At 35.3% G+C, this 144,179-nt stretch overlaps 1 protein-coding gene and 1 long non-coding RNA gene across 4 annotated transcripts; one reads left to right on the forward strand and one right to left on the reverse strand.

The window, feature by feature from the left end:
• Window positions 1-22,178: 22,178 nt before the first annotated feature.
• On the reverse strand, window positions 22,179-26,684 carry LOC131425035 (uncharacterized). The gene is made up of 3 exons (XR_009228839.1): window positions 26,483-26,684; window positions 23,699-23,845; window positions 22,179-23,611 (listed from the first exon to the last, which is right to left on the reverse strand). It is a non-coding gene; the product is annotated as an uncharacterized LOC131425035 (long non-coding RNA).
• On the forward strand, window positions 26,003-101,988 carry Clvs2 (clavesin 2). 3 transcript variants are annotated; one of them, XM_046467015.2, is made up of 6 exons: window positions 26,003-26,598; window positions 27,065-27,992; window positions 41,413-41,587; window positions 73,148-73,258; window positions 81,953-82,173; window positions 88,878-101,988. In XM_046467015.2, the coding sequence occupies exons 2-6, from the start codon at window positions 27,604-27,606 to the stop codon at window positions 88,963-88,965; spliced, it is 984 nt and encodes a 327-aa protein (XP_046322971.1). In that variant the 5' UTR covers window positions 26,003-26,598; window positions 27,065-27,603; the 3' UTR covers window positions 88,966-101,988. The 3 variants fall into 3 exon arrangements, with proteins under 3 accessions (XP_046322971.1, XP_058442248.1, XP_058442247.1); XM_058586265.1 differs by having other exon boundaries at window positions 27,145-27,992; XM_058586264.1 differs by having other exon boundaries at window positions 27,491-27,992.
• Window positions 101,989-144,179: the final 42,191 nt, after the last annotated feature.

Consider the following 144,179-nt stretch of genomic DNA (forward strand, 5'->3'; position numbering starts at 1 on the left):
TATTTCTCATGTGTTTTAAATTAATTATACAATAGTATTTCATTTAATATATTTACTGGAGCTTTTGCATTCTTTAAGAAACCTGGTGTATTCTCTGACAAGTAAACCAAATGATGTTACTCATCAGTTCACTACTTATCACATTCTTACAGACAAAGTCTTAACTTTACAGAACTACCAGAGCATGACCAGCAATAAGATGAGAATTGTGGTGCAGTGTTTTGATCACAGTAGCTTGGATCAAACTCGGATAGGGGCAGATAAGACATGTAATGAGTTGACTTCAAGTTGATATCTGAATTCTTAGTAGTTGTTACCACAGTGAAGGAGCACAGAAGTGTGTTTCAGTATTAGGGAGCAAAGTATGGGACAGAGTATGCAAAGGCTGAGAAGCAAAAGGAGGTGGTAGTACTTTTGTTTTCAAGGATGTGGTATGAGATTTATCTCACTGAACCTGAGTTTATAAAAGCTGGCTGAATAACGAGATGTGAATAAAGAAGTTATCAGGCATCAATTAATATTTAGGCTTAAAACTAAGATAAATGGTGATGTATGAAAGGCTCTTACATAGGAGGTATAATTTTTACTCTGATTGGATGGCAAAAACAGGCACCAGTATATCTGGGGTGATCATCTTACTGTGGAACTTTCTTACTTCACATTATGTATTAAGGCAGATTCTAGTCTCGTTACAAAGATTACAAGAATCTGCCTCTTTTGTCCATCCTAACAGCAAGTAAGAACTACCCTAGAACAGAATGTTTCATGCTAACAGGATTGTTCTTTAAAAACAGTGTTTTCCCTGGGACACTTCTCCACTTCCTTTGTCCAGCCAGTACCTCCTCATACTTTAGTCTTCAGCCTATTTGTCACTTCTGCCAGAAGACTGTCCCTGAGATCACCCTGTCCTACTGTGAGCTGGTTATTGTCTACCATATATCTTTTTTTGAGGGGGTGGGTGCATACCAGGGATTGAACCCAGGTCACCTCGCCACTGAGCCACACTCCCAGCCCTATTTTGTATTTTATTTAGAGACAGAGTTGCTTAGCACCTTGCTGTTGCTGAGGTTGGCTTTGAACTTTCAATCCTCCTGTCTCAGCCTCCTGAGCTGCTAGGATTGCAGGTGTGTGCCACCCCACCCGGCATCTACTACATATCTTAAAGAACACTGATTTTGCCACCATCATAGCATGTGCATCCTATAGCATGATTGCATTAAAATGTTTGTATTTAAAAAATATATTCAAGAATAATAGAAGCGTACACAACATTTTTTAAAATAAGACTAACAAAACAAACACTGATGAAAAGAGAAGTTGTGATAACAAGCTTACTTATTTTTCTTCCTACTGGCTATGAACTCTGCTCAGCAAATGCTTATTGAATAAACCATGAATTGGAATGGTATAAACTGGGGCAGTGAGACCAATAAGAGGTGGTTACAGAGGTGATAAAAGGCCTCTCACCAAGGTAATGACAGTGCAATTAGATAAAGATAGAAGGATTCAGGAGCTATGAAGAAGATAAAGGAGAAGAATTACCTGGGACATGATATGAATGGAAGATATTGGTTGGTCTGCCAGTTTCTGGCTTGTACAACGGATTGATGACAGTTTCAAGCACTAAAGTAGGAGCCCAGAGATTATGTGGGATCAAGATAAATACTGATATTTGATACAGGATTTTTGGGGGGAATGTTGACTCTAGAGGTAGAAACAATCTCAAGACTATAGGAACTTTGCAAGGTAATTGCACTAGAAATATGTGAGTCTTTGGCAAGGTTGTGGCAGGGGAAGTATAGAGAGTTCCAGAAAAGAGCAATGTGGAAGAACACAAATAATTTAGGATTGGGAGAATAATAATGAATCTACAAATGTGCAGTGAGGTAATAATAATGGTTAACATTTATTGTGGCCTTACTATATCCTATAGACCTTTAAGACCACAATAATTCCAAGCCAAGTCATTTAATGTCATTTAATCAATTTGACAATATAGTGAAGTCTATTATATCACTATGTCTCATATTCTCTTTCATATTTTATAGCATTCAAATTACTATATGCTTATACAAAATTCATAAAAATAAAAATACATAATTTAGAAGGGAATTATACTATGTAATCTGGTCTCCAAAACAATTTTTGGTAAACTCTAGTGCATATTCCTCTGACTTTTTCTATTATATATATAATATATAATATATATAAAACAATAAAATTACCAATAGTATGTATATGTGTTTGTGTGTGTATATGTGTGTGTATTCATAATTCTTTTTTAAAAAAAAAACTAGTGAATTTTGTGCATTTAACTTTTTTCCAGATGATTTAAATCTGATTTATTCTAAAATAACTAACTGATAGTCCATTGTATGTATCCAGTAAGTAATGTGGCATTGACTAAACTCTATAGTAAAGAAAATTAAACTTACAGGTAAAATCAGGCTTGGAGTAAAATTATTGAGGGGAAGTAGCAACTATTAAGAGGTAGAAATTGGACTTGAAAGAGAAAAGGAAAATAAATGTCATGTCATAGAAGCCTAAAGATGAGAGAATGATGTAAAAAAGCTAGAGAGATTAATAGTGCAAATGCTATGGTAATTAAAGAAGAATTGGCAAGAACTTGCTAACAACAAACATCTATGTGTGAGTGTAATTTTTATCACATGGCTGAGAATGAATTAGGAGATGGTCACTTAAAACAGCATTTTCAAAATGATTGGAGTGGAGGAGAGGAAAGCAGCAGAGTGATAGTTAGGTTTATGGGGCTGAAGAAGCCTACAATCAATATCACTTTTTAAAGACAATAGATTTTAAGATCTAAAGCCATTCTGATAACCCGTCAAAATATTTTCATTTGATTTGCAATTGCATGAGTTAGAAGCATCAGAGAGGATGAGTGATTTTGTTATCAAAGACAAAATACATACCAAAAATGTACCACATACTCCAACCTGTTTATAGGTTACCATAGTATGTGTACGACCAAAGCAACTCTGATTTCTTCTTTTTTCTTTTCTTCCTCTTTTTTTTGAGAGAGAGAGAGAGAGTTTTTTAAATATTTACTTTTTAGATTTTTCGGTGGACACAACAACTTTATTTATTTATTTATTTTTTATTTGTATGTGGTGCTGAGGATAGAACCCAGCACCTTACACATGCCAGGTAGCCACATCCCCAGCCCCTCTTCTTTTTTCTTAAAGGCTTTTTACAAAACACTTAAGTCTCAGAAATAGATATTAAGAAGGTTATAAGAAAAATTGTTGTTATAATTCTGAAAAATAAAATGTGACACCTTGGGATTGGATATAGCTTGTCACCAAAAGGTCCAGATATTAGAAAGCGAGTTGGTTCCCAGTGTAGCGATGTTGTGGTAGCAGAACCATTATGAGGTAGGGACTAATGGAAGGTGTTTGCTTTCTTCTGCATCTGGCCATATCTCTTTCTGTTTCTCTGCTTTGTTGTGAAGTAGCCAAGGGGGCCCTAAACAAATGTCAACACCATGTTGTTTGGACTCTCTAGCCACCAAAACCATAAGCCAAGTCAGTCTGTTTTCTATGTAAATTAGCCAGTGTCATGTATATTGTTACAGCAACACAAAACCAACCAAGATAGTACCAAATCAATTCATGTCCCATTTCAATTCTGTACCTTCATTTCACCTCTATACCTTCCACTGAATAGTTACAGGTATGATTTGCAGAATCCTGTCTGTGCAAGATTTAAAATTATTTTTAAAAGTTTTGCCATTTTCATGTAAATAAGATGCCATCTTAAAGTAGTATAATACTGGTCAATTATTTGGCAGTATAAAAAATGTTAATTTGGAAAAAGTTTTAAAAATATGCTTTTATATAAGTTGAAAAATGAACTTCACAAGGTGACTTAAACCTCACCCGCTATGCGAACTTTCATGTAAACCAGAGTCTGGGCATTACAGTAAAAGATAAAGCACATAGCTAAAACTTTTGCTCCAACTGTTACTCATGGTATCTAATACAATATTTTGTGATTTGATAATTTAGTATTTCCTGGTAGATCCTCTTAAGCAGAAGCACCAGTATTCCTTGTAAATTTTTCAGTTCATTTGTTTAGAGATTTCATGCTGAGTTTCTTTTTTTTTTTTTTTTTTTTTTTAATTTTTTTTATTGGTTGTTCAAAACATTATAAAGCTCTTGACATATCATATTTCATACATTAGATTCCAGTTGGTTATGAACTCCCAATTTTACCCCAAATACAGATTGCAGAATCACATCGGTTACACATCCACATTTTTACATAATGCCATATTAGTAACTGTTGTATTCTGCTACCTTTCCTATCCTCTACCATCCCCCCTCCCTCCCCTCCCATCTTCTCTCTCTACCCCATCCACTGTAATTCATATCTCTCCTTGTTTATTTTCCCATTCCCCTCACAACCTCTTATATGTAATTTTGTATAACAATGAGGGTCTCCCTCCATTACCATGCAATTTCCCTTTTCTCTCCCTTTCCATCCCACCTCATGTATCTGTTTAATGTTAATCTTTTCTTCCTGCTCTTCCTCCCTGCTCTGTTCTTAGTTGCTCTCATTATATCAAAGAAGACATTTGGTATTTGTTTTTTAGGGATTGGCTAGCTTCACTAAGCATAATCTGCTCTAGTGCCATCCATTTCCCTGCAAATTCTATGATTTTGTCATTTTTTAGTGCTGCGTAATACTCCATGGTGTATAAATGCCACATTTTTTTTATCCATTCATCTATTGAAGGGCATCTGGGTTGGTTCCACAGTCTAGCAATTGTGAATTGTGCTGCTATGAACATCGATGTAGCAGTATCCCTGTAGTACGCTCTTTTAAGGTCTTCTGGGAAAAGTCCAAGAAGGGCAATAGCTGGGTCAAATGGTGGTTCCATTCCCAGCTTTCCCAGGAGTCTCCATACTGTTTTCCAGATTGGCCGCACCAGTTTGCAGTCCCACCAGCAATGTACAAGAGTACCCTTTTCCCCACATCCTCTCCAGCACTTGTTGTTGTTTGACTTCATAATGGCTGCCAATCTTACTGGAGTGAGATGGTATCTTAGGGTGGTTTTGATTTGCATTTCTCTGACTGCTAGAGATGGTGAGCATTTTTTCATGTACTTGTTGATTGATTGTATGTCCTCCTCTGAGAAGTGTCTGTTCAGGTCTTTGGCCCATTTGTTGATTGGGTTATTTGTTTTCTTATTGTTTAATTTTTTGAGTTCTTTGTATACTCTGGATATTAGGGCTCTATCTGAAGTGTGAGGAGTAAAAATTTGTTCCCATGATGTAGGCTCCCTATTTACCTCTTTTATTGTTTCTCTTGCTGAGAGAAAACTTTTCAGTTTAAGTAAGTCCCATTTGTTGATTTTTGTTATCAACTTTTGTGCTATGGGTGTCCTATTAAGGAATTTGGAGCCCGACCCTACAATATGTAGATCGGAGCCAACTTTTTCTTCTATCAGACGCAGAGTCTCTGATTTGATATCTAGCTCCTTGATCCACTTTGAGTTAACTTTTGTGCATGGCGAGAGGAGGGGATTCAGTTTCATTTTGTTGCATATGGATTTCCAGTTTTCCCAGCACCATTTGTTGAAGATGCTATCCTCCCTCCATTGCATGCTTTTAGCTCCTTTATCAAATATAAGATAGTTGTAGCTTTGTGGATTAGTCTCTGTGTCCTCTATTCTGTACCATTGGTCCACCCTCCTGTTTTGTTACCAGTACCATGCTGTTTTTGTTACTATTGCTCTGTAGTATAGTTTGAAGTCTGGTATCGCTATACCGCCTGATTCGCACTTCCTGCTTAGAATTGCTTTTGCTATTCTGGGTCTTTTATTTTTCCATATGAATTTCATGATTGCTTTATCCATTTCTACAAGAAATGCCGTTGGGATTTTGATTGGCATTGCATTAAACCTATAGAGAACTTTTGGTAATATCGCCATTTTGATGATGTTAGTTCTGCCTATCCATGAACAGGGTATATTTTTCCATCTTCTAAGATCTTCTTCTACTTCTCTTTTTAGGGTTTTGTAGTTTTCATTATATAAATCTTTCACCTCTTTTGTTAGGTTGATTCCCAAGTATTTTATTTTTTTTGAGGATATTGTGAATGGAGTGTTTTTCCTCATTTCCGTTTCAGAACTTTTGTCGCTGATATACAGAAATGCCTTTGATTTATGCGTGTTGATTTTATATCCTGCCACTTTGCTGAATTCATTTATTAGTTCTAGTAGTTTTTTTGTAGACCCTTTTGGGTCTTCTAGGTATAGAATCATGTCATCTGCAAATAGTGATAATTTAAGTTCTTCCTTTCCTATTTTTATGCCTTTAATTTCTTTCGTCTGTCTAATTGCTCTGGCCAGTGTTTCGAGAACTATATTGAATAGAAGTGGTGATAGAGGGCATCCCTGTCTTGTTCCAGATTTTAGGGGGAATGCCTTCAATTTTTCTCCATTGAGAATGATGCTAGCCTGAGGCTTAGCATAGATAGCTTTTACAATGTCGAGGTAAGTTCCTGTTATCCCTAGTTTTTCTAATGTTTTGAACATAAAGGGATGCTGTACTTTGTCGAATGCTTTTTCTGCGTCTATTGAGATGATCATATGGTTCTTATTTTTAAGTCTATTGATGTGGTGAATAACATTTATTGATTTCCGTATATTGAACCATCCTTGCATCCCAGGGATGAATCCTACTTGATCATGGTGCACAATTTTTTTGATGTGCCTTTGTATCCGATTCGCCAGAATTTTATTGAGGATTTTTGCATCTAGGTTCATCAGAGATATTGGTCTGTAGTTTTCTTTCTTTGAGGTGTCTTTGTCTGGTTTCGGAATCAGGGTGATGTTGGCCTCATAGAATGAATTTGGCAGAGCTCCTTCTTTTTCTATTTCCTGAAATAACTTGAAAAGTATTGGTATTAATTCTTCCTTAAAGGTTTTGTAAAACTCCGCTGTATACCCATCAGGTCCTGGGCTTTTCTTGGTTGGAAGTCTTTTGATTGCTTCTTCTATTTCATCTATTGTTATTGGTCTGTTTAAGTTGTGAGTATCCTCCTGACTCAGTCTGGGCAAATCATATGACTTAAGGAATTTATCAATGTCTTCACTATCTTCTATTTTATTGGAATATAGGTTTTCAAAATAATTTCTAATTGTCTTCTGTATTTCTGTAGTGTCTGTTGTGATATTGCCTTTTTCATCCCGTATGTTAGTGATTTGAGTTCTCTCTCTTCTTCTCTTCGTTAGCATGGCTAAGGGTCTGTCGATCTTATTTATTTTTTCAAAGAACCAACTTTTAGTTTTGTTAATTTTTTCAATAGTTTCTTTTGTTTCAATTTCATTGATTTCCGCTCTGATTTTAATTATTTCTTGCCTTCTGCTACATTTGCTGTTGTTTTGCTCTTCCTTTTCTAGGGCTTTGAGATGAAGTGTGAGCTCATTTATTTGTTGGTTTTTCCTTTTTTTGAGGAATGACCTCCAAGCGATGAATTTCCCTCTTAAAACTGCTTTCATTGTGTCCCATAGATTCCGATATGTTGTGTCTGTATTTTCATTTATCTCTAAGAATTTTTTGATTTCTTCCTTTATGTCTTCTGTAACCCATTGATCATTCAGTAACATATTGTTCATTTTCCATGTGATGTAGGATTTTTCCTTCCGTCTTTTATCATTGATTTCCAGTTTCATTCCATTATGATCAGATAAAATGCATGGTATTATCTCCACCCCTGTATATTTACTGAGGGTTGCCCTATGGCATAATATATGGTCTATTTTTGAGGAGGATCCATGTGCTGCTGAGAAAAAAGTATATCCACTTGATGATGGTTGATATATTCTATATATGTCAGTTAAGTCTAGGTTGTTGATTGTGATATTGAGTTCTATAGTTTCTTTATTCAGCTTTTGTTTGGAGGATCTGTCCAATTGTGAGAGAGGTGTGTTGAAGTCACCTATAATTATTGTGTTGTGGTCTATTTGATTCTTGAACTTGAGGAGAATTTGTTTTATGAACGTCGCCACACCATTATTTGGTGCATAAATATTGATAATTGTTATGTCTTGTTGGTGAATGGTTCCTTTTAACAGTATATAATGTCCTTCCTTATCCCTTTTGATTAATTTAGTCTTGAAGTCAATTTTATTCGATATGAGGATGGCCACCCCTGCTTGCTTACGAGGACCGTGTGCATGGTATATTTTTTCCCAACCTTTCACCTTCAGCCTGTGTATGTCTTTTCCAATCAGATGTGTCTCCTGGAGGCAGCATATTGTTGGATTTGTTTTTTTAATCCATGTTACCAGCCTATGTCGCTTTATTGGAGAGTTTAAGCCATTAATGTTTAGAGTTACTATTGATATATGGTTTGTACTTCCAGCCATGTTTGATTATTTATCTTCTTTTTTTTTTTTTTAATTTAGTTTGTTTCTCCATGGTTAGCTTTCCCCCCGCCCTCTGTCTTTATAGAGGCACTTCCCACTGATGGTTTTGGTTATTGTTTTTCATTTCTTCCTCGTGTAGTGTTTTGCTCAAGATGCTTTGCAATGCTGGTTTTCTGGCTGCAAATTCTTTTAGCTTTTGTTTATCATGAAAGATTTTTATTTTGTTATCGTACCTGAAGCTTAATTTTGCTGGATACAGAATTCTTGGTTGGCATCCATTGTCTTTCAGTGTTTGAAATACATTGTTCCAGGATCTTCTCGCTTTCAGAGTCTGTGATGAAAAATCCGTTGTTAACCTTATTGGTTTACCCCTGAATGTAATCTGCCTCCTTTCTCTTGTAGCTTTTAGTATTTTCTCTTTGTTCTGTATATTGGATATCTTCATAACAATGTGTCTTGGCGTTGGTCTACTGTGATTTTGTGTGCTCGGTGTCCTGTATGCATCTACAATTTGTATATCCGTTTCCTTTTTTATTTCTGGAAAGTTTTCTGTAATTATTTCTTTCAGCAGGTTACTCATTCCCTTGGTTTGAATCTCTGTACCTTCTTCTATCCCGATGACTCGTAGGTTTGGTTTCTTTATGTTATCCCATATCTCTTGGATGTTTTTCTCATGGTTTTTAACCAGCCTTTCTGAGTTGGCTAGGCTCTTTTCAAGATGATATATTTTGTCTTCATTATCTGATGTTCTGGCTTCTACTTGCTCCACTCTGTTAGTGATACTCTCAATTGAGTTTTTAATTTGGTTTATCGTTTCCTTCATTTCTAGAATTATTGTTGGTTTTTTTTTATAATCTCAATCTCCTGATAAAGATGCTTAACTTCTTCTTTTATCTGTCTATGTAATTCATTTTCAAAGTGTTCTTTCACTGTTTGGATTTGCTGTCTCGTATCTTCTTTAAGGTTCCATTCCATCTGTCTAAGGTATTCCTTGAGTTGTTTATATGACCATTTTTCTGCTGACTCTAGGTCCTCCTGAATATTTAGGCTGTCCTTCATTGTTTGTACTCCTTTTCTTCCTTGCTTTTTTATGCTGCTCATGTTACTTCTTGTTCTGTTTGCTGAGTTACTGTTTACTCTTATAGATTTATTTGATGCTTGAGAGGAAAGATATTAGAAGGGAAGGGAAGAAGTCACTAAAGAGAATGAGAGTAGGCAGGTAGAATTCAAGGAAGGGGGAATAAGAAGATTGAAAAGAAATGAAAAGACAAAAGAAACAAGAATAACAAAGATTAGATAATAAAGAAAGAAAGAAAAGACGAAAAAAAATTTTAACAAAAATAATAGTGATAATAAAAAATGAAAATTAAAATTAAAATAATAATAATAATAATAAAATAAAAAAAATTAAAAAAATAGAAACATTGAAAAAAAATTAAAGAACAACAACAAATAAAAATTGAAAATGAAAGAAAAAGAAAAAAAAAAAGAAAAAGAAAAGAAAAGAAAAAAATGATAATAATAATAATAATAAATGCAGTCCTAGCGTTCTATTAACTTCTCTTCCAGTAGGTGGAGCTGTGCCCACTGGGCCAAGCTTCTCCTCTCAATAGGTGGGAACCATTCACTGTGCAGCAGCTCTTTCTCCTAGACTGGGCGGGTCTCCAATCCTGAGTGTCTAGGGCCTTGTCTTGTGTTTCCTCAAGCCAGGCCGTGCTCACCTGTGGTGCTCACCACAATACTGGCTACACGCCAGGTCTGCTGCTCCTGGGAGCCCTGTTTTCATGAACACCTGGGCTCACTCTCCCTGTTTGCCTCCCTCAGACCCTAAGTTTGTAGAGCTTGGGGCTGAGATCCCCCAGCGAATTTGCTTGCCCTCCTGTAGCCACGCCCCCGGTAGCTGGTGCAAGAGCCCTCAGTTGTCAGCACTGGTGGGAGCGGTAGCCGGGAGTTCCGCGCCGCGAGTCCCGCGCCACTCCTGATTCCCTCGGTCTGGTTATTGCGTTCACAGGAGAGCTGGGAGTGGCCCTTAAGGTTTCCCCGCTGTGTGGAGAGAGATGGCTAGGGGATTACACATCTGTCGCGCTGGTTTCAATGCAGTTATCTCCTCCGCCCGTGACGCCATTTCTCTGCCATGGTGATATCCCATGCAAATGGTGACCGTTCGTTCCCTTTGCCGGATGACCAATGCAACGGGTGGGTCCTGACTGTCTCTCCCAATCCCCGTTTCAGTCCTGTGGCCACTGCCTATGAAGGCTCGGTTGGCTTTTACCTCTGTAAGTTCCTAAGGGCCGGCCAATTATTTCAGCGGGATCGTTAGTGCTGAGTCACACGAAGCAGGCGAACCGGAGCTTAATTGCCTCCGATTCGGGCTCTGTGTGTTTGTTCTGAGGGGCCCAGCCTGTACACCCCAGATCCACGTCAGCTCAGCATTGCCTAGTGATCCTGAGCAAACAGCATTTAGACAGTTTACGGCTCCCTATGCCCGCGCAGTTGAAGATGTCAGAGACTTGATCTCTCTGCGCCTGCCACCATGTTACATCTCCTCAGTAATATTCATGTTGCCCTTACAGCTTCCTGGTATAAGCAAGTTCTTGGGATTATACAAACTGCTGCTTCTGTTTCCAGACCAGATTTCTAGAAATGAAACTCTGGGCCGCACTGACGAGCGTCCGCGCTTGTCTGCGACCTTAGCAGAGCCGCCCTGGCCTCCGCAGCTCTTCAGCCCGGTGCCAGGCCCCAGGGGCCCAAGCGGCTGCCGCCGCGGCTCTCCGTCCCCCTCCTCCGGAGCACGGGTCCCCTGGCAGGGGGGTGCAGAACGACCCCAGAGCAGGCTCTGCCCGAAGGTGCAGCAGCGAACAGGCCACAGAGACGCTCGAGGCTGCAGTCCAGCCTTCGGAGGACAGGGCTCGGCACGCAGCCCAGCTCCAACCTCTAGGTCCGGCTGCCGGACAGTGTATACAGAGCCATCAAGACAGCAAGCAGAAAGCAAATGGCGGCTCCCGCGGAGTGGATTTTCGGCACAGAAACCACAGCCCCGCCAGCAATCCCAATCCACAAACTCTCCCTGTATAAAAAATATTCCAAAAAAAAAGAGAAAAAAAAAAAAGAAAAAAAAAAAAAAAGGCGGGGCGCACTGAGCTTTCTTTGCCTCGGGTACTTACAATCCACTGCTGATTACACATTCAGCTTCTCCGCCCGGATCGAAGCGAAAGAGCTGAGTTTCTTAACAATATAAGTTGGGACACTGGGCCGGTGAGGTGGAAGGAGGATGAGACGGGACATTATTCTGGAGGCACATCATCAGATATTAATCTCACTCCTACTCCAGGAGCTAAGCCTCAACCACCCAATATTTTAAATCCTGGTCACATTGAGATCATTCTGCCAACAGAACATGGCTAACCATTTCCTATAAGGGTGGAGTGTGTGGATTTTGCACAGAGAGCACTTCAGTAGTTCTCACTGTTCAGAGAAATAGTTTAATGAATATATGCAATTATTTTTAGCTGATTGCTTTTAATTCCATTTTTAAACATTGCAGTGTTAATGATTGTATCTAGGGTCTCATGTACAAAAGTGCTCTACCTCTAAACTCCATCTCTAACCCTTCCTTTAAAAAATACTCTCAATTACACTTTGATTTACTGATCACTTTGTAAACATACCTACCTTATGATTGTCTGAAAGATTCATTAATTTTTTTTGGAGAAATACTAGTTCACATCTGATAATCATATCATACCAAATCAAATATAGACATCCATAGCAATTCCTTTGAGACAGACCTGCATCAAGTACTGGGGAGTTAGTGATGGACTGGATACAGTCCTTTTCTTTAAAAAGCCCAAGAATCTCCTCTGGATGCAGAACAGGCCCAGTCATGCTTGCTATTTTCAGTTCATATTTAAGCCACAGGACATTTTGGCTTGAATTATACTCAGAGACACAGATAACTGAAACATTCATCCAGTTTCTCTGAACTTTCAACTCCTTATAGTCTTGAGACAGGAGAATGTTCCAAAGTCTCTAACCTATCCTCAAAATTCAGGGCAATTACACCGGATAGGTCAGATAAGTCAAATGACTGCTTCCCATGTTGAGGACACACTGACTGAGTTCCTATGCAAAGTCCCTCTCAAGTTCACTCCTTATCTTCCCCACAGTGACCATCCTGTAGTTCGGCAGACACTTCGCTGCAGACAGTTGATCACCTGACATGACAGGCTCAGAGACCACCACCAAGCAACTGCTGCCAGCCAGCTCCTTTCCCTATTTCATCCTTGCTTTGATTTCTAGTATTGATCAAATAGGCTGTGTTCTTCACAATTAAAGGTTACTGTTCTTTCCTTAAGTAACCAATAGACTCTTCAGCTATCTTGTCAGATAAACATACCATGTCCAGTTAGAATTTGAATATAACTTTAAAAAATTAATATAAAATATATCTATAATGTTGCTTGGGACATATTTATCTAATTAAAAAATGTTTTTATTTATCTGAAATTCAAATGTATCTGAGCATCTTTTCTTTCCTAAATCCTGCAATGTTAATTTTAAATGGCATTAGGGAGCCCAGCCTCTAAGTAACCACTGAGTTTTGACCACTGGATATTAATCAAGCTTTATCAAGTTTGTAGCTTCCACTTCTGAGAAGCCAGACCACATCTTTGACTAACTGCATTCTAAGTTTGGGGGCAAAGACTAATGGGTTACATATATGGTAATTCTAGGGGACAGTAAATAGACTTAGTTGCATGAAACAGGGGATATGGTGAAGATTTGATTGGAAAGATTTCCTCAGTTGTTTTTATATTTGAGGAATTTCCACAGTCATTATTCTTTGATAAAAGAAATAAGTCATTATTCTTTGATAAATTTTGAAATTGTGACACCAATATTTTATTTTTTAATTCTGCAATTAATATAAATCAAATTCTTTTGCTATCCCTTTTTAACTTGGATTTTGGCACACTTGTAGTTATCTTTAGTGTCCCTTTTTGTACCTTCTTGAGGATTATAGGATCAGAAGATAGAAATAGGAATGATTTTCAGCAATTGGTGTTCTAGCGATAAACAATTTAAAAACTGACTACAGAAAATTGCCATTATACTACTGGTTCAATGATGTTATATTCTTATTATGTTTTGCTTCATTGGGAGAGCTGTACCAATTTTTCCCATAGTAGTTGGATAGGCATATAGTGCATCATTGCTGAGTTGTGAGGATGTATCTGTACTAACAATGCTTTTTAACCTTTTAACTAAACAGTGAGAAAGTGGGTAGCTAGTCATTCAACCAAGTTGATGGTGCCTTTAGAAGGCAGAGTAAACTGGCTTGTGTACAATGCATGGTTTTCCAGCTGGTGGTCAACACTAGCCTTTCCATAGTTTCTTGAAATATGAATACACACACGCACAACTATTCAAAGTATATTCTATCTAAAATTATAATTTTAGTAGACTCAGGAACCATGTTGAATAAAGTAACAAAATATTTGGCTTCTGGACTTCATTTTCTTATATGTAGGAGGGTGCAAGTTTGAGGTATAGTAACAGGGGAGACACATGCTCTTGAGTAAGAACCTGGTACCCATAGTTTCTGAACCCCAAGTTGCATGTCCAAGTAGGCAGGGTGCATCCTCTAGTTTTCAAACTAGTGAGAAAACATTCAGATGTCAGAGGGCTTATGGTCACTTTCTCGATAAATAGTCTTCTGCATATCACTGCTGCCTAGTTTCAAATAAGAAGAAATGCTCTAGCCATAGAGAGAGCAACCAGAATGAGCAGAACAAAAGAACAGACTGATAGTTAGTCTCTAAGGGTCTGGGGCAGGCTTTCTAGCTCAGTTCTGTGGATTGGAACCTGAAGGTCAGATAAGGGATTTCTAAGGTGCTGATTTTAACAAGTATGCAAATGCTAGGGCTAAGGCCATCTTCTGTCACATAATGTTCCAGGGAGTTTGGCAGCTAAAGTAACTGAAACTATAGGGTCTTCAGTAGAGCAGTAACACATGAGCATATAGATTTGGTCCACAATTGGTCCATCCATACTGGTCCACATAATCTCAGATTTGAAACTAGAGAGAGTAATAGCATGGGCAGGAAATTTTAGTTAATGTTAAGGGTCACAAACTGCTAGTCCAGCTGATGTTCTGATGTCTTATGCAGTGTGAAAAGAAATCAGGATGTCTGGAGGGTGAGTCTGCCACAGTTACCAGCATGCTCTTTGGCCTTATGTGGCCTGCTTCACATTTTAAGAGTCCCTGCTGAGTTCCTAATAACATTTGATTTTCAGATCTTTGGTTTATACCTTACTTTTGCTTTGATTGATTAAGGAAGCAGAGAAAGGCAGTCCTTCCATTGCAGCCAACATTGGATTCTGCTAGGAAGAGCTGGGTCAATCAGAGGCAGGGAAAATAAGGTAGCTGCTGACACTGCTAAAGAGAAAACTGTCATCAAAAGTACTGTTATCAAAGGAGTGATTATTCAGACATAAAAACTAGCAAAGCTTCACATCAATTGATGAAGCCAAGACTTGTAGCTCTTAATTACAAGGAGTCAACAGACACTTTGTGAGTGATCAATTGTAATACAACACATGTAATTTGTCTGACCAGAATTTACAGTTCTGAAGTTTAGAAATCATTTACCTTCTCACATATAACTGACAGTAGGAGTCCAGATTACATTCTTATAAGTCACTCTTTTATTTTATAATTTACTTTTTTTTTGAGTGGAACAATACTGGATAAAAAAAGCTTTCCAACGATTGCATGAAATATATAGGCCTATCTTCTATCTTCTCCGCATGCTCATATATGTTATTGGTATCCTCATATATGTTATTACCTAAAATGGTTGAGAAAACACATTTCAGATGATTGAAGAACACTAAATTACTCCTAAAGAGATTCTATAAGGATACCTTTTGGTTACAACATCAACTTGAAAAGCCACAGTATCACTGGTGGCAGCCATTATATAAACGAGTTGGTTTGAATTTATGTATCTGTACCCATCTTAAACCAGAAAACATGACCATTATAATATAATCCCTCCAAATGAGGATTTTGGAAAATATGATTCTGATAGTTCAGGTAATTTACCTGTAGTATTCCATGATGGCAAGTTAAACATGACGCAGAGAGGCAGGACTTACATCATAACTGATTCTCAATAAATATTTGATGAAAGACCAGATGAGTTGGTAAAGATGAAACTTCACACAAGATTTTATTCAATATTTATGAAATGACGTGAAGTTTCAGTCCATGAATTACTAGATTTTTAATGTGCTGTTTGTATCACCTAAGAATGCTATCCTAATAGTTTTTATATATCCAGTTGGACAGACTCAAGGTTTCTCCTATTAGGTAATCCTCTCTAGTAAGTCAGAAGATAAACTATTTGGGAAAGGCACATAAATATCTGCACAACAGCCAGGAAGAAAGTGAACCAATAGAAATCTAGCAGAAGAATTTTCAAAGGATGATTTTACTGAAGAATAAAAAAATCTTTTGGACATAGAACACATTAAATCAAATGTCAAAAACAACTCTTATCAAAAATCTAAAATGCTTCATTTGAACAATATATGGGCAATTTCCATTAAAAAATTATCTGTAGCTAGAACACACCAGAATATAATTTTTTAACTTAATAATTTTTTAATTTTTCTTCCATTTCCCCCACCCCCTTGGTTGCCTGTATGAATAGTTTAGTGTAGGCTAGGCATGAGAGCTATGAGACACAGCAAATGGACATATGGTTCCTATGTGCTTGTGTAGGAAATTTACTTCTAATGCTTATCAAGTTTAGCTAATTATGTTCAACTAAAACAAACCTAGGTTTCATTAGATGATTATTAACAGATATAATGTACAAATAAGATTGCCAATATTTTTGAGATCAAAATCACTCCTAAGAAAATGAAAATATTTAAGTTTGAACAGTGGGCATGGAAATAAGTTAACCGAAATGACATGCCTCAAAACAAAAGCAATGAGGCAGAACTGAATTCGTTCTTATCTGCTGACGAGATATCACTAACAGGGCGACATTTAGTCACAGTTATGTTTACTGCCGTTGACAAGGCTGGCTATAACTGCATTCATCTGAGAATTGACAGCTCTGGAAAATTCAGCAATATAGCACTTTTCCACGTGTTTATTTGCTCAAATATCTTCACTCTGGACAGACTCACTTTAGGGGGTTTAGTGTTACTTATACCAATCTGCTGCCCAAGGAGTGAGTGCTTGGTTGCTGATTGTGGTAAAACTTTGAGGGAATGTTTTTCCTTGCTGGGGTGCTTGTTGTTTTACCTGTATAACTAGGTGTATTCGAACTATCGACACATGCAATGAAGTGACCTAGGCAAATTATAACCTCTTAGGAAAGTCGTTATTAACAGTAGAGTGTCATGCTGCAAAATAAAATAATAAAAAATTGGCTTAATATAGATTTATGGAATGAAATATTATTAAAATATTTGTATGTAATATATATCAAAATCTTTAAATAAAACTTGCCAGCTTAATAAGGTTTAATATGGTCACCTTTTTGATAACATTTACTTCTTAGAAAGAAAGGCGAGCAATACAATTTCCACTGCAGCTAACAGCCTATTTGTGAAGCATTCATATCACAAGGGGAATAACTGGATCAATTTGTTATTTCTGGGTACTTTGAAGGTGTGATGTTATTGCTAACAATACTAAGATGAAGCAAGAGTTTGCTAACTACATCTGCAACACATATTATATGCAATGCTTTAAAAGGCATTATAAAATGAGGGCAATACCCTTGTTTTGATTTTTATCTTTAGTAGGAGGTAGATATGAAAAAAAAATGAGTAAATATCAAGAGAAAAAGAATTTTTTATATTAACTACAACAGTCACAATAGACATTGTGAATTATTATGAAACTGAAGATTGCCAAGTTTTAATTTTAATGTTCTTAATATTCCTTCGTGTTTGGGAGGCTGCTTGCTAGTGAGAAACCTAATTGCAGAAAGATGACTCTACAGTTTTTGGTGCATTTATATAGATTAGGAGCACTGGTCTTTTGAGGTCTGAGGTTAAATAGCGCTTAGAAGAAGGATGTGGCATTGCTATAAAAGGTAACATGAAGGATCCTTGCATTGATTTTAATGCTCTGACTACTGACTGTATCGAGTCAACATCTTGATTGTGACGCTATTATAGATCTGTAAGATGCTGCCACTGAGGGAACATTGGCTAATTATACATGGAAAGTTTCTCCATTATTTTATAAAATTAAAAATATGGATCTACAATTATCTCAAAATAAAAAGCTAAAGAAAAGTCCCAATTTTAAATTTTAACCAAATTAAATGTTAAAACTAAAAGCTTTTTCTTATACTTTTAGGATCGACTATAACTTGTCTGTAAGTGATAACTTGCAGGTAATGAAATAAATGAACATTTGAGAAATAATGAAGGAAATATCTAGAAATATATTTTAAATGCTTAAATCAAAATTTTGTGGGCTTTCTGTTGTTTTGTTGTTGTTATGAACATGTGAGCTACTAGTAGTGAGTATAATGCAGACATTATTTCTTCTGGCAAAACAGTTTGTGTATATCTTTTAATTACATATAAGGATGTAGATGTAGACATAAAATTATGATCTCTGACATTAAAAATGTCTATCAGCAATAAAATATGGAAACGTGTTTAAATTATTCCACAGTGTATTAAGAAAGAAATTCAGTTTAAATATTTTGGAGATCAACCTTTCTGCTGAAGATATTTAGAAGTGACAATAAATAAAAGAAAACCCAACCTGAAGCTATCGGAAAGCCAAGAAGACAGAATCAGAGAAAGGTTGGAGGAGGTAAATCCAGAATTGGGGACTACTTTTTCCTAGAGGTATTTTATGATTGGAAAAGAGCAGCTTACAGTTTGAGAAGCTGACCATGATTTTTAACATCTTTGAAGATCTATGGGATAGGTGTAGAAATAAAGTGGTCCATTAAGGGACAGTATTTGAAATAAAGTGTATTAGAAGTATCTTCATTCATTCTGGTTGCTAAAACAAACAAAACATAAACTGGTTGACTCATAAACAACAAAATTTTATTTCTCACAGTTCTGTAGCCTGGATTGTCTAAGGTCAAGGCTCTAGGAAATTCAGTGGCTGGTGAGGACCTGTTCCTGGTTCACAGATGGCCATCTTCTTGCTGTAATTACATATGACTGAAGGCATACACATGCTCTCAGAGGTATTTTTTACAAGGGAATTAATCCCATTCATGAAGGCTTTGCCTTCATGTCCTAAATATCTGCCTGCCAAAAGCCCTAACCCAAATACTATCACATTAAGAACAAAGTTTCAATGTATGAGCTTTAGGGAGACATAAACAGTCCTCTGCAAGAAATATATTTACCCTCAATGAGATTGCAGTTCAATTCTAAATAATTTCATTATTGAAAGTGGGTTAAATTCATCAGGAAATCTAGTGCCCAATTGTCCATGAATGGTAGTGTTCCCAGATGACTGATAAAATCCAATATAAAAACTCTTTGGAGGTAGATAAAATTATCCAAGGTTTCAATATATGCCTATAAATAGTTTTGCAAAAGCAAGGACAAATGTAATAATAGTCACATACCACATGATATTTCAGTCAGTAATGGGCTTCATATATGACTGCAGTTCCATAAGCTTATAATTGACCTGAAAAATTTCTATCACTGGGGATGATGTTGTATCCATTGTAATATCACAGTCCTATATAATTTGGGGTGATGATGATATAAACAAATCTACTCTACTGTCATTCATACAAAGGCAAAGCATATACAATTACATACTGTGCACTCAATAATGATAATAAAAAGCCATGTGACTATTTCCTATATTTAATACACTATACTTAAAACTTTATTTTGGTGTGTTGTCATCTTTTTATATATCTGTATCTATCTATCTACACACACACACACACACACACACACGAGTTAACTGTAAAACAACCTCGACATGTCTTTCAGGAGGGTTTCCAGAAAAGGACATTGTTATCCTAAGAGATGATAGCTCCATACATGTTATGTCCCTCAAAGGCTTTCCAGCAGAATGAGATGTAAATGTGAAAGACAACGATATTGATGGTGTTGATTCTGTGTAGGCCCTGGTTAATGTGTTTACTTGTGTCTTATTTTTTTTACAAAAAATTTTAAATGTAAAACCAAAAATTAAGCAGAAAGGGGCTCAAAGAATATGAATACAAACAAAAGATTCTATATAACGGTAAAATTTGTGTTTTAAGCTAAGTGTTATTACAAAAAAGTAAAAAAAAAAATTGAAAATTAAAAGGTTTTCAAAAGAGCCACCCATCGCATCTTTCAGTTCTGCAAACTTCATTCATGGTTAGTGCTTTATGCAGATAGAAGGCTTTTTATCTTATATAACCATATATACTGTTTTTTATGTAACTTTTTACTGTTTGATACAAAAATATATACCATTATGTTATAATTGGCTGTGCTGCGCAGTAACAGGATGTACAGGTGAGTAGCCTAGGAGTAATAGGCTATTCTGGATAACTTATGTGTGTAGTAGTCTGTACCATCTAGGTTTGTTTATAATGTTTGCACAATGATGAATAAGCTAACAAGACATTTCTCAGAAAGTATCCGTGCCAGTAAGTGACACATCATTGCAATAAAAAATATCTAGACACTCAAGGAGATAATATAATGCTCATGAAAAGCAGAAGCAATAGACAAAACAATAAAAAATATGGTAGATACATTGGGAACCCAAATGTTGGTATAAATAAGGACTTGAAAATCACCAAATTTTTTATGAAGATAATAAAAAAAACTAAGATTAACAATTACAACATAATTGACATGTCTCTACATATCCAGTTGAAATACTAAAAAAATAAAAATATAATTAATATTAAGAATGTAATGAAATGATAGCAAAGAGGTAGAACACAGATTAGAAAAGGCTGAAGAGAGGTTCAATAAACTGAAAGCACATTAGATATAAAATATTGAAAATAAAAGAAAGAAAAATGATGGAAATGCTCTGTAAGATGTGCAGAGAACACAGTAAGGAGATATAAATTCTATATGACTGGAATTCCAGAAGCAGAGGAGAAAGAAAATGGAACAGAATGAATATTTGATGATATTACGACTTAGATGATTCCAAAACAAATAAAAGTCATTAGAATAGGGGCTAGGATTCATAGTATACGACCCAACCAGAATTTTAAAAATGTATAAATTAATAGAAGAATAAAGTAATAGTAAGAGGAAAGTAAGAAAAAAATTAGTGAAGACTTCTGGAAAATAGAGAAGATAAAGTCATCTAGAGAAAGACAGAGATTAGTTTCAAAGGAACAATGAAAAGACTGACAGTTTGAAGCAGAAATAAGAAAAACCAGAAAAAAATGGAACAAAATTTTTAAAGTGTTAAAAGAAAATAGCTGCTAATCTATAAAATCTCTGTTTATACTTGGCAGACATGTTCTTTGAGAATGAAAGTAAAACAAAGTGAATCTCAGTAAACAAAACAAAAAAATTATAACTCTAAGATCTGGACTGAAGTACAAATTAAAAAGTGTTCTTCAAATAAATGAATAACAATTCTATATGAAAACTCAGAGATATAAGAAGGAATAAGGATCCATGTACAATATAAATATGTGGGTAAATCTAGAGCAATTATCTCAAGCTTAAGGGCAAAATAGAATTACTCAAAGGTCTGGTCTGGACAGAAAATGTTTTTAGTTCCTACATCTTTGTAAGGATTTCTGATTCAATAAGTCAACCAAGAGAATTTGCATTTCTAACAAGTTAACAAGTGTTATTGGTACTGTTGGCTTGTGGCCCATGCTTAGAGAATCACTGAAGATTATAGGATATATAAAATGATGTAGAGTTTAAAATTTATATTGAATTAAAATCCATGTATCTATGGTGATTTATTTTATGAAATGATTGTCCATCTTTCCAGTTGAAAAACAAAAGGTGGGTCTTTTTAATAAGTTGCCTCCATAAATATGCTAAGTGAATTCTATATTCATAGAGAAAAATAAACTTGATGCATTTCTCACGTTGTGCAGAAAAGACAGTTCTAGATTTTCTGCAATTCTATATGTAAAAAGAAAAACCATAAGTCTTCTCAACGGTGTACTGAAGGATATCAGAGTAACTAGAGATTTTTAAACAGGAACCCCCCAAAGCACCATTCATAGAGGAAAATTTGAACTTAATTAAAATTTACAATTCTGTTTAAAAAAGACACAGTAAAGAGAGTGAAAAGGCAAGAGAAAAGACTGGGAAAGTCATTTGCAACATATGCCACTGACAAAGATAGATGCAGAATCTATAAAAAACGTACACACAACAACAAATACTTCCTACAAGACAATAACAAAACAATAACCCCCTTTAAATATGAGCAAAGGCTTTGAAATGACACTTCCCACAAAAGGTATACAAGTGCCTCTCCAAAACACAACAACTTGTTTAACCTCATACTAATCATGGAAACAGATAGATACTAAAACCATAATGCAATATCCTTAATTGAAATCAGATGGATAAATTTAAAAAAATATTTCTAGTTGTAAATGGACGCAATAACTTTATTTTATTTATTTATTTTTATGTGGTGCTGAGGATCGAACCCAATGCCTTACACATGCTAGGCATGCACTTTACCACTGAGCCACAACCCCAGCCCTAAATTTTTAAATTATAGATAGTAATGCAAAATAATGACAATGTGGTACAGTGAAAACTCAAAATCTGCTGTGGGGGTGGGAGAGTGAAATAGTACAGCCATTTGGAAAATAGCTTAGCATTGTTTACTAAATTTAAAGATGCTTATGCCATATGATCCAGCAATTTTCATTCCTAAGTAAGTCTTTGTGCACTGAGATGCATATAAGACTGTTCATACATCATGAATAATAACAGCCCAAATTTTATAAATATCAAATCTTCATCTGAGGAAAAATATATTCTAGTATGTGCATAGATTGCATAACATGCATCATCACTAAATTAGAATTAACTAACTACAAGTAGCAACATGGATTAATCTCACGTATTATTGAAGGAAAAAGGCCAATCAAAAAATTACATAGAGATATTGATTTATGTACAAAAATTGGAAAAACTACACTGGTTACTTAGCTTATAAAATTTAAATAAAAACAAGAATTAATTTCAAAAGGAAGATAATGTGACTTCACTTATTGGAAAGACGTGGCCAATAGTCAGGAAGAGATAGCAATGGGGGCTTTCTCTTTCTTGCCAAGGTTCTATTCTCTATCTTGGATAAATATTTAAACAAGTGTTTACTTTAGAGTATGTAATCGAACTGTGCGTCTTTTCATTGTGCCTCTTTCTATACAATAAATCCAATAAAATATTTTAAAACACCAACTACTTACTCTATCCATTTTAAATTCAGCAGACTTTTCTTTCCAGTTGCTTGAAAACACCTGAAGTTCTTGATTTAATTATTTTCCAATAATGCTTTAATTAATCCTTTTGTTTAGTTAATTTATTCTCATATTCTAGTTCTTACACTACTTTGCATTCATTTAACAAGGTAAATTAATATTTAATGGAATCAAATGCACTGATGTCCTCTGGATAAATACCTTGTTTAATTCATAGATGACTTTGTGTTTATTTTGGTTCCAAAACTAATTTCAAAAGTACTAGTAAAGATAATAGTATAATATTGGAAAAAGAGACTAATAGTTTGCAAATGTCATAAAAAGGTTTTTTTTTTATATATCTACCTATCTGCTCTATTCTAAAAATCCCATTGCAGGACAGAGACTATTATATCATATATTGATATATTAAAATAAGCTTATTTGAAGCAATTCTATTGTTAGCAAGATATAATAAACATATTGTTACTAAATGCAGTTACATCATATCATGGACCAACAAATTTAATTTATCTTGTAAATTCCTCTAAAAAATATAGTCTAATTGTTCCATATCAGAAAACAAATTTAAGCAATAGTTTTTAAATACAGTGAAGGATCTGAGTTTTAATCTTACATACAAGCTGTAGTTTCATGGATGCTTGTAGAATATGTCAAACTCCTGGGTCAGAGATAAAGGACTTTCTCACTCAGGTGCTGCAGGAAATAACAGCATCAACGTTTTGTGCACTGGCCTCTCAGCTCCAATTCCACAAGGCTAAGAGAAGAGAATCATGTGATTCACTTGTACACATAATGTTGGTGTTACAGTGGAGTAATTCTAAGTTCAGGGATTCAAATATACCTGCTTGCCTTTTGTTCAGTAGGAAAACATCCCTCTTCAAATGCTATAAATAAACTCTCTCTTCATTCTGGATGGAGGTACTATTATCTCTATCTTTCAAGGCTCTTCCAAGGCTATTCATTATGCAGATATCCTTGAAAAGATAATCTGGAAAAAAGAAAACTTAGTAGACCTGCAGAAACAAAATGGAGAATTGTCTCTCATTATTGGTGATAGCCTCTTCATAGAGTTGATATAAGATAGAAATTTTCTTTTTAACATATTGGCCAAAATGATTCTTCAAACTTTTTTGAAATGAGAACCAGATTATTTTATGGTTCATGTTGCATTCAGAATGCTTATGAGGGTCATAACCATATAAAGTCCTAGCAGGAGAAAAAAAACAAAACAAAACAAAACAAAACAAAAAAATATATATATATATATAATCTTCGATACCACTTCCAATCCATATTCTCTCTCTTTATATATACATATATAAAACTATTTATATATATCCTACTATTTGCAAAGCCAGAATTATATATTTAATTAGCACCACTACATGTGGGGCATTATTTTATTTATTTATATATATATATATATATATATATATATATATATATATATATACTTTGAATCCATGCATTCTGTATTTTTGGATTCAACAAACTAAGGACTAAGGAACAAAAATATTTGGAGAAAAATTCCACTTGAACTGGACATGTACAGAAATTTTTCTTTGTCATGATTCCCTGAAAACATTGTCTAAAATCTATTTACATATCTTTACATTGTGTAAGGTGTTCTAAGAGTCCTAGAGATGATTTAAAGTATATGGGAGATTGAACTTAGATTATGTGCAGATACTAGCCCATTTTATATAAGGGACTTGAGCATTTGTAGATTTTGTTAGCCCAGGGGGTCCTGGAACCAATCTGGGATAGATTCTCAGAGACACCTATATAGTGTGTGTGTGTATACACACACACAACACATGCATTTATATATAATGTACACACATATCTATATGGTTTATTTTTCACCACTACTTAAAACATAAATTCTGCTGGGCATGGTGGCACACGCCTGTAATCCCAGTGACTGTGAAGGATGAGGCAGGAGGATCACAAGTTGGAGAACAGCCTCAGCAATTTACCAAGGTTTCAAGCAACCTAGTGTCTAAAAATTAAAATAAATAAATAAATAAAATAAAAAGGACTGGGGATGTGATTCAGTGGTAAAATGTCCCTGGATTCAGTCCCTGGTTCAAAAACAAAATAAAACTAAACTCAACCAACTACAAATTCCTTATGAGTAATGAGCATGTTAGTATACGTGTGTAATTTATTCTCTTATTCTGATCCCTACATCACTTTGCATGAGTTTAATTAATGAAATGTTATGTCTGCCATACAAGTTTTTTTTTTCTTTTTGTCTATAGCATCTTCAGGAAAATAGCAATAAAACAAGTATGTCTAAGTTGAAGGTTCTAATAGTTGACAAATAATGCAATTTTAAAAAAATCTTCAATACCACTTCCAATCCATATACTCTAGAATAATGCCCCATATGTAGAGGTGCTAATTAAATATTTTTGCATGGAGCTAACTTAAACTCATGATCCCATCCTACTATTTGCAAAGCCAGAGTTAGGCTTAGTGACAGTATATATACTGTACTTTGAAAAAAAATTTCTTTTTCTCAAACTCATTTACAGCCACCTTACACACAAAGACTCTTCATTTAGGGTGATTCTGATATACAGATGCATAAAACTGAAGGGAAGATTATGGCTCTAGAAATATTTGCCTTTATGAGATCAGAAATGAGTTAAATGCCTATGTTTTCCTTCGTTGACAATTGTGTTATTATTTTTTTTTTCTGGTCCCGGTTCTCATTTTCATCTTTTTCAATAGGAATTTAACAGAGAAGAGTTTATGGTTGAAAAACTTTATGTAAGTTCTCCAGAGGTTTAATCATCAACACAATGAGTTGAAATCTTCTTTACTAAATTAAACGTCTCTGTTTACAACGAAGGCAGAAAGTACAAAATGTTTCTGTACTCCTTCCTCATCAAAATTACCTCCTAGAGGAACTAGAAAATGTGTGTCAATGTGGATTACCATCTACAGGAGCTACTCGCCCTGACACTCTGGGGTCTTGCACACAAAGGATGAAAGAGGGGCGTGGGGAGGCTGGAAGGCGTCCCTACCTCGCCTCGCCAGGCAAAACCCGCCCCAGCAGTCTGCTGGGGAGTGGGGACCTGAAGCAAGATAAACTTGGGGCTTGGGATATTTGAATGCCACAAAAATTGCCATCCTTCCCAAAGAGGCAGGGAGAGAAGAGCTGAGTGCGTGCGCGAGCTGAGTGCTTACGTCGCAGCGAGATCTGTGCTGGGATAATTAGAGAGGAGTTGAGCTGAGCTGAGTCCTCTTTTAGCAGCAGCAGCCGGAGCCGCAGCAGCAACCCGGAGGGGTGCACCGGACTCTGGTCACTCGGAGCGCGCAGGGAGAGGCGGGTGCCGCGCCCACCGCCCCGGCGGCTCTGGGTGCACAAAGGCAGCGGCCGCCGGCGTGGCCTTTTCCATCCAGGCGTTCGGGTCCCCTCCCTCCCTTCTCTCCCGAAGGCGAAAATGGCAGGGCCGGGCGGGGACCTGGGACAGCGGTGGCCCTAGCTCTACCGTCCCCACCCCTCCTGCTGAGAGGCAGCGGGTTGCCCTCAGAGGATGCAGCCCCAGCTACTCCCGAGTGAGTCTTCGGCCCGGGTCCCCGCTTCCGCCCCTCTTCTCTGTTCCTTCCATACCGCCGAGAGGAGTTGATGCTGCTGTCGCCCCCGCTGCCGCCACCGCCGCCGAAGCCTGGGCTGATGGATGCCAGGGAGTGCCGCATTGCTTAGCGTCCCCGCCTCCGGGTTTGCTGGTAGGAGCCAGCTGCTCTTTCTTCTTTCTTGCTTTGGGGTTTACAGAAAAGATAGAGACATTTTTATTTCATTTTCCACAACTCCCTTCACCACCCCCCTGTTTTTGACACGCACCTTCCCAGAGAGATACCTTCCCTCCCCACCCCATCCCCGCGACAAGTCCTTTAAAATAAAGGGAGTGAGGAGGGCAGAAGTTGGGGGTGGGGTGGGGTGGGGGGAGCCCACGCTGGTGCCAACGCCACCAAAATCTCTCCTGGTGCCTCATGAGATCGCGGTGTATACCTAAGAGGGGCAGAGGGAAGGTGCACTATCTGCAGTGTTCCCTAATTGGATCATCATGATAATAATAATAAAAAAATTAAAATCCCACAAAGATGTCTTTTAAAAATAGCATCTTTGAATAAGCAGGGGGGGAAATAAGCTCCTTTCCCCCACCCTCTTTCTCTCTTTTTCTTTCTGGCAAAGACACTCTCTCCCCGCCCTGGATCTCAGCGCTGAAGAACCACCTTATTATTAATCAGAATTCCCTTCGTTATCCCTGGCAGGCGCATCCTTCAGTAGGAACTGCAGAAACATCACAGTGCTGGGGCTGAGATGTGCGTGGGGGTTGTTTTTATTACATCTTGGAAGAGAAGAGAAGAGGACCGCACCATGATCAGAACCCCTCGTGCTAGGTGGGATTAGGGGTGTTTCATTCAGAGAGAGAGAAAGGACCAGAAGGAGCAGCGAGCAGGGCCCTCCAGAGGTCCACGTTTCTTTAAAGAGGGAACTAAACGGGGCCTTGTTTTTAGGGGTTTAGGGGGAAAGTTTATATCCTCCACAGTAAAGCTGTTAGAAAGCAAGTGCAACAGGGTACTTGATTAATCACGAAGATCAATTCTTTCCTGAAAGGAGAAGCAGGCAGCAGCGAGGTCTGGGGCCAGAGTGTGGAAGTGGCAAAGGCCAGGTTTGTTGTGGGACAGTCAACAAGAGCTTCAGAGCAAAGGCTCTGGAAAGACAGAACAATGACTCATTTACAAGCTGGCCTCTCCCCTGAGACCCTGGAGAAAGCTCGCCTGGAACTGAATGAGAACCCAGACACGCTGCACCAGGACATCCAGGAGGTGAGGGATATGGTCATCACCAGACCGGACATTGGCTTCCTGCGCACTGATGATGCTTTCATCTTACGCTTCTTGCGGGCGAGGAAGTTTCATCACTTTGAGGCCTTCCGCCTCTTGGCCCAATACTTTGAGTACCGTCAGCAGAACCTGGACATGTTCAAAAGCTTCAAGGCCACTGACCCTGGCATCAAGCAGGCGCTGAAAGATGGCTTCCCTGGGGGCTTAGCCAATCTGGACCACTATGGCAGGAAGATTCTAGTCCTTTTTGCTGCCAACTGGGATCAGAGCAGGTAAATCTTAAATCCAAACTTGCGCATGATCCTGTTTCCCTCCCAATTTCCAGAATTTATCCTGAAGAGTGGTGTCATATTTTTGCAGGTTTGATGTTTTTTGTTTATTGGGCTAGGAGAAAAGAGAAACTGGGACTAAGAAATGAGTTTTTGGTGTGCACCCTGGGAAGAGAGAAGGCCTTTTATTTTTACTTTTAAAACTCTTAGTTCACTAACACCCATTTTCCTATTGCAGCTTTAAGTGTTTCCTGAACCATCTTATTACACAGAAATCTAAATCACTAAACTTCTAAATAAAGCAAACAAAATTTTCACCTCCTGAATAAATTTACTGGTCTGGGAAAATGAGTAATTATAGGAGACAACTTTTCCTCCTTCCTTATAAAGGAATTCTTAAACTTAAGACAATCAACATCATAATTGTCATCAATACCCTCTCTCTTTAGTATTCTTTATTTCTTATTTTCTAAGAATAGCCCGGTGCTCAAGCAAGAGCAGGTAGTTTTATTGCTTTGGAACTTTTCTGCTTGGTGATGTGTAGATAAAGGTGTAATATGATGTGTGTCACTTCAGTGAAAAGGAAGAGTTGCACCCTCTGTCGCTGAGCATGCCTAGCGACACTGAAAATAAAGGCTGACTGGTGTGCTTGTTCTACACCTGTCACTAATCTGAAGAATACGTTTCCTGTCTGATATAATTTTTCATCTTTTAGAAAGAAGTGGAAAATGTTGGGATGTATCAGTTGGTAGGCTTTTTGAGCTCATTGGCTGTTTAGTAGAGGAGAAATAATATTTGCATTTCATCTACGCTATTATGGGGAAAAAGCAACGGGCACTTTTACTTCTTCAATCAGGTTTCATTTCCAGGCTGTAAGATACAAGAAATTATAAAAGCCTCTTGGATAAGGTAGTTTCAATTAACTTCAAAGTTAAATAAGTGTATTTCATGGAACCTGGAAATGCTCCCAAGCTAAATATCATAAGAAGATGGCTGTTAAAACGTTGGTGTATTTTAGTTTTGTGAATAATGACTTTGGGTACATCTGGTTAATTTAAACTACATCTGGAGCAACAGTAATGAGTTTTACAATTAGTGAGAGATTTTATAGAACTTATGGATTTCTGGATAGGCTTCTGAATTTCTTGGGATATTAGAACATAATAAATAAAACTGATTTTTAACAGTTTTCTCATTTGATTGGTTACTTTCCCCTATAATTCCAAGTTGAGAGGTACTCTTATTTTTTAAAGTGAATATGGAGACAAAATACTATCTGAAGAATCATAAATTTAAGAAACTCATAGATAAAATTAGCCATTGGAAGGACATGGAGCTTCCTTTACTTTGGCTAGACCTTACTACACCTTTTATCATGTGGAAAACATCAAAGGACTATGAAACTCTATCCAACACTATAAGTTTTCTTTAGGAAGTGTTTTTTTTCTTCATCTGAATACATTATGAAGTCATGCAAATGACAATTGCATAGCAAAACTGAAAACTTTGAGAAAGAACCTAATATTCCATATTAAAGTTTATTTAGAAATTTATTAAGCTTTAGTGATATGATGGCTATGGAAATTTTATATTTAAATACATCTTAAAGTCTGTTACAAATATCCCTAGAGAGGCAGATTTTATTCAAAGACACATATACATACATCAGAACTATTTCATTTATTTTATAAGTGAACTAACATTCATAATGATTTATTCAGATAATTAAGATGAAAGTCACTTATAGTTCTCTTCTATATGGGAAGATTATTCTGGGTATACTTAAGGAACTGTTTCAGTTGTCTATCTCTTGCATTTCTATAAAGGACACATTCTAATGAAACAAACTTTTTCTCTTTGGAAATCTACAACAGGAGGGATATTGATAGACATGTAGGACATTTTTATTAAATTTCCACAAAATTATCAATATGAAAATACTATAAATTTAAAATTAAAATGTGAGAAGTTATGTCCTATAGAAACACCCTGTCAGGACCTATAGACTAATAGTTGTGAATTCTATTTCTGTGATTGGAAAGGAACAGGTATAAACAAGAAGTTGTAGTATACCAAGAAACTAGTACATCTAAATCACATGCAAGTGATTTACAGCTTGCCTAAATTTCAGTTGTTTCTACCTTCTGTTTTGTTTGTTTGTTTGTAACAAATCCCTCCCTCTTCCTACTTGTTCCCCATACCAAGCCCACTTATACCAAATGACAGGGACTCCTGGATGGGCAGTTCTGCCATTTTGGCAGCCTCTGTAAATCTTAATCTTTAAAGTATGTGCACAAGAACTGTTTTGGTCCCTGCCCTGAAATTAGAGAAACAACTGCGTCTCTGGTAGTGCCAGAGTCCTATGATCCCTTCTCAGTATGAATCCTCTTTTTCCACCCTAAGTCTCAAGGCTTCTCTGACTTGCCTCCTACAGAAGCCGTGGCCACCTTTTCTACATGCTTACTTAACCATGGCTGTTAGGTTAGGTAACAAATTTCCTTGCATCTTACTCTCCCCTGCTGTGTAAGTTAAGTGCTGTGTTCCTTGTCCTCATCCTGCCAGTTCAAAACCACCTGCATCTCTCAAGAAAACTGTACAGCTGAACATAATTTTGAGCACATGCCTTGAGTTGAATACTTAAAAAAATAGTATTATAAAGGGAAATTTCAGAAATGAAATAGAAGAAAAATTATTATTTGGAAAAAAGGTAATTTCCAAATTCCTAAGTACAAAGAAAAAATAAGATTCATAAATTTTGAAGAAAATATTTGCAAACCCACCCACAAGTATTAATTTGTGTAACAAAAGACATTTCTTATATTTATAATGGCACTTGAGCTACAGTAGATGCTAAATAAATATTTGAGGTAAGTTAAGAGTTATGCAGTTTTTTAAAACAAATTCTAAGTAAAAATTTCTCTATTACCTGCTTTCTGCTATATTAAATTTGTAGGGCAATTTTTTTATGTGCCTGAAGACACTGAAAACAATAAATATAAAATAGTGTGTCTCTTTCTACTATAACATAGTGCAAGATAGTTTTAGATTCTATGAATAATTGGGCCCTTTCCAAAATCTTTATGAGATATAAAGTCATAAGGAAAACTAAGGTAAAATAAAAATATTTACAGTATACTCACCTTCTGACAAATCTAAAAAAAAAAAGAAGAAATACTGAAATGTCAAAATGTGTTGTGGTCTGTGGTCTTCTAAAAAGAAATAAAACAGGCTCAGATGATTTGAAACATTCATTGAGCATGCTGTACCTTGGAAGAAATTCATACGATTTTATTTCCTTTCAGGTTGTCTAACATAATATCTGAAAACAAAAGCAAACACAACAAAATTATAATTTGAGGGTTAAATTGCATCATTAGAATTCAGGGATTCTCAGTGCATCACATGCTATATTTCCTTCCCAAATGACAGTGCCCTACTTAGGGCTCAGCAGATACCTCCAAGTTGTCCACTTGATTTCATCAACAGAGTGTGAAGATAATGGACCATGAAGCTAGAAGATATAGCACCACTTGAGAAAAGGAAGTTTGGAGTGAAAGGAGATGGCAGTCTAGGCCCCAAGGCATAAGAGCAGATAACTGAGAAGTAGAAATCCACTGACACATAATTACTGGGAATATTCATGAGTGAAATTTTATTACCTGAAACCTACAGATGACATGCAGCCTGAGAGTTGGCCTGTAAATGATAGGTTAGATGCCAGTAGTATTTTACTTCTATAGACCTCATTACACTTATAAAGTAGTTCTCTATACTTTAGTAGAAGAAACAACCATTTATCTGGGATTTGGTTAATAGTTATTAGAAAATAATTAAATGTAGCTAGAATTAAAGTGATTATTAATATAGTGGCAATTCAGAAAGCACAGACCACCTTGCACTATCTTTGGTTTTCATAATGGACATTGATTATCACAGTATTGAAACTCAGGAAGGGGCTTAAAACTCGCTGGTCAGACATTGCTGTGATCCTCTAACTCATCCTGGAATTTGCCTAGAAAACATTTCCTTGTCTGTTTTTGCCTAGTAATCAGTATTTCATAAAAAAGAAAATATGTAAATGATAGGTATTTGAGGTTTCAGTTTGAATTATGATCATGCTCTCATATCTTTCAATAGTGTGGTCAATGTTCAAAATGATGATTTTGATAATAATGTCTTACCACTTAAAAATAACCATAGACAATGCAGATTTGCTTTAATGTCAACTACAAAGATTTTATTTTCTCTGGAAGTATGGTAAAATGAATAAAATTAAATGAGATTAAAATGAAAATGAATGGATTAAAACAGTCAAGGGTAATAAACAAGATAGGTAGAATTACTCACAGTTAGTAGTCTTTAAAACAAATTTAAAAAGAAGAGACTTTATTGTTTGGCTTGATTTTTCAAGATTTCTTGTCTCAGTTTGTTAAACTATTAAACCATTTCTCAACTATAAAGTCATTGTCACACTTAGTGGCAGGATCAGGAATCCTTGTGTTCAAAATCCTTGAGGAATTGTTGCATTGTGTGATAGGTAGATTTCCATTAGGCTAAAGTAGAAGTTTCAGGTGTACATTCCACGGGATCCCAACAGAATCTGTGGTAGGGAGGCTCCCTGAACAAATTCTCTAGTAATTGCCACTTATTCCAAACTCTTCTCTTAATACAGACCATGGGAAAATGGGAGAGGTTAAAAAAAAATACAGTTGTCCTGAGAAATGTTAGAGGAATATTGTGAAAAATCTCTGAAAATAAAAGAATAGCCTCTAAAAACTGGGGCAATTAGGGCTGAGGCTGTAGCTCAGTGGCAGAACACTTGCTGGCATGTATGAGGCACTGGGTTTGATCCTTAGCACCATACACAAATAAAATAAAGGCATTCTGTCTATCTACAACTACAGAAAATTTTTTAAAAATTGGGGCAACTATGCAGTAATTAGTGAAATAATCCCGAAATAACTGCAAACACTGGAGGGCCAAACTTCAGTACAGCATTGATTAGGTCTATTTTAAATCAGACTATTTCCATGTTTCAAATGTGCAACTTTAAACAAGGTTGAAGAAGAGCAAGGTATTTTGGGCTACCTAAATGCCCAAAAGGAGGCCTCTAAAGAAATATTTAAAGATATTTTAAAAACTGGGCCAACAATTTGTTTATTAACAAGTTATTCTTACTAAGTTAATATATTTCCCCCATTTTGAGAAAAGACAGAGCTCTTCTAACTTAACCAGGGGTGCGTATATTTTAATAGTGATTAAAATAAGCAATGTTATGAAACAAAAGATACTCCTGCAGTTTGGATCATCATGACATCAAATAACAGGAATCAATTAATATTTATTTCATTTGAATTGATTAAAAATAAACTTTAGTTGAATATTTGCCCTATACTTAGAAATTTAGCAGGTATTATAGAGATACAACACAAACTTTGTACTATTAAGAGACATATAATCTCCTTAAAAAGAAAAAGTATGAAAATCTATTTTTTTTACCAGGGAGACTACATACACTTTAAGAGGATACTGTTGATCAGCATTGGAAGTTCTCAGCATAGGTGAAGCTTATGCAGGGACTCATCACCTGTGGTTAACTGAATCTAATTTTTTATTGTTCCTTTTCATTCATTCACTTATTCATTCACATATTCAAAAAAACTTTGAAGCTTGTATTATAGCAGTTGAATACTTGCCTTATGATCATACAGCTAGTAAGTGAATCTGTCACTTTCTTTTGTGTAAAGACAGTTATCAACATAAATCAAGGGAAAGACAGTTAAATGTGATTATATAAAAATTGAGCTCTGATAACTACAAAAAAGAAAACCAATCTATGGTTTCAATTTTTTTTTTATATACGAGGGATTGAACACAGGGTGCTTAACCACTGAGCCACATCCCTATCCCTTTTCTTATTTAGAGACAGGGTCTTGCTAAGTTGCTTAGGGGCCTTGCCAAGTTGCTGAGGATGCCTTTGAACTTGTGATTCTCCTGCTACAGCCTCCTGAGTCGCTGGTATTACAGGTGTATGCCACTGTACCTGGCTGCTTTAAAAAATCTTGATTAAACAAAAGAATATAGATAACTAAGAACTAAAGTTAAGGTGTAAGAATATATTTTCTGAAGGCAAAGACTTTACTAACAGACACTTGCATAGAGTATCTGTCCCTGAAAAGAAAGGTTGATGAACTTATTTATTCCAGTAAACTTCAGTCCAATGTTAAGTGTTTTTTTGTAGCAATAGTTGTACAATTATTTTTTTTTCAGAGTGACATTTTATCTGCAGATGTCTCATTTCCAGTGCTTCTCTTGTTCTTATTCACATATGTTCCCACAGCAGTAAAGTTAAAGCAAGGCTCAGACAGGTAATCTTTTGTGCTCAGTAAAAGAAGCCAGACAGATGAAAATCTCAGAGTTTCTATTTCATCTGAGGTTTGTAGACTTAGCTGCTTTGCTTCCCATTCTGACTCCTGTGAATGTCTTTGTGCTTCCCTTCACCAGAGTCCCAACAGGGTGCTGGCTGGAGAGTGCCCAGCACAGTGCCATGTGCCACTGTGCCACCTTGATATCGATTTCCTGATCACCTATCTTCTGACACACATATTATGCCACTGAGAAATGAAAAAGCAGAGCAGCTATTCATCAAACTGTTCTAGATATGAGGCACAATGGGGAGTGGACAGAAACATGGTTTACATGGAGTCAGAAAGACATGGCTTGTAATCTAGGCTCCCTCTTTCTTCCTTAGTGATTTTGGGCAAACTGTATAAATTCTCTGAGACTCTATGTACTCATATGTTTAATAATAGGAAGAAAGCCAGCCCAGGGACTTTGGTGATTATTTTGATATTAAGACAATACATTAAAATTGCTTTGGAAATCTTAAGCTATTACCCCATAGAGGTACTATCATTACAATACAGTAGTATAAAACACCTAGATAGGTTCCTCAGCTTTGGCACTAACCACACCCTGAGGTATTAATAAAGGTTAATTCTTCTTTGTCTCTCTCCCAAGCACCTTTCCAACAAGACATGCTTTAGACTTTATAAAATGTTGTTTAATGAAGAGTGAGGGGCTGGGCAGGCTTAATGAAGAATTTAATAATGGCTGATTGATTTAGTGACAAAAGGAAGTTGTTGGCTGTTGTGCTGTTGTATATGATGCTGGGATGGCAGTTTTCCCTGTCATGCTGAAAAGACTGGAGAGTAGAAGGACACGACCTGCTTGTGATTTCAGTTGATCTTTGCTCGACTATAAGATGTGTTGAGAGAGTAGGTGCTGTGAACGGCAGGAGGGAAACATAGGCCAAGAAGCCACCAAAAATTGCATGGTCAGAAACAGGAGAAGAAGCTGCTCTAATGTGCTTGAGTAAGTTTTCAAAGTACTTTCTGAATTCACTTTAAGCAATAACTTCTTTTATTAGCCAGGGCTCTTGGCTTCAGGTTGTGTTCTTCTACTCAGTACTGCTGCATGGCAAGGTCTTGTCTGCCCTCAGTCCAAGAAGGTGTTTTGCTTTGCCCTTTGGGTGGAGAGAAAAGCCATACATGAATGATGTAACTAAAAAAAAATGATGCCAAATAGGGCACTTTGATATCCTTTGTGGGAGGAAGTAAAGCAATGTGGCCTTTACCCTTGGAAAATTGATCATAGCATATATTCTTGTGTACCTATAGTATTCTGGGTACACTATTGGGCAATGAGGACAGAGAGTAGTATTAAACAGTAAAACTCAGTTTTTAAGTTAAGCTTACATGTCTGCAGCCATAGACTGAGAAAGAAAGGGTCCCTATCAGATGGAAAGAATCTCACAGAAGAGACCATGCCAGAGGTAAGCCCAGAGAAAGGTAGAACTTAGGGAAAATGAAAAGGAAAGGTGTCCTTAACAGATTGAAGTGAAGGAACAGTAGAGAAGTGTACCAGTTTGCTGGGGGATAGATGTAACAAGACCTTGAAGGCTAGAGGGAATCTGCATGGATGTGCAAGGTAAGAAGTATAATTATTAAGGGAATAGTGGGGTTTTAGAAGAGCCATGGGGGAGCAGTGTTATGTGCAGGATGATTAATATCACAGTAGGGTGTTGGCAAGATAAAGGGGAGAAAAACAAAAGAGAAATGCCATTATATTAGGCAATGAACCTGAGACTACTGGCAAAGAAGAGTTGGAGGCCAAAGACATATGAAATAAAAAGAAAAGTAGTTGGAACTTGGTGAAAATACACAGAAGGAGAAGGGAATGGGGATATCCAAGAATGATTCTTCATTAATTGATCATTGCAAATAATCTCAGAGGGGAAGTGAGTAATGGAAGTACTGAGATAAGTATCATTAATATGAAATATTTCAGGTAACATTTACTAAGGTGCTGATGTTTAAGTGGCAACTGGAAGGATGAGTGTGTTGCTTAAGAGTGACACTGTCTCTGGGCATACAGGTGAGACATTTACTTGTGTATTGGCCAGTGGGAAAAGTGCATGATTCAGGAACTCTATAAGGTACTACCTGGTGACAGGAGGAAACCAAGGTCTATTTCTGCATTTGGATGATTGAAGAAAGAGTGGAACCAATGATGGAAGACATAGAGTATCCAGAAAGTGGGAGGAAAAAAATTGTAGTGTCATGGAACAAAATAGAGGAGTCTCAACAGCAATGATTATAGCACATATACTCATTGGCTATATTATATGCCAAGTGATGATAAAAACTTTACATATATTATTTTATTTAATTTTTATTCTCACAAGTCTGCAAAGTTAAGAATACATGGTTCAAAAGTGCAAAAGCAACTGTAGAATATGAGGTGATAAAATTATATAATTATAGAAATCATAAAAGTTAACATTTAAAGTATTTTCTATGTGATAGGCAGTGGACTGTATTTCACATTTTGTTCTAGGAGGTAACAACTACCATTTCCATTTTGAAAAGAGGAAGTTGAGGCTTAGCAAGGTTCAGTAACTTCTTCAAGGTGCACAGACAACCTGAGATTAGAAAAATAGGCAAGTGTTTCATTTTCACTTTGTATTTAGGATAGTGGTAAGTTGTATATTAAAAAGACTTGATTAAGTTAAACAAACACATTTTACTTTGTATTTTGCATATATCTTTTCAGACTGGTTTTATAGCTATAAAATTTCAAGAGGGATTAGATGTTTTCCTTCTGAGTATACAGTGAGTAAATAGGAGCTCTGGTGTCAAAGTGCTCTCCATATGTTTTTAACATATTATGGCAACTTTGATTTCATTCAGGGACAGTGGTCTACATAGTCAGATGTCAGTTGTAAAATTCCTTGCTTGTGTTATGATTTCTTCTTACTATGAGCTATGCATCCTTTTCTCTACAAATTCAAGTTTTAGCTAATGCTATTTTGGGGAGCACAATCAGGAGTCAAGAGCTGCAACAATGTGCTACCTTTGTTTTGTGTGTGTGTGTGTGTGTGTGTGTGTTTAAGAGGATTTCTTCCAACACACAAGGGAAGAATAGCAATGATGAAACTCATATAATTTGGGTATAAATACCAAACATGAATATGTAACATATTTTCATTATAGTAACTTCTAATTTCCAAATTATAACAGTTAAAATAATTTAAAGAGGAGAGCAATTGTAGGATTCCTGAAGAAATAAATTCATAGATGCTACATTTCTTTGGAAGGTATTTTATAGACTTTGGCAAGAGCCTGTGAAATCATGTTCTTCTAAGGAGTAGCCTGCTGAGCTGCTAATGGTAATAATATGACATGTTTGACAACAGAGGACAGGAGTAAGTCAAGAGTGGTGTTGGCCTGCCCTTTGAATATGTTAGCTAAGATGTTTTTACTTTCTCAAGCTTATAAATTCAAATGATTTTTATAAAGATCACTTAGATTTCTTGGAACAAGTTATTAAATTTAAAAAAATGGTTAGAATTTCTCTTGAAAACTTTGCAAACTTGATTTTCTTCCCTGTGATCTTGAAGTTTTCCTTATTTTACTTCTTCTAGGATAATTATATATCTCTATATATAGCATATATATATAATTTATAATATTATATATAACTCATAATAATTTATAACCCATTTTATATGTATAATTTATAATATACAATTTTTATAATTTATATATTTTATCTATATACATAAATATGTTTTTACTTAAAATATATTTTACTTAGAATATACTTATTTATATAAGTATATAAATAAATTTATATATAAAATATATTTTTAAATAAAAATATATATATATAAATAAATTTATATATAAAATATATTTTTAAATAAAAATATATTTATTTATATAGATAAATTATATATTTTAATCCTTGATTTTGATATAGTTTGAAAGAACTATACTTCAAGTGTATTCCTTAAACAAACTGCCTCTTGTTTTTAGCATTACTGGTACCATGATTTACCTTTACTAGATACAAATGCATCATCCTTCCAAAACTGATTTAAGATTCATATTTTATTTTATGGCATTTTGATATTAATGCAATTTTATATTCTTATGGATAATAGAATAAATCAATCTCATAATGAGGAAACATCCTGAGTTAGACTTTTCTGATTTTAATTTTCTTTAGCATGATATTATTATTTTATTACCTTTATTTTATTTGTTTATTTATTTATTTATCTTTATGTGGTGCTGGGGATTGAACCCAGTGCCTCACGCATGCTAGGCAAGTGCTCTACAACTGAGCCACAACCCTGGCCCAGAATGATATTAGTTTGAATTTCAGAAAGTAAAATGATTTTGGGGTAATGTCTAATTTTTACCTAATTTCTAATTTTAGATTTTAAAATCTAATTTTAACTTAAAACTTTCTGTTTCAACTTATCCACCTTTGTAGGTTTATAGGCTTTAGGTTATAACACATGCAGGCCATTATGTCCACAATGATGGTAGGCCAGCCATCAAGTGACATTTAAGGCATTATGTCATATACTTTTCACTAATAACAAATAAATAATAGAGCTCTACAAAAAGTTTTATTACCTTATGTATTCAAGAAATAGTTTTGGATTGCATATCCCTAGGCCTGTAATACCTGGACTCATTCTAGATGGTTAAAAATAATCTCTTAATTATTGTCTTTTAAAATAGTAATTAATAGTCTATTCTAAAAATCATAGTTAACTTTTTAAGGAAAATATTTTTCAATTCTCATTATACCCTGCTTAGTGCACTATATCTAGGGCTACCATTACAACCCAAAGTAAGTTAGGTATGTATGCCAACTTTCACTGAATACCTCCTGTATACCTAGCATTGTGCAGATTATTTCATCAGAATTATCTGTATGATTCTTTGCCTTCCAACTCCCACCTCCCACCCTGTGAGATAGGCATAGCTACCACTATACTTTCAAATAAGGGAACTGGTCCTTAGAATTTTAAATTAATGGTACTTCAAGGGCCATGCAACTAATGACAGGCAGGGCAGAGATGCCATCTAGAAGTCTTCTGACATCATGCCCTATTCTTGGTTCATGCTAGAATCCTAAAAATTCTGTTCCTCACAGATAGTTTTACAGACTGGGAAATGAATGGATGAGAAATTATCTAAAGCTCCAATGTTCTTTTTTTATTCCTTTCCAAACTATCATACTTTCTCATTCACCTCCAGATATTTTTAGAAGGAAAAATAGAATTACTCCCTCTTCAATACCTCCATCTCATACTGTCTCCTTGGTGAGTATATCACTTCCACTAAATACAGGTGATTTCTATTCCTGATCCCCTTCCACCCCATCCCACTTATTCCCCAAGGTGCAGATCTCTCTCTGTATGCTTTTCCTGGACATCTTCACCTGAATGTCTCAGGAGAAAAATTCTTAAAATACAGATTATATAAAAAAATCAAAATTATTACCATTGTCCATAAATTTTCTGACTCCTTTTAAAATTTGGGGATTTCTTAATGATTGTATTATTTGAATAATTATCTAATATCTCTCTTAGCTTTGACTGCAGTAACCACTTTATTTCCTTGATCTTTCAGCTTGTACTTTTGATTCTAGAACTTTTTGCTTTGAGCTCTCTTCTGAGCTTAGTATCTATTTTTCCAGATGCTTACTTAATGTATCTTTCTGGATATATTACATGTTTATCAAATGCAACAGTTTCTGTTCAAAACTCTGTATTTCCAGACATCCCAACAATACTCTCTATTTGTGTTATTGATTTTGATTAATGATTTGATATTTACTCAGTCTCTGAAGCTAGAATCTGTGTGTCATTCTTTAATCTTTCCTCAATTTTACTCTCCACATCTATTTAAATATCAAATTATTATTTTTACCACTAAAAACCTATCAAATTTGGCTTCTTATTTTTGTTCTTACTTCTGCTGTCTTCATTTAATCAGTTTCTTAGTCTACCACTAGTCTCCTTGTTCCCCAGTCTAGTCCTATTTTGCAGGAATAAGTGCACTTATTGGGCTTCTAGAATGTGTCTGATACTGTCTTAAGGAGCAAGGCAGGAAAAAATAAAGATCCAACTCTAAATTTGGATGACTTGCATTATATTAAAGAGGCAAATTTCCATGATTTTTTGAATCTCTGCCTTTGTGTGCCTTCTCTATCTGTCCCTCCCATCTTCTCTTCTTTCTTTTATCTTTATGATGCAAACTCAACACAAGTAATTAAATCTGCTGATACTTTTATCCATAGTGATCTCATACACTTTTGTTGTTGATGAAATTCCTTCAGATCTCATTCTTGAATTTTTCAAATATAGTTGTCTCTTGGTATCCTTGAGATATTGGTTCCAGGATCCCCTGCAGACACTAAATTCTGCAGATGCTCAAGTCTCTTATGTAAAATGGCATGGTATTTGCCTACAATCTGTGCACCTCTTCCTGTATACTTTCATTCCTCTCTATTTATAATATCTCTTGATAACTTACAATGTAAATAGTTGCTATACTGTATTTCTTAAGAAAGTATGAGTTCAGTACAGACATAGTGTCTTTTTTTTTTTTTTTTTTCAAATTCTATCCTCAACACACAGAATCTAGAGTTGCAGATCCCTAGAATATGGAGGGCTGACTATATAAGAAGTGTAAGAATTACCCACAGCATTCTTAAGCTTTTCCAAACTATGATGCCTACTTTTGGGGATAGCAGAAATGAGATATTAGAAACTCATAGGAAGGCCTAGCTGCAAATTAAATTACTACAAAGTATGAAAAAAAAAACTGTAGTATTTTCAAAACCATTGCTACTTGTTTAAATAGAATATATGCTAAATACTAATATGTCCCCAGAGCCTATATAAAGTAAACTTCTTAAAAGAAGCTTTTTAGGCAAAATAATTTCCTTGAGATTTTTTGAGGTATTTTAAAGGAACTCTTTAGTGTGGTAAAAAAAGCTTTCCACAGATTCTACAAGAGTTGTCAGATCTAATTGAGTACTTTTCTGTTACTGATAGGTACACACTGGTGGATATTCTGCGTGCCATCTTACTTTCTTTAGAAGCCATGATTGAAGATCCTGAGCTTCAAGTCAATGGGTTTGTTTTGATCATAGACTGGAGTAACTTCACCTTCAAGCAAGCCTCTAAACTTACGCCAAGCATGCTGCGATTAGCTATTGAAGGTCTTCAGGTAGGAGATGCCAGTTACTGTGCCTTGCTCTCCCATGTTTGACTTCTCTTATCCAATGACTTCAAATGCAAAATAGCTTACAGAATAATAAAAACAAAAAGCATAGGTTTTTTTTTTTTTTTTTAGTACAAACATTAAAATACTAACTGAATAAAAGGATTTTAAAAGAAAGGATGCTAGCCTTTTAGAAGACTTCATTATGTCTAAACATATAGGTGAGGGACTGAGATTTTTATCTCTATGATCAAGACATGTAACTTTTTAAAATTTGAATTATTAGATAGTGGGACGTGGTTTTTATTTCTTTTTCCTTTTCTCTGTTTATTGGTTAATTAACTAAATGCATCTTTTATTACTCCATATAATCTAATGAATCGGGGAAGGATCTGCAAAGTTGGTCAAAAGTTGGCCTAAAGTTGGTCAACATTATTTTTGTTTATTTTATTTCAAAAGCACACAAATTATCATTTTGAATTATGTCTTTAGACCTATTTTTTTTCCTTTTTTAGGTGGGAGGAGTTGTTACATGGAATGTATTATTATGGTGCATCTTCTAGGGAAGGATTATTGACTTGGAGATAATAAAAAAGGAAGTGGATTATAATTTACTGTCATAATCTTGCTGTTGTCAAGTTTTTTACTTTTAGGATGTCATTTGGCTCAATCTCTAATATATGCTACTCTGTGTACAATATTTATGGAATTGATTTTAAGCTTCTAGAAAGATTTCATGTTCACTTGAGTGGTATTAGTCCATGTTTATTCTTTGTATTTTTTACTCATTCTTGAAATTTGTGAGTTAACAGTTATTTCTTCTAATTTTCATCACTTATACTATCTCTTATTTCAGATTAATGAATTATATATGTATTATTCATCATGGCAAAGTGTTAGGCATTTTTGTGTTGAATAAGTCCAAATAATCCCGATCTTCACTCCATAGTAATTTCTGACTGTGTCTCTGGCACATAAATTGATGACTGATGAACCCCTAACAATGGGCCACTGCTGCAGGCGGCAGGACATCTTAACCAAATTGAATTCACAGTTTGAGTTCTGCCTCCAGACTGAATAAGACACACTGATCTTTCTTTTCAACGTAAGTTTTTCCCACTGCAAGTTTCCTGACTGGCTCTTGGTGAGTCTGCCTTTCCCCTTTCTTATCTTAAAAAACACCTTTTTTTTTTTTTAAACTCCACAGAGACAGTTAACAAGGGCTGAGAGAGGGAGCAGAATAAAGCATGTTTGGCAATATGTATGTCATGTAGAATGAGACCTAATTCTGCTATTTCTCAGTAATGAATAAATTGTTCTTCAGTTTGTAAAAGAAATTGGTTCTCATCAGCTGTGTTATTCCTTATAGTTTGTATCTGAAATGTCCCCCAAATGCTCTTGTGTTGAAGGCTTGACCAAGCCTATACAGCAATGTTCAGAGGTAGGCCTTTGAGGAGATGACTAGACTGTGAGGGCTCTGACCTCATTCACTGAGAGCTGAATGAACTACTGAGAGGTGGAGAAACTGAAGGAGGTGGAACCCAGATAGATAAAGTAGGTCACTGGGGCTACGTTCTGGAAGGGTATATTGCCCCTGACACCTCTGTCTCCCTCTCTTTGCTTTTGGACTTCCATGAGCTGTGCACCTTTCCTCAGCCATGCCCTTCTGCCATGATGTTCTGTCCCAACTCAGGACTGAAACAATAGAGGTGGCTGGCTAACCATGTGCTGAAATCTCTGAAACCATGAGCCAAAATAAAATTTTCCTCCTCTAAGTTGTTTATAGCAGGTATTTTGGTCACAGGAAAGAGAAACTAACAGTAACTTAACATATTTGGTAACCTGCCTAATTGTTATCCTTATTTAACCTATGTTTGCACTAGGAGCAGCCTATCCTTCAGCTGTGAGACAGACTGGAGAACTCATTATACCCAAGAAGGTTTTAAAAGCACCTCAAAGATAGATCTAATATTCTGCTATTTTGCAACTTGCCCACTTATAGACTTACTTAATAGTGTGTAATACGTCATTGCTGAAGAACAAACTGATGACTCAGAGATGCTTGGGAACTTCTCATTAGCCAGGGCCACTGTCAGAGTTGCTTTAAGTGTGAGCACAGGAGAAGCTGCAGTCAGATTAAACCTCAGTGCTTGTATGTAGGGAGGGAAATGATACTCTTCCTGTGTGGACCTCTGCTGCACATAGGGACCTACCTTCATTCTATTCCCTGTAAATATTTTAGTCTTCTTTTCCTTTCTTCCAGAGTGGAGTGAATGAACAGGTCTAATTCCTCTTGATCACCAGTCCAGAGGCAACTTAAAAAGGGAGCTTTCCCAGGAAATAAATTTTATATGTTACTGACCTTTTAACTCAAATTTTCTACAGTTCAAATTGATTGTCTAATACTGTATATCTATGCCTGTGTTCATGCCTATGTAACCATTCCTAAAAACAATGGTAATTCTGAATCCTAGATTGTTGGATTGCTCAAAATGTTCCATTATGACATGTATGATCTCATACATAGTCTCATACTGAATTAACATTGTCAAGCTTTTAAAATCAAGTCCCTATTTTATTTCACATTTTCTATGTGAGAAATATTATATGTAGCTGGATGTTTCATCCAGGACATTAATAAACAGTTTTCAAGGAATCTTCATCAAAAAATAATTAAAGATACATATACAATTTTATTTTGCTTAACAGCTACTATCACCAAGACCACTGACACCATAAAAATAGTAAATGTCTTCCAGTTAATTCAAGGCAATTTAGAAAGGATTAATGTTATATCATAATTCTTCCATAATGTTATTTTTATATAGGTAAACATAAAACATATTTTAGAGAGTTGAACCAAAAGTAAGAAAGGCTACAAGTAGATCTAGCATCAGTGATGGCAGTTATTTTAATGAGTAATTTTATTAATGAAATGTTACTGTTTTGAAGAGATTCTGTCTTCCTCTTGAGTTGACTATACAATATATCAATGCACCAATCTCCTTTTCAAACCTCAGTCAAAGAGTATTTTGAGTGGCCTGGCTAAAGATAGCACCTGAGACCCTGTATAAGGATCCTTGGACCATTACTGCAGGTCCACATGTGATCAAAGGGCAAGGTCAAGTGAGAGAGAATATGGAATAGTGGAATGCACTGAGGAGTCAGACACATCTGAATTTGGATGGCACCCTGCCACATATCAAGTAGTTTTACAAATTACTTAATTGGTTTGAATGTGTATGTTTATTCATCTAAAAATTTAAGTGTTATAACATTGGAAATGATATATCTTGCACTTAACAGATGATTGAAGTCAATGTGGATTAGCTCATTATTCAGGTGGCATATTTATCTGGATATGTGCTTCTTATCTAACAATTAAGTGATGAATTATTATTGATTGATTTGGGGAATCTGAATAATATTTTTTCTTTTGATGTTCAGATTGTAAAGACATTTTAATTTTTCCCTGTGACTTCTCTGTGTTTAAATAACATGTAGATATTTTCATGCTGGATGCCAAATAACATATGTTTTCATATTGGAAGCTGAAAGAATGAACAATATTATTTTACCTGTTGAAATTTAATGTTTGCTTTATGGGAGAGAAGCTTTTAACTCAACTAGAAAGTTGGTGGTTGGGAAGGTGTCCTTGGAATTAAGAGTTGAGAAAAAGTTTGCTAAGGAGACAAGGATAGAGGGTATTTCAGGTAGGGAGAATTTGGGAAAATACATTGGACAAATGCAGAATGTAGTTGGAAGTGCATAATGAATCTGTTTTGATGGGGCTAGGATAAGGCATGAATTAAGAATTAACCAGAAATGACCCTGAAAAAGCAGTCTGGGAACCAGTTGCGTGGGATGGAAGACTGGATGCTATGTGGTTTGGCTTGTGCTCTCCAGACATAGGGAGGTTTGGGAAAGGAAAGTGTTCTGATCTTTTTTTTTTTTTTTTTCTGTGGAAATATATTTTGTATAGAAGAATGGACTTTGATTGAAGTTATGATAGATTAGATCTAGAGAATCCCCCAAATAACTTTGCGTTAATTATATCAATCCCATTTTATAGGACAGGAAATGGAACCACAGAGAGTTTAAGATGCTTTGCCAAATTTTCTCAGCTGATATTAATACTCAGGTCTAGGTTTTTTGACTCCAGAGACCAATATCATTCGTTAATCATGCTACTTCTGTTGATTCCTAGTATATTACTAAGAAAAAGAATGTGCATATTTATCTCAAATCCTCACACATTAATGTGAATGGAATTTCCTTATTGGAATAGATAGTGCAGTGTTAACTAAAGAAATTACACATGACTAGCCTGTGGATTTGCACTTTGTTCACACCAAGTAGCAGAACCATTGTCTTTTTCCCAGTGAGCAGACTCCTTGAGTGATTACCAGTCTTCCCGTTCTCTGGGATAGAGCATGAAGGTGAAGGAAGGCCATTTTTTTGCTGGTAACCATAGAGACCTTTTATAAAAACAACTGCAGATTGATAAGCTATTCAACATTTTGGTCCAAGGCAATTTTGTATGTTTTCTCTGTGCAGAATCTCCAAATATTTTCAAAATAAGAAATACATCAACCGTCTTTAATATAATATAATGTCATTTCTTTATGGGCAAGGGGCGACATTAGATATTCTTGTGGGAAGAAACTCTTCAGGCTTCATTGGAGAGAAAATTGTCTCGCTATTTATGAGCAGCTAATTGATTGGTGTAGTCATAGAAACAGGATGTTTCTTAGAAAATCAATATAAGATTAAGTGAATGTGACTTGTAGACTGTAAGGTGTCTGCCTGGGAAGCCAATTAAAATATGAAATGTTTGAAAATACCTGGCACAGCTTAGACTCTGAATTTACAATGAAAGGGTGTACTTTTAATATTTTTGGTTTCTGTTCCTCTTTTTTTTTAATTACAAAATATCGGAAACTTCTTTAAAAATGCACAACACAAACTGGTCCATGAATCTAGAATCTCCCAATTTGTAAATTAAAAACAAAACAAAACAAAACAAGACAAAAAACCTTATTCTAACCCTACCTGTACTGTTCATTGCTCTTTAGGTATACTTATCTGATATTCCCCTAGTGTTATCCTGCTGTCTCTGCTTTTGTTTTCACGATTTCACAGCAATCCCCAAACTCCATCTGCTGTAAAGTATATAGTATAGTCAAAATGTGGCTTGCTGGCAAAAGGGTTTGACGGTAACAAGGGTTTAAACTGCTACATAAACCTTGGACATAGGGCCATTGTAAAGTGCCTAATACAGGGCCAGATAGTTCAAGAGCACTTAATAAGTCAAACTTGTGAAACAATAAAGAATATGTAATCAATTCACTGGCCTTTTCATTTGACTCAAGGGCCCAGCATTACCAGCAGCCAACAATCTGTTAGCTCTGAGAGCTCTGATCATTCATGTGAAAGGCAAAAAGTGCTGCCTCTACAAATTCTGGCTCAGGCTCTTTGGGAGCCGGGTTCCACCTAGGGAAATGTGCCAGAAACAGAGGACATGCTAATGACTTGGAACATCACTGTTCAAGGCTAGCGAATGAGGAGCTCCTTTACTTCAGTTCAGCCTTAGCTTATTCAGTCTTTGAAATCCTACTTGTAATTTTTGGCAGATTTGAAAGTGCATGTGGGTGTGGGTGTGTAAGGTGGTTAAGGAAGAATAAGAAATTTGGTATGATAATGACTAAATTAGAAATTCGTAATAAAACAAAAGGAGTCTGTGCTTTACAACAGTGTTCTTTGTATTGGTTGTTAACCCACCAATAGTTTTCAGATGTAGAATGCTTTGAACAATAGCAGAAATCTCTTGCTTGCAAGCTACCTTTTAAACTTAGGGCAGTACAGATAGGAGGGTGTTGAAACCATGACTGTCTCTTGGAAAATGAACACATGGATTCGTGACCTGTATTCATTCAGACAGCCTGGAGTTGGGATCATTCATTTCCACGTTTTGTGGGGAAAGGAATAACCACCATAATGAGAAACAGTGTCGAGGGCAGTATGTGGGAAAATAAAAAATAAAAAAAAGCAGCTTTTCTCTTCACATGCATAAGTGTCTGAGCTAAGTATGCTTCCTTTCAGTTGTCACTTAACTTAAAGCAAAATGAATGAAAGACCTGAATTTTCTGTAATTTCATGGTGTGAGAATGTGTTTTGGCTGAGAAATGTAATCCTCAGAATTAGGATGTTTTAAGTCTTTCTTAAAATCTGACAGTAGGTATCTAAATCTTATATATCATTTTCAGCAAGCAGTTCAGGGGTCATGTAACCTTTGATAATGGGCTAGATTGATTTTGTACATATAGATGTATTTTTATGTGTATATTCTCTGTATTGTTATTAGTGCATATTAATTATACAAAATAATGTGTTCCGTTGTGCCATATTCATACATGCATATAATATATTTTGATCATTTCCATCCCCACTGTGTCCTACCCTCCCTCCTCCTCCTGATTCCCCAACCTCTATATATTTTTCCTTGCATTTAAATAGCTGTTCATTTCCTTTGATTAGCACCTAAATGTGTTAAAATTGTCTAGTTATAAGAAGTAGGTGTTAAACTTAAAAAAATGAAGAGATGAGTGCTCTAGAATTATTGAACACATTTTTACTGAATTAAAGAGTATTAGAAATTATCAATAAAATTTAATACTTCTACCCTTTCTACTACTGACAAAGAAGCTTTTATCATTTGGTTTCAAATAGCCAAATAATTGAAGCCACAAAAGAGAAAGAAGTAAATAACACTTTTCTGGTCTGAACCATTGAGATAATGATGAATGAATAGAAAGTAATTATCCATAATGAAAAATTGAAGGACCAGTATGAATCATTTTACATTTCATTTTATTGGGTATGTTTAGACATGTCCTGAAATAGAGAACAAAAAAGATGAGTGAGTACAGATTCTCTCATGATTTTTAGCAGCAATGTAAATACATCTTGATGTATCCTTCTCTCTCAGCAGAACCTAATTTTTTTTCAGTGTCTTCAAATCAGAGTTGCAAACTATGAACATCCAATTATGCTTTTAAAAAATTAGTTTAGGACCCAAGTGGCATCAGGTTTAACTAGAGGTATTAAAATTGGCATGTTTATCTTTCAAATACTTAGTTCCTCTTCCCAAATGTTATCTCAAGAATGTTTAATTAACATCTTTGGAAATATCAATTAGAGTAGTTATTTTTCTTTTATTGTATTTTAAAATTTTGGTGCCATATTACTAGCTTCTTGAGAGTAAGTGATGTTATTGTCTCATCTGTGAATAGTACTCCTGTTGTTGTATTCTCTTAAGATTGTTCTGGAAATTAAAATAGTTTTTTATCCTTCATTATAACTACTCTGAGGAAAGTTTTTCAGTGGGCTTAGTTTTTTTCTTTCTTCAATTGTGCAAATCATAATAAACTCATAAGAAGAATGCCTCTTTGGATTTTTTTACTGAGAAACTATTTGATGCACAATTAATAACAGTGTTTCTATGGCCTAAATTGAATTTCATTTTAAATCCTATAATCAATTGGAATGTTGAAATATGGGTAAATGTGAGATAGGTACTTAATATAATAATAACTGCTATAAGACACAAACCAAAATGTGTATATTGGCTCTACCATCTCTCATATGAAGTCTGGTGGGCATTTTTGATCAGCAGATGGGGCCATTCCTTGTGATTCTTCTCCCATGTTCCTTCCTCATTTTTGCCCTGCCATTTTCTCCATATAGTTTCCAAGTTTTCTTGGCTCCATTCTATTCCTTTGCCTTGAAAGGGGAAAAAAAAAACATGGAGGGTCCTACATCATAGATTTCTATAGGCTAGACCTGGAATTGTATACATTGTTTTATTTGCATTGCATTGGCTAGAACTCAAACAAGCGACTTTCATTATGACAAGGAAAGCTAAGAAATGGAGTTTAGTTATGATTCCAGAAAGAAGAAACATTGGTGGACACCTTTTAGAGTGCTGATTTCTTAAAATAACTTTGATAAGTCTTCAATCAGCTCTTTAAGAAGTATTTTGCTTTTGTTCTGTGAAAGGAAGAGGTGATAATTAGACACCGTTTCAAGGAACTTGAATTCTTACATTCAAGTACAAAGGAATAAATATACCTTTCCTACAATGCATTCTTCATACTCACTGCTAATATGTACCCTATAAGGTTTACATAAGTGAGGGAGCTGTCAATTTCTATATACCTATGTTAGTATAGCTATATCTCTGTAACAGCCATGATTTAATGAACTCAACTCTGCAAATTACTCTGACTCCCCTATAATGAGTATTTCCAGACATCTTGAATGTAAAAGTAAAAAAAAAAAAAAAAAAAAAAGACTAATCATTCATCTAAATTCTTAAGACTATTTCTATGACAGGTGTGTTACTTTAGGTTCTACAGAGGACTAGAACCAATTTGGTATATATTTATTAAGAGACAGATGCTGATAAGTCCCAGGCAGGACCTACATTTAGCCAACTTGATACTAGGAGAGATGATACTAAAATTTTAGTTTAAGTCTAAAGGATTGAGAAGCAAAAGAGCTTGCCATGTAATTTACTCATTTTACCATTTCAATTATTAATCTTTTCAGGAGACAGCAGAATAATATTTAACCATATATCTGGGCACCATTGGGCCAAATCAAGGTGACACATTAACTATCACAACAGCTATAGTTATATTGTTATTGCTTTACCTTTAAGTTAAAAACCATCAGAATTTCGGATTTAATGTCATAAAATGAGAATGAGACATTTTTAAAATGAGGTGGCCTAACTTCAGAAACCTCTAGAAAAGAATATTTGCTGCCATTATACAGCTCATGTCTCACTTTACAACATAGATACCTTCTGAGAAATGTGTCATTAGGTGATTTTATTCTTTTCTGAACATCACTGAGTTTACTTACATAAACCTAGATGGCATAGCCCACTACACACTTAGGCTGTATTATTTATTATCTTATGTTACCTCTGATGCATATGGTCCATCATTAATCAAACTCATGTTGTGCAGTGCGTGGCTATATGAGAGAAGTTTCACACTTGAGTCTTGTGTGAACTTAGAAAACAGAGTCACTGTCAAATTTTGTAATATATAATCTATTGGGTTCACCATATTGTCAATGCTTATCAAGTGCTATAAGAAACAGTTGGAATTTTACTTATTGTTTAGCTGCATAATGAAATGTATAAAAGCCAATTTTTATTAATCAGTCAGAAATTAATAAATAAAAGGAAGAATTACATTATTATTAACTAGGTTTTAAATCACATCATGTACTATAAGCAATTTAGTTTCCTCTTGAAAGTATTCTAGGAGTGCTTTATGTTATGATTTTTTTCTCTTCTTTTATTAGAGCTGTCATTCTTGACATTTTAAAAATTTCACCCTTATGCTTTATTAGCTGTTTCTTGGGTATCTTTTCCTGAGTCTTTGACATACTAAATCTTAAGGGTTTTTGTTGTTGTTTTTGCTTTCTTTAATCTAAAAGGATGCAGGGGAGGTAAAATTGCAGAGTATTTGAATTATCTACAATGTGTTTATTCTGTTTTCATATTTGTTTGATAGTGTTACTAAATATAGAAATATGAGTCCAGAATAATCTTTCCTTAGTACTTTGAGATCATTATTTCATAGTTGTTAGACATTCATTATTTCTGACAACAAGACTGGTTTCAAAAAAAACTCTTGCTACTTTGTAGGAACCTACCATTTCTCTGTAAAAGGTTTTAGGATCTTCATGTTTGTCATTTACAAGCATGCATCTGGGATTGGATCATGTTATGTATTTGCCCCAGGGATTTCATATTTGTGTTCATAATCCTCTGTACTACATATCATAATGATTATGATTTATAAATAACATGTATTTTATTAAAATTTTAATTTTTATTTTCAATATTTTTTTAGTTGTGAATGGATTCAATGACTTTATTTTATTTATTTATTTTTATATGATGCTGAAGATTGAACCCAGTGCCTCACACATGCTAGGCAAGCACTCTACCACTGAGCCACACCCCAGCCTTTAATTTTTCTTTAAAAATCATTGTAGATCTAGGTACAGTTGGAAGAAATCATACAAAAAAAATCCTGTGCAAGTCTCCTTTGCTGGTAACAAAAACTATTGTATAATATCACCAACAGGATGTTAATATTGATATAGCAGGGACAAGAGTCCTGACTTCCTCTTCAGCCTTTTCTGGCACCACATTGAAGAAGGTGAGATGCTTTTCACTGCAGCCTGGTGAAACTGTAACTTTAGATTCCTGTCTCAGCTTTTTGCTGGTATAGGTAGGGATAAGACCATATATATACATATATATATATATATATATATATATATATATATATATATATATATAATATATATTAATATATATATTAATCTACCCTAGCCAAATTCTATAGGTGATATATATATATATATATATATATATATATCACCTATAGAATTTATATATATATATATATATATATATATCACCTATAGAATTTATATATATATATATATATATATATATATATATATATATCACCTATAGAATATATATATATATATATCACCTATAGAATTTGGCTAGGGTAGACCTACTGCCTAAAAAATTTATGTGCTGCTAGTATGTACCTTTCCTGGTCCTTTTGTTATCAGAGTAAATTTTTCTTAAGGCTGTTGCATGTAAGCTCTAAATTTGAGATATATGAGGCAAAATCAAACCAGGGGACTTACCATCATGTCTGTCTTTGGGTATTAAGGTTAGTGGCTAGTTTGTTTTATATAATGATGTGGTCTTTTATTTATAATTATTTGGAGTAATGGGGAAAATATGACTATCACATTTTCCTGGAAACAAAAGTCAGAACAACATATATTTTTTTATCTTCCAAAATTTTATCAAAATATCTGATTTACTAATGTTACTGTCTCTCATTTGGTTTTTAGTGATGTTGTAAACTGATTAGAATTTACACTGTTAACTGTCATTTAAATTTGTGGAAGACTTGTGTTTGGTCTATTTTGGTTTTGATTTTTTTTTTTGGTCATTATCTGGTTATGACCACATTATCTTGTTATGATCATAAGACAATAGAAACGAAGGTAAAGAGTCACTGTTTTCAATTTAGCAAAAGGGTCTATGAGACCTTAATTCTTCTCTAGGGTAAATAGTTGTATGATGATAATCATGATGATGATGAGGACATTCTTTTACATAAATCTCTAGAGAGTTTTTTCCCCTGGGGTGCAATTTGTAATAAATTCATTTTCAAAATTCCAAGGATTGAACCTATAATTCTTGACTAATAAATATGGGCAGACCTGGTCTGGGGCTGTAGCTCAGTGGCAGAGTGCTTGCCTAGCAAGAGTGAGGCACTGGGTTCAATCCTTAGCACCACATAAAAATAAACAAATAAACTAAAGCATGCTGTTCATATGCAACTAAAAATAAATAAATAAACAAATAAATAAGAATTAAATATGGGCAGACCTGACCTGACTCTAACACTTGAAAAACTATTTAGTTACAGCTAAGTAGTGACTCAGGTGGATTGGAAACTTTATCACCTAATTTCAAAAAAGGAATCAGAAAGATGCCTCTATTCAGCTCATTATCTCTCCTAAGATGGCTTAGGAGAGATTTTGCTCCACATAGCACAATGATGGGTTTTTGCAGGATTGTAAAGCAGACTACATTTAGTAGTAGCTGAGGTCTGGAGTCTCAGCGTGGAGCAGAAGATCAGCAGCACAGTAGGGATACTGACATGTTGCTAAATGGTGAAATAGATTGTTAGTTAAGGGATGTAAAAGCACTTGTCTGTAAATAATAGAGAACTGTGTTCTAGTTTATGAATATTCAGAACTGGTAGAGGACCTTAACTCAAGGGAGAGTTAAAGTGACTTCATTGCTGACCAGAGACCCACCAGGAAGCCCCCAGCTGACCTGAGCAGCACTGGATAGCTCCCAGGAATTGATCTATGGTTTGTTCTTTTCTGCTTTCTAGTCCTGGTTTTCTCTAGCCACCAAAGCCTTTATAGTAGGTGCTTGAACTCTTAGAACAGGTTGAGGTCACTGCAGAAATAGGGGTTTTCTCCATTATCCTCGAGTCATAACAGCTGTGTGTTTGAGTCAAGGCAAGAATTCATTGAATTTGGTCCAATAGCCATCAATAGCACTATTTAAAAAATATTTCATGAAAATTTTGAATAAGATAGCCACAGGTGAGTTAAAAAGATGAAATAATGGAAAGGAATACATCTTATAAAGACACTCATACTTTTACAACATATTGTTTCTGTTTGTTGTATCTTTGCAATATTAAAATTAATAAATGAAAAAATAAGTATTACAGAGAGGAATTGGTTAAGGGTTCAGAGGATAGGTTAATGATGTATGGATTAAAATGTTAGAAAACTTCATAAAAGAGTTGGAAATTGAGTTAAATCTTCAAAGATGACAGGACTTCAGTAGGTGGAGGGACAAGAGGGGAAATGGCATGGGATCAATGGCATGTAGAGGTGAAACGTGTATCTTGCATTGTGGATATAATGAAAAACCCAAGCAATCTTACGTGAAAGCTTTGTCTAAGAAAGGCAAGCAAGATAAATTTAAGAAATCGACTAGCAAGTTGGAGAAAAATGGGAGGGATTTTGATTTTAAGCCATATTTTATGAAAAATGGAAAATTGATGAGTATTTTGAATATAAAAAGTCATGGAAGGAGGATAATAAAAACAATTAATATGGCACCATTCACTGCATCATACTTTCATTATTTTAGTCCTCATTGAGTGCGATATTTTAAAGAAAGAAAATCTAAGAAGTTTGAAGACTTGAATCACAATCCACCTTAGACATTAATCTGCATTAGTGCCAGTCAAGTGATCATGAAAGAAGCAGAAGGATACATTTTGTTCATGTCCTCTCCCATCCACATTTTAATCTGTCCTCATTTAAATCTCTGTCATGACTCAGGGTGGCTTTCTCAGTGGCAGGGCCGGCAGCCCGCAGCTGCCTCTCTGAATGGTCCCTCCTCTACATGGTGATCACAGTGGCTCTCTAAAGCATGCTCTTTCTCACCAGACATGATCCCCAAACCTATATGTTTGTTCACTTGGTACCCTCTGCATAGACAAGAAATAAGGGCTCTACCATGCTGTGTATTCCCAGAGCTCACGTGGCTTCCCTGATGAAATAAACTAGAGACTTTGGCAAGACAATGGTTTGGGACCTAATTTAGTATTCTGTTTAAAGAGAAGTAAGTTATTATGCATGCTAACATCTCTTGTGGAAAAGATTTGCTTGAAAGGGTTTATATTTGGATTTGCTCAACATCTAATGATAAATTGCATTCATCATATTAACGTGCTGTACATTTTCAGAGAAGTACATCAATAGTATGATACTTTATAGGACGTTTAATAAAAGCTTTTGTTTTTATTCTAAAATCTGATCAATTATTGGTAAATTATAAATAGCTAATTGTATACTTTAAATTTTCAGGGGTTAGAGATTCACAATTGGACACAGTTTTCTGTAGACTTTCTAGAATAATAACTAAGTGCATATGGCTACAAAACTAAGTACTGAGATATCAGAAAGTTATGCGTGCTCTTCCTCATCCAATAGTAATGCTGTTTCTTGGCATTATATGTGATTCTGTATGGAATTGTTGGCTGCGCTCTACAGATCTAAATCAGTTTTAGCAGAACTGCAACACAGATGCACGTGCTGTGCTATGTCAGATTCTGTATTAAAAAGCTTCCTGTAGACTTGTCTGGAATCTTAAGATCTGAGTGTCTAAAGGGAACTTAGAAGTCACACAGACCATCTTCTGTAACAATCACTCCCATCATAACCTTAAGACATGGCTCTGCAGTTTCTGTTTGTGCTTGGAGAATACCAGGGCATTGCTTCACAAAGTAACCCTTTCCACTCTAAGAGTCTGGCAAAAGGATCTCCTGTAAATTAGTTAAAACCTGCTTGTGACTCTTTCACCATTGGTCTTGATACCAGCTCTTGAACAGAAGATTAATGCCACACTACTTAATGCAACATCTTGTATACACAATTGAAATAACATAGAAAGTCCGTGTTTTTTTTTGAATGATTGAAGCTATCCAATATTTCTTAGTTTTGTAATTTTTTCCCTAAATAATTATGACCCGTTCTTCTATCCCTTTTTCTCATGATATAGTTTCTAACATATATAATTCTGAATGCCTTCTTCAAAATTCACCTTTTATTGGTTAATCCCCAATGAGAAGCACTAAATATGTCCTCATGAAATTCATACGTCCAAATGCTGTTCTTCAGTATAATGATGATTTTTGGAAATGGGGCTTTTTGGAGAAAATTGGGTAATAGGGGGGAAGCCCTTATGATGAGATTAAACATTTTAATGCACAGATACACAAAGCTTTCTTCCCTCCCCCACTCTCATGGGAAACAAATCAGGAAAAAACCTTAGCATGTTGGCACCATAATCTTGACTGTCTAGCCCCCAGATCCATGAGAAATAAATGTTATTTAAATCCTTCAATCTATGATATTCTTGTCATAGTAGCTCAAACTGTCTAAGACATTGAAATAGAAAAATAATCACTCCACATATGTTTTGATCATTGTGGCCAATATTTTTATTTATTTTTTTAGTTGTAGATGGACTCAATATCTTTATTTTTATTTGTTTATTTTTATGTGGTGCTGAGGATTGAACCCAGGGCCTCATGTGTGTGCCGCAAGCACTCTACCACTGAGCTACAACCCCAGCCCCATGTGGCCAATATTTACCACTATTAGAAAAGTTTATCACTGAATAGCCAGTTACTATGTTAATTTGAAATGTAAAATGCTTTCTAAAAGTGCAAACAACCTACCAAAGTGGCAGGAAGAAAAAGGCAATTATATCTTAGGGACAGGACAAAGAAAAGGTACCCATAGAAGGCTCTAGAAGGATTTTGAAAGAAAGGAAATACCTTGTTAGAAACATTATGTGCTGAGGGAGAATTAGGATGGGTGGCAGAGGTGATTATGCACATGGTGCATTTGGATATTAACAAGTATATTTATTTGGTTGTATCTTAGCATTTTTGAAAAAACAAGGTAGGAAAAAGAATTGCAAAATTTAGCTGAGACCAAATAGTAGAAGGTCATTCCTGCTTTTCACTATGAGAGTACTGAGGACATTAAAATATTAAATTTGAATTTTTCATATAGAGGTAAGTTTTTGAATTGATAGAAAAGTGTATTTTAATATATAAGTATGGTGCTCATATGATAAAATATGGGCCAAACAGAAAATCTGGCCTCAGTTGCAAAATGCTATTAGTTCACTTTGAACATGTCATCATGAGTATTTCTTTTCTTTTTTTTTATAGTAAAAGATTTTTTAATTTGTCTTTTTTTTTTTTTTAGAAATACATGACAGTAGAGTGTATTTTGACATAGTATACATACATGGACTGTAACTTATTCTAATTAAAATCCCAATCTAGTGGATGTACACAATAGTGAGATTCACTGTGGCATCACTGATATTTCTAATAAATAATGCCTGATGATGGAATTCATAGGTAGCAAGGAGCCTGTGCATTAAAACAGATGGATGAAGCATTTTTTGTCAAAGGCACTGTCTAACCAGTTTTCATTAATCATCCTAATGTTGAGGATTGCTGCTAGACCTGAAGAAGGATTGCCTTCAGTTAGTGAACTGTTCATAACCTCTGAACACCATATGTTTAGCAAGCCACACAGAGTACCGAAAAACCTGTGCAAATGCCCACTGTCAAAAAAGGAGGTACATCCACAATACTGGGGCCCTAATTAAAATAAGATATATTCCATGCATGTATAATTTTAATAAAATCAACTCTTACTGTCATGTGTAGCTAAAAAGAACAAATAAGATACAAAAATGAAGTATAGTTTATCACCATCACAGTGTGGTCTTGTAATATTAGTGTTTCTTTGTGTATAATTTTTCTTATTTCTATGAAATAGACTTTTAAATAGGCTGTTAATAAAAATGTGTGAATTCACTTCTTGTTCAATTCTTTCTGTGTCTGATCTTTGATCTCATCTCTTGCCCTTTGGAGATATTAAAAGAGGCAGATAAGAGATTGTGCTCTTTAATTTACTGTGTAATGTTTAATCTTTGGTGGAGTCCCAGTTATCCAACAACCTTATCTAATGTTGTTTTAATGTCCTCAGTACTCTCATAGTGAAAAGCAGGAATGAGTCATCTTGAAGTCAATCATTTTATCATCTAAAACTGTACATTATTTGGAAATAATTTTTATGATGATGTTTTTCCTCAATTTCTGTTACAATTTGTGTAAATATTTTTCCTCAATTTCTGTTACAATTCATTTTTAAAAAATATTCCTTTCTCATTTTTAATGAAGTCTAAAGAGTAGGAGAGACAAATATGTGTGCTGTCTTTTTAAGTTAAAAAAATACCTACTTTTAAATAACTGACATATCATTGTAAGCCACCAAAAGCTTTCTGGTCAAATAGAGAATATAAATATTGTATTTCAGTTAGATGGAGAAATTCATGAATGACAGGATAGTATCTTATAATTAGTAGGAAAAAGGATGAGGTTCAACAAATATTCCCTAAATTAATGTATCATCGATAAAACATCTCATTTTCACAAAATTAGACAAATGTTAAAGATGGTGCCAGTTATAGATTAGTGGATGAAGTAGCATCACTGCTATAGGAGTATGTGACATACAATCTTAGTATTGTTCTTAGCTCTGATATAATATTCAAATTTTAACCTCTTTTCCACTTATCAATGAGTGAAACAAAACAATCAAATAGAGTAAGAACTTGATTTGAAACTATGGTAAAGCCCATGCTTACAATGGCTAACAACTTCTTGATTAGGTAGGAATTTAAGGTTTCTGTACCTACGTTTCCTTGGGAATAAAATTAAGATCGTGCAATGACAGGTTTGTACAAGAAGTTATGTAAATGAAAAACACCAAAGACTTGCTTAATGCCTATTATTTCTACATATATGTCAGAGATTTTGGTTAATTAGTCATTGCTTAGTTGTGTTTTTTCTACTAATTTGTCTCAATCTTTATATCTATATATGACTCATGATTATGGTTGATGTTTTTCCTGTTGGCATATTAATCTTTTATTATTTTAAGAGAAACATTTCAAACTCATATTCTCTGGTTCGTAAAATTGAAAGATTTAAAATGACAAGCTAATTTGTCACCTTTTACTGGGAAGGAATCATTTCTTTAAAAATCAACTTTTAGCAGGATGCGGTGGCACACACCTGTAGTTCTAGCAGCTCAGAAGGCTGAGGCAAAAGGATGGTGAGTTTAAAGCCAGCCGAAGCAACTTAGAGAGGCCCTAAACACTTAAGTTAGTGAGACCCTGTGTCAAAAATAAAACATCAAAGGGCTGGGGATGTGGCTCAGTAGTTAAGCACCATTTGGTCTAATACCTGATACTCCCCTTACACACACAAAAAATCAACTTTTATATATCTTCTCTAACAGCATATTTAGAAAATATTTTTATTTTAGATACTTAATAAGTAAATTTTGTTATTATTCTTTGTCAAATTTATATAGCAGCAATAACATTAGATAATTTAGCACGCAGAACTAATAAAAGGTCAATGGAACAGAAAGAAAAAAGATTTAAATCCTACACAAACCCTATGTAAACAACAATTTTGATTGATATCAAGGTTGTTATTATCGTAAGTGAGAAAAAACAGTCTGAAGGCACTACAATGCACCATCTATGTACATCAAATTCTCAAAAGAATAAAATCATGGAGATAGAGAACAAATTAGTGGTTATCAGGAGCTAGGAATTAGGATCAGATGCATTGGATAGGATACTAAGGGTTTCCATGAACAATCCTTTTGTTGAATCAACATTTCTTTGGTTATTATTAGAACTACTAATAGTGATTAATTGTACACATTCATGGGTCTCACTGTGGTACTTTTATGGATACATATTTCCTGCTTTGATCCTGTTTACCTCCCTTCTACTACCTTTGGCTTCCCATTTTTAGCCCTTAGCCCTTCCCTGGTTCCCTTCCTCTCCCTTATAGTTTCTCTTCTATTTTTTGTTTGTTTGCTCATATGAGAGAGAAAACATGATGTATTTGTCTTTCTGTATGTGGCTTATTTAGCTTAACATGATGGCCTCTGGTTCCCTGACGGAACACTGCAGTATATATTTTAAATATGGTGGTGGTTACACTGAGCTACACCGATGATAAATTTATGTAGAAGTAAATATACATTAATAAATGAGGGTTTGCAGGACTGTGGTTGTGTCTCAGTGGTAGAACACTTGCCTAGCATATGTGAAACATTGGGTTCCATTCTGAGCACCACATATAAATAAATGAATAAAATAAAGGTCCACTAACATCTAAAACATTTTTTTAAATGAGTCTTTGCAAACCTGGTGACATACAAATAGGCCCCGAAGATTCTATCAATGTTGATTTCCTAGGTTTGGTCCTGTACTCTAGTAAATCATTTCATTTAGGGGAGCTGGAGAATCACACACTTGAATTTTTGCAACTTCCTGGTGAGTCTTTAATTACATAAAGTAGTTTGTAAAAAAGAACCATGAGTCAACAGATAGATACAGTTACCTTATAAATGGTTAAAAAAAAGTAGAAATCTGATGGAATCAGCATTCTTTTGGTAGTATTATGATAATATATAGTAGGCACAATAAATAATTGTTGAATGAGGAAAAACATTCTTATTATTTCTTTTGGAGAATACCATAAGATTACATTTAGAAAACAGTTTTATTTTGCATTATTAACAAAAGTATGTCATTTTGTTGGTGTTTTGTTATTTCTGGTCAACAACATAGATGCCAGAAATAATATTAGATAAAAGTAAAATTTTTCAAACTATTTGTTAGAATTTACATGTAAAGGGATTTTTAAATAACCCTTTAAATGTGGGTATTCTTTTAGAATATACATAATCCTTATAATGAAACTTTCTACTGGGTACACCCATATGCACGTGAACATGAGGACCCGTAAGACCCATGTTTAAGGGCTGGGAAATTGATGTTAGAAAAAAAATATATATCAAGATTTGAACCATTGACAAACTATATGAATGAAATAGGGTAGACTGTTGAAGATGGAGAAAAGGTGTTTGTGTTTTGTCCTATAAATTTCTAGAATTCACCAAAATTGTAACTCACAGTTGAGTCATACTGTCTTTTAAATTTTTTAAATTTGTTTTAATTGGTTATACATGACAGAAGAATGCATTTCAAGTCATTGTACACAAATGGAGCACTACTTTTTACTTCTCTGGTTGTACTCGATGTAGTCGCACCATTTGTGCAATCAAACATGTCCCTAGGGTAATGATGTTCGTCTTATTCCATCATCTTTCCTACTTCCTTTCCTGCTCTCCACCCCACCCTCTCCTTTGCCCAATTCAAAGTTCTTCCATTCTTCCCATGCCCACCTCCTCCATTATGGATCAGCATCCACTAATCAGATAAAACATTCGACCTCTGTTTTTTGGGATTGGCTTACTTCGCTTAGCATGATATTCTTCAACTTCATCCATTTACCTGAAAATGCCATAATTTTATTCTCTTTTAATGCTGAGTAATATTTCATTGTAATACTGTCTTTTCTAAAGAGTAGAGAGTGCGTTTTATAAACTAACACAGATCTAAATAACAGCCAGTATAAGTCATATAGTTCCATGTTTAAAATGACATATATTGCCTCAGTGTCAGATTTTCATGTTATGGAAAAGAGGTTATTGAATAAGCTTTGTTACTAGTTTCAGAATTGTGTTCAATTAGGAATCAAGGGTAGGTGGAAAGGTGAGGAATATCATTCTTTTTACTTCTGCTCTTTAATTTCAAGGAAGATAAGCTAGGTAGATTTCTTTTTTATCTTAACATTAGTTGTACAAATCAATGTTTTTCACTGTTAACATTTCCATAAATGCATATATTGCTCAGTGATCACATCCACTAAAGAGATCTTTTAAGCACCCAACTGCACACGCATATACCCAGCCACATGAATCCTACTCTGGCCACATGAATTTCCTGGTGGTTTAATTAAAATGTTCTTAAATTAAACAAAATTAATAAGTATCTACTAAATTTTGTACTAATGCAAGAAAAGCACAGTAAAATCTTTGAGGCATTGATTTAGGAGTTTTTTTCTTTTTGTATGTAGAGGTACATTCATTAAGTATTTCTAGGTTTTGAAAAGGAAGTATTGATCCAAAGATGAACCCTGGCTTCCTTCTTGTGGTAAAACTAACTGATAAGAGAAAGTAAATATTGGAAGATTAAGTAAACCGAGGTGTCCTCCTACCTGCCCCCAGCCTTGCAGGAGATTAGTTTAGAGACTGAATGGGAGATTCTCATAGAAGTGCCAGTTGGAGGGGCTGTCCAAAGCCCAGGCTTCTGTTGTTCGTGTGTGCTTCTTTGAGGAACATGTGCTAGAACATCTTTAGATCCTCTCAAGCTATCTTTATAATCCACTGCTTCACAATCCATATGGACACCACACAGTTCTAGAAGGAGGTGGTACAGCTAAAAATGTTCTGGCAAGTGATTGGAAATCATCACTCTGGCTTCAGTAACCTGTTTCCTCCAACTCCTTACTCTACCCAGTTCCATATTGGTCAAGAGCATAAATTCCGGAGAAAAACGTGTATTATTATTATTATTTTAAAATATACAGATTATTATAGCACTGTATCATGTCTTCACATGCATTCATGACACTTTTAAATGTTTGCTGTTTTTGATTTCTGTGTATTTGCCGTAGCCTGTGCTATCACAGTTTGGGGATAGCTTCATATATATATGGCCTACTGACCATTGAAATTTAGCACATCATATTTCCCCTCAAATATGACCCTTTTCCTATTTCAGTTTCTAGTAAATTAGTGATTTCTCCACTAATTGAGTATAAAATGGCCTTTCTCTATTATGTCTCTTCTGTCTCTAATCATTTTTCAAGTCATACAGCTGCTATATTCTCATGTTTTAACATGTACCTTGTTTTCTTTTTATAGTTAACATCTTAATACTACTAAGATTTAGGCTCTTCTTATCTGCATGGTATTAATGCTTTGGCCTCACATCTCCAAACTTACTCTCTACTTTAAATGTAAAGTATATAATTTTTAAAATCTTCATCAACTATCATGTCAAAACATAAAATCACATTTTTTTTCCCAAGAAATTTGATTCAGAGACATCTAAGACACTCTTATTCAACTTGTATATCCATCAGTTCCCATGTCTCTTTTCAACCCTGGTCCATCCCTAACCCTCACTGTCTCATCTCTGCTGCCCAATGGTGGGTAGTCATGGCAGGAGTTAATAATCCATTAATGAATGTCCTAGCTGGTATGAATGTCTATCTCATGTGTTATTTGGTCATTTTTTTAAAGACTATGCTAAAATTATAGTTATTTTTTTTAATTTGAAACTAAATAACTCCACACACTTTGTACTAAAATATAAATATTAAAATACAGCTTCTATTCCAGACTACATACTCCTGCTAAATTAATGTTTCTATAGCACAATTCCAACATGCCAGTCTTCTCATGATTTCCAATGTTAAGATTCACCGCAAAGGTTTTTGCCAATTTGCATTGTCCAAGTAGTTTCAAAACTATGTGTATTATTATTATTATTATTATTATTATAATACTTTCTCCCCCACATTGCCACAACTTCCTCACAGTTACTTTTAACTCCAGACAAACAGCCTGGTGACCAAGCGCTAATGGTGGCCCAGTCCTTCCTGACACCGTTCCTATTGCTCTTCTCCTGGGACACTCTGCTACCAGATTCTTATCAACAGCCCCAGATCCTTTCCAGACTCTACCTATTCTGTGAATTTGTTCCTTATCCTTTCAACTTTTTGATCTCATTCTTTTCTCTCTTTTAAACTTAATAACACCTTGTAAAAATCTTTCCTTGTTTTATGTTATGATTGCCTTTATGAATAGAAATTCCTTTAAGATAAGGACTCTTCATCTACATTTCCTTTACCTTTCCCAGCCTTGAGTAACTTTCATAAATATTTGTTAAACTTACTTGATAATTAATTGGCTTCTAGGCTCCAGTGATAAATCACTGTTTACCAAAGTAAAACCAACACAAACAACTAATGTGCAACATGCGTACTCCTCATATAACTGAATGGGCAAGAAGCTCTCTCTTTCCTGAGCAGAACAGGTGTGGTGTTCTCACAGGCTGCTTTTTCTGTCAGAGAAGGTTGAAAACAGATTGGAGCAAATCGCAGCCCCGCAGCCTCAACACAAAGACACAGGCTTTCTGTGCTGATTTTGAACAAGTATGAACAAAAATGTAATATTTTACTGAAATACATATGTCTAAGTATATATACAAGCACACATGTATGTAGTAGTACTTGGTCATTTCAGAACATGCGAAAAATATGAAATGTACAGGGTAAACTAAAAGTCATTTATTATTCCATTACAGAGTTAATTAGGTTTATCTTTTAATGTATTTTCCAAGTCTTTTTGTCTTATATCCCTTTTGATAATAAGTGAATTTTTCCCAATTTATTAACCTAATGTTATGTTTTGGTTATTTTTTTTTGTACTAGGAATTCTTGCCATTTTAATGGCTCTTTAACATTCTATATTAATAATAAATTATTCATATACCTATTGAAGTAGGTTTAAATTGATCCAACTTTTTAATTACAAAACATAAAAATGAAGCAAACATTCTGGTACATAAGATTTTGCCCCAATTAATGTTAATTTTCTTTTAATTAATATCTAGAAGGAACATTATAGAGCCTAAGGAGAAGGTTTTGAAGTTTCTTTCAGGAATATTTTATGACTGATATTTCTTTCAGCAGAATGTAACAGATCCTGTTGTGCCAAACCTTTACAGCATTGTCTCACTATTAGACACAATCCTGGCCAAGTCCTCACTTGATGAAGCTACTTGACTCCTCACTGGAGTCGCCACGTAAGGACTTTCTCCTGATTCTCTCTGTAATTTGCTCTTTTCTGTTCTGCTCTTGCAGAAATTCTGCTGGTTACCTCTCCTTTGGCAATGTAGATATGGGACATCAGCCCTTGCTTATACATAGATATGTGTTATCTAAAGCAGATAAAAGTTGAGGGACAGATAGAATTCATTAATTAATGTCCTAGCTGAAGTAATAGTGAGGCCTTCCTCAGCACAGACTGCAAGCCTCTATACAGACCACAGAAAATTACCCCTTTCTATTTTGGTTAGTAATGGAACCATTATGTCATACCTTTGCTATGTACTCAATTTTAATAGAAGAGCCCAAGTTAGGAACATGATGATGTCACCTTTTTTTGTCTGGTAGGAGTTTTTACTCTGGGTTCTCTCCTGCTGTTACACTAGATTGAAATTGGCACTTCATGGATTGTGAGGAGGTGTGAGGAGCTTTCTGTCATGTTCTCCAGCTGTCTCACTGCCCGATTGTGTCAGGCACACACACCAGCAGTGACTGTCCTAAATAAGCCTGTGTCTTTGTGTTGAGGCTGCGGGGCTGTGATTTGCTCCAATCTGTTTTCAACCTTCTCTGACAGAAAAAGCAGCCTGTGAGAACACCACACCTGTTCTGCTCAGGAAAGAGAGAGCTTCTTGCCCATTCAGTTATATGATGAGTACGCATGTTGCACATTACTTGTTTGTATTGGTTTACTTTGGTAAACAGTGATTTATCACTGGAGCCTAGAAGCCAAGAGACTTACAGATTATTTCAGTACTTCCATTTAAAACACAGAGCAACACTGTGATTTTTCTCCTATGGAATCGATCTATATCAACTATTTCCATGTGTTGATTTAGTGGTGAAAGAGAAAATAAGGTTATTATTTGCAGATTTGAACAAACCAACTATACTAAGAGTTTTTTTTTCAGATTTTAAGAAAAAAATTAAAAATTATAGTCAGCATTAGAATTATAATAATGATAACAACATCATGGACCTCTCATTTATTTTAATGTGGGCAGGTGACAATCCTGTGCTCTTATTCAGGGCATACAGCTTCATAAAGGAGCATCACTGACAAACACTGTGATCTGAGTGGCCTAAGAAGATACCTCCTTGTCATCTTGAGTGAAAGTTGAAAAAATTTTTTTTTCCTGTCCAAACAATAAATTGTGACTATAGGATTACAAAAGCAATGCAATCAAAAACACTTTTGCTTTCAAAATGTGTCCTTGAGACCTCTTTCTGCCCCAGGACCCAGCTATCACAGCTTAAAGGACATGATTCTTTAAAACCTCCGTCTCTTATCGTAAATTTACTAGTAGGTATTAAGAAGATATGTCCCTCCATTAAATCCCTCTATAATTTCTTTTATGTCACCAATAGAGGAGACTATCAGTCAACATTATTAGACTCAAATATTATTTCCAACTAACTTAACAAAAATAAGACAAATCTCAGACAAAATTTAAAAAGAGCAAAGCTACCACATCTTTATAACGGGAACAAAATTTCATAGAAGGAGAATGACAGCAAAAGAATGATTTTCTAAGGGTTACAGCACCATGAAGTCTTCTTTAGACAAATATTAACCTATAGAGGATGGGGAAATGGCTTTTTAAATAGAAATATCAGAAGGGATGTGCATGCCTTTAAGCAGAACATATTCTGTTGATTACCTGTAAGAGAAACACACATTCACACCCTTGTATTCATGATGGACAGTCTCAACCATACTTGGTGTTTTGCCAAGGATCTTAAAACAGACATTGTAAAGCACATAGCTGTACACCTACAAAATTAGTTTTCAAATTTAGAACTAGAACCTAAATGCTATCAAAATTTATTGCATATTGGAATTCAGGAATTAACATTGGGGAGGGCCAAATCATTTCAAAATACATTGATATTTCAAAAATTAAAATTTGGAAAACAATTTTACCTACAAAATCACATATTAATGTGAAATGAATGTATCATTTCATTCACTTTTTTTTTTTGTAGCAGAGATGGAACCCAGGGGTGCTTAACAGCTTGACATCTGTGGGGAGCACAGTGCACTGTTTTTGTTTTTTTTATCTTTTAAGACAGGGTCACCTTAAGTTGCTTATGGCTTTCCTAAATTGCTGAGACCAGCTTTGAACTTGCCATCCTCCTGCCTAAGCCTTCCAAACCCCTGGGATTACAGGTGTGCACCTTCACACCTGGCTCCTTTCAGTCACTTTTAAACAATACATCATGGTAAATTTGTACTGCTTTCTCCAAAGATTTGTTAAAATTAATATGCTGTTTTCTGAGGATTGATGGAAATATAAATATGTGATTTACCTGTATGTTGTTTCAGAGATTAATCATCAAGTATAAAACCTTGCTAGGTGTTTATTTTGAAACACAATGTCATATGTCTTTGGAGACTGACTTATTTTCCTGTAAAAAGATTGACTATTCACCTTTTTAAGCAATTAATTTTTTTCACTTTTTTTCTGATGAAAAACTCCCAAGTATTAAATAACCTGGTTGTAAAAAAAAATCGTTATTTAGTATCTTTCTTCTCTATGTACCAAAGCAATTATTTTCTTTTTGGTAAAAAAAAAAAAAATTGCTTTTACACAATTCTTTGCATCTCCCCAAGTTTCTTTTTTTTTTGTACATCTACCTGGATCGTATGAGATTTTAATGAGCAATTAGAAGTTAACAGGATAGAGGTGAAGTGTCCTCTTGCATGCATATGATTTTAATTTAAACTCTTATCTCTGTGTGATATGAGGGGTAAGACTTTTTGTTTTTAATATATTATTTGCATTCATTTGAATATGGCTCATTACCACTTATAAGATGGGCACAGAAAAAGACACTCCAATTAGCTAGTAATTAAACAGTTTCCTGGCTGGATCTTCTTGATTTGGCAGAAGACACTATTTGGATTGTTTGGGTAAAAATTTTTGTTTCTGTCATGAAAGCAAGTTAATGACTTGCCTGGATCTATCTGTCCACTCATAATGAGACTGAATACTCAGAATCACAGATATAATCCCTTTCTTTTCAGTTCCACATGCCAGTGGTGGGGGAATGGAACAGGGAACAAGACCAAACCTGACTTTCTTCAGGAATCGAGAAGTAGATAAATAAGATATAAACACAAATAATTAATAAAAAATTCTAAAAGATGAATATAAGGTATACAAATATTTTATCTATCTAGAAAAGCTATCCCCAAAAGACATATTAAGGAAAACACAGTGTGGTCAGCAGACCAATCTTAGTATATTTAAACACAGCTGAAAAGGACTAATGGTGATGCTATCAAGATACCAGTTGCATCAGCTGCTGCTGTAATCACTTTTAATCTCTATACTAAGATGCACTTTCAGAGATAGTGATGCTGTATATGTTTTATCTCTATGAGCTATTATAAATAAATAACTATTATCACAATTAAGACTGCTATATAGAGTTTCATGCCATCTGTATTAAAACTTAACTGAAAAAATTGAAAGCATGTACTGAGATACTTAGAATCTACTTCCTGTCTCTGATGGTAAGGACATCAGTGACTTTTTTATTATGCTTTTTTGTAGTTAACATTTCTACAAAAGAGTTGATTTATGTTTACACTGCAAGAGTCATGAAGGAATAATGCTATATATTTTTATTCTAGTATAACCTTACAGATAGAGCTACAGACTTAAGGTTGTAATTTCTAGGTGATGATTGCTACAATTTATCACTACATGTGCTTTACTATGGATCATTAGTAGTTGGAAGTAGCAGAGTAGTTTGAAGTGCTTCAAAAAAGTATATGAAAGGAAGAAAAAGAAAAGAACATTCATAGAATCTTGATAGATTTAACTTTGAATGCATGAGTTACACATATAATTCCCTCCTATGTTCATATTAAGAACACTTCTTAACATGACTGCTTTGTTTAGGAATCCTAGACAATCTTATTGTGAAATAAGACTAGAGTTACAGGTTTAATTCTCATGGAAAAGTCCACTTTGCTATCATTTGTGATTATAAACTGTACCTGGATTGTGCCAGAAATTGTTGAGTATTTTTGTTCCCAAATCTGATACAATATGTAATAATATTATTGTAACACATGATTTTTATATTCATCAAACTTAACCCTTACATTTGAATAATGTGGTAGTAGTTCAGATTCTCCAATTTTTGTTCAATTGCTAGATTTTTGAAGCAAATATCTTTGCTATAGATAAATGAATAATTCACTGGTATCTACTGAGTACTGTACACAAGTTTGAGAATCACTGAGCTAAGACTCTTGGCTTAATAGCTTTTATAGCTGGTGTTCATTCAGTTTTGTTCTGGGGATCAAATGCTCATTCAGGAATATATTTTAAAAGCATATTAATTAGTTCTGCTTCAGGCAATGCAGTAAGCTAAAAATTCTTTTAGATCTTCCTGACAATCTACAGGAAAAACGGGAGAGTAGGTGGAGTGTGGACAGCCCAGGAGACAAGGGCCAGTGCAGGGAACCCAGCTTTGGAGGATAGTGGTTGCTTGGGATGTGGGCACTCAGGAGTAGGGATATTGGGGTGTGTGTGTGTGTGTGTGTGTGTGTGTGTGTGTGTGTGGTGAGAGTGAGAGAGAGAGAGAGAGAAATATATTTACCCCAATTTAGTGTCTGTAGTACCCATGAAGAAAAGATAGATAATTTGCTTTGATTGACCCTCATTTTAGGATTGTTTGAATTAAAAGTTCATCCTTGGAGAAACTCACATACTGCCTGCTGGGTGCTTCTAAATCTCATCTTCTGCCACAGAAGGGTATTTGTTGGAGGTTATCGTCGACACAGGCTTGGAGGAATGCTGACTTACTTTAGAATCTTGGTGGGCTCTTCCTCCATTCCTCTAATCATTCAGGCAAGATGACCTATGCATCTAGAGCAAAATTTCTGCTCAAGGAAAAAGAAAAAATGTAAATGGGAATGGGCAAGCTAGCCAATGCTTTTGGAAGGTAGAAATTCTGTTGAGGTTTTTCTCACTAATTGTGGGGCACTTTTTCTGTCACTGTCTCCGGTGCAGAGTGGTATGTCTTACGGAGTCAATGATCAGAGTGGTGTATGCTGTTATTTTGTACTATACAGAGCTGTTTAGGACTGGACAACTGCCCATTAAGCCACATTATAAAATTACCTCCATGAACATTTCCACATTTGCAAAGTGGGATTGACAGTGAATATGGTAGGCTTGTATCTGTGAGGAGTTCTCATTAAGTAACACATACTGTTAGCTATTAGCATTCCTATTCAATTTTGTTCTTTGTAGGTAAGGAAATTGTGGCTCAGAGAAGACATTTTCTTAAATAGTAAATATCAGAATCAATTCTATTCAGCTAAATTCATCTAACTCTGTGCTGGGATACACACGTGCATTTACAAGATGCTGGGAATGTTGCAATGAATCAGGTACTGTGGGGTCAGTAGAGTACACAAAACAGTCATCTCTCTGGATAATTCCAAAACCAGGTAGATGTATTAAAGGTCATAATTGTTCAAAACCTTGTTGGAAGAGCTAGAGCAATGGGAGATTAGGACTGCTCCTGAGCTCTTGGTTTTGAGGTCACATTCCTCCAGAACTCCAGTGGGATTTAGAGGTCTATGAGCTACTATACCCACCTTTGCTGCTGTTGTCCCAAAGCCTTTTACTTCTTAGTGACATCTAGAAAGTGGAAGGTGGGCAGGTCCAGCTCCGGAATTCTGCTAACAATCTCCCAAGAGCTTCTTAGCACCAAGAGGATGGCTGTTGCTCTCCTTGAGCATTTGAATCTTCCTCAAATATGTCATTGGAGGAACTCTTTCTGTCAAAATTCCACTGTGATATTCATGTTTGACCTTCCAGTCCCTTAACTTCAGGGTTGTACAGCAGGACATGGATTCCAAGCTAAGCATGAGTAGAACATATAGAACACACAGCCTCTGCACTCAAAGAGCCCACATCTGTATGGGACAGAACAACTCCCGCAAGCTATAAAACAGCATGGTGACCACAGGCATGAAGTAGATGCAGGGAAGTGACATGTGATGGAGATGGTGACTGTTCTGTGTACTCTACTGACCCAAGAGTGCCTGATTTATTTTTATATTCCCATATATCATGCTTGGATCACATTGGCATGATTCAGGAAGCAAATATGAAGCTCCACAGAAGCAGGATGGTAAATATTGTAAAACCTGGAACACGATTAAAAAAAAAGAAAAGGGAAGACCACAGTGGGGCAAGAAGGAATCAATGATGTTATTTTTGTTTTTAACTTTGATGCTTGAGAGGTGGATTAAGTCAGAATTTTGTAATAGATTTACTTAATTGCAAAGTCAGAGCTTTCCCTGTTCTTTCACTCAGCCCTAGCTGTGATTTGGTACTGATAGAGTCACTGTATATGGAAAAATGTGTACAAGAAAGCCCTTGACTTTGTGTGTAAGTTACATGTATTCTCAACATTTGAGAATCACTGAGCTGGGACTTGGTTTAATAACCTTGATAGTTGGTATTCATTCATTTGTTTAGGGGACCAAATGTTCATTCAAGAATATATTTTAAAAAATATTAAGCAGTTTGGCTTCAGGCAATGCAGTAGGCTAAAAATTCTCAGAGGTCTTCCTGTCATGAAGAAGCAGTGTTGGTTATATAGCAACAAGATATTTCCAGATGTATTATTGAACTCTCAGAACATGAGAAAAGTCCTCTGGGCCAAGGATCACATGAAAATCTCTAGGAAAAACAGGAGAGTAGATGAAGCGGGGACAGGTAAGAAGGCAAGCACAATACTGGGGAGTGGGATGCTCATTAGCAGGAAGTAGGCTTGGAAACCTTGAACACGGGGACAGGACATGAGAGTTCACATTCCTCTAGGTGCTTTTCCTTTGAGAAAAGGTTTTGAGAGAAAGCCTTGGGTGGACAGGAAAACTTCAAAGAAATCACTAGGTCTTTCTTTTATCTAGGTGGAAAACGAATAATATCCATAAAACTAATGATGATGATCAGTCTCCCCTGGTTATCTGAGGCCATAATAGCCTTAAAATTGCCTGAAATTTTCTATATAATGCAGTCAGAGAAATTATAGGATGAGAAACTAAATTATAACCATATAGGTTGCTAATGTCTTATGTATAGTAGGAGATAAAACGGATCTTGTCTGGAGAAAGGATTCCTTAAGCCAGCTGCATCAGGACACCTGATAATTAATATTAGCCACTGTGAGTCCTCCATCAACAAGACATCTTGAAAACAGTCACTAGAGACAGAAAATAATTAAGACTCTCAAGGATTCCAAAATAATATAACATGTTCAAAATGTTTGTTATAAAAGTGTTACTTATGATGAAACTAATAAAAATGAGCAAAGACAAATACTAGCAAATTAGTCATATGAGAATCTATTTTATATTTATGAGATTGGCAATAATTGAAAGATAGACTATATCAGATATGATATGGGGGAAAACTGGAACTATCTTACAATTCTATGGAAAGGAGGGATATAAATTGATAGAACTTCTTACTGATTTTGTAAAGCTGAAATATACACACACACTATGACTCATTTAAATAGATCATTTAAATTAAAAAATACCCATATTTTTGCCAGTTATTATAATCCCACTTTGAGACAGTTCTGGTGATTTAGTGTTTTTTGAGAAGACTTTTGCAGTCAGTTCAGTGTGGAAATTGGAGCTGGTAGCAACACCTAAGTGCACTGATGTGGCATCCTTAGCATAGCTACTTGCAGTATCAAAGGTTGCAGTTGATGTGCCCTAGGAATTCCCTTCACATTGTGCAGGAGGTAGGGACACACCCATTAGTTATAAGTAGGAAGAAAATACCTCTGTTCATCACTTCAGATTCAAATGTACACTGTGTCATTTCTTGCTGAAGGAGGCTGGCTTTAGCAGAGACCCATTATCCCCCAGTGAGATCAGCTCAGAAGGTTTTTACTTTCATTTAATCTAATGAAATATATCCTCAGATTTTCTACAGTACAACTCTAGGCTTTTGTTTTGCTTAAGCGTGATTTCTTTTATGTAGTTGAAATAAAGAAAGGACAATTTTTATAATATAGTTTATATATAGTAAGAGAAAAAATAATAAAGTGATTTTTTGATAACTGGTAGCATATATATTATAAATGACTACATTTAAATTTAATAAAGCATTTTAATTTAAATAAATTTCATTATAAATAATTTAGGTAAAATATTTATATAACATACATTCATTATTTGACATATCTCTCATACTTTTGTTTATGTTTCTGGGACTAAATTGACAGCAGTTAGTGGTGAAATTCTTTTCAACAACTTATTCTTGAGAAGGGTTTGCTTTCTTATAAAGTGGTTCAGTTTCAGCACAAGAGTTACAATGTAGGAAGGCTCTTCCTTCTTAGCTGCACAGATGATCTCATTTTAGTATGTGGAATAACAAATTTGACCTTTCCTAAACCTTTTCAGCATGTTAAAGCATGTCTTGACTTTGTTTCCTCCATGTTCTTCTAGGATAGTTTCCCAGCACGATTTGGAGGAATTCATTTTGTCAATCAACCTTGGTACATCCATGCCCTGTACACTGTGATTCGGCCTTTCCTGAAGGAGAAAACTCGGAAAAGGGTAGGTTGCTTTCTTTGTTTTTAAATCTGCCCCATGTAATGAGTTGTGATACACAATACATGTGTATTATATTGGCCATGCTGAAATGGGTTTCTAGGTTGTCATATAAATATTTAGCATAGAAAGCATCTTAAAATTCTTATAGACCTTGCAATTCTCAATGCTGCATTTGTGAATGAAACATTAAAAAACAAGCTTTCCTACTTTCTTATACTATAAGAGGACATATTAGCACATTCATTACACATGAAAGCCTCAGTGTAAAGTTCAAAAGAATTTTTGCCAAATAACTACATTAATATTGCTGTACTTAATTTCAGGCGAGGTCTACAGAGTATAAAATAGTATTTGCTGGTAAATCGGTGTTTGTTATATTATAATATGCACTGAAATAAATATAATAAATTTTGCAATATCTAATATAATTTTGTAATAATTATCATGATCAATCACACATTTTGAAAAGAATGATAATATTTAGACATTTTAATGTTTCTTTAAATTACATGTAACTTGCTTGAAGATTTAGTTTTATCTAACATGAGATAATTAAAGCACATAACAACAAAATCATTTTTCTAAGACTAAGATAATAATTTATCTAAAGCATTTAGAACACTGCACAGTATATAATACATACTAATATGTTTATCATTATTAATAAATACAGATTTTAAAATGCCTTTTAGTACATGTTCTTTCATTCAATTTTTGCAACAGCTCTGAATATGTACATTTTAAAAATATTGGCCAACTATTTATTTATTTTTCCAAATCATGTATACATTGTATAATATTCAAATCAGAAGAAGCATACATATCTCTTCAAATATTTATTAATTTTTTGTAGTGAAAATATTCAAAATCACTTCTTCTGGCTGTTTTGAAATACAAAACTCATTATTCTTATTTATTGGCACCCTTCTGTAACTGATTTTTCTTATCAAACTATAATATGCTCATAAACCAACCTTCTTCCATCTCTATCTTCCCAGCCTCTGGTAACTACTATTCTACTCTCAACTCTGAAAAGTTAATTTAGTAAATTGCATCTTCTACTGCAGAGCTAAAGAAATGAATGTTTGGGATGGATAAGTAAGGGTCTTACTCATCTACACAGCTGTAAAGTTGTAGAGCTAATAAGAAAACCCAAATCACCCAACTCCATATTTAGACCTATTCCTACCTCTTTGTGCGTATCCATTTCCCAATGATTAGTTGCACAGGAAAATATACTTACTTCTAGACCAATTATGAGAAGATAAGTCTCCCTGTTTGTCAAATGACCGAGAAGGTGCTTCAGGTATTTCAGTGTTGCAGAGCCCTCATTTTGAGTGTGAATGTGCAGTAATTATGGGTTCATATCAAACATTAGTGAACAGAGAGCTTACTGTGTATGAATTTGTTGAAAACATTTCAATTATAATTTACATTAAGAATTGTTTCTACCACCAAGAATCAAATTATTGGTATTTTGAAATTCAGAAAGTATGTTGAAGTGCCTCACAAATGCTCTTTCAAGGTTGTTCTAAGAAAGAGTGATCAGGTTATCCAAAGCACCTGCTGGGGCTTTTAGTACAAAGTATTCTAGTCAGTACTTATGTAGTGTTCACTCTGTGTCACATGCTGTTCTCAACTTTACATATGTTAACTCATTTATTTTTGTAACAAAGTTTTAGGGTAAGAATTGTTATTTTTCTCATTTCATACATAAGAAAATGAGGCATAGAAGATTAAGCAATTTGCTGTGAATCACAGCTAGTAGGTAGCAGAATTGGATATCTGGATTTATGGGGAATAGTTACAGGCAGAGGGGATTGTGAGAGTAAACACACGTCTAGTTGTCTAATGCATTTGGCAAATAACAAGAGGACCAGAAAAGCTGGAGCAGAATTAACTGTGGGGGATGGTGATACAGAATGGATAGGAGGTACTATGGTACACCAGATCATATATGGCCACGTTGCCCATTGCATCAGATCATATATGGCCATGTAGCTAATTGCAAGGATCTGGACTTTCAGAGTGAAATGGGAAATACTTCAAGGGTTTTGACTACAGGGGTGACTTTTTTGGACATAATTTTAACATGATCCTGCAATATTAAAAGGAAAAAATCAAAATCACTGAAAAAGTTCAAGTTTAGAAAACTAGGAAAGCAACATGTTTGGGGGTTTTGTGATTGAATTTGACAATTTTAGCAGTGCCTAGAAGACTACATTTCTGGTACTATTCTGGATGGAAATGAGGTATCCAAAATTTACCATTTTAATTAAAATTATATGACTTGGAAATTTTCATATAAAAATAATTATAGGTTAAATGCCTTTAATTTGTACTTATAAAGTCAATGCATAATGCAAAGCTATTATTACATTTCTTAGTGGAATTACAAATGATTCAGCATTACAATATTACTTAACACTTCACACTTGAGATGCTATAAATCTGTGTTCTGAAAAAGTGGTGAAAGAAAACCTAAAGAAGAATTGTGACCCTTTTCCCATAAACTCAGGTATGTTAAAAACATCTAGTTCTTCATTTTATCAAATTAAATAAAATCTGAGTTTGATCCTCCAATATGGTGGGATGATAATAATATTAATCTTTGGTGTTATAAGTCCCTTCTCAAATTCGAGACCAGGATCTGGAATCTTTCACACCAAACTTCTCCTCCATTATAACCACTTCCGACATCCCCACTGATCAAGCCAATATTTGTTTCTGTAACTAAGATTTCCTTCTGCTCTTAAATTGTCTGTTAAAGAGGTACATCCCAGTTCAAGTTGGAAACCAAGGGCTCAGCTTCAACCCACAACTAGCACTCTTCACTCAGCCATAGCTATGGCCTTGTTACTTTCCAAGAGTTGACAGGAAACAGGTTTTCTCAATAGTTGGCACACATTTCTATTTCTTCTTCAATATAGTGAACCCCTTTTTCTGTTGCTTGTTGATTCTCAAAAGTTTTTCACCTTCTTCCTTTCTAGCACAATCTCTTTAATGGCATAGTGTAGGAAATCAAAATAGTACTGAAAGTATTATTCAATTTAATTCTTAAAATTGGCAAAGAAGCGAACAGGACCAGATTTCTTGCTTGAAATGGAAAAAAAAAACAGCATAAGAAAAAAGAAACAGTAAAACAAAGTTTGTTACTACACAAAATTTTTCAAAGAAAAAGAAAGAAAGAAAGAAGTCTAAGGGCAAAAATTTACCAGTTAGGCAATTGCAGTGCATCCTTTTTGCTGAGTCCAGATGAGCTAGTCACATTTAACCTTTTTCCATAAACTCAGGTAAATTCAAAAAGAGCATCTTCATATGATATGCATTTTTCAACAAATTTAGGATTTGTAGAAACAATGGTATTGTTTTTCTATAAATCTTCAAAGTAGCATCTTCATAATGTAAATAAATCATATCATACATGGAAGATGCTATAAAAACATGGTGTAGAAAAAGTGGGTAATCCTTTCCAGGTTGGGCAAGGCTATAATGTTAAATAGTCGATTTTCAAACAAAGATGAGGTTGTGGAACAATAAGCTGTGGCAACATTTGCAGGCAGAAATCTCCAGGCAGAACAAAGATCGATTGCAAATGCCCTGAGGCACTATGTCCCTATGGGGAGTGAGAATTAGATGTTTTCAGAGAAGTTGTTCTTACAGAGTCTTACAGCATTTACTCAGAGAAAGAATTCAGTGGGAATTGTGAGTGGAATGATATTGTCCTACTTATATTTTCATATGGACTTTGCCATCTTCAGAATGGAGAGAAGTTGGATAAGTACAAGCGGGAGAATTGATCAGAAGGCTAATGCAGTAATAACAATTTACAAGATGATAGTAATTCGAGTCATTGTTATAGGGATGGACTTGGTAACAGTGATTGTATTCAGGGTACATTTTGAAAACAGCACCAAAAAGATTAGCTGACAGATAATAAGAGGAGTAAAGGATGAATCAAAGGCTTTGGTTTGAGAAGCTCTAAAAGGATAGTCATACCATTAACTGATATTGAAAATAGGGAGAAGATCTGGGAGGAAATTTATGAGCTCAATTTTGGAATTGTTAAATTTGAGGACCCCATTAAACATTTAAATGAGGATATCAAGTGGAGTGGAAATTCAGATATGGAATTCAAGGAAGAGTTCTGGATTCCAGACGTCTTTTTAGTATATGGACAATATTGTAAAGCCACTGACTGAAAGAAATGGATTGAATGAGAACACCAAAGAGGGAGCATGGTTTAAAAAGATAATAGCTCCAAGAACTGAGACCTGGAACTCTCCAATGTTAAAATTTTGGAAGAGTAAGAAAAGTCTAGCAAGGTAGGACACTGGAAGGAAATGTTTTAGCCAAGAGATCTTATTAAGGAAGTCAGTTCCTAAGCTGACATGGAAGAGATTTGGGCCTACTTTTTCCTCTATCAGTCACAGGGTCTCTGTTCTAGTGACTCAGTTCTTGATTCACTTTGAGTTAAGTTTGTGCAGGGTGAGAAGGGTTTAATTTCATTTTGTTACATATGGATTTTCAGTTTTCCCAGCATTATTTGCTGAAGAGTCTATCTTTTCTCCAACGTATGTCAAGGACACTGTTTTCTAGTATGAAACAACTATATTTATGTGGGTTTGTCTCTGAGTCTTCTATTTTGTACCATTGGTCTATGTATCTGTTTTGGTGCCAATACCATCCAATTTTTGTTACTGTGGATCTATGTGTAGTATAATTTAAGGTCTGGTATTGTGATGCCTCCTGTTTCACTTTTCTTGCTAAGGAAAACTTTGGCTATTCTGGGTCTCATTTTTCCAAATGAATTTCATGATTACTTTTTCTAGTTCTGCAAAGAATGTTACTAGGATTTTAAAAGGAATTGCTTTAAATCTGTGTAACGCTTTTGATAGTACGGACATTTGACAATATAAATTCTGCCAATCCAAGGACATGGGAGATTTTTCCATCTTCTAAGGCATTCTTCAGTTTCTTTCTTTATTTTTCTGAAGTTTTCATTATAGATGTTTTTCTCCTCTTTTGTTAAATTGATTTCCCAAATATTTTTTGAGGTTATTGTGAATGAGGTAGTTTTCCTAATTTCTCTTTCAGTGGATTTATCACTGATGTATAGGAATGCAATTGATTTATGGGTATTAATTTTATATTCTGCTAACTTGTTGAATTCATTATTAGTTCCTGAAGTTTTCTGGTGGAATTTTTTGGATCTTCTAAATATAGAATCATGTCATTAGCAAATAGTTATAGTTTGAGTTATCCTTTTCCTATTCGTATCCCTTTAATTTCTTTCTTCTGTCTAATTGCTCTGGTTAGAGTCTCAAGGATGATGTTGCATAAAAGTGGTGAAAGAGGGCATCTTTGTCTTGTTTCCGTTTTTAGAGGGCATGTTTTCGATTTTTCTCCATTTAGAATGATGTTGGCCTTGGGTTTAGCATAGATACCTTTTACAAAGTTGTGATATGTTCCTACTATCCCTAGTTTTTCTAGTGTTTTAAGCTTGAAGGAGTGCTGTATTTTGTCAAATGATTTCTCAGCATCTATTGAGATGATTATATGATTCTGACTCACAATGCCCACGAAGTAAAATCAAGAATCAATAAATGGGATGAATCAAACAAAAAGGTTCTTTACAGCAAAGAAAACAATCAATAACGTAAAGAGAGAGCCTACAGAATGAGAGAAAATCTGACCCACATGAACTTCAGATAGAGCATTGAACTCCAGGATATAAAAAGAACTCAAAAAACTTAACACACACACACACACACACACACACCAAATAACCCAATCAATAAATTAGCTAAAGAACTAACAGACACTTCAACAGAAGAAGAAATACAATTGATCAACAAATATATGAAAAGTATTCAACATCTCTAGCAATTAGAGAAAAGCAAATCAAAACTACACTGAGATTTTATCTCACTGTAGTCAGAATGGCAATTATTAAGAATACAAGTGATAATAACTGTTGGTAAGAATGTGGGGGAAAAGGTACATTCATACATTGCTGGTGGGACTGCAAATTGTTGCAACTACTATAGAAAGCAATATGTAGGTTCTTCAGAAAACTTGGAATGAAACCATAATTTAACCCAGTTATCCCACTCCTTGATTTATACCTAAAGGGCTTAAAATAAGCATATACAGTGACTCAGCCACATCAATGTTTATAGCAGCTCAATTCACAATAGCTAAACAATGAAACCAACCTAGATGCCCTTCAACAGATGAATGGATAAAGAAAATGTGGTATATGTACACAATGGGATATTGCTCAGCCTTAAAAGAAAAATGAAATTATGGCATTTGGTGGTAAATGAATGGAGCTAGATAATATTATTCCAAGTGAAATAAGCCAAACCCAAAGAACCAAAGGTCAAATATTTTCTCTGATATGCAGATTCTAATTCACAATAAGGAGATGGGGCTAGGGAAGCATAGAGATACTTTGGATTAGACGGAGAAGAGTAAAGAGAGGACATGGGGTATGAAGGTTGGAAGGACAGTGGGATGAATCAGACATTATTACCGTATGTGCATATATGACTATACCCCAGGTGTGGTTCTACATCATGTACAATCAGAAGAATGAAAAGTTATATTCCATTTGTGTATGATGTGTCAAAATGCATTCTACGGTCATCTATAACTACTTAGACTTGAGGACCGAATGCTGTATTTAGCAATTAGCAGGATCTTGACAGAAGCTATATTCATACAGTGGTAAGGGACAAAACTTGTTTGGATTGGATTTAGGAAAAATTGGAAGAGAGTTATTTGGGCAATGAACAGACAACTCCTTTGGAGTGTTCTGCAACATAGGGAAGGAGAGATGTAGGGTAACAACTGCAGATGGGTACAGAGCCAAGAGAGGTTTTACATGACTGCATGGGGTATAGTGGAGTTAGCTTGTTTTTCTTTCAGATGGGAAAGATCCAGTAGAGAGAGGAAATTTGTGATGTGAGAGAAACAGATAAGAGAGACTTGGGAGAAGTATAGCTGAGTGGGGGATGGATTATGGATTTTAGTGCGCATGTGGAAAGTTTGGCCTTGGTGGGGTTTATCCCCCACATTGTACCAGCAGTGAAGGCAGAGTACATGGACACAGATGCTGCTGGTTGGATCTCCTCTGGTTGGCCTATTTTCTCAGTGTAAGTGTAAGCAAGGGCAAAGCTGAGAGGGTTTCTGAGGGAGGAGATAGCAGAGTGTTAGGGAAGAGAAAGGAAGTCAGTGTGCTAGGATTATTTTACTGTTCTAAGGATTTAAAATAATTTATTTTATCATAACTCTTGCATGACTTGAAGGAAGAAATGCACTTGATTAAAAAAATCTTACATATCTAATAAAATAACAGTTTCAGGTGCTTTCTTGGGAAAATTCTTTTCATTTCTGATAAGAGGAACCTGGGGTGGGGGTAGAGAGAAAGAATATTATTTTCCTGGAAATAAATATTGTCTCTTGTGCTCAAAGACTGGAACAGGAAAGTGTGAAGTTTGCAATTAACTCGGTGTTATCTGGGCAGATGGTACCTTCCACCACTGTAGGTCCCCAGCATCGTGTATTATAGCTGCTGCTTGCTTTTATTGCTTTGGCCAGTGACCTGCTGTATTCTGTTTTACTCTTTCATAATTCATTTTAAATGCTTGGTAACTGTTGATTCCCATCTCTCTGATTTTATTTAATGTTGTAGACTAATCTTTCTTTGTTGTCCTATGTATTTACTTCTGCGGATTCTAAAATTACAAAAAGCAAATACTAATGTGCTACCCTGTTTATCTTGAACCTGAAATATGAAACTATGATGTAAATTATCAACTATCATTCTTAAATATTACATAAATTTATATGAATGACAATAATGCTATACCAGAGAAGTTAAAATGAAAAAAAGAAAGGGGTAGCAAATCACGGAGAAATAAATCTTCAATATGTGACTTGATAAGTCTTCCATTTAATAAATGAGCACTTTGTAGAAAATAATACCAATAATTAATGTTTACATACAATGCTGCATTTTCAACCCATTGTTGGGCTTTCTGTTTGGACAATAAATATGGAAATCTCTAGAAGAGGGGATGCTGGCAGCATTGCAGAACATACATCCCTTGGGACAAGAACCTCACTCAGCCTTTCATTATGAGGATACTAATCTACTTCTTTTATTTACAGCACCTTTTTGCATTATAAAGCAGTAATTTTGTGGTTACAGTATTCTTGTTTTTATTGATGATAAAGAGAAAGCCATACTGGCGACAGCTTCTGGGCTTAATAATTCAGATAGACTCTGTAATTGATGAGTCCCTCATGAGCAGGGTCTGTTCTAACAGCATTCATTGTGCGAATCACCAGGCTTGCACAGCCAATATCAGGACTGTGTGCAGATCAGCACAGACATCTTATTCTGCCCGTGCCCTGGACTATGAAGCAGAAAACCTTATTTGTGGTTCTAACTCTTTAGGCATTCATTATCTGATCTTCCAGAAACTACCTAACAGTCCTGAACCTCAGGATTTTATATGAAATATCAGAACAGTAGTAGCAGCCTTACCTGTTTCAAAGAGGAGATGAGAGGTTTAAATATTTTAACAGACATGGGAGAGTCTTATATTTTCTTTTCCCATCTTCTCTTCTTCCCCAGAGCATTTGGAATGGTATTTAATTTTCTATCACCCTTTTCTTGCTCCTTAGATATTTCTGCACGGTAACAATCTGAACAGTCTACACCAACTAATTCATCCTGAGATCCTGCCCTCTGAGTTTGGAGGAATGCTGCCCCCTTATGACATGGGAACATGGGCAAGAACACTGCTAGACCACGAGTATGACGATGACAGTGAGTACAACGTGGACTCCTACAGCATGCCTGTGAAGGAAGTAGACAAGGAGCTCTCCCCAAAGTCCATGAAGAGGTATGTGGGAGGTGACTGGGAGGTGATCTGGGGCTGGGTTGGGGAGGCATCCTAAGTCTATCTCCAAGTTTTATACAGTTTTCCTATATGTATATATTTCTTTGGTAATTTTAAAACCTTTCATGTCCCCATGGTTGGATGTTCAGTAATTTTAAGTCAAAGACAAATTCTTTTTTTTTTCCAGTGAGAACATTTAATATTGACTCTCTTGAATTTTAAATCAAAGATGAAGTCTTTTGTTTTTAGTGAGAACATTTAATATTTATTCTCTTAGCAGTTTTCAAATATAAAGCACATTACTATTAACTAAGTCCCCATACTATACAGTAGATCTCCAGAACTTATTCTTCCACTCTAACTGAAAGTTTGTCCTCTTTGACCAATGCCTCCCTGTTTATCCTATGATCCCTTCCTAACTGCTGGCAACCACATTCTGCTCTGTAAAGGGATGAGTTGAGGTATCTTAGATTCCCCCTGTAAGTGAGATAATATAGAATTTGTCCACCATAAATATATTCAATTATTATCTGTTGGTTTAAAAAAGGTCAAGTCTCAACTTAGTGTTTTTTTTTTTTGTTTGTTTGTTTGTTTGTTTTCAGATTCATAGACACATCTAGCAGGACTCTTAGAAATCACCAAATCCAGTAGTTTTCAAATGATACCCTGAGGAATCCAGGCTTTTGATGGGGTACCTCAGGCCAGCAGTGGGTGTGAGGAGAGTACCCATTTCCCCTGTAGTGCTAGCAACTTTCTTAGCTAATATAATGGACTTGTAAGATTTCCTTTGAAGAAAAGCACCACACAGAGACTCACAGATGCACATGTAGACACACATGTCATGCACACACATACACACACTTCAATTCAGACACTAGGTTCAAAGTTTATGCTACATTTTCAGTATCTTTTCCAAGTCTTTGTCTAATGATCTAATATTTCCTGTGCAAAGCATTCTATTTCTTTACAGGTTTGATCTTTATAAAGTTCACTGTTGAATCACTTGCTTTGGCTCATGGTACTTTTATGTCTGCTTTCTTTCAATCAGTGGATGAGGGAGTCAAAGACACACAAATGCACACATATGCATAACTGGTTCTGAGTTTGCATCCTGTGGCAAAAAAAAAAAAAAAAAAAAAAGACATCTAAGTCATGCATGTAACAAATCAACTCAGGAGGCTGAGGTAGGAGGATGGCAAATTCAGGACCAACCTAGACAATTTAGTGAAATCCTGTCACTCACACACACACAAAAAATTAAATTAATTTAAATTAAAAGGGTAGAGATATATTGCAGTTGTAGTATGCCCCTGTGCTCAGTGTCTCCATCCACCCCCACCACACACACACAAATGCCTAATGTTTAGGCTTCTCCATACTACACCAGCTCAGAGTAAAATACAATAATGGTAACAAATATTATTTCTCTGGCTCACTTCCCACCGACAGAAATAATGGAAATTGCAGCTCCAGCAAGACTTTTTTTCACTAGTTCAAGTAGGACCCAATGACATATCACTTGTCATGCCAAACCATGTCCTGTGTACTTTTTGATGGAAGTCTGCTTTGGTAGCATGCCTGGTCCTTAAGGCCAGTCTCTTTCATGATACTGCTTTTGTGTGTGTATATGAGAACTTTCCCTCTGCAGACCTTGAAGAAAATGGAAAGGTTAGAAACTTCACCTGCTATAATTTCCCCACTAGTAAAAAACTTGTATTTAAACCAACCCTTCACTTCTCAACTCTCTTCTCTTAGAATAGCACTTCCTGATTTCAGAGCTATGCTCTCCTAATCTAAAAAGTTTATTGATGGGATCTCAAAGGATTCTGTTAAGAGTGTGCATATGTATCAATGAGTATGTATACACATGAGCATTTTATTTTTCTGGAGGGAAAACATAAGCTTTATCAAATTTTCAAAGAACTTTCATAAGCAAAAATTCTTAAAAGTAATTATCTGTGAATAGCTCCCTTCTAATAAAAGTAATTATAATAATAATCATTGTTATACTCTATCATTCACTCTGTACTTACCATAAGTGAGACTTACATATTTTTTCACATTAATTTACTTAATCCTCATAGCAATCCTATTATTCAGATATTTTATCCTCAATGTAACATATTCTATATTTAGCAGAGCAGGGCTGGAACCTATGAGGAATACTGTCTTTCTTCTTGATGACATAAAGCTTTTCTACCCCTTCATGACAGCATGGCACCAGCTCCATCTCTTTGTAACTGAGCTATATAATGATTTAGAGACAGGTGTCATGGATGCCCCCTACCTTTCTCTTTTCCCAGTTAATAAAGTCCTTTTCCTTTGTCCATTTGTCCTGTGACATGCACTGTTGTGGACCATTGCGTGAGCCTGCTTCTCTCTTTATCCCACAATAGCACCCATGCCTACACTCTGCTCACCTGCACCCCTCCCTCCAAACCTTTCCTAACTGCTCTTTTAGGCCCCATTTACTACCCACATGGCAATTTAAAAATCTTTTAAAAAGGTAATTCAGATCTTTTCATATTTCTGACTTAAATTTTAAATGACTGCTTATTATGTGATGAATAAAATCAACTCCATATTGTGGCTAACAGTGCTCTGTGATCTGCCCCTGCCTTCCTTTCTTCTCTCATTTAGCAAACCTACATTTCCTACCTTTCAGATCCCTAGGCTCCTATCTCTTCCTTCAGCCTCTTCAGCTTATTCCTATTAGGGAGTTTTGCCCTTGTCACTGCTGCCTGAAATGCTCTTTTCCTGCATCCTCAAATGGCTGGTCCCAGTCAGAGGTCACCTCCTCCAGTCTTTGGTCTTTCTCTGATACCTGGTCTTGGTTATCTGTATTTGCGTCCAATTCTAGTTACAATCTATTAATTTCCTGCATTTATTTTATTGTATTGTTTTTTTGCAGCATTAGGTTTGTGAAATGACTGATTTTATCTAATTTGGTATCCAGTCCCCCAGTGTAAGCTTAATGGAGTCATGGTGGCTTTGTCTATCCTATTTTCTTTGGATAGGACTCCCCAGTGCCTGGAGGAAAGAGTTGCTTATAGCAAATGCTCACTAAATTCCAGTCGGGTAAAGGAAGGAGTACTTCTGTCTGTCAGTGGTTATATTTAAGTTCAGTATTCAAACTGAATAGGTGACATCTGACCTTAGTGTCACCACAGGCCTTGAGGTTCCAGAATTCTGGCTCCCAGTGTGGGTCTCCTTGGCATCTTCTGTTGCTTTCACTGTTTCTCAGGTGGCCACAGCACACTGTCAACTCTTAATGTCCTTTGTGAAACTGGAAAGTCCCTTTTTTATCAAGTCATCTCCTAATTCTGTTTCTATATTTAGATTTTTTCCCCAAAAAATCCTTTTAATTGATTAGCACCATCTTGTTAGAGTTGGCTTAGTTTATCCACCTTCTGAAGTTACTCAGGATCCTGATTCTCTTCTCCAAGTAATTAGGCCATTTTGTCCCCTGCAGACTTGGCTTACAGCACATTCATTGCCCCAATCCTGTGTCTTCCTTCTCACAGGGGCTGATTAGACTTTTAGATGTCCTTCAGTGTAGGTTTTATAATCCTGTTGGCAAAATCCTGAAGAATGGCATTATGAAAGTTGTTTCATTTGATTTTCTTGTTCTTTGTGTCAGGACTTGCAGTTCTCCCTCAAGGATAGGAGGGGGTTGCCTCTGAGTTTCCCTCTAACTCCCCTTGTCCTTTTGTCTTTTCAGTTTTATATTATCCTTAGGTTGAGAAGGAATAAATAATTCTATTACCAAAGGTTGTTTGAAATTATTCCTTTGGGTATATTTATCCAGACACATAAAAAGACTAACTTGTCCTCCTGTGCACATTTGCAGAGGAAGAGAACAATTATGTGAAAAGATACCAAGTTCTCTAGATTTTTGAGTGTTTTAGATCTAGGAAGTCTCTTTTACCTTGTGTACCCAATGCTTGGGATAGTGCCTGGCATAGAACAGTTGCAGTGAGTACTTATATTCATATGGTCATGTGATATGAGCTTCTGATTTTATTGAATGGTATCAAACATTTATTATTACTACATGCCAAAACTTTTTCTATTGACTTGTGTATGGGGACTCGTCTCTTGAAGCAGCTAATAAAGTAGTCCTGTCCCCATTTTATTAAAGAGAACAGAACACAGGAAAGGTATATGCCTTTCATATGCTGCCTAAGTACAGAGAAGCAATGTTAATTTCAGTACTTGGGCAACAGTGTTCCATTAGCCATTTCCTTAAGCACTATTGTAAAAATTTGTGCTGGGCTTATGCATTATTGTGTCGGGTCCTCACTATACTTATTTAATGTAAAGGATCTTTTCCCCATTTTGCAAACAAGAGAACAAAATTCTTAGGATGTTTAAATTGTCTTCCTGTGATCACAGAGCTAGGAAGTTGTTACAATTGAAATTTACCTCTCTCCAAATTCTAACCTCTTAAGCATTTTGGTATAGCACAATATTGTGGATGCACAATGAATGAATAAATGAGTATTTGACAACCAAATTTAAATTATTGGATATTTATTCATTGAAAGGACAGTATGGGCTGTGTGGGGACTCCTGAGATATTATAAGTCAATGGTAGGCAGCTCTCTCACTGCAGCTAGAATAAACCTATTCATTAACTGATACCACAAAAACTATCTTCCTCTTCCATATGAAAAAAAAAGTAAAAATAAAAAGAAATCTAGTCTAAATAACAGTATACATGGGGCAACTAAATACCAGAAAAATATTTTAATTGCAAACCATTAATGTGTGGCTTTATTCCCTCTTGCTGAGGAATTGTTCTACTTTAGAAGCAGCATTTATTAACCAACAATTTTGTTATCTGGAAGTCATGAAGAAAGCAAGCTAGGAACTTAAGTTCAAGTGTGATATAATTTAAAATATTTTGTTAAAATTGCCATAACTTTTAATAATATTTTTTAGAAGCCACGATGCATATAGACTTAAAGAATGTGTATATGTGTGTGTGACTTTCTTTATCTGTTGTAACAGAATATGATGGCAGCTGCAAATACTTACCTTGTCTGCATGATGCAGTCTTAATAGCTTTGACATTTACTTATTGATATAATCAATATGGATCTCAACCTTTTAATACATATAACTTAAGGGGATTTTTTAAATCTGTTTACTATAAATGCTTTCTTCATTATCCTCATTACTCTTCATTTTGAATACCTAACACTGAAGTTCTTTTAGTATGGAAATCATGTATTAAAGTTGAGATCTTGCTGTTCACGAAACCCTGTGGTGTGCTGTCCTCTCTGTGTTCCTTCTCCTCCTCATCCTTTCTCCTCCTGTCTCATTTTTTCTTTTGAAAACACAAAGACACAAAACTTCAGTCAGTTTTCTTTCTGAGACAAATATCTATCTAATGCCTACTTAATATTCAGATTAAATGCAGAAAATAAGTTAGAAAACAAAACAAACCTCTTTTTTTAAATTAATCCTTTCACCTTTATTTTCATACCCACTTTTGAAACAAATTTAGGTTTACTTAGATGAAGGAGATAATTTGTCAGTTAATCCTATAATTTTTCTTTTTTTTTTGATAATTAGTTCCATTGCTGTTCATTTTCATTAGCATGTGTGCTTGTATTTTAGCTTATAGTCTCTCTTTTGGAAAGTTAATGAGGTCTGCTAAGAGGCATATTGCCACAGCAGAAGCCAATTGGCTGGTATGCAGCAGCAGGGGAGAATTCATTACAGAGGAGAATTTTAAAAGGCAGCTGCTGCCTCCTTAATGCTGTGGCTATTAAGAGTGCGGCATCCTGCCACGACTGTAGCATGTTTCACTGATTTTCCTCCTTCCTGCTTTCATGTTGTTTCCTAATGATGAATCAGAATATAATTCCCACCTGCTATCAAAGGCAGGTATAAGTAAGTTTTCAAATTATGTGGTTTCTTAATTATAGTGTGTTGCTTCCTCAACAAGAGTATATATATATATATATATATATATATATATATATGTGTGTGTGTGTGTGTGTGTGTTTAAGTTTATATATATATATATATATATATATATATATATATATATATATATATATATATATATATATATATATGTATTTTAAAGTCATTAATCATTTTTTAAAAAGCTTTAAGAGTAAAGCTGATTTTATTGAATATTCTACTGGGAACTGTAACAAAAGCAACATTTGAATTCTGATTTTCTGTTGATATAATCGTTAATGTAAAAATGATGGTTAAGGAAAACACATTCACATTGAATTTGTTTCATAGGTATTTTGAAGGCAGGAATCAAGCCTCCTATCATTTCTATCCAATTTTTAATAACAATCATTTCACTATAGTGTTTTCTCATTCCATTTGAATATATAAGAAAGCATCTGCCCTACATTAGAAATTCTCAGTATCTCAAAAAGGAGACTTGTTCAGTGGTGAAGAGGAGAACGGAGACCTACTATTATCTATTTAGAATCCTTTTCTTCTGACTACTCTACTGAGAGGCCAGAGGGAACTGTTTCCTCACTCTGATACCAAACACCACCATCAGTGTTTCTCTAAATTTGCAACATCCACAGTTCATAAATTCCTTGATGTAGGAGAGGATAATCCACATCCACGGGAGAAGCAATGGCAAAGAAAAGACAGAGAAGAGAATGTCATCAGGTAATTATTTGGTACCAATCACTGACCCTGGCTTTCTTTATCCTTTGCAGATCCCAATCAGTAGTGGACCCCACTGTACTAAAGCGCATGGATAAAAACGAGGAAGAAAACATGCAACCTTTGCTTTCTCTGGACTAGTAACTTCTCCACACCCACTCCACGGATTAGAAATGGAAGGTACTAGTTTTCAGCAACAGGGCTAGCACTGTGGAGGAATTACCAGCTGGAAATCTATTTATTCATGTTAATGTAGCATAATATATAATAAGGCATCAGGCTTTCTCATTTGCCTGAACCATGGGTGCCCTGGGCTGGATTTAAAAAAAAAAAGTCAATAATTTATTCTGTAAGTGCCAAGTTCTTTGTAAATACAATATAATCTTCATGTCAAGTTTGTAAATTTTAGTAGCGATTTACTTTGGGAAAGATTGACTCAAAAATTGAAGCCAGTGATATGAGCTATAACAAAAAGCAGAAAAGACACATGAAGTATCAAAGGTAACTTAAATGTAGCCCTGTTTCCTATGAAGCCATATTTCTGCTCTCATAGTGAATAGTTTCCTTGTTTGTCTCTGAAACTCAATATTCAAGTATACTTTGGGCACAAGAAACTATAGAAATTATTGTAATTAATGTATTCCTATTTAGTGATATTCACTTCAGACAGAATGTGTCCTAGGACTATCACTGGCTTTGCATTCTGGAGACAGAGAATGACAGATGAGCTGGTGAACTAAACACTTGAACTCTTTCATGTTCATTCCTGGAGTCTTTCAAAAAGATGTCTCCCCACTTAAAATGTGGAATTTTGAACTGCTGTCTTCACCACGTGTCCTTTATTCAAGACCCCCTCGTTCCCCAATGTGATGTACTTTAAAAATGTTTCCCTTCAAAACTCTTTGGCCAAGAAAATGAAAACCCATATGTGACTAGCATTTTGACATCTAATTTGGAAAACAAAATTTGCCACTTACAAATAAGTGGCTAATTTCTAATTGTTGTGCACTTGTTGAAATATATATATATATATATTCACACATACAACATATATATTTTTACTGAGCTCTAATAAATCCTTGATGTGACAGGCTTATAAAATAAATCATGCATATTAATGATGTTAGAGATGTTGCAGATAATTAATTGCCTGGGATACTAACTCTGGAAAATCACCTTCACTGAAGTTAATGAAAATGAGAAATAGTGAAACACACTTTAATGTACCTATATAAGGGACATACAATATACTTTATAATATATTTTGAATATGTGCCACTTTTCTGAAATATGTTTTTCCTTCAAACAATAGGTCTCAACATTGTGTAGGTGAACAAAAAGTAAATTATTTTTTCTCGGTTTTAGTTAGTTGTCATAGAGTTCTTGTATGTCTGCTTTTTTCCCCAAAAAAGATTGAAAGAATATGCTGCAACCAGGTTATAATGAAAGCATGTGAGGTCATCTGAGCATATGATCGTTTAAATCTGTTTTTAAAATCTGTATATTATTTAAAATTTTATTTTCTGAAAGTTTTATGATATAGCAAATTTAAGATCTTATTTTAAATCTCAAACTCCAGCATGAACAAGCAAGATTTTTATCACCCTTTCAGCATGATCACGATGAATTTTGAGACTGAGAATTTACCATTGATGTGTTCTTTTGAAAGACAAATATCTGCAATAACTGGGAAACCAACATAAGTAAAGGCATGTAATGAATGACCTTTACATACTTCTAGCCAAAAGCTTCAAAAATTCCCCATTATAATTCTACTAAGAATCTTAAAATCAAACCAGTACAACATTCTGCAACATACCAAAACTGTCTGACATTAATAAAAATATATAAATTAACATGAATAAAAGACACTTTAGGAATGGCAGCTTCCTATCAAGAGCAAAAGAATAAGGACTGTCAAGAACTCTACCCACCCTTGTTACAGAGATTAGAATGGTTGAGGGATTCAAAGCTACAGCAATTTTCTAAGAACACAACCCTTTATGTAATTATGTTTCTGTTTACCTGACATACATGCTATAGTTCTGGCTTTGTGTACTACATAAATATGTGGTAGGCAGTATGATCTATTGGAATCCAATAGAAATCACAGAAGTACAGAAGGGCAATCAACTGTTCTTTCTTATGAATTTCTCTGAATGTGCACCCTTTATTGCCAGTTTTCAGAATTCTACCAGCTTCAGATGTCAACCAGCACAGTCAGCTTCTTTCCCCTGTCATATAGTCAGTGTCATATATAAAAATAACTAGTATCATTTGTACTCTCTCCCTACCCCACGTTGGAAATTTTGCATCGGCATTGCCATGTGTGTGCCTGATCTTGCTCAAATGAGCAATTGAAAGTTGGCTAGTTTGTGTAAAATAGTTAAAAATGAATGAACAAATCGCAGCAATGATGCCTTTTGAAATTGCTATATCTAGTTCAGTCAGTGAGTAAACTCATTTCCCAGCAGTTCTGAAGCTGCTTAGTCAAGGGATTTTCGTTCAATTCCCCTCAGCATCATCTAACTAGTGCTATTTAGGCAATTTTTTCTCCTCATTGATTTTTTTTTTTTTTGCATCATGTAGCTATCTACTGTTATATAACCTAGTAAATAAACATCCCTATATTTTTTTCACCTTAATTGCAATAGTACCCCATTGATACTCACATTTACACTAGTCTCCTAGTAGTTTTGCCTCTCTACTTTGAGAGCCATAATTCACTCTTTCAATCATCTTGTTACTTGAAAATTGTGGAAAATTTGAAAATTTAAAGAGTTATCACACTGATTTGAATAGTACAGTAGTCCATTTAATTTTCTTCTTCTTTTTTTTTTTTTTTTTTTTTTTGTGGTGCTGGGGATCAAAGCCAGTGCCTTGATCACACTAGGCAAGCACTAAAGTCAACAACTCAGCTACCAGCCCACACTCCATCATGTACTTCTTCTCTCAGCTAGACTACACCATCTTTGATTTCTAATTTCTTTCTTCTTCCTTTTTTTTTTTTTTGTACTGGGATTGATCTCAGGGGCACTTGAGCCACATCCGCAGCCCTATTTGTATTTTTTATTTTGAAACAGGGTTTCACTGAGTTGTGTAGCAACTTGCATTTGCTGGGGCTGGCTTTGAACTCATGATTCTCCTATCTCAGCCCCCAGAGCTGCTGGGATTACAGGCAGCTGTGTGCCACTGCATTTTTCTGCCCATAGTTTCAGGGAAGCTGCTTCCAAAACTAATTTAAAAATAAATAATTCTTGTTATCATTCCACCAGTGATATTTGCCTATGTTTTGACTACTATGTTAAAAAATAAGAGGTTATCATGAAAATATACTTTTAAGAACTATGAAGAAATGCCTCTTTAAAAATAAGATAAAGCAGTGACACTGGCGTCTACATTCTATTTGTATGCTCTTTCAAAAAGTCAATATCTACACCGATATTATAAGGTAAAACAGATAAGAAGGATATTTGAGGACCTGCTTAGAATATCCTCTTACAGTATTAAGTCTGTTGTGTAAGTTCAATAGAGTAACTTTAACCCATGCTATTTACAAAACTAGTACTATGCTAAAATAACACAAAGTATTAAATAGAGTTTTCAAAGCAAGGCTTTGAAGTGGGCATGCATGATTTCTTTCATTTTAATAGTAGTTTGCATAAGTGTAGGCAGAGGCATTTCCTAAGTCTTTTCCTATAAGATTCTTGTTTGCTTCACAGCACTAAAATTCACACATTCATGAACAGGAAACCCAAGCAAGTAGATTCTCTGTAATATTGGTAACTAGGTCACATTGTTAAATCAACACTGAAAGTTTCTGCAGTATTCCTGAGGGAACAGAATTCACTCTATTGCATTAAGATAATGGAGAGTTGTTTTTAGACTATGGGAACAAATTTATGACTCTTCACAAAAAGAAACCTTTAGAGCCATGGAAATGTGTCTTCAGGCACAGGATTCTTGTGCTTCTACAAACAGTCTAAAGGTTTCTGGATGTATCTGTGGAGTTTTAAAGACGTTGTATCAAGAAAAACCTGCTGAGAGGCTATACACCCTTCTGTTGTTTTATTTAAAGGTCTACCTTCTTTGGTTGGCTGATAATGTCTCTTTGCTTCTTTTTTATTTATTTATTTATTTTTGTTTTTGTTTTGTGCATCTATCAACATTTACATAAAAATTTGCTATCAGCCATGGAGGTATTCCAGAAAGAGTCTCAACACACAAAATCAAATGAGCCAAGTTTGTATGATATCTGAACTTTCATATATGAAAGATTGAAATCAGTAGACTCATAGGCATATATTCTATTTAGACCTCTTCTACAGATGCAGAGCCTAAAACACAGTAGTGCTTTTTTAATTTGTGAGGGCATTCATTATATCATGCAAGAATAGAAAGATATACAAATGTATCAGAACACAAGAAGAGGATTGGCTGAATATCCAGGATGAATATAATCTTCAGTAATGGAAAACATTTATTTGTCTTATTTTGTCTCTGTTGAAAAAAACAGCTTCTCATATGCTATGGGAACTATTTGGCACTGTTTACTACTTGAAAGCAGTAAATAAGTAGAAATAGAAAAAGAAAACTTGACTTTCCAACATTATCAGATCAAAATATTTAAAACTTAGAGAATATTGTCTTTCTTTGAAAACAAGTTCAAGTTTTAATTATATAACTATATTGAGGTTAACCCCACATAAAAGTAATTCTACAAGGTCTGTTCTGTTTAAATAGGAGAATGAATTCCTCAATAATGTTGGAAAAATATAAATTAGCAATTCTATGTATTGAAACACTCATATAAGGCTTTGAGTTCAATGAAAAAAGGAGTATGAATGGTAATGTCATAAAAAATTATAAACCAAATACTTATAGGTACAAAAAGGCACTTTTAAAGCAAATACTGGAAAATGTCAACAATTTACATGGTATTTGGTCAGTATTTGATTTAGCTTCAAATCTCAATGTAAATATTTCTGTCCTTAATAATATAATTACATCAATAATGTCAGAATTACTATTTGTGGTGAAAGAGATCAACCTAGATTAAAATTGAACTAAATTTTAACAAAACTTTTAAGCATGAACCAATTTCTAACCATTTTGAAAAATTACCATGAACTACAATTGTTATGCATGTCACAGAGATTCAAAGCGTTTGTCTTGTTTCTGATGTGTTTTTTCAGGTTTCATGTTTGTTTTTAAAATATATAAAATCTCAAAAGTCAATTTTTTTTAATGTTCAATGGTTCCAGGAAAAAAAAATGTTTAGGAGAAAGTTATACAAGCTTCTGAAGAATATTAAGCACACTATTTATTATTGGGCTCAAATTATGTAACTCTTTATTACTATACACTATTTATGTACTACTATACACTGTTTACTATTTGATCTTTTAAGGAAATTCTTTATTCCAATATACTATTGTAAATAATGTAATATAATTTTGGAATAAGTATACATTTCAGTTTTAAAAATACATTTATTTTGCATATGATGTATGTTAAATTTGGAGGTACTAGATCTATAAACTGGAGATTTATAATACAGCATCTAAATATTGACAGTATTTTTATTTTGACAGAAATAGCTGGCTATTTAGGTTGGGATACTTCAAGTTTTCTATTATTTGTATTGGGTTTAAGAGGAAAAACATAATTCGTTATGTATTTTTTCCTTTAAAAATATTCAGTATTCTATATCTTCTAGACAAATTTTCAAAAGATAATTTGAATGAAGAAGTCAACCTTTAAGTTGTATATAACAGAGGACTGATCATTAAATAAAAATTTAAGATTTTAATATCCCTTCATAAAACTGTTAGATTAGATGAGAGACTAAATTCAAAAGTTTGAATTGAAAAAAAAATGAAGAATAAAGGAAGAGAGAAAATAGAGTAAAAAGAAAAGAAAATCCACGTCTGTTTTTTTTTTTTAAATCTGCTAAAAATAATCACAGGTTAAAAATATTAAGTAAAATAAATAAAACCATTCAGTCTGATTTAAGAAAGAATGCTTACTGAGTCAGTACAACTTTACATCTTTAGTGACTTTCTGTTAATTTACATGTGGATGAAAATTCACCTAATGAAGTAAAAGACTCCTTGACACTTGAATTTACTTAAAAACTTCTATAGTGGACCATGGCACTGTTTGGCCCAACCGCAGAGGATTTTCCTGTACACAGCTGCTCCTTTCTAAAGCCATGCTAGGAAGAGACCAGTTTCGAGCAGGGATTGGGGAAGTATCCCAAGTGAGACCACACCCAGGGTAATTAGAAAATGCAAGAAAAAAGTCAGAGATGCATTTTGACCTTTTGTTACCTCCTTCTTTAGGAGCAACAATGGAAAATATTTATAATTAATACAGAAATCTATTTAAGAAGGTCAGGAGTTTCTGATATCATGTGTTCAATGTTTGGCCAATGGAAAGAGACATGAGGAAGTGCTAGTCAGGGCTCAGGTGTGGAGGGTTTTCCCATAGCAACATTATACTCAAATGCTTTATGTCTGAGCATCACTTCTTCCCCTAAAAATAAAAAGTAGTATGCTCTCTTCTTCCTTTTTTTTCTAATCACTATTACCAAAGTATCAGTCAGAACCACACATACTTTGTTTGCTGCCTTTAAAAAAAAAATCCATATCATTTGAATATAAACACAATTTACTTAGCTGCATATGATTGAAATATTTGCATGATGGTTTATAAATTATGACCTAAAAGTTTTTAAAAATAGTATGAGCATAACATTTTAGTGCTCGAACATTATTACATGTTCTTTGTATCTGGGATTCATGGAGAAGGCTGTGAATATCTTTTCTTTTGCTGTCATATGCCATTTTCTTGGATGTGTAAAGACATCTTGGTTTTGAAATTTACAAAACCACTTTCATCCTGAGCCTGCTTCCCTTTACTTTTCCCTCTCACCAAGTATTGACTCCAACATTATAGTTTCTAGAGCTAAATCTTTTGAAATATCCCCCCTCAAAATCACATCCACCCATTTCACCCACACTGTCTCTCTCTTTCAAAATACACCCACACTGACAGCTCTTCTAACCATCATCAGTACACTCGGCCAAGATTCTCCTTTCTTATGCCCTTAGCTGCTAGAGTCAATTATCAAAACATTAGCTAACATAAGCCTTCTAAAATGTAAGCACTCATTATACTCTTCTCAAACCCCTTTGAAAGAACAAAACCCGAAGTCCTTACAAACATGTATGAGGAGAGTAGATATGAAGTCATTAAGCACCAGTGTATCAGAATAGCATATTTTCTGATTGGGCTGGCATTTTTACCTATAGGAGGCAAAAGAAGTGTTAAATACTTTTATATTTTGTTTCTAAAGACCTCTCTCCTGGCTGTGACTTTTCTTACACCATCTCTTAAGAATAGCTCCTTTATTATTCTTAAGAAGAGCTCAAGATTATGGCGAATCTTAGTGTTCGATGAGCCTGCCAAATGCACCTCTGCTTCAAGACTTTCACTCTTCTATAGTCTTTATATTTCTCCCAGATATCTACATAGCTCATTCCCTCATCTCCTTCAGGTCTACGTTCAATTTTCTCCTTCTTAGTGAGATCTCTCTCTTCTAATTTAAAATGAAAGAGCCCTATAGTTGTTCATATTCTCCTTTTTTGCTCTATTCATTCTCCATAGTATTAATCACCAGATACACCACATAGCTCATCCACTTATCTTACTTAACATCTCTGTCCTATAGAATATGAACCCCACAAGAGCAGGGATTTTTGTCAGTCTGTTTACTCATGCATTACCAGTGCCTTGAATAGTGCCTGGAACATAGTAGCAGATCCAAAAAAGATTTCATCAAAATTTTAATTGGTTTCTTCAAGTTACACTATACAGTAACCAATAACATACATTTAAGAGGAACTTTTGTAGTTTGTTTTTTTAACTTAAAAAATCTTATTCCTCTTTCAAAGGGAAAACCTGCCTCTGAAAATGATGAAATCATGAACCAGAAATTATGTCTTCCTCTCTCTAAATCTGATCTCTATCCCAGGGCCTAACTTCTACATTTTTTTTTCCAGGTTTATCTTTGAAAATGACTCTAAAGTAATTGGGCCCTATACCCATCATGCACATAGCTTATATTTATTCTTTGAGACTAGAATCTTCATGTAGAACATCATTTTGAGATCAAAACCATACTGAATTGCTCTTTGTTGAATATTCCAGTTCATTTCAAATTTAAAAGTTGCCATGAGTTAAAGACCATAATTCCTCCAACATTAGAAGCTAGTTTAAAAACTATGCCATATAGTTAGTTACTTTACTGTAAAGGAGAAAACAAGGATGTGGAAAAGGAGAAGAAGGAGGAGAAGGAACAGAAATTATGATCATTCCCTTTGAGTCATAATTATAAGATGAATAGGAAATTATTTTGGTGTTTTAAAGATCTATCCATAATCTAGAAATATATATGTTGGAGCCATTTAGTCTATAAATCCTTTTAACAGAAGTCTCATATCAAATGGGTTTTATATTTCACATATTTTTAGTTTGAAAATCTATAGTTCTGATGTACAATAACAGGCATTGTTTACCCTCATAATATTCTAACTGGATTCCCAACTTCCTTCTCCTCTTTAATTCTAGATATACTTTTTAGAATTTTACAGTCTTATTTGTTACTCTCACCTATCTCCATAGTTTTATTTCCTACCACTTGTTCTGTATTCTCCATATTTTTACTAATTAAATATCCTAGATACTGATTTTTGGATGAGGGGTTTCAGATTTTCATCCTTCACTGTTTATCTTTTTGTTCTTACCAACCCTTATATTTCTTTTACTCGCCTACATTTTTGTGCCTTTCCCTCAATGTGATAGCTCAGACCTTCAGTTTTCATCTCCTACCAGGCCTTCTGTGAAAAAGACACTGAAAATAAAGACTTGGCAGGCGGTCCTGATGAAGGAAGCTCAACCTGAAGATTAAGGATAGATGTTTGAAAAAGTTTTCAGAAGTCAACCAGACTTTCAGTGGCTTTAGGATCTAAGGGGTTTCACCTTGAGTATTTCATAGGATGTCAATAATCAGTTTCACTTGTGTGCATTGTCATTCACAAGGAATACACGGCAATCAGGGTCAAAAGATACTTTGGGAAAACCTTCTCTAGAGAAGAGTTTAATGGCTCTTGCTCAGGAAAAAGGCAGAATTTTCTTGTGTTTCTTACTATTTGATCCTTGACAGTCTGTATGATGGAAGCCATTTCCCTCTGTGATGTCCTTTTCATTGCCAGCGTTTAAGAATGCGTTTAGCATCACTTCAGAAATAACGAGTTCAAGCTCAAGTATACACAGTACATGGAAGATACTGCCATTCATTGTCTCTTTTACTGAATTTTGTTTCTTTTTATAATTATCTTTATGTTTGAATCCTAAGAATATGTTCTTTGGTGAATTTTATTAATTACATCCCCTTCTAATGGATTTAAATTTTTTCCAAACCAGGTCACTGTTTATTATGTTATTAAAATGATAATATTTCATTTCCTATTCAAAAAGAAACTATTTTGTTGTCTTTGCTGATTTGTGAGGATGAATGGAGTTCTATTAAATAAAATGTCACTAAATGAAATTCTGGATTTGCAAATATAGGGGTGTGTATGTGTCTACACAGTTTTTCATCAGACGCTAAATTTCTACCAGTAGGAAACATATCAAATAACTGTAAATAAATGTTAAAGTATCAAGACATGAAATTGATGTTAATATATGGAAACATAAAATGCTTTTAAAACTGACTCTGAACATATGTGGATATGTTATGATATTGTTTTGAATTTACTGTTTATTGGATCAAAAATATCTGATAATATTTATATAAGCTTCAAATCTATAGGAAGACTGTCCTGTCTTCTAAGGATAATAGAATAGATACAATACAGTGTCACTTTTAAGTTGTTGCTCTGAAAGCAGTGGAGTAGATAGGGTGATGAGTTCAGCCTATTTCCTTTTCATATTTACAAATTTATTGAGCACTTAACCGTGTCACAAGCATAGGAGTAAATAAAACCACAAAATAAAAAAGTCACCCAAAAAGTCACATTCTGATGGAGATGACACATTAAAAACAGATAAAGAGCAGGCTGGGAGTGCTTAACTAGCATGTACAAGGCCCTGGGTTCATCCCTAGCATACACCACACACACACACACACACACACACACACACACACACACAAGAGCCTTATGTGGGTTTAAGACTTACTAATGTCATTGTGTGACCTTGGGCACTGTTTTCTCACCTGTAAAATAGGACACTATTTTCACCAACAGTATGAGCTAGATTTTGTCATGTATCCTTTTGATAACCTGACTTCTTCCCTTTCATGAAGAAACTCAATGTAATCTCTCTTATCCAGGCTGTTAAGAGAGCTTGGGAAAGCTACTGTAGTTCTGTGTTTCCTGTCTTTATTCTAGGAGCTGATGGTGGTTTTTTTGCAGATGCTTAGTCAAAGGCAAATCATAATCAGTCTCTTTCAGGGTCATCCAGGGGTACCAGCTTCTGGACAAATTTTTTTTTCTCTTAGGGTAATTTTATACTTCTTTAATTCATTATAACTAGAAAATAAACATTGTTTTTTCTATCAGAAAAGATAAAAAAGGTTTGAAAAATCCTGATAGATTTCACAACTTACTCTTTTGTTTAGTCTCTTATTTCCCCCGCTCTATAGGCAGACCACAAACCTATGATTTCCATTGATGGGTTTAGGTACATTATATGGAACACAGGTAAGGAAAGCTTCAACCATTGTGGTTCCAAAGGTGCTAGTTTGGGCAGTATTGAAAGGATCATTTCCTGCTTGTATGTGAAATTTAATGAGAATTTTTGTCCTGTATCAAGTGGTCATATCATGATATACCTTGAGAAACAAATCAAGTAAAATCTCTTTAAGTATGGGAAAAGTACAAGAATACTATGAATACTGATCATCATTCATCTAGGAGAAGCCACAAATAAAAAAAAATTCTTATGAAATAAACAGCAGACAACCTCTGTCTCCATGAAACATGAATGTCTGTATTTGGCTTCACGCAGATCACTAAACCAGAGTGCCTACCTGTGTTAGGGTGAGCTGATGCTGTGTTAATTAGTGAGCATAAGAAGTGATTTCCTTCCCTTGCTGACACGTTGTTTACAAAACACATACAGCTGGAATCTCATCAGCACATATGCTCCTGTGACAAATGATTAAATTAAGAGGAAAACAGGAGGTCAGGGTGGAGTGGGGTGGATAGCATGATTCTCTTTTCACATAATGGTTTTCATAAATGAACACTTCAGGCCACCAGCAAGTGGTTTATTAGATTTACAAAGGCAAACACAGAGCATCAACTATGATCATAATAAAGCATCTTGTTTCTGGAAGTCGACACCTTTCAGAGTACCTTTTTAATGAACTGATTTCCTCATGAAGTCTTTATAAATTGATCCCAGCCCCCTTTGCTTGTATATTGGAGATTTAGACCAGTCTCTAGAAAGTATATTGTGATTTTATACAACTTATTTTACAAAATGATATTCAAATGCATTTGTTTACAGCAAAAGATCTTAAACTTTATTCTTCATAGTTGTTCCTTTGTCATTTAACTGACATTATGAATATGTTTTTAAGAAAATTTCCTAAAAATTAGTAAAAAAATTGTTTGCAGAAACAATTCAATATTTCTGAAGAATTTCAAATACCTAAACATACATGTTTTAAAATAGAATAATTATGAGAAAATTTGGCAACTCTACAGTGTATTTGATTAATGGAGACTGCCAAGCAGGTAATTATCAAAACCTAAGCAAATAATCAAAAGAACACATTTTGTTATTTTTCTCACTAACCCAAAGTCCTTTGCTTTTCACCTTCTTTGAGATAATAAATGTTCTTGCTGAAAATCCTCTTAGAGATTAATCTAAATCCTTGACTTTACTGGTGTTAAATGGAGACTTATGTCACCTGTCTTGCTAGAAGTCACAGGAGTAGCTTTGAGAAATGCTGGTACCAGAACCAAGGTCTTGACCCATCTGGTTATGCTGGTATTTCTTTTAATAATTCTACCCTGCCTCGCCAGACCTTTTTTTCCTGTCCAACTCAGTTCTATGTGCACATGGTCACGTTTGATTTTCACTATCATTTCCTGTGGCTAGAATCCTTCATCAGTATTCTCTTAGGTAAACATCTACAAATGCACTCAGAAATCTTTATATTCGAAACTGATTTTGACAATCTATGGATCTGGAATGAGTCCAGTCCAGTGAAAAGGCATGATTTTATCAGGCCTACACCTAAACCAAATGATATTCACTCAATAAGGCCAATTTTCTTGTTGAAAAGCAGGTGCTTTCTGACTCGAACAAGTAAAATGTTTCTCTGTGCCCCTTTCACTTCCTTTTTCCAAAAGTCTTTACTTGGCCAATGAGAAAGAGAGCAGCTCATCTCAGCTACTCAACTGAGCTCTTAACTTTGTCAATGAGCTCTTTACATTTGTTATGACTTAAGGCCAGGATGAAGTAGAAAGTTGGGAAGTTAGAGATTTTCTATATTTAAGGTCACCAAGAATGATGCAGTGTATGAGAGAGCTGTTGTCCTGCTTGGGAGAGATTCCCTCCCAGAGCGATTCAGAAATTTCCCCCTACTCTATTAAGTTAAAAAGCACTGCTTCATAAGATTCACTATTGGAAATTTATAGATTAGAATTTTAACAGATTAGATTTTCTCAAATCTTAAAAAAACACAGAAAAAATGTGGAGAAAAGCTATAGATTCTAACATGCTTTTTAAATCTAAGCATGCACGAATATGTTGTATTCATTGGGTCACAAGATAATAAAAAAGATTTGCATCAGGTTTTATCTGACATTATCTCAGCATTGCTATTGTTGAGTTTGCAAAAGATTGGCTCATTGGTTTCTTGGCCGCTATGATTTTTAACCCAACTTTACAACTATGTTTTTTATGGTCTTAAAAATGATGTGTGAAAAATAATGTATTGGATTCACATTGAGTATTTAATGTCACATAAATTCATATCATATTAAAACAATAATGCATTTTTTAAAAATGGCATTTATAGGGACTGGGGTTGTGGCTCAGTCATATAGGCTCACCTAGCATGTGTGAGGCACTGGATTCTATCCTCAGCACCACACAAAAAAATAAAATAAATAAGTAAACAAAATAAAGGTATTGTGTCCATCTATAACTAAAAAAAAAAAAGAACTTCTTTAAAACTGACATTTATGATATCTGTTTTGAGAGTAATCTATTTTAGATATTATTTTCTAATAAACAAATATTGGTAAAAACAGTATAGTTCTACACATCATGTCATATAGCATGATAAACTTCAAATATTTCAAAAAATTCAAATTAAAATAAAATAAACAGCACAAAAGTATCAATAAAAAACATGAAAGAATGCCTTGGAGGAAGGACCTTTATACCTATGATTCAAATTTCAAATATTTTGAAAAAGAATAAATTTGATTCAATGAAATTTAAAACTTTCTATATGGAAAAATATCATAAGCAAAATTAAAAGAGAAATGGAAGCCTGGGAAAATTGTCGATTTATATCATAGAGCTAAGTTATCTAAAGTATTTATAAAACTTTTAGAAATTTATAAGAAAAGGAAAACTGACTAGAAAAAAAAGACAGCTGTTATGAACATTTATTTCACAGAAAAGAAAATATAATGACTCTAAAAATAAGAAAAGCACTACACTATACTCCAAATGAGAGTGATAGAAGTTCAAACTAAGGAAGTAGTTTGATAACACACTTTCAAAAAGACTGAGGAAAAAGATACCCCTTACATTGGTGTTAGGAAAGTATATTTACAAATATCTATGAATGATAATTTGTCAATATCTATTAAAAATACAAATGGAATTATCCTTTGACCCAACCACTGAACTTCTGAAAACTTCAACTTCAAGGTTTTGTGCACTCAGGAGAAATATATGTATAAATATATTCATGGGAAAATTGCAAAAGCAAAGTATTTGAGGAAACAGAAAGTTTTCCAAATATATGGATATACCCATAAAAGTTATACAGATCTATAATTTGCTTAAATTGATAAAACTATTCAAAAGACCAGTATACAAGTCTAAAAAAAATGATATACTGTGAACTAAAATAGAAAAAAAATCTCTAATTATTCAGAGGAAAAATAAGGTAAATATCGTATTGAATATGTCATATTTTATATAAAAATATGGGAGGAAAATAAAAAAGTATACAGAATACCTTGTGTATTCACAAGAAAATATAGACTATATAAAAAGATTTCTAGTCTGGAGATATACCTCAGTAGTACAGTGCTCACCTAGCATGTTTAAGGCCCTGGGTTTGATCCCAACACCAGAAGAAGAAAGAAAAAATGGGATTATAGCTTGGTTGTGGAATGCTGGCCTAGCAAACACAAGACAGGAGTTAGAAATTGAGTGAATAGGGAAATAGTGGGAAGAAGATTTTCACTTACCACCCTTCTACATTTTTTTTTCTTGTTGAACATTTTGAATGTATTTGACATTGCTAATAAAGTTTATAGTACATATAAAGTGTAATAACAGATGAAATATGCAGGTATTCACTGCTCAGTCTGAAGTATAGACATCCATCAATGTTTTACCTACTCCTTCAACTCTCTACATGATGTCTCTGATTTCTGCTTGTCTTATATTATGTTAGTAATCATCTTTATTTTTCCATAGTTTACCACTTATGTGTATACCTCTCAAAATATACCTTGGCATATTTGAACTTGATGTAATGCTTTATCATATGCATTTCCCTACAGCTTGCTATATTTACTCAATTGTCTATTTTTGAGATTCATTCATGTTGTTGCATTGAAGGCCATGCAGTTTCACACCTGTATTTTATTATCAGAAAGAGTTCATGTAAAAATGGAATTATCTTTTCTTTGGATGTTTCCAGAACTCAATTAATATCACCTTAGACTGGTATTTTCCTTCTGGAAATATTTAAACTCTTAATTGAATATCCTCATCAATTTCAGAAATAGTTAATTTTCAGTTTTTAGTTGAGTTGGGTTCAATTACTGTATTTCTTTTTCTAGGAATTTGACCATTTTCACTGAGTTTTTCAAAATTTCATAAATTTATAACTTTCTTTACTTTAAAAATACATACAATGAACTTCTATTTATCATCTCTTTTTATTCCTCATATTAATAACATGTAGTTTTTATTACTATTGTCATAAATTATATGTCATAGTAATTATATATTACTATATAATTTAATTGAAAAATGACTGTACCTTTGCTTCCTATTTAACTAAATCCACTATGATCTTCATATTAAATTTTGTGGACTTTGTTTTTTTTTTTTTTTTTTTTTAAAAAAAAAAAAAAAAAACAACTTCCAAATTTGGGTTCTAAGTGATTGGTTTTGTCTATTTTATTTCTTGATATTAAAATTTTTGAAATCTATAGCTTTTCATTAGGGAATGTATTTTTTTTCTTTTTTTCCCCAAAATGTTTCATAGTTCTCCTTCTCACATCTAGTTATTTACATTTTCTTGCAGTAAGTGGTAGAGATCAAATATTGCCCTCCTGCTATGAGCTCACATTTAAGGCATAAGGTAATACTGACTTGCATTCACTGCTCTGTGCTTCAAATGCTCCAAGTTGCATAGGGCTCTGTGCTTTACCCTGTACCTTCCATAACTGTTTGAACCCAAACTTAGGTAGATCAGGATAAGCAGAAGATCCAGGTCAACAACTACCATGAGTTTTGATATCTCGCCCTGGATTCTCAAACCTGTCTTGTAGTTACATCTGAGAAATTATCTTATTTTCTTTCCAGCTTAACATTATTTAGGAAGCTTTTGTTTTGTTTTTGTATTTGTATAACACTTCTACTTGTGTTTAGAGAGAGGAGTTGTTAGAATATCAACATATCAGTATCGGTAGTATGAGAAATCTTTCAAATTGATTGCTGTTACAGGAATTTTGAACTACAGCCAAATAAAGACATTGGAATAATAAGCCTAATTCAGATTTTTAAGAAATGCATATACTTTATAGTAATATTGCTATAGGGATTTTTTATTTTTATTTTTATTTTTTGGTAGTGGTGATTGAACCCAGGGTACTTAACCACTGAGCCACATACCCAGCCCTTTTGTATATTTTATTTGTAGACAGGGTCTTGCTGAATTGCATAGAGCCTCGCTATGTTGCTGAGGTTGGCTTTGAACTTGCAGTCTTCCTGCCTCAGTCTCCCAAGCTGCTGGGGTTACAGATGTGCACCACCACACCCAGCTGATATAGGAATTTTATTGCAATGTTTTACATGTGCTTCAGTATAATATGTTCAAATATCATACATGAAAGAAAGAAAATATGAGCATAGGAAGCTGAAAAATCACTGACTTAACTATGAACATTCTAGACCTTTTAGGTACACATTTCAGTATACATAGTTGAAATTTCCTATATATTTTCTTGGAATTGCATTTTCTTAGTCATTTACTTTTCTCTCACAGACAATTTATGTACTGTTCCAGTCCAAAAGCACTCATATAACACCTACTGCCTGTGTACTTTTGTGCAACAAGAGGGAGGATTTTCTGAGGGCCTGAGTATACATAAAGTATCATTTCCTCTGAATTCCTTCTCTTTAAACCATTGCATAGCAGAGGTGGAATACTTTGGAGATTATAGGGACAATTATTTGCTAACCAAAATAATCAGGATTCTATTTCTAATTTTTCTAGTGCCAAGGCAGTTTCTGTTAAGGCAGTTTCTTTACAAAATCATGTATGACTTTGGGAATGGGTACTCCAGGTTTGCAAGATTCTCTTACAAGATATGTCCTTTACAAGATTTCTAATGGACTCTTATAATATTTGTCATTTCTGGACTGACAAGAAGCCTAACAGAAGTTACTTAGAACCTAAGGTGAATTTAAGCTTCCTAAACAACTATCCATAATTGTGTAGATAAAATGGCCCAAAACAGGTATTAATAATACAAACATGTTACAACAACTGATACTGATTAAAAAATCAGAGACCACAAAAACAACACATGATCCCTTCCATAATACTCTGGAAAAGTACTTAGGACTGTGGCCCCTCAGTTTTGTCTTTTGAGTTTATGTCATTTGAATTAGTTTACTGGAACTGCTGTAGCAAAATACTGCAGACTGGGAGACTTACCAGAAACTTAACTTATTCAAGTTCTGAGAGCTAGGAGCCCAAGTCAAGTTGAAGGTGGGTCCTTCTGAGGTCTACTTCCTTGTTTGCAAAGGACTGCCCCCTCACATAATCCTCATGTGGATATGTGTGCATCCCTAGCCTTTCTCCCCATGTCCCAATTTTCTCTTAGGAGGACACCAGTCAGATTGAATTAGGTCCCACCTTAATGGCCTCATTTTAATTAAATTACCCCTTTAAAGACCCAGTCCCTACATACAGTCATACTTTGACTCACTAAGCATTTGGGCTTTAGCTTATGAATTTTCTAAGGACACAGTTCAAGCCCATAAAAATCTTTCGTCATTTTCCAATAGAAGACATCAGGCCATTTTTTTTTTTTTGTTCTCCTTTGTAAAAATTTAGGGTTCCTGTATTTATTAGTGGATAAGACACATGCAAAGCACTTACTAAGTAGTAAGTGTTAACTATTAGTGTTGATTATAATACAATAGAATCTTTACAATTTTTGAAAATTATAAAATACAAAGAAATAATAATTTAAAGGAAGACACTGCTATGGGAAACCATTAACTTTATATCTCTTTTGCTCCAAATCCCTTTGTCTTTTCTAAGTGGAATAGGCCCTGAGATCTCATTCAAAGAGGGAAGAAAGAAGAGTGTCTTCTGTCTTATAGAATACCTATCCCTATCTTCCATTACTTAACACATAGATCAATAACCGGAGATGTAGCTTTCAAAGGACAAATGAGATATTGGAAAATGATGACAGGGTCATGAAGTTAATATTTTATTAGTGTTTTTAAACTTAAAATTGACAGAGGTAAGAGAGATGAGTGTTACTAAGCAACGTTGAAAATTATGGCAAAGAAAATTCTTAAAATAATGATGAATGTTGAAATAATATTGCTCATCATTATCTATTATTAGCAGTAGAGAAAAGAAATGAAGTATTATTGGTTAATTGCTGTCACTAAAACACTGAACTTATTTATTATTTAATAAAAAACTTATTCTACTCTTTAAATATTTTTAATAAATAAGAAGAAGGAGAACATATTATATGACAAGTACTGCTTTAATGAAAGAAGGACATTTTTAACCCAATCTTCACATTAATAAAATTAAAGATTTCCTGAAAATGGATTCAGAAAAATTAATGGTAGATGCAAGATTTCAAACTAAAATATCTAACACATAAGTTATTATTGCTACATCTTCCTTTACTTAAAGATATCTTGATATTACCAGAAAATTAATTTTACCAGACACTCTGCCTTTTAAAGAATTCTAATTAATATTTTGCAATATAATATATATTATAACATGGAACATATTGATCTTATTATACATATTTTGTATAATCCAAAACATTATGTTGTTTAACTACTACTATTGGAATTAATTTTAAGTAATTTTATAGTTATATGAAAAACTCTTATGTTCATTTAGTGTGATGTGGCTTTCAACACTGACACATTTTCTAAATGTACAAACATAAACAAAATAAAAATTACACAAAGTTTCTGTCTCAAAAAACAGTATTATATACATGTATTCACAGTACTATATACATGTGGTAAAGTAATGGTAATGTGAAAATTCTGGTGTATGAATGTCATTATTTTTATGTCAGAGGTAAAGATAAGTAAAAATATGAATTGAAAATAGGAACTGATAATCTCAAAAAGAGATTCATACTGAAAGTGTATATTAAATTAACCTACTTGAAGACCATCAGCAAAAAAAAAAAAGCTTCTAATTTTTCATCAAAAAGAAATGTGAGAGAAACTATTCTCCAATAAAAAAAATGAGAGTTCTTAGATACATATTATGATGTTTATTGTTTGAAGACTGGGGACCCTTTAAGTTATCCTGCTCTTCTTCATCAGGAAGAGCTTGTTGAGTGAAATATAAAAAAGACATGGAATGAGAAACATTTAAATGATTACACTCATCCCTATCTTTAATTTTAGAAACTCTCTTACATTGGCTCTGTTTGCTCCTACCATTGTACTTATTCTAGGAGATAGCTTATCAAAAGAGATGTTGAATAGAGTTCTGGGAACACTAACAGCTAAAACACACCTTAACTTGGATGATCAGATCAACCATATGCCTCCCAACCATTTCCCATGAGTAATTGGCAGAAGGAATTTAAAAATGACTAAAGACACATAGAGAGAGAAAGAGATGAGAAAATATGGAAAATAGAGTTTGGTTTATTTAAAAAAAATTCTCAATGGAGCATTCTGGAATAAGAAGAGAGAAATAACATGATTAAATCATTTGATGCTGTCTAAAGTCAGATAAAGGATATTAGGATTGAATCATCTGGAAAACTGTTCAGAGAGATATTCTTCATGGGACACAGAAATATTATTGGCACAAATTGAACAAAGTCAAATTGAGTCTACTCTCACTCCCAAGTGGTGGGAATAGGAAGCATTTCTTGATAGTACAATATCTCACTAGAGTATTTTTGTAACTATCATGACAACAGAAATTTGGCAACTGGTCAAAATCAGTGGGAATTCTGAAAACAAATAATTCATGATGAAGTGTTCTTTTTGATAACTTAATATCCAAATTTTAAACCCTTTAGTAAACCACTCATGTGATTTCTCACTAGGAAAAATGAATAAACATGCTGAAAAAAATAGAAACTATAAAAGGGAGAATATTTTATTAGTGTTTTTTAAATTAAAAATCCTAATTCACCAAATTGAGTGAATTGATTTGATATGTAATATTTATAAATAGAAGAGCAAGACATCCACTAATAGCAGCACATATGAACCACACAAAAACTTGAAAAGGTACAGTATTTTTAGACCCTTTAAATACATAGCTCGATAAGCAAGAAAATAAGGAAAATATTCAAGATAACAAATTAAAGTACTAGCAGGGTGCATTGGTCCACACTTGTAATCCCGGTTACTGAGGAGGCAGAGGCTAGTATCACAAATTCAAGGCCAGCCTTGGAAATTTAGTGAGATCTTGTCTCAAAAAAAAAAAAAAAAGGTTTGGGATTATGGTTTAGTGGTAGAGGGCCCCTGGATTCAATCTCTAGTACCACAGTAGAATGGGGGGTGGGGAAGGGAGAAGAGAAAAAGAAAAACAAAGAAAACTTTTAAAAAATTATAGTACTACACACTTGAACTATACTTGGTGGGTTTGTAGTTTGGAGATGGAGGAAGATGGTGGAAGAAGACGCTATTTTACTTTGTTTAGATTTTAAAAATTTGGTGAAGATTTGGGTTCAAGGAAGGGGTGACAAATCAATCTAAGATAGTGCCCTATTGTAGTTCCTATAGAGGGCTCTACTTCCATTAAAGGAGAGAGAAAGGAAAACTTGTTCTACCCCATAGGCAAATTCAGCTTCATAAGGAGACAGATAAAAACAGGAGAGTCTCCTTTGATAATTCATCGTCATGGTTCTCCTTCTGTTTCACGTGGCCTCAGAGTTCCAATTTACATGAGCGGTCCAGAAAACCATAATCAAAAATAACATTGAAAAGCAGAAAACCATAATCAAAAATAACATTGAAAAGCAGTCCCACATAGCAATCTCCCTGAGGAGCCTGGAATAAACCAAAACCTTACTGCTCTGGAGGAACAGTCCAAACCCACATTTCTAGTATTTCCACCTATGAAAACTCCTTGACGTGGTCTTCATAATCATTTAAAAAACCCACAAGAAACAAATTTACCATGAGTAAGAATTATCAGATACAACAAACTGTAAAAAAGAAGTCATCCCCCTGAAAGTTCCAGACACTCAAACTATCAAATAAAGATCATAAAATAGGTAAGCATGCCTCCCAATGTATTTTTTCAACATAACCTTAGATTTCCCAGCCTCTAGAAGTGTGAGAAATAAATTTCTGTTTAATATGTTTAGTAGTTACTCAATCTAAGCTATTTTATTATAGCAGCCTGAGTGGACTAAGACACTGCCATTCTTACATCTATCACCCTTTTTTTTTTTTAATTTCTTTCCTCACATGATTTAAGTTCCATAGATATTCATTTCTGCCACCATCTCACAGATGCAATTAATTCCCTAGTTCTTTTTTCCTTATCACCCTCAAATTAGAAATTCATATTACTGAATGAATCCACCAATCCATCTATAAATCTGCTACATTTTTTTTCTTTAGTTTTTGACTGTCACCTGTTTACTCTAATCTGACGCTTGGCCTAATATTCCAAAAAAAAAAAAAAAAATTGTTCATTTAAAGGACACCAATGGCACATGAATTTCTAAATCAAAAGAAAACTAGTTTGACATTTCAGCAGGATTCAACAAGCTGACAACACTGTTTTTTTATTGTTGTTGTTTTTTGTTTTTTTCTTTCAAGCATCACATTCTTGTAGTTTTCCTCTTATTTCTCTGGTAGAGCCGTCTAGTGACACATGCCATGTCCTCTACCAGGCCTCTAATATTGGAATTTCACAGGGTCTCAGGTCTAGGCCCCCTACATATTTGAATTTACCCTCATTCCTTAAGTTTCTTTATCTCATGAACACAAAACAACTCATATTTCTAACTTGACATCTCTTGTAAGCCTTTACCTCATAGTCATATGCCTAATTGAAATATCATCTGGATATTTCACCATCAGATTGTGTATTTATTTAACAAAATCATAAGTAACTCACCTTCAGTCTCCCTGGAAAGAAAAGTAGCTTGGGCATAATCTACATAATTTCATGTCTGCCATAGTCCGGCTGTAGCAAAATAACCCGGGGGTGATGAGCAACTTGTGTACATCGATACAGCAGGAGTGGGAGCTGTTTATTGTGGGACAACAGAGGTATTTATACATTCCACACAGCTTATCTTAATTAACATAAACTAGATACAGCAGTCAACCAATAAGGAATCTTCACACTTAATGGCTTGCTGGTTACTTCACAAACCACTCCCTCTGGCAAAATGCCATGCGCCATCCAGACTTGTTTACAGACTCTAACACATGTCAAAAGTCCTAAGAGGTAAACCTCTAACAAAATATTTGCAATGTTATTTCCCTGAACCACTATCAGGCCTCCTGTTAAGTTCTTCAGTGTTTATTATATTGTCTTCTTTTGAACAATACTTTGATCTTTACTATTTTCAAATATCAGTGACCTCTTTTTAAATACACATCGCCTATTTACCCTTTCAAAGTGATTTTGTAAGACTGTTTACTGGTGAGCACAAGGTTCCTTCCCCTCTTCCAATTATAAAGAGAAGCTTGACTGGCCTAGGATGATGGTAGTGATGATAAACTTGAGAAACTATAAACTTAACATATTTAATACCACATGTGGTTACTTCCCTCAATCTACTGGATACCCAATTTCCTTCTGCATTATTTCCTAAGTAAACAACATCAGCTTCCTGTTTGGATTCTGGATCTGTGGGGCCCCTGCCCACCATGAGCATTAAGACAACCGTATCAATGTGTCAGAGAGCATTTTCCTCCATTCCTATAAGTAGTTTGAACCCTAAACATAACTCCAGATCTGTGTCACTGTATGAACTACAAGAAAGTAAGGCTAAAGACCAATCATTCTGTAATAAACTGCCAGAATTCTCCCTTGTCTGTAGTTCATAGAAGGGAAAAACTGTGTCCCTAGTACAAATTCATTTCTGGCATGGTGTAGGCGTGGGCCAAGTAGCTTCTCTTTACAGCCCTTTCAGTAATAATGCCCTTTTTACTGAGAACCTCATCCTGTCTGTCTTTCACTTTGGAAAACATGTTTATCAACTCAGAGATGAATCATTGCAGCAGTTATGCTAAATCGACAATCCAGGGCTACATGGTTATTTTCCACGGCGATGGCAGCCTTTCTTGTCTACTTACATTTGACTCTCAGCCCACTCCTATTGAATAGAAAGCTTGGCCTCCTTCCAAGACATTCCAGATCTGATTATGGAGTCCTCTGAGGATAGATCTGATTGGTGTGCACTAACTTGAGGGCCAGGTTCAGCTCAGTGAAGCCCTACTTCTCCAGTTTAATTGGCATGTTATGGAAAAGCCAGCCACTCTGAGTCATCAGCAAACAGGAGTTGGAGTACAAGGTGTGCTGAAATGATGCAAAGCAAAGCAGAGTTTTGCTTTAGCTTTGGTCTCTTCTGACCGTTGATAATGCTGAGAGGTTTTGACTATTTAGCTTCAAGTTAATTTTATAATTCATTAAAAGAAACATCGGTCCTGTATAAAGCAGTGTGTTCCATGGTTAAGGACTGCTGTGATCTAAATGTTTAGTTTCCCCAAAATTCACATGTTGAAATGTTTATCCTGCTCATGATGGTGTTAGGAGGTTGGCTCTTTGGAAGAAGATTGGATCATGGAGGCAGAGCACTCATGGTGTGATTTATGTCCTAAAAAAATGAGGTGCTAGAGAAATTACTTGATTAATTGGCTATATGAGATTAGAGTTAAGAGGACCATTGTCTATGAGGAAGAAGGTCCTCACCAGACACTGAACCTGCTTGCATCTTGATCTTGGACTTCTCAGCCTCCAGACCACTATGAAGTAAATGTTAATTGTTTTAGGACACACAATTAATTGTGTTTAGTTATAGCTGCCCAAAGAACTAAGACAGCAACATAGGTTTATGAATCAACAAGATCCTGACCTTTACCCTGTTTGTAAACTGATGGCACCTAGGTTGTTTCCTCATCTGCAAAATTTGGCTAGACTAAAAGTATCTACCTTAGAGTGGCTTTAAGAAAAAAATATATCAAGGGCAAAGCATAGACCCAGGTGCAAGACTTAAAATCCTGTGAATATTATTATACTATTAAGTATCTCATTTCCATAACCATCAATATTCTCTTAGATGCTGCTAACATTATGTTTTTTTTTTTAATTTAGCCATTCCTTTGGCTTAGCTCTTCACAGCATGCCTCTTTATCTTATATTTCTTTTTATTTCAACACAAAACTATACATTTATCAATGTCCAATTCATTCTTCTACTCTTCCTTACCCCTTCCATCCCTTCACTCCCTTCTGCCTAATCTAAATACCTCTATTCTTCCCTAGCCCCGCTCCTTGCTCCTGATTGTGAATTAGCATCTGCATGTCAGAGAAAACATTCAGCCTTTGCTTCTTTAGGATTGTCTTATTTTGTTTAGCATGATATTCTCCAGCTCCATCCATTTACTGACAATTCCCATAATTTCTTTTTTTTAAAGCTGAGCAATACCCATTTTGTATATATACCACATTTTCTTTATCCATTAACCTGTTAAAGGGCACCTAGGTTGTTTCCATAGTTTAGCTATTGTGAATTGAGCTGCTATAAATATTGATGTGGCTGCATCACTGTAGTATGTTGATATTAAATCCTTTGGGTATAATCCAAGGAGTGGGATAGCTGGGTCAAATGGTGGTTCCATTCCAAGTTTTCTGAGGGATCTCCATACTGTTTTCCATAGTGGTTGTGCCAATTTGTGGTCTCACCAGTAACGTATGAGTATACTCCACCCCCCACCCCCCCACCCCCGTCAAAATCCTCTCAAATGTTTATTTTTGCTTGTTTCTTTATAAGTATCATTCTGACTGGAGTGAGTCTCAGTGTAGTTTTGATTTGCATTTCTCTGATAGAGATGTTGAACACTTTTTTATGTATTTGTATGCTGATTGCATTTCTTCTTCTGTGAAGTGTGTGTTCAGTTTCTTAGCCCATTTATTGATTGGGTTACTTGACTTTTTAGTGTTAAGTTTTTTGAGTTCTTATATATCCTGAATATTGATGCTCTATCTGTGGTACAGATAATAAAGTTTTCCTCCCATTCTGTAGGCTCTGTCTTCCCGTTATTGTTTCCTTTGCTTTAGTTTGATTTCATCTCATTTAGGCACTAGAAAAGAGACCCTGTGCCTAATAGAAGAAAACGTAGGCCCAAATTTTCACCATGTCAGTTTAGGAACTCACTTTGTTAAAAAGAATCCTAAAGCTCAAGATATAAAATCAAGAATCAATAAATGGGGACGTCACCACACCTGTTTTTGACTGACCGCAGCTCATTCAGCCATAGAACAGGTAATTTCAGGCTGCAATTCGCCTGCGGCTTGCAGACAGATTGCTAGGGTTCAGCGCCTGGGGGCTTCTTAAAATCTGATCTTATCGGAGTGAACACGGAGCGCGGGGCGGCCAAGTCCCGGCTCCCGGAACCGTCCCGGAACCGCCCTGGCTCCGGGCTGCGGAGCCTGCGGAGGCTGCTTCTTGGACCCTGCTAATATCAGAGCAAACACGAAACACCAAGAAGCCGAATTCCAGCTCCTGGAACTGAGCCCGCGGGGACTGCTTCTTGGAGCTTACACTTATAGGAGCTTACACCGAGCACAGAGCGGCCGAGTTCCGGCTCCCGGAACCGTCCCGGAACCGCCCTGGCTCAGGGCTGCGGAGCCCGCGGAGGCTGCTTCTTGGACCCTGCTACTATCAGAGCATACACCAAACACTAAGCGGCCGAATTCCGGCTCCCGGAACTGAGCCCGCGGGGGCTGCTTCTTGGAGCCTACACTTATAGGAGCTTACACCGAGCACGGAGCGGCCGAGTTCCGGCTCCCGGAACTTCCCTGGACCGGGGCTAGGAGCCCGCGGAAACTGTGTCTCGGTCCGGGTCCTGCTGAGGGCAGGTCAGGACTCACCCATTGCTTGGGTTGCCTGGCAAGGGGAACGAAATGCTGCCATTCGCATAGGATACCAACATGGCAGAGATCTGATGTCAGCAGAAAGCGGTGGAGGAGAGATCTTCATCAATACCAGCGGTGACATAAGCAGTTGGTCTTCTGGTAAGGGGGGTGAGGCTCAGTCACCCGAGTCTCCTCAATTTGTCCTCGAGCCGGAGGGAAGGAGCCGGGCCGCCGCCAGCCCCCGGAGCAGGCCCAGCGGCTCGCCAGCGTGGTGACCGCGTGACCCCAATTGGAGAGGGGGCGGAGCGGAGCCGCCACCCACACCCGCCAGGTGGGCAGACCCACGACCCAGTAGTACATGGGCGTGGTAGGAGGGGCAGGGCAGAGCCGCCCTTCGCGCTTGCAAGGTAAACAGACCTGTGACAGCCTGGCGGGTCAGGCCCAGTGGCCTGCCAGTGTGGTACACACGTCACCCCAACTCGAGTAGGGGCAGAGCAGATCCTTATCCCACGCCCGGATCAGGCCCTGCCGGTGTGGTGGTCACGTGACCCCAATTGGAGTGGGGGTGGAGCGGAACCGCCACCCGTGCCCGCAGGGTGAGCAGACCAGTGATCAACCTGCAGATCAGGCCCAGGGGTCCGCAGGCGTGGTAGGAGGGGCAGGGCAGATCCGCCGCCCGCGCCTTCAAGGTAGGCAGACCTACAACAGACCGGCGGATCAGGCCCAGGAGCCTGCCGGCGGGGTACAAACACCACCCTAATTGGAGTAGTGACAGAGCAGAGTCGCCTCCCTTGCCAGGAACAGACCCAGCATCCTGCAGGCGGGGTAGTCACGACACCCCAATTGGAGTAGGGGCAAAGCAGAGCCTCCACTCGTGCCCGAAAGGTGGGCAGATCTGCGACCGACCAGCAGGACAGGCCCAGTGGCCTGCTGGTACGACAGACACGTCACCCCAATTGGAGTAGGGGCAGAACAGAGCCGCCACCAGCTCCCAGAACAGGCCCAGTGACCTGCCGGCGTGGTAGCCACTACACCCCAATTGGAATAAGGAGAGAGCAGAGCCGCCGCCCGCACCTGCAGGAAAGATACGCAAGCAGTATGAAAAGACAAGGAAAGAAAGGACCACAAGCAATGCAGGTCAACGCAACTTTAGAAGAGGTAACAGCTGCAGCAGATGGAATGTCAGATAAAGAATTCAGGATATACATGCTTCAGATGATCTGGAGTATCAAGGAAGACATTAAACAGCAAAATCAGACAATGAAAGATCACTTCGACAACGAATTACGCAAACAAATCCAGGAAGCAAAGGATCAACTATACAGGGAGATAGAGGTTATAAAAAACAAGCAATCAGAAATCCTAGAAATGCAGGAAGCAATAAACCAACTTAAAAACTCAATGGAGAATACTACCAACAGAGTAGAACACTTAGAAGATAGAACATCAGACAATGAAGACAAAGTATTTCAACTGGAAAAGAACATAGACAGCTCAGCAAGACTGTTAAGAAACCATGAGCAGAACATCCAAGAAATATGGGATAACATTAAGAGACCAAACTTAAGAGTCATTGGGATACAGGAAGGTACAGAGCTCCAAACCAAAGGAATGAGCAGTCTATTCCATGAAATAATACAAGAAAACTTCCCAGACTTGAAGAATGAGACAGAATCCCAAATCCTAGAAGCCTACAGGACGCCGAATGTGCAAAATCATAAGAGATCCACACCTAGACACATTATAATGAAGATGCCCAACATACAGAATAAGGAGAGAATTTTAAAAGCTACAAGAGAAAGGAAGCAGATTACATTTAGGGGCAAGCCAATCAGGATAACAGCTGATCTTTCAACACAGACTCTGAAAGCTAGAAGATCCTGGAATAACATATTTCAAACACTGAAAGATAATGGGTTCCAACCAAGAATGGTGTATCCAGCGAAATTAAGCTTCAGGATGGAGAATGAAATTAAAACCTTCCACGATAAACAAAAGTTTAAAGAATTCGCAGCTAGAAAACCATCTCTTCAAAACATCCTAGCCAAAGTATTACAGGAAGAGGAAATGGAAAATAACAATGAAAACCAACAGTGGGAGGTAGGACAGTAAAGGGGGGGGGAAACAATCAAAGAGGAAAACAAACAATGTTTAGTAACAGAAATAAACAAATATGGCTGGAAGAACAACCCATATCTCAATAATAACCCTAAATGTTAATGGCTTAAACTCACCAATTAAGAGACACAGGCTAGTAGAATGGATCACAAAACAAGACCCAACAATATGCTGCCTACAGGAGACGCATTTGATAGGAAAAGACATACATAGGCTGAAGGTGAAAGGTTGGGAAAAATCATATCACTCATATGGACTTCGGAAACAAGCAGGCGTGTCCATACTCATATCAAATAAAATAGATTTCAAGCCAAAGTTAATCAAAAGAGATAAAGAGGGACACTACATACTGCTTAAGGGAACCATACACCAACAAGACATAACAATCATAAATATTTATGCCCCAAACAATGGTGCAGCTATGTTCGTCAAACAAACTCTTCTCAAGTTCAAGAGTCTAATAGACCACCACACCATAATCATGGGAGACTTCAACACACCTCTCTCGCCACTGGACAGATCTTCCAAACAAAAGTTGAATAAGGAAACTATAGAACTCAATAACACTATTAATAACCTAGACCTAATTGACATATATAGAGTATACCACCCAACATCAAGCAGTTACACTTTTTTCTCAGCAGCACATGGATCCTTCTCAAAAATAGATCATATATTATGTCACAGGGCAACTCTTAGACAATATAAAGGAGTAGAGATATTACCATGCATCTTATCTGATCATAATGGAATGAAACTGAAAATCAACGATAAAAGAAGGAAGGAAAAAGCATACATCAATTGGAGAATGAACAATAGGTTACTGAATGATCAATGGGTTATAGAAGACATCAAGGAGGAAATTAAAAAATTCTTAGAGATAAATGAAAACACAGACACAACATATCGGAATCTATGGGACACATTGAAAGCAGTTCTAAGAGGAAAATTCATTGCTTGGAGTTCATTCCTTAAAAAAAGAAAAAACCAACAAATAAATGATCTCATACTTCATCTCAAAATCCTTGAAAAAGAAGAGCAAAACAACAGCAAAAGAAGTAGAAGGCAAGAAATAATTAAAATCAGAGCTGAAATTAATGAAATCGAAACAAAAGAAACAATTGAAAAAATTGACAAAACTAAAAGTTGGTTCTTTGAAAAAATAAACAAAATCGACAGACCCTTAGCGATGCTAGTGAAGAGAAGAAGAGAGAGAACTCAAATTACTAGCATACGGGATGAAAAAGGCAATATCACAACAGACACTTCAGAAATATAGAAGATAATCAAAAACTATTTTGAATCATTATACTCCAATAAATTAGAAGATAGTGAAGGCATAGATAAATTTCTTAAGTCATATGATCTGCCCAGATTGAGTCAGGAGGATATAGAAAACCTAAACAGACCAATATCAATTGAGGAGATAGAAGAAACCATCAAAAGACTACCAACTAAGAAAAGCCCAGGTCCCGATGGGTATACAGCAGAATTTTACAAAACCTTTAAAGAAGAACTAATACCAATACTTTTCAAGCTACTTCAGGAAATAGAAAAGGAGGGAGAACTTCCAAATTCATTCTATGAGGCCAACATCACCCTGATACCTAAACCAGACAAAGACACTTCAAAGAAAGAAAACTACAGACCAATATCTCTAATGAACCTAGATGCAAAAATCCTCAATAAAATTCTGGCGAATCGGATACAAAAACATATAAAAAAAATTGTACACCATGATCAAGTAGGATTCATCCCTGGGATGCAAGGCTGGTTCAGTATACGGAAATCAATAAATGTTATTCACCACATCAATAGACTTAAAAATAAGAACCATATGATCATCTCGATAGATGCGGAAAAAGCATTTGACAAAGTACAGCATCCCTTTATGTTCAAAACTCTAGAAAAACTAGGGATAACAGGAACATACCTCAATATTGTAAAAGCAATCTATGCTAAGCCTCAGGCTAGCATTATTCTGAATGGAGAAAAACTGAAGGCATTCCCTCTAAAATCTGGAACAAGACAGGGATGCCCTCTCTCTCCACTTCTCTTCAACATAGTTCTCGAAACACTGGCCAGAGCAATTAGACAGACGAAAGAAATTAAAGGCATAAAAATAGGAAAAGAAGAAATTAAATTATCACTATTTGCAGATGATATGATTCTATATCTAGCAGACCCAAAAGGCTCTACAAAGAAACTATTAGAGCTAATAAATGAATTCAGCAAAGTGGCAGGATTTAAAATCAACACGCATAAATCAAAGGCATTCCTGTATATCAGCGACAAATCCTCTGAAATGGAAATGAGGACAACCACTCCATTCAAAATATCTTCAAAAAAAATAAAATACTTGGGAATCAACCTAACAAAAGAGGTGAAAGACTTATACAATGAAAACTACAGAACCCTAAAGAGAGAAATAGAAGAAGATCTTAGAAGATGGAAAAATATACCCTGTTCATGGATAGGCAGAACTAACATCATCAAAATGGCGATATTACCAAAAGTTCTCTATAGGTTTAATGCAATGCCAATCAAAATCCCAATGGCATTTCTTGTAGAAATAGAGAAAGCAATCATGAAATTCATATGGAAAAATAAAAGACCCAGAATAGCAAAAACAATGCTAAGCAAGAAGTGTGAATCAGGCGGTATAGCGATACCAGACTTCAAACTATACTACAGAGCAATAGTAACAAAAACAGCATGGTACTGGTACCAAAACAGGCGTGTGGACCAATGGTACAGAATAGAGGACACAGAAACCAATCCACAAAACTACAACTATCTTATATTTGATAAAGGGGCTAAAAGCATGCAATGGAGGAAGGATAGCATCTTCAACAAATGGTGCTGGGAAAACTGGAAATCCTTATGCAACAAAATGAAACTGAATCCCTTTCTCTCGCCATGCACAAAAGTGAATTCAAAATGGATCAAGGAACTTGATATCAAATCAGAGACGCGCCGTCTGATAGAAGAAAAAGTTGGCTACGATCTACAGTCGGTGGGGTCGGGCTCCAAATTCCTCAATAGGACACCCATAGCACAAAAGTTAATAACTAGAATCAACAAATGGGACTTACTCAAACTAAGAAGTTTTTTCTCAGCAAAAGAAACAATAAGAGAGGTAAATAGGGAGCCTACATCCTGGGAACAAATCTTTACTCCTCACACTTCAGATAGAGCCCTAATATCCAGAGTATACAAAGAACTCAAAAAATTAGACAATAAGAGAACAAACAACCCAATCAACAAATGGGCCAAGGACCTGAACAGACACTTCACAGAGGAGGACATACAGTCAATCAACAAGTACATGAAAAAATGCTCAACATCTCTAGCTGTCAGAGAAATGCAAATCAAAACCACCCTAAGATACCATCTCACTCCAGTAAGATTGGCAGCCATTAGGAAGTCAAACAACAACAAGTGCTGGCGAGGATGTGGGGAAAAGGGTACACTTGTACATTGCTGGTGGGACTGCAGATTGGTGCAGCCAATTTGGAAAGCAGTATGGAGATTTCTTGGAAAGCTGGGAATGGAGCCACCATTTGACCCAGCTATTCCCCTTCTTGGTCTATTCCCTAAAGACCTAAAAAGAGCATGCTACAGGGACACTGCTACATCGATGTTCATAGCAGCACAGTTCACAATAGCAAGACTGTGGAACCAACCTAGATGCCCTTCAATAGACGAATGGATAAAAAAAATGTGGCATTTATACACAATGGAGTATTACTCTGCATTAAAAAATGACAAAATCATAGAATTTACAGGGAAATGGATGGCATTAGAGCAGATTATGCTAAGTGAAGCTAGCCAATCCCTAAAAAACAAATGCCAAATGTCTTCTTTGATATAAGGAAAGTAACTAAGAACAGAGTAGGGACGAAGAACAGGAGAAGAAGATTAACATTTAACAGGGATGAGAGGTGGGAGGGAAAGGGAGAGAGAAGGTAAATTGCACGGTAATGGAAGGAGACCCTCAGGGTTATACAGTGGAGGGGGTAGAGAGAGAGGAGGGGAGGGGAGGGGAGAGGTGGGGAGGGGGGAGGGTGGATGATGGGAAAGGCAGCGGAGCACAACAGACACTAGTATGGCAATTTGTAAATCAATGGATGTGTAACTGATGTGAATCCGCAATCTGTGTATGGGGTGAAGGTGGGAGTTCATAACCCACTAGAATCAAAGTGTGGAATATGATATGTCAAGAAATTTGTAATGTTTTGAACAACCCACAATAAAAAATTAAAAAAAAAAAAATCAATAAATGGGATGAATCAAATTTATCAAATTTTTTCATTATCAGATCCAATATTTTATGATAAATCAGATAACTTTTTCTTTTTCATAGTGAAATATTTCAAATATATAGGAAAAATTAAGGAAAAATAAAATAAGTGCTTATGTACACCACCAAACAACTCGATAAAAACTTAAAAGAAATAAAAATAGTTATTTTAAAACAAATATATTGCAGATATATTTGAAGCTGCTCCAAGTCCCTGTTTAATTCTTATTTTTCTTTCTCCCAGGTAATCATTTTTTTTAGTTCAGTATAGTTTTATATTTTTAAGTCTTATGAATAGATTAATATTTGTCTTATTAAATTTCAGAAAAGTGACACCATAATTTAGGTATCACTTAAAAAAATTCCTTTTACACCTGTAGTGTCAGTTATTACCTTTTAATTGATGTACAGCATGCTAGAGTAGAATATATCATACTGTGGCAATTCATTCTTCTTTGCCTATATATTTAGATTGCTTTCAATTATTTGTGTTACAAACCATAACACAAAGAAGATTTTTGTACTAATCTCAGCATGCAGATATTCATAACTTTTCCTAGAGAATGTCTCTAGGAGTGAAGGAGCTTAATGTTTCCAACTTCATTAAATATTGCCAAGGTTCTTTCCCAAAATGGTTGCATTTCTTATACTCTCCCCAGCAACCTCATCAACATTAAATATTACAAATATTTTTGGTTCTCTGAATTTTTGGATATGTTATGTTATCATGATATTATTTTAACTCACATTTCCCTAATCACTATTATTTTTCTTCTTCTCTTGAATTCTTTGCTCATTTTTCTAATGAATTCTTTTTTTTCTTATTAATTTTTAGAAGTTATTTATATATTGTAGATTCAAATCTTTTCCTGTATTTATTCATTTCAAATAGGTATATCTTAGTCTCTAGTTTATAAATTTGTTTATGGTATATTGTGCTGTACAGACAATTTAAATTTTAATGTTATCAAATTTATTTTTTCTTTTATAATTATTTGTGGGAAGAGTTTGCTTTTAGTTACTGTGAGCAAAAGATTTAATGAGAACAATTAGAGGAGGAAAAGTTTATTTTAGCTCACAGTTTCAGAAGTTCAGTGTATGGTTGTCCAACTTCATAGCTCTAGGCCAAAGGTGAGCCAGAATATCATGTCAGAAGGGCATGAATGAAGGAAATAGCTCAGAACACGTCAAATAGGAAGTAGAAAGAGCTCTGCTGAACAGGAATAAATAAAAAGGCCAAAGGCTTGGGCTATGACCCACTTTCTCCAGCCACACCCTACCTACCTACAGTTACCACTCAGTTAACCATATCAGTGGATTAATCCACTGATTAGTTTAATACTCTAATAACCTAATCATTTCACCTCTGAACATTCTTGCATTGTCTCACTCAGAAATATTTGGAGGAGTCCTTATAACTAAACCATAACAGAGGTTAAGAAATCTTTTCCTTCCCTAAGATCAGATAGTCTACTAAGTATTTTTCTCTAAAATTTTAAGTTTATGTTGATAATCAGCCCCTTAATTCATTGAGTAAAAAACAAAGTGTACACATCTCCTTAGAATGTTGAATAATACATTGGGACTCATGCTTACCTATTTTATGATCTTTATTTGATAGTTTGAGTGTCTGAAACTTTCAGGGGGATGATTTCCTTTTCACAGTTTTTTGTATCTGATAATTCTTACTCATGGCGAATTTGATTCTTATGGGTTTATTAAACAATTATGAAGACCATGTCAAAGAGATTTTGTAGGTGGACATACTGGAAATGTGGGTTTGGACTGTTCCTCCAGAGCAGTAAGGTTTTGGTTTCTCTCAGTCTCCTCAGGGAGATTGCTATGTGGGACTACTTTTCAATCCTATTTCCCTTTTTAAATATTCTTTTTAGTTGTAGATGGATACAATATCTTTATTTTATTTATTTATTTTTATGTGGTGCTCAGGATTGAAACCAGTGCCTCACACATGGGAGGCAAGTGCTCTACCACTGAGCTACAACCTCAGCCCAATGTTATTTCTGATTATGGCTTTCTGTACCTCTCATGTTGAGTAAATTGGAACTCTGGGGCCATGTGAGACAGAAGCAGAACCATGATGTGAATTCTCAAAGGAGACGCTTGTTTTTTATACCAGATACACTTATCAGTCTCCTTATGAAGCTGAATTTGCCTATGGGGTAGAACAAGTGTTTCCTTTCTCACTCCATTAATGGAAATAGAGGCCTCTATGGGAACTACAATAGTGTGCTATCTTAGATTTGATTTGTTACTTCTTCCTTGAACACTAATCTCCACTAAAGTTTTAAAACCTAAACAAAGTAGAATAGCATCTTCTATCAATTCCTCCATCACCAGACTACAAACCTTCCAAGTATAATTTAAGTGTTTCAGTACTTCTCTGTTTTCTGCACCCGCCAACCCCAGTGATTGAACCCAGGGGCCCTCTACTACTAAACCATATTTAGCATCTGGTGAGAGTCTTTTCCTCATAGGCAGCACTGTCTGTGTCTTCACATATTGTAAGGAAAAGATGAACTCCCTTGGATCTATTTTATAAGGACATTAATTACTCCCAAAAGGCCCACTGGCTAATGCCATCACCTTGGGTGTTAAGATTCCAATGTGTGCATTATTGCGGGGACAGAAACATTCAGAATACAAATGGAGATTGATGATTTAAGTGATTTTTTTTTAATAACTGCTTCAGAGGATAGAGCTAGATAATTAGAAACTGACTGAAAGAATGGGGAATGGGACACTGTAGTCCAAGTGGGATATCTTGAATGGGTAATTTAGGAGTAGATTCGTTTTTTAGGATGAGAGGGTTCAGGTTGTGACTGAGAGAACAGTCAGCTTAGGTGAAATAGAAAAGATTACTGGGAAGCTCAAGAAACACAGATTCAAAATTGTTGGATGGTTTGTCCATGTGGCTATTGTATTCATTCACCGTAACCACTGTGGTGATTGTGACAGGGGCTAAAGTGTTCAAGGAGGGCTTGGAGATTGGTAGATAATTGGTGATGAAGGGAAGAATGGTGAAGCAGGACAACATGAGACTCACAGTTCCAGAACAGAGAGGGGGATTTGGATGGAGCTATTGGAAATCGGGAGGATGCTAATCTTACTTCCCAGCCCAAACCTTAAGTTTTAGAGGTGTGAGGAGGAAAATCAAACAAGCAAGCAAACAAACCAACAAATAAAAACCTCACCTGGAAAGGGGAAATCACACTTTCTGGGGACACCTACATTCTAGTGAAGGCAATTTTTTAATAACTGATAAAAAAATAAATTTAGGGGAATACCAGTGTCATTGTGAAAGATTTTGGAGAGAGTGCTAGAAAAATTGGGTTAGTGGAGGGAAAGTATTTAGAGCACTGTGGAGATGACAGTTCAAGAAATAATCTAAAGATCAGAGAGTCTACAAGCTGTATAGGTGACCCACTCACAGTTATCATATAGGCTGTCCAGGCATTGCACATGTTGTTTATGTTCAAGAGACTCTTATTTTAGTTAGTAATGGCTTCAAAGCACAAGAGAAGTCATGCTGGCAATTTGCATATGACACAGTGACACTGTAAAGTACTTCATTTAAGTGTAATGATGAAAATTCTCAATGTGAAAATAAAAATCATATGCTGAGATTGCTAATATCTGTCCATAAAATTGTATAGAAGGAAAAAAAATTGTGTTAGTTTTTCTGTCACATCCCAAATTGCAAAAGTTACAGCCACAGTGTCAGGTAAGTACTTTGTGAAGATAGAAAAGACATTAAATTTATGAAAATGCATAGGAAGAAAACAGTATGCATAGCATAGTACTATCCATACTTTCAGCCATCCACTAAGGGTCTCAATGTATCCCCTACAGTTAAGGGAGGGCTACAACATAAAATTATGGATCTATGTCATCCCCGAGATGTCCAGATGCTTTTTATCCAAAATTTGATAAAAATGTATTAAAGATTTGTCCTAGACATTAATTGCAGCAAAAATTTAATTTACAATGTTCAGATGGATATCAGCATTATATCAGAGATACATACTGATTTATATTTTTCTACATTATTTTTATTTTATTTTAGTTTGTTTGAGATAGGGTTTCACTATGTGGCCCAGGATAGGCTCAAATTCCTGAGGTCCAGTGATTCTCTTGCCTCAGCCTCTCAAGTAGCTGGACTTAAAGGCATCACCAAAATGCGTAATTCTTTTCTACATAAATTTTAGAGTTCAGAATCCTTAATCTTCAAACAAATTAAAATTTTATGAATAAAATGTTTATTATATATCTGTGTTTTTCTTCCCAATCTAAGGAAGAGTTATTTTTCTAGAGTTTAGCATGATATATTAAGACTGGAAAAAATTTTCATTTCATGTAATAATGCTTATATAGTTTTGCATATGGTATCATAATAAAAGTGATTACTTTCTGATGTCCTCCAAGTTACTTAAAATAACATATTATGAGTTAGATGATTTGGTTCATGAGAAATTCGAGATACAGGCAATTGTCTCAGTTGCTTCTGAACTTAATACATATTAAAAGAAAAATAGCTTTTAGTAATAATTGAATCATCATTACTATTGGTGCTTATATATATATAATAGTGGGATTCATTACACCATATTTGTGCATGCACATAACATAATCTGATCAATTTCATTATCTGATACCTTTTCTTTCTTCCCTCCTCCCTCTTCTGGCTTTGCTGTACTCTACTGATCTCCCTTCTACTTTTATTATCATTATCATTTTAATTTGTGCATTAAAATTATAATTATGGGCTGGGGATGTGGCTTAAGCTGTAGCGCGCTTGCCTGGCATGCGTGCAGCCTGGGTTCAATCCTCAGCACCACATACAAACAAAGATGTTGTGTCTGCCGAAAACTAAAAAATAAATATTAAAAAAATTCTCTCTCTCTAAGAAAAAATAAATAAAAAAAAATAAAATTATAATTATATATCTCCATATATATGTGTATGTGTATATATATATTTTTTATTTATTGTAGTCTATTTATACAAAGGCATAGAATAATTTGGTAGATTTTGTTCCCACTGCTTCTTAAAGCTAAAGCACTTCCTAAAGCTCAAGAGAAAAAGCCAAGAATCAATAAGTAGGATGGCATAAGACTAAAAAGCTTCTGCATAGCAAAAAAATAATTAATGTCATAAAAAGAGAGCCTAGAGAATGGGAAAAAAATCTTCACCATATACTCTTCTGAAAGGAGATTAATATCCAGAATATATGAATCAGTATTATTTTTAATTTTTTTTTACTTTTAAGTGTCCTTTTAGAGTGATACTATCTACATTATACAGAGATCACTATAATAAATATGTACAACCAATACTTGATTGTACAACCAAGATACAATCTAGGTAACTTGCATATTTATACTTGCTCTTTCTTCTATGAAATGCAAGATTCCTATAGAGCAAGGCTCCTTTGGTCTTCTTTGTGATCCTTACAAATTGTTGCATGATTGATTGCTCTGTTGGGTATCTAAATAAATAAAAGAGATGTACACGGGGAACCCAATTCACTGTTTATTCTGTGACAATGTCTCATTTCAATTCAACTCAGCAGACTTGTATTGGTCATCTATTATTTGGTGGGCCCCATCTGGTTGCCAGGATAGGAGTATGAATAAGAAGCAGTTTTTACCCTCAAGGGCCTGAGAATCCAGTAAGGAAGACAGAGGCATAAACCCAAGTGACTGCCACACAGCATGAAACATGCTGGAATTACAGAGTACAATGAAAGGACTGATGAAGCAATTTTTTTTCTGATTGAGGGTAGAGTTGGGGTTGAAAACAAAATTGTAGAAAGCTGTGGATAGGAGATATTTTGTGTTAGTGTTTGAAGCCTGGGAAAATAATTTTCCAGGTAAGACTAGTGCAGAAAGGCATACTAAGGAGGAACATGGGGAAAGTCACCACATGACATTTATGATGTATTTGAGCAATAGGGGCTCACCAGCAAGGGCCATAGAATGAGGTTTTATGAGGACAGCATCGAGGCAAGACTGGAAAGATTCAATGCAATCTGGTGTGGGGTAATTGGGGCAGGTGGTAAATGGACATAAGGATGTGGGGAATAATAGTGTTGGCTTTTATGCTCATAAGGTGGGAAGCAAGGAGAAGCTTTATCCCAGAACTGAATAGAATCTCAGTTCAACTACAGACAAACCTTTTCAATCAGTCTATTCATCCTTTAGTTAAATTCTGTTTCATTTTCCTCATATGTAAAACTTGCTTTTTACACATGTCTATATTTTAATCAGAAGAGCATTGATCTTGCAGTACCATCAAAATAAAAGATGAAGTAGGGAGAATGGAAAAATCAGGAGAGTCATTTGTATCACCAGGAACTAAAATGAATACAGAAAAGTAATTGTTCTGTGCTTTCCCTTGCAAGGTTGAAGTCCAGGCACAAAAAGTCAGCGTCGGCACTTTTTGTACCCTTAATGATAATGTCAAGATTCTTTCACAGCCCACAATGGTCATCATAATTTGGGTCTCCTTAACAGGAAAAGCTCATTTTCAGCATTCCCCTAAGGGCTTATGGGAGCATGGTTTAGCCCTTCAACCAGAGTTGGAGGAGCTTGAATTCACTGTGTTTCCTTCCTTCTGCATTTTTATTGTTCTGATCACTACTTAAAAGAGTCTTTTATCTGATTCACCCCTTTTTATTTGCTGGATAATTCTTATTTATTTTTTCATGCATATATAATCTGCTCCAGGAAATCTTACCAGAATATTTTGAGTCAGGAGTAATTCTTCCCTTTTGTGTCCCAAGGCCATCCCATATTTTTGATTATATCCCTTTTTGTATTGTATTAAAGTTGCTTACCTTTCCTACAGGAAAATGCAATCTTTTGTAAGGCAGACAGTGTCTTACCTCTATATTCTTTCATTCTTCTCTTCTATAAAACCATTTATTTGGGATGGGGGAATGATGGGCTCCAAGCTCCCAGTTGATATCACCGGAAACTTCAGACACATTGGTGGTAATGCTGCTAGAGAAATTGCAGTTTCCCCAGGGAGCACTCCAGGGCTGGCCCCTGTCTGAGTCCTCTTCTCTGGGGTCATAGGAGTCAGTATCCATCTCAAGGCCTTGCAGGGACTGTTCCAGGAAGCAGTAGATGGAGTGTATGCATAGCGGATTTCAGATAAAGGGCAGGACCATGAGCAGAGCCTAGGGGAGCACTGTCAGGATCAGGTAGTACAAGAGGTTGGGAAAGGCAGTCACTAGGTAGGCAGAGAGATGGGGCAACAGGAAGAAGTCAGCCAGGTGGAACACATAGGCTTGATATTTGACATGGGAGATAGGTGGTTCTAGCAGGCTACAAAGCTTCCTGTAGAAATCTAGGCATTCCAGGTTGTGTTTCTGAATCCAGATAGAGTTTATTCAAGGTCAAGAGGCTAATGCCCTCTTTCTCCCCATGTTTGGTCTTGGGTGAGCAAATTGATCATGAAGGTGGGCTGGATCAGGTAGGGCAGGATCCAGTCCTACATAATCATGAACACTTTCTTGCAGAGGCTTAGGGGCATCTGATGCTTGAGGAAGTCAAGCCACATCACCTGGACTCTTCATTCAAATGAGTGACCTTCCTTCCACTTATGCATTGGAGCTATCAAGTTCCCAGCAGGGAAGGCTCACAGCAGACAGCAGCATTAAGGTGTGTTCCTTATTGTGAAGGATACACCAGGGTGCTGATTGGTGACCCAGATTGCAGCGTTCATTCATAACCACCTGAATTGTGTGGCAGCAGATATTTCAACAACTCCCAGAACTGGGAGAGGTGCTGGTGATGGCCAGCTACTGATGAGAGCAGGCCTTCCACTGCTGGCTTGAGAAGTTCCCAGGGAATGTGAGTTGTTTTCCCACTTGAGCTTTCTCACAATCCATCTAGCTCTACAACTTCATGCACACTCTGAGGGCCAGTTCCTTAACTTGAAGGTGAGGATAGGGCAGGAGCTTCCCAGAGTGGCTGCAGCAGCTGATGGCTCCTGGCTCCCAGGGGAAACTGCCATGACTGTGTCCTCAGAGGGCAGCTGGCCCACAAATAGTTCTTCCCACTCCATCAAGGCCTCCATGGGTTGGCTTTATGTGTAGACTATTTCCTAGATCTCTTCCTGGTCCTCAGACTGCAGCACAACCATGGTATACAACATGGCATTGGATTCCTGCCAGACACCAGCAGACCCTCTAGGCCCAGCAGTGCCCCCCCAACCCCAGGCCACAGCACACACCAGAGGGGCCCAAGCAGAGGGAATCTGAGCTTCTTGCTCTATATTCTTCATGTCTTATACCCATATGTTTGCTAAATCAAATTCAGCAGAGTGGAAAAGAAAAAAAAAATTAAGTGGATTTAATTCTTAAACCAAGAGAAGAAGGACAAGGGACTTTCCACAGGCCAGGCCTGGATGATTCAAAGCCAGTAAATAGAAGTAGGTATCCTATGAAGAAAGCACTTTTTTCCTCATCATGGTAGAGAAGTTAAGTAGTTCAAGAGTGGCCAGTGTACAGTGGAGTAAAGGATGGTAAGTCAGCAATGCATGACTGTGTATTTACATGTACTTGAAAAAGGGTGTTGGTGGCAGGAAACTAGAAACTCACATTTCTGGCATGGTGACTTTTCATTGTCATCTGTGTGTTCAGAAAATACATGTAGGTTTTCTATTGCTGTGTGTCAAACTTGCACAGAGTTTTCAAGGCTAAGGAGTCTGGGCCCATTGTAGCTTAGTGTTCTGCTTAGGGTCTCACAGGTTGCAGTTAAGGAATAAGTGTGAATATGAACTAATTTGAGCTTTGGGTACACTTCTAATGTCAAGGGTTATTTTTTAGCAGAATTCAGTTACTTTTGGTCATAGAACTGAGTATCTCAGGTCCTAGATGTCATCCACCATTCCCTGTCACATATCAGTTTGCTTCCTTAAGGTCAGCAGGAAAACATCTGTTGCTTCCAGTCTTTGAACACTAGGCTCTCTTTAAAATGACAGAAACTCCTTTGTTATTAAAAAGCAAAAGGATCACCATCTGCAAATCAGGAGGAGGGCCCTTGCCAAACACCATTGTCTGCCAGCCCCTTAATTGCAGTCTTCTCAGCCTAGTTTCCAAAAGTATGAGAAATAATTTCTGTTGTTTAAGCCATCCAGTTTATGGTATTATATCATAGCAATCTGAACTAAGACAATGCTTATGTATGAAATCTTCTGATTTATAAATGTTAATATTTAATATAGTAAAAACACCCTCCAGGCGAATACTTATGGAGAACAAATAAATGTAGTTGCAGTAAGGATTTGTCCTTGCACTACTACTTTGAAAATTTGAACTAAGTGACTATTTTTGCTATCATGTTTCTTTTAAAATATACATTTTTATCCTTGTAGACTATATGTTTATGAGGACCTGGATTATATCAGGTTTATTATTCACTTATATTTCAGAATTTAATACAATGTGTGATATATAATATGTAATTAGTGTATATTTGTGAAGTACTTTAATAAATAAGAATATTGTGAACTTCCTGAGCAAGGTAAGCCTGGGTTAAAATTTTGATTCGCCAACTAGGAAATTGATCTCTGACATATTGTTTATCAATTCTGAGCCTTAATTTCATCATTTACAATATGGAGCTATTTATAACCTCTAGTTTTATTGTGAGAACTAAGCAGAAAAATACAAATAAAATGCTTAGCACAGTGGCTGTTCATTATAGAATGATTTTCCTTCCTTAGGGATGACTTGTGTACGTGAGTGACTATACCATATGTTTTGGCATTAACTATGTAATCCCATCACCAACCATTATGTAATTTCTGTGTGTTAAAATTACAAGGGTGTATGGACTGAATCAAATCCAAATGACTCATGGAAAGCTTATATATTTCAGTGTGTCAGTGTATTAGTTTAGGGTATTTGTGCCTATGCGTGCGTGTGTGTGTGTGCACGCACACATGCACATGTGTGTACATACTATTTTAATTTCATTTTAGGTTTAGTAACAATAAATATGTTAAAAGGGAATGAAATCCCAATTGCTCCTAACTGTTTTATTCAGAAACAAGAACAGGAAAGGAAAATTCTGGTAGGTGAATTAAGTTCTGGATTTGTTTTTGTCCTTTTCGTAGAAATGATATAAGCATTATTTAAAAGCAGACAGTTATACATATCTTATAATTCACTATTAAGGGGTGGTAAATACAGGTATAAAATAGAAAATTCTATGTCCTCTTTCAAAATAATAAATGCCTTAAAGTGATAAGAGGTATCTACATACACAAAGAAAAGAAAAAAGCCACAAGAAGCATCTCTGTAGGAGGATCATTCTAGCATTTTAGAAGTATCCAATGTCATTGTCCTTATTTCATTTTTTAGACTTCTATTATGTCTAAAATGAAAGCTATTTTATTTTGTTATACATCAGAAGGAGATGAGAATGTGCTTAAGGGAATTTGATCCAATTAGTATTACATTCCTGACCTTTAGTAGAATACACCAAATGAATTCAAGAGTAGGATGGAAATAGATTGGTTATACGTAGTATATATTCTAAAGGTTCAAGAGTGTCAAAAATTTAACTTTGTAATTACAAGCAAGGACATTGTAAGATTTTATAATCTGAATTGTTCATAGCTGTAGGGAATAATTTCAACAAACTATTCTTAGGGGAGAAATGAAATCAAGTGAACCTGAACCATACAACAAAATTAACAGTATGCATTTGGTAAATTCCTTCCTTCTAAATGTATTAATGCAATCAAAGATGATCTCTCCTACTATCTGCAGAATCAGTGACAATGTACAAAAAAGAGTAAAGCACATACACAGTTGTTCAATTTGTGCTATATACAAAATTCATTAAAATTATTTTGTAAATAACCTCTTAAGACATTATCTTTATAGTCATTATTATACTGCAATCTTGTGTACTTTTAAAAAAATGAAATTTTAAGTGGAGATAAAATATGTGTATACATACACACATATGTCTGCAAAATAGAGCCAAATGCACTTTTATTCTTTATTTTTTTCAAGGTCACAATAATTCCATTTTACCCTCTTGGGAGTACTACACAGGTACTAGGCCATGAAGAATAATTTTAAGTACAGAATATAAAACAGAACTTAAGAGATGTGGAATCTACCACACATGGGTCTTATTTTATATAGTACATATGAGAAATAAGTAAAGAATGATTTACGCATATAAATAGTAGCTGAACTTTTGCAAGTAAAATGTTACCTAGAAAATATTAGTAACGATCCTATCACCAATTGAGATGTTCAAATGTGTACCTAGATCAATGTAAGACTCTATATCTACAGAAGCCCTCCTTCACTCATGGTGGGGTTTAGAAAAATATCGTTGGTTACTTTAAGCCAAGAGCTCACTATTTGGGAACCAAACTCAGGTGATAAACCTCTGAAGTCACCCCTGTGGGGTGGGCTCTCTGACCCTAACTTCTGCTCTGGAGAAGTTACTTATTCCTGCTATCTCTAGATCATACCATAAATACCCTTACTATATTTTCACATGTGCTTTAGATCTTGGCCTCTATCACACTACTCAAGGGGTTCACTCCAGAAGGTTTTTCTTCTCCTTCTTGAATCATCATCTTTTCCTCTCCCTGGACTCATTCACATCAGCAAAAATATATGCTGCCTTTCTTTAAAGCAAAACCAGCAAAACCCTTCCTTGATTTCACATTCCTTTCTAGCTGCAACCATTTATTTTCTCTCTTCTAAAGAAATTTCTCAAATCAATTCCTCCTTGAATCTAAAAAAATGATTCTGGGGATAAACTTGTCCCTTAAAGTACACAGGCAATGTCTGGAGACATTTCTTGTGTCTCAAGAAAGAGATTTACACTACTAGTATTTATAATTTCAAGATCGATCGTCTTCTAAAACAAAGAACTATCCAATCCAAAGCCTCAACCTTCATTTCTTCCTTTCACCCTTATACGCAACCCATCAGCAAAACTTGTCAACTCTACTTTGAAACCTGATCTGGAATTTCTCATCATTTGCAGGGCTTTGTCTCCAGTCCCTGCCACCATCACCTCTTGTGCCAAATATTCTCCCCTTTTCTACTAGTGCAGAGGGAAATTCTAATATTGTTCACACTGATCCTTTTAAAACAAAGTTCCAGGAGAATCTTATACAAAGCTTTTTTTTTTCATAGCTTATTTTACATTTATTTTAAAATGTCTGCCCCACTGTACTAAAATATAAACTCCAAAAGGACAGTGACTGTTTTGTTTGTTGCAGTGTTCATTACAGAGCCTGGAAGAGAGCAGTATATACCATAAACATAAATTATAGATTAAATGAATAATCACATGGTTAGTCTTGCCTAATGATTCAGTCATTTAATAGAGATATTCCAAGCACCACTGAGTGGACAATATTATCTGCAGAGCAGGTCACATGGTTATAGCAGAATATGCTTTTTAAATGTCCTTTCAAATAGAGTTTTGGTAACCCAGTGCTATTTCCCCATTATAAAACAAAAATCTCTCAAACTATTGAAGATTGGTGCATCCAATATGGAAAGCAGTATGGAGATTCTTTAGAAAACTTGGAATGGAATCACCATTTGATCCAGTTATCCCACTCTGCAGTTTAAACCCAAAGGACTTAAAATCAGCATACTGTAGTGACAGAGCTACATCAATGTTTAGAGCAGCTTAATTCATAATAGCTGCGTTACGAAACCAACCTAGGTGCTCTTCAACAGATAAATGGATAAAGCAAACATGGTATGTATACACAATTGAATATTACTCATCCATAAAGAAGAATGAAGTTATGACATTTGCCAGTAAATGGATTAATCTGGAGACTATCACACTAAGTGAAGCAAACCAGTCCCTAGGAACCAAAGGCTGAATGTTCTCTCTGATATGTGGATGCTAATACACAACAAGGGAGGGTAGGGAGGGGGAGAATAGAAGTCCATTGGATTAGACAAAGGGGAGAAAAGGGAAGAGGGCAGGGAGGGGATAGGAAGAACAGTAGAATGAATCAGACATAATTGTCCTATGTTCATATTTGAATACACAACCAGGGTAACTCCACATCATGTACAACCACAAGAATAGAATCCTAATTAGAATTAGTTTTACTCCATGTTTGTATAATATGCCAAAATACATTCTACTGTCTGTATAACTATAAATGAACTAATAATAAAATAAAGTAAAAATAAAGCCAGTAACCCCCACCCCCCAAAAAAAAAATCTCCCAAACTGGCATAGACATTTTTCACTTTCTTATTCCCTCTCCCTTTCCACCTGTCTGAAATGAGACAGAATTCTTTCCTGTTGAACTACCTAATGTCTAACTGTCCAGTTACAAACTTCTACCTCTTCTAACTCAAATTTACCCTTTTTCCTAAAAAGTATTTGAAGGCTGTTATCATCAATCACATTAAGGAAAATATTCTCCTTTGGACACCATTGGTGCTACTGTTGATGTGAGTCCAAGGGAACATTCTAGCTCTATTATTCACCATTCCTTTATGGAGATTCTTTCAGCCCCTGTGCAATTCTGCATCAACTTTAATGTTCCTGTTCTCTAATCCATGTCATATTTTTGTCTTGTCCTCTCCAGGTGGAATGACAGAATTCTCCCTTTTGATATTCTACTTAATCCTTAAGTTCATTTGAAATGGCATTCTTCCTTATAAAACCCTCTCCATCTTCCCTGTGAAAGTTTCTACTTCCATTGAATACCATAGTGACCTTTAGTACCTCATTTTTATTTGTCTTTTATTTCTTCTTAGATGGCAGACACTTAAGGAAGAAAATCTTTTTCCTTTTTATATTTTTTTGAAAACTTAATGTAGATTTTGGATTGAATATAATCATATATAGTATGTTCCCTGCATTTTCAATAGTATTACAAGTTTCTTAAGGTCTAAAATTTTGTCAAACCTTTTTGGATTATGTAAAATATCTTTTGAATATCATCATTTCTAGATACATAATAAAAGCTCAATAAATAATTATTGAACAAAATTCTATCTACTTTTTTGAATTTATGATTAAAATAGTTATTACAAATATATGTGTATTTCTATGCTAAAATAAATCCATAAATCTTTATTTTAAAAGAACAATACACAAAATATAAGAGCCAGCAGTCTTTATGAAAATTTGAATTTGCATTGTTATTTTGATGGTATTAGTTTTCCTTTTAACACAACTGAACAAAAATCCTTTTGGGACTCAAAAGTTATCATGATAATATAGTTCATCATTCCCATATCTCTCATTTTCTTCTTTCTGGGATAGCTTCAATGTGTTTTTATGAGCAACCTAATATGTTTCCTTTGGGAAACCCGTTTTTTTGCCTTTCATATATAGTTCTGAAATAAGACTACCCCCACTAAAATAATAATAAAATGTTATTTTATTGTTTTTCTTTGTATCTAAACATCATTGAATTTCTTATATAGTAAATAAATAACATATTCCAAAAACAACCCATGAATGCTTAAGTATATTGTGTTTATGTTAAAAAATATAAACTATATATTTGAACTCTGAAGAATTATGCTAATTTTATGGGCAAAACGGATTTACCTCATAGTTTCAGGGTCTTTCCTGTACTTAATAGGTCTGGTCTTTAGACGCAAACCCACTGGTATGTCACTATTAAGCTTTCTCTTTTCTGAATAGCATCCTAGAATATAAATATGACAAGTCTTCATATTATATTATAAGAACACATATATTAAGAATACATCACACACAATTGTTTTATAGTTATCTATTTCCTGTTTGGTTTTCCCTTCCATTCCCATCCAAGCTTTCTTTAAAAAACAAACAAACACACAAACAAACAAAGTTAAAATTTCCTGTTCTACTTTGGCAATCCTCCTCATAGCAAAGAATTCTGCCTTTGGTCCCTGTTTTGTTTAATTTTATGTATCAACTCAGTTCATGGTACTCAGATATTTGATCAAATGTTATTCTAGATGTTCTTGTGTAGATGTTTAATAGAAGAGAATAACTCAGTAGACCCTGAACAAAGAAGATTTCCTTCCTCCAATCAGATGAAGACTTTCATAGGAAAATGACTGCCCTCCAGGGAAAAATAGAGAACTCTGCTAGCAGAATGCCTTTGAACTCCAACTACAGGTTTCCCTTGGTCTCAAACCTGCTAGTCTATTTGCAGATTTTGGACCTTTTAATTGCCACAATTGCATGAAACATTTATTTATTTGTTTCTCTTTCAGACATTTATTTCTTTTTATTTACAATTGAAGGTCAATGTAAATACATTCTGTAATGTAAAATGTCACTGTAAATCACTGGGCATAGTGCACATAGCTTTAATCCCAGTGGCTCAGGAGGCTGAAGTAGGAGAATTGGAAGTTCAAAGCCAGCCTCAGAAACTTATCGAGGCCCTAAATGACTTAGTGAGATTCTATGTCAAAATAAAAAGTAAAAAAGGCTGCAGATGTGGCTCGGTGGTTAAACACCCCTGGGTTCAATCTGTGTTGCCAAAAAAAAAAAAAAATCCCCTCCCCGAAGCATAATATGCAAACTTAAATTTAGATAGATACCTAGTATTCAGTTATGAAGTGAAAAAGAGTGCTCATTCACACACACTATAGCTTCACATCGGTTTTATTTAGTTATTCCAGTGTTTTGGATGGAAAAAAATGGTATGGGTTATCAAGACTACTGTGATCATATTAGATAATGGAAAATATTAGCATCAGTGTTTGAGCATGTAAACAAAAGTTTTCACAGCATTCATTTTTTTAAAAAGGTTTCTGTGTATCAAGGCAGTTGTAAAAAGTTTATTCCAAAACATACTTTTAATAATTGGATCAAGTTTTAACTACTTAAAAATATAGACACACAATATTAAATATTTCAAATGTGGCTATTTTGATCCATATATTTTAAAAAAGTACTTACAGAAACAGTGTAAAATTTTTTGTGGTATTTAGAGACATGACTCAGTGGTGGAATGCTCATCTAGTATATGTGAGAACCTGGGTTCAATTACCAGCACAGAGGTTGGGAGTGGGAGGTTTTGTGAACTTAATGCAAGCTAGTTTCTAATGTTTATTTCCCAAATTCTTGGTTTATGGTTTTGCTTTCTTCATACATTTTCCTTTTAATTTCAAGATTTGTAATTTTACCTTCAAAATAGGTAATATTTTAACTTATGAAAAGAGTTCAACAATGAAGAATAAATGCACACACACACACACTCACATACATATTTTATTGTTTCTGTTTCTTTTGGAGAACTCTGCTTAATACAGTTCCTACCTTAATTCTCAGACTGCTCTAGTATGGCCAGCAATCAAGAATGCAATATTTTGAAATCAGGTGATAACCTATAAAATTCTTCTTTTAGAATCTGTCACTCTTGTTGAATGAGGATAAGTGATGACAAATTCCTACCACTGATTTTGTAGTATAAACAAGATGTACTCATGATTCTAGATTTGGAATAGATTCCAATCTGATAGGATCCTGGCACATACCAAACCAATTACTACATAAAAGGTCAAAAGTAATGTCAAATCTAAAGCTTCAGAGGAAAAAGAGCTCAGTTCCCAAGAGAACAATGTTTAATGATGTAAACTAATAAAGAAACAATGCTGAAACAGTACATTAAGGATTTATAGTAACATCTGGAACTCTCTTCTAACATACATATAAATAGAATCATGGAAGCTTTTTACATTACCTATTATATGGCCCTGTAGATTTAATGACCCAAAGGAAAATAATCTCCATTTCACATCTCACCCTTTATCTCTAGGTAAGATAAAAAAAAATCTATTTATATATTCAAGGTAAAGTTATAAATGTCCATATTTTTATTTTTTTTATTCTTAAAACATTTTTAGTTATAGATAGATTCAATACATTTATCTATCTATTTATTTATTTATTTTTTTATGTGGTGCCCAAGTTTGAACCCAGTACCTTACACATACTAGGCAAGCGCTCTACTACTGAGCTACAACTGCATATTTTTAAATCAAATTCAAGGACATCATGTCTCAATTTTGGATGCTGTTGTGTCTTCATCTTGTACATTAAACTCCAGCAGATTTAATATTTATGCTTATTTGGTCAAATCCGCCACATGTTTTTCAAACCAATCAAATTTGGAATTTTCAATCTTTACTGTGCCAATTAAATAAGGTGTGGAATTAACAGATTCTATGGAGACCTGGTGTTCCTTGCCACACCAGTTGCCCTTTGGGTGAGATGTTAGAAGATGAGGTGGTGCAGACGTTTATTGGCCTGAGTCTCTTTCACAGTAGAGATGGGGAAGAGAGCCCACAGTGGAGCAATTCAAGAGACTGGGTGTTGACTGTAGGGAAAGCTCATCCAACTTGGTAGTGACACTAGTTGAATTTGGGTCAGCTGAGGTCTTCTAGGAGGAATTATTTGTAAGTTTCACAACTGCTGTCTGATTTGAAAAGATTTGTGTGGGAAGGAACAGTGCCAAGAGCAGCAGCTGTAGCCCAACTGGCCACCATCACTCACATCACTCAGCCCACGCCTACTCTGTTGATGCATGGCCTGCTAGGTATGTGGAGAAAGTCCCATTTTCTTAAGTGTTTCGCTCTCACTCTCTGTACACACACACACACTCACACACACACACACACATTTTATTGGTTCTGTTTCTTTGGAGAATCCTGCTTAATATAGCTCCTACCTTGCTTCTTGAATTGCTTCACTATGGCCAGCAGTGCCTCCTCTTCCCTTTTAGACTATTTGAAATTTCTCCTATAATTTAAATAGTTCTAATAATTGGCATTCATTTGCATGTTTTCTGTCAAGTCCCATGGTCTCAGTTGCATATTGCGTAATGATAGTTCTAAGAATCATCTTATATCTCTTTCTTTATATATCTATCTATATCTATATAGATATAGGTAGATATATAATAGATATAAAATTTGGTTACAAAAAGTGTGCTCTTCAGACATCTTAACACCTGTTTATTGTTGCAATTTTTGCAATAGCCAATATAAGACAATGTGGTATATATACACAATTGAATATTCTGCCATAAAAAGAATGATGTCACTTGCAGCAAAGTTGATGTAATTGGAGGACAAGCTAAGGAAAATAAGACAAAAAAGAGACAGGTACCATATGTGCTCTCTCATACATGGATATTTTAAAAATTCTATGTAAATATATAATGTAATAACTTAGAAACTAAATAGCATGGAAGGAGGATAAAAGAAGGTTAGGTAATGATAATCAGAATACAGAATAAGTTTTACTCTTCTATCTACAATAAAGTGGGTGACTATAGTTCACAATAACCTATTATGTATACTTGGTTTATTTATTGTTTCTTAAATAACATTAATTTTAGACTGATAAAAACATTAAAGTGGAAAATACTAATGGAGAATCATGTGATGTTTTGATGCATGTATATATTATGTAGTATTTAAATCAGGTTAAACAGATTTATCTCTTCAAATATTCATCTTTACTTTTTATTATTGCACTTTTTTTTCAGTAAGGAAGATTTAACCCAGGACCTCATGCTTGATTAGTAAGTACTACTGGGCTGTATCTAGTACAACTCTTCTTAAAAATTTTATTTCAAGACAGGGTCTCACTCAGTTGCCCAGGTTGAACTTGAACTTGTGACCTTCCTGCTTCAGACTTCCAATTATCATTACTTTATATATTTTATAGCTATCTAGAAGAGAGGAACTGAAAGATTCTAAACACAAAATAATGATAATGGTATGGAAATGTTAATTACCCTGACTTGATGAGTTCATATTATATACATGAATTAAAATATTAGCACACTATATCTTACAAGTATATACAATTATTGCTTGTTAACCAAAATTAAATAAATCATTTGAGATACAAAAGTTAACTACCCTGATTTGAGAGTTATTATTCATGCAATATTGTAAGTCACTAAGGTCTCTCATATGTATTTCATGTTTTTTTATTCATGCTTCACTGTGAATGTTTTCTCTTGACATGTTTTCCAACTCAGTAACACACCGTCAAAAAATATTAAACATCTACTCATTTTTGTTATTGCATTTTTTAATTTTAGAGTTTAATTGCATAATATTTATAGATTTCTAAATCCTGATGAAAATTTCCATTTGATTATCTCTTTTTAAATTTTTTATTGTTGGTTGTTCAAAACACTACATGTTTCTTGATATATCATATTTCACACTTTGATTCAAGTGGGTTATGAACTCCCATTTTTACCCCATATACAGATTGCAGAATCACATCAGTTACACATCCATTGATTTACATATTGCCATACTAGTGTCTGTTGTGTTCTGCTGCCATTCATATCCTCTACTATCCCCCCTCCCCTCCCCTCCCCTCCCCTCTTCTCTCTCTACCCCCTCTACTGTCATTCATTTCTCCCCCTTGTATTATTTTTCCCTTTCCCCTCACTTCCTCTTGTATGTACTTTTGTATAACCCTGAGGGTCTCCTTCCATTTCCATGCAATTTCCCTTCTCTCTCCCTTTCCCTCCCACCTCTCATCCCTGTTTAATGTTAATCTTCTTCTCCTGCTCTTCGTCCATACTCTGTTCTTAGTTACTCTCCTTATATCAAAGAAGACATTTGGCATTTGTTTTTTAGGGATTGGCTAGCTTCACTAAGCATAATCTGCTCTAATGCTATCCATTTCCCTGTAAATTCTATGATTTTGTCATTTTTTAATGCAGAGCAATACTCCATTGTGTATAAACGCCACATTTTTTTTATCCATTCGTCTATTGAAGGGCATCTAGGTTGGTTCCACAGTCTTGCTATTGTGAATTGTGCTGCTATGAACATCAATGTAGCAGTGTCCCTGTAGCATGCTCTTTTTAGGTCTTTAGGGAATAGACCAAGAAGGGGAATAGCTGGGTCAAATGGTGGCTCCATTCCCAGCTTTCCAAGAAATCTCCATACTGCTTTCCAAATTGGCTGCACCAATCTGCAGTCCCACCAGCAATGTACAAGTGTACCCTTTTCCCCACATCCTCGCCAGCACTTGTTGTTGTTTGACTTCATAATGGCTGCCAATCTTACTGGAGTGAGATGGTATCTTAGGGTGGTTTTGATTTGCATTTCTCTGACTGCTAGAGATAGTGAGCATTTTTTCATGTACTTGTTGATTGACTGTATGTCCTCCTCTGAGAAGTGTCTGTTCAGGTCCTTGGCCCATTTGTTGATTGGGTTGTTTGTTCTCTTATTGTCTAATTTTTTGAGTTCTTTGTATACTCTGGATATTAGGGCTCTATCTGAAGTGTGAGGAGTAAAGATTTGTTCCCAGGGTGTAGGTTCCCTATTTACCTCTCTTATTGATTCTTTTGCTGAGAAAAAACTTTTTAGTTTGAGTAAGTCCCATTTGTTGATTCTAGTTATTAACTTTTGTGCTATGGGTGTCCTATTGAGGAATTTGGAGCCCGACCCCACAGTATGTAGATCGTAACCAACTTTTTCTTCTATCAGATGGCATGTCTCTGATTTGATATCAAGCTCCTTGATCCATTTTGAATTCACTTTTGTGCATGGCAAGAGAAAGGGATTCAGTTTCATTTTGTTGCATATGGATTTCCAGTTTTCCCAGCACCATTTGTTGAAGATGCTATCCTTCCTCCATTGCATGCTTTTAGCCCCTTTATCAAATATAAGATAGTTGTAGTTTTGTGGATTGGTTTCTGTGTCATCTATTCTGTACCATTGATCCACCCGCCTGTTTTGGTACCAGTACCATGCTGTTTTTGTTACTATTGCTCTGTAGTATAGTTTGAAGTCTGGTATCGCTATACCGCCTGATTCACACTTCCTGCTTAGCATTGTTTTTGCTATTCTGGGTCTTTTATTTTTCCATATGAATTTCATGATTGCTTTCTCTATTTCTACAAGAAATGCTGTTGGGATTTTGATTGGCATTGCATTAAACCTATAGAGAACTTTTGGTAATATCGCCATTTTGATGATGTTAGTTCTGCCTATCCATGAACAGGGTATATTTTTCCATCTTCTAAGATCTTCTATTTCTCTCTTTAGGGTTCTGTAGTTTTCATTGTATAAGTCTTTCACCTCTTTTGTTAGGTTCATTCCCAAGTATTTTATTTTTTTTGAAGATATTGTGAATGGAGTGGTTGTCCTCATTTCCATTTCAGAGGGTTTGTCACTGATATACAGGAATGCCTTTGTTTTATGCGTGTTGATTTTATATCCTGCCACTTTGCTGAATTCATTTATTAGCTCTAATAGTTTCTTTGTAGACCCTTTTGGGTCTGCTAGGTATAGAATCATGTCAGCTGCATATAGTGATAATTTAAGTTCTTCTTTTCCTATTTTTATGCCTTTAATTTCTTTCATCTGTCTAATTGCTCTGGCCAGTGTTTTGAGAACTATGTTGAACAGAAGTGGAGAGAGAGGGCATCCCTGTCTTGTTTCAGATTTTAGAGGGAATGCCTTCAATTTTTCTCCATTCAGAATGATGCTAGCCTGAGGCTTCCATAGATTGCTTTTACAATATTGAGGTATGTTCCTGTTATCCCTAGTTTTTCTAGAGTTTTGAACATAAAGGGATGCTGTATTTTGTCGAATGCTTTTTCCACATCTATCAAGATGATCATATGGTTCTTATTTTTAAGTCTATTGATGTGGTGAATAACATTTATTGATTTCCATATATTGAACCAGCCTTGCATCCCAGGGATGAATCCTACTTGATCATGGTGCACAATTTTTTTGATATGTTTTTGTATCTGATTTGCCAGAATTTTATTGAGGATTTTTGCATCTAGGTTCATTAGAGATACTGGTCTGTAGTTTTCTTTCTTTGAAGTGTCTTTGTCTGGTTTAGGTATCAGGGTGATGTTGGCCTCGTAGAATGAATTTGGAAGTTCTCCCCCTTTTTCTATTTCCTGAAGTAGCTTGAAAAGTATTGGTATTATTTCCTCTTTAAAGGTTTTGTAAAACTCTGCTGTATACCGAGCCGATCCTGGGCTTTTCTTAGTTGGTAGTCTTTTTATGGTTTCTTCTATTTCCTCAATTGATATTGGTCTGTTTAGGTTGTCTATATCCTCCTGACTCAATCTGGGCAGATCATATGACTTAAGAAATTTATCTATGCCTTCCCTATCTTCTAATTTATTGGAGTATAAGGATTCAAAATAATTTTTGATTATCTTCTGTATTTATGAAGTGTCTGTTGTGATATTGCCTTTTTCATCCCGTATGCTAGTAATTTGAGTTCTCTCTCTTCTTCTCTTCGCTAGCATCGCTAAGGGTCTGTCAATTTTGTTTATTTTTTCAAAGAACCAACTTTTAGTTTTCTCAATTTTTTCAATTGTTTCTTTTGTTTGGATTTCACTAATTTCAGCTCTGATTTTAATTATTTATTGCCTTCTACTTCTTTTGCTGTTGTTTTGCTCTTCTTTTTCTAGGATTTTGAGATGAAGTATGAGATCATTTATTTGTTGGTTTTTTCTTTTTTTAAGGAATGAACTCCAAGCAATGAATTTTCCTCTTAGAACTGCTTTCAGTGTGTCCCATAGATTCCGATATGTTGTGTCTGTGTTTTCATTTATCTCTAAGAATTTTTTAATTTCCTCCTTGATGTCTTCTATAACCTATTGATCATTCAGTAACCTATTGTTCATTCTCCAAGTGATGTATGCTTTTTTCTTCCTTCTTTTATCGTTGATTTTCAGTTTCATTCCATTATGATCAGATAAGATGCATGGTATTATCTCTACTCCTTTATATTGTCTAAGAGTTGCCCTCTGACATAATATATGATCTATTTTTGAGAAGGATCCATGTGCTGCTGAGAAAAAAGTGTAACTGCTTGATGTTGGGTGGTATATTCTATATATGTCAATTAAGTCTAGGTTATTAATTGTGTTATTGAGTTCTATAGTTTCCTTATTCAACTTTTGTTTGGAAGATCTGTCCAGTGGTAATAGAGGTGTTTTGAAGTCTCCCATGATTATTGTATGGTGGTCTATTAGACTCTTGAACTTGAGAAGAGTTTGTTTGATGAAC

The sequence above is a fragment of the Marmota monax genome, unplaced genomic scaffold, assembly GCF_021218885.2.
Source record: "Marmota monax isolate L192 unplaced genomic scaffold, Marmota_monax_Labrador192_F-V1.1 WCK01_AAM20220418_F8-fsc00140, whole genome shotgun sequence".
NCBI classification, from domain to species: domain Eukaryota; kingdom Metazoa; phylum Chordata; class Mammalia; order Rodentia; family Sciuridae; genus Marmota; species Marmota monax.

Excerpts from the sequence above, each read along its gene's own strand:
- Clvs2 (XM_058586264.1), top strand. The coding sequence starts at position 26,550 with ATGCCAGGGAGTGCCGCATTGCTTAGCGTCCCCGCCTCCGGGTTTGCT. Across the intron at positions 27,993-41,412 it reads GCCAACTGGGATCAGAGCAG|GTACACACTGGTGGATATTC; the intron begins GTAAATCTTAAA and ends TGTTACTGATAG. Across the intron at positions 41,588-73,147 it reads TAGCTATTGAAGGTCTTCAG|GATAGTTTCCCAGCACGATT; the intron begins GTAGGAGATGCC and ends ATGTTCTTCTAG.